Source organism: Erythrolamprus reginae, chromosome 4, assembly GCF_031021105.1.
Source record: "Erythrolamprus reginae isolate rEryReg1 chromosome 4, rEryReg1.hap1, whole genome shotgun sequence".
In the NCBI taxonomy this organism is placed as follows: domain Eukaryota; kingdom Metazoa; phylum Chordata; class Lepidosauria; order Squamata; family Dipsadidae; genus Erythrolamprus; species Erythrolamprus reginae.
Genome location: NC_091953.1, coordinates 100,848,647 through 100,970,542, shown reverse-complemented (window position 1 = coordinate 100,970,542; position 121,896 = coordinate 100,848,647). Strand labels below are relative to the sequence as shown.

Sequence of the window (121,896 nt, the reverse complement as noted above, 5' to 3'; positions counted from 1 at the left end):
AAGTACGTAAATAAAAATAAATTCTTAATATCAGCATCCTGACTGGTTTATATATATATTCGACACAAAAATATGTAACCCTTTCCTGGTGCAGAGCTGAAGGGATTGGATACTGTAGCCTAGAGGTTAATTCTCTGCCTTACAAGGCAAAGGTTGCAGGTTCAAGTCCCAGTGAGGGTATGGCTAGCTGATGCGGCCAAAATAAGGCCGAAATAGATCTATCCTAGTCTCCCTTAATTTTCAAATTCAGCAAAAACAAAACAAAACATGTGACACACACACATATATAATATATATAATTGATTTTTATACCATCCACCTCTTGGTGTAACAATTAAGAAAGAATATGTCTATCAATTTCATATTTTTATTAAGCTTCAGTTCAAGTTTTAATCACTTTTTTGTTACTTTTGTTTTAAATTCTTTATTTAAATTTTCCCTATTTTTAATTTTTCCACTGCCCACTACTCATAGTGGGCCATACAAATTGGATAAATAAATAAAAATATCAAGAACAAACTAATGACAATAGTACACCAAACAATTGCGTTGACATTCTGCCTTTTAAGATCGACTATCAATAGGAAAGTTAAGAAATACCCTGCAAACTAGTGGTTGGTAGAATAGCAATGAAGACCTTGGAAAAGATATTCAGCTGTATTTGTACCTACAAAGATCAGAATTATGAACACAATGGTTTTCCCCTGTGATACTCTATGGAAGTGAAACAAGTCATAACGAATATTATATTGACACTTTTGGACTTTCGTGCTGGAGAAGATGCCTAGGGATGCCATGGATGGACAAGAAAACAAAAGGATTATTGAACAACTCAACCCAAAATACAACTGACCAGAACTTATTTTGAACACACTGTAAAGCAAACCTAGTCCTCTGGAGAAATCAAATAATGTTGAGAAAGATGAAAAGAAAGAGGACAATGAACAACAAAGTGGACAGACTCAATTACAGCTGGAAGACTTGAAAGGGAGGGTGACAATAGATCATTCTGGAGAAAATCAACTCTTGTTGCTAAGAATTGATGCTGATCTGATGGCACATAGAACTTTAGTAACAGCAGCAGCAGCTTCTTTTTTGTAACTCTGGAGGGTCCGCCTGAACAAACAGCCTCACCGTTTTATGGTGTAAATTCTCATTGGGTGATTTGTTAAAATGACAACTTGCTATTAAGATAAGTCAATTATTTCCAAATGTAGACATTTCTGATCTATACTGAGTTGTACGGTACATGTTAGAGTTTAATGCTTGTTGTATAGTAAATAAGAAAAGACATGGATGGAAGGAAAGGTAAAATACAGTTTAATTACAAAGATTTGATTCCTATAAAATATAACATTTTCATTTTTAGCGTTTCTTCCAGGTGAACTTTCTGCGGGCTCCCTCTTGGCCAGGCTTTTTCCGTTCTCTCAAGCGTGGATCAGAAGTGAGGAGACCAGCTACAGAGAGAATCAGAAAGAAATTTATACAATGTAATGAAATATGGCACAGAGCACGGTGGAGGGACTTCATAAGAACTGAGGAAAGTCAAAGGGAGATACAGTAATACCTCGTCTTACGAACTTAATTGGTTCTGGAAGTAGGTTTGTAAGGTGAAAAGTTCGTAAGATGAAACATTGTTTCCCATAGGAAACAATGTAAAAGCGATTAATGCGTGCAAAGGGGGGGGGGGAATCGCAAAATGGCGCTCCGCTGGGTGCCACCGCCCAGCTGTCACCTTTTAAAACAGCCGGGGGGGCTTCTCAGCGTTCTCCCGAACCTGAACCCGAACCTTTCGGGTTTGGGAGGCCGCCGAGAAGCGCCGCCGCCCGGCTGTCACCTTCTGAAACAGCCGGGGGGGCTTCTTGGCGTTCTCCCGAATGCCGAACCCAGAAGTTCGGGAGGCTGCCAAGAAGCGCCCGGCTGTTTCAGAAGGTTACAGCCGGTCGGCGGCGCCCGGCAAAGTGCCGTTCTTGCAGTCGGCGGCTGCATTTTCAGCCAATCTGGAGGCTGGAAAGGAGGTGGGGAATCCCAATAGGGAATTCCATGGGAAGAGCTTTGACGTCATGAAGATGTCCTTCCTGGAGTCCACCTGGCTGTAACCTTCTGAAACAGCCGGGCGCTTCTCGGCGGCCTCCGGAAACTGAAAAGTTCAGGTTCAGGTTCGTGAGAACGCTGAGAAGCCCCCCGGCTGTTTTAAAAGGTGACAGCTGGGCGGCGGTGCCCAGCGGAGCGTCATTTTGCGATCTGCAGTGGGTTCGTAAGTCAAAAAAGTTAAGAAGAGGCAAAAAATTTCTGAACCCCAGGTTCGTATCACGAGGTACCACTGTATCTAGCATTTGAAACTAGGTTTATAATATTAGAAAGTCTTGGACATTTGCCTCATTTTAAACAGTTCATTAGAATGCTAAATGACAGAAACCAGAGTTTTTAGAGATAGGTAATCAGGAACAAGATACAGAATGTTATTATTTAGAACAAATTGATACATTTTTCTCTATATACTTCTTATTACCTTGCCTCATGAATTCCACTTCATCTTCTGCAATAAAACTACATAAAGCTTTTGCTATGGCTAAGCGAATTGCTCCTGCCTGTCCGCTTCTTCCTCCTCCAGATACGGAACAGACCACGTTATACTTCTCTAAGTGATCAAGAAATTGGAATGGGAACATCAGCTGTTCTCTGAAAAATAATAGATATGAATAACAATGTGAAAGAGTTCGGACCAGTTAAGATCTAATATCAGTCTAATAAACCATGACTTTTTTTTCTAGTGATCTGTCCATGGAAATATTTAAACTAAACCACATACAGGTAGTCCTTGACTTATGACCACAATTGATTCCAAAATTTCTGTGGTTAAGTGAGACATTTGTTAAGTGAATTTTGCTCCACTTTATGACCGTTCTTGCTGCAGTTGTTAAACGAATCACTGCAATTGATAAGTAGGTAACAAGACTGTTAGGTAAATCTGGCTTTCCCATTGATTTTGCTTGTCAAAAAGGTGACCTTGGGAAACAGCAATGGCCAGAAGTATGAGTCAGTTTCCAAGCATCTGAATTTTGATCACATGATTATGAGGCTGCTATGAAGGTTGCAATATATATTATTTATATCTTGTCAAGTGGACCAGGTCGACTGATTTTTGCAGCCTTATTTGAAAAGAAACCATCATATATATATACCATATACAGTGGTACCTCGTCTTACAAACTTAAGTTGTTCCATGACCAGGTTTGTAAGTAGAAAAGTACAGTAGTCCCTCGCTATATCGCGCTTCACCTGCCACGGTTTCACTTCATCGCGGGTTTTGAAGTCAGCTTCATTTGAATGATTTTACCACACAAACAAGCGCTAGAATCCCCCAGCGGGACTCCCAAATGATGAGCGGGGCGGGGACTGAGCTCCGGCGGAGGCCCGTCCCCTCGTTCAATCCCCCTCGCCAGTGCCGAAAGGAAAAAAAAGAAAGGAACGCGACGCGGCAGGGATTTCCAGACTGGGCTCGAGGGCGGAAGAGGAAGTGCTCATGGGCGGAAGAGAGAGAGAGAAAAAAAGAAACAGCCGGGGCAGCTCACCAGGGACTTTACAGCCGGGGCAAGGCAAAAAACACAACATTTGACCGAACTGCTGCAAAGAACAGAGTAAGTAGTAGTGGGGGGGAAAGGTTAGCCGGCCGTTGCTCGCCTCCAGGCATCCGGAGCTGGTGGGAAGGAGGATAAATTCCCCATCGCGGATTTCACCTATCGCGGCAAGGTCTGGAACGTAACTCCCGCGATAGGTGAGGGATTACTGTACATAAGAAGAAGCAATTTTCCCCTCCATTGGGATTTAAAGCAGCACCGGCAAAAATGAAGGGAATCCCAGCGAGGGGAGGCTCAGGGGAATCCCAGCAACGCAAGAACGGGCGCTTCGGCTGGCAACGGAAGTCCGGAGGTGGGGTTTCCCAACAAGGGGAGGCTCAGGGAAATCCCAGCAACGCAAGAACGGGCACTTCGGTTGGCAATGGAAGTCCAGAGGCGGGGATTCCCAGCGAGGGGAGGCTCAGGGAAATCCCAGCGCTTCAGCTGGCAGCGGAAGTCCAGAGGTGGGACATCCCAGCAGCGGCGGTTCGGGAAGAAGAGGCAAAAAAAATCTTAAACACCAGGTTCGTATCTCGAAAAGTTCATTAGTAGAGGCGTTCGTAAGACGAGGTACCAGTATATTTCTATATGATAGAAAAAAAGATATTCTTTCTAATGAAATAAAAATGAAGATGATTGAAGGTGAGAAAACAGAGAGCTGTTTCATCACCTTCAATCATCTTCATTAGAAAGAGCACATTTTTTTCTATTGTTTTCTCATCTTTAATCATCTTCATTTTTATTTCATTAGAAAGGGCAAGTTTTTTTCTATCATATATGCTGTTTTTGTGATGGTTTCTTTTCAAATAAGGCTTCAATTTCACCTGGTCCACTTGACAAAGAATGGCCCATCTATCTATATCTATATATGTTCAAATACCAGTAAGGGTATGGCTAGCTGATGAGAGTTAAATAGCTTGAAATAGATCTATACTAGTCTCCCTTCGTTTTCATTATCAGCAAAAATATGTTACACATACACACTACACACACAAACTTCCCCACATAAAAATGTCTACAGTTATCCAAATACAGTGATAGTCAGAACAGTGTAATATCATGGGAAATTATATTGTTAACACTTAAGGTCAAATAAAATGTCTAAAATAATATTTAATATTTATTTACTCTTTTCCCAAGCCAAATACTCTACTAATCTCAAATCAAAGGCTGTACAAATATTTTTTTTCTCTTTGTTCACAATTTCACAGGCAACAATCATAAGCATTTAATAAGGTTCTAATGGTCTGACATAGCTTAGAATGATGTAAGGTATCAACACTTGCAAAGGGCAATGTACTTGTACACAGAAGTGGCCTAAACCGACATACAGTAAAACTGTTGTCTTTTCAGAGTAATCTGCAAATGGGTATCTTTGGCTCGATTTGGCACATTTTTTTAAATGTAAACACACACCTTTGATAAACCCATTCTCACTGTAAATCTGTAGTCAAATTTAATTAGATTAGGATCTATTAGTTCTTGGAATAATTCATATACAAACGTTTTAGGATAGCCAAAGATGGTGACATTGTGTGGCCAGACTTTTTGTGCAGATTTTCAAGTTCATTCTTCTGTCACTTCCCCCAATAAAAGTTCATATTTCTAAAAATCTAATATTTTTCAATAGGAATTTTCCAGATATGCAGATTACAAGTCTTGTGATCTTCAGATTGTACCGATATATTGACTGAAAACAATGAGAAATATGGTCCAGGATACAATGAGGTACCAATAGTCCAAAGTATGTTTTATTAATATTTTCACATGTATATTCAAGTTTTCAAGCAAGAAAATATGATACCCTGAAGATTTTTTAAAAACTTAAAAATACACAAAAACATGGTTTTTTAAAAGAAAAATACCATTAAAATTGTTTTAGCAAAACAGGTTCTCTTTTTTTAAACACTCACCTGTCCTGCAACACTGGAAAATAAAGCAAATAATTAACGCCGTTTATAGTGAATTTCCCTTTTCCATTTCCATTTGCATGAAGTGTAGCAGTTGCTATTGCTGACTTTCTTTTACCTTTAAAAAAAAAGCCTGCACATTTATTTCATGTTTAGCATTTTTTGCACCAACACATTATCATTTCAAGATGATAAAAAAAATGAAACTATCTTTCGAAAGGAAAAAAATCTAGCAAAAGTGAAAGAAAATAAGTATTATTTCAAAGATTGATTCCAAAGATGTTGTGCAGCATATTTCCTAACCAAATTCAACACAGGGAGATCTAAGTCTAAAAGTGTGTTCTGGGGTTTGAAATATGGCCTAAAATACAAAAAATTAATCTAGATTCTAAAGTTATGAAGGGCTGGCAAGCACTCTAGTGGTACCATTTGATAGCATACAGGAGATATTAATATCTTTCCACAATTAAAGCCTTATGCATATCTCTGAAAGCAGTAATTGGCAATAGTCATTATTAAAAAGACTCCTGCAAAAGGACTCATGTCATATTGTATATCAATACAATGGACATACATTTTACAAAATGCTAAATTTCCTTTTTTCTCCCAGCAGAGGGAGGCATACTCTGATAATTCAAGAGGGCAACTGCCATCTAAAAGAAATAACTATTTTGATATATAGTTTCTGTTTGATTTAGAATATACAGTATTTGAACAAAAATGCAAAGAAGACTAATTTTGATCTACACTACAAACTGGGTATATGAGTCAATACACAAACATACAGTATGCTTCCAAGTCAGTTTTTGACTTTTGGATATTGCTTGGACTAAAGAAAATTTTTCAGAAGTCGTTTAACGCTGCCTGCTTCCTAGGGCTGAGATTGTAAAACACATATTGTTTGTCAAAGAAGTCTGAATAAAGTAAATGAAGTAATTTAAGTTGCCTGTTGCCAGACTGAAAAATCTGTATGAAAAGCAATTTATAATTGTTGTGGTTAGCTCTGGCCCAGCTCCTGCCCCAAGGACTGTGGATGTGGGGGAGACATCCACATGCTGCAGGCCTGTTTTGCCCCCGGTGGAATCTGATGATGAAGGCTCCTCTGACCAAGAAGACATGAGTGACAGGGAGGAGGAGAGTGTGGCAGACAGCTCAGAAGGAGATCAATTATCTAGCTCCTCCTTAGATTCGGAACAAGAGTTAATAATACAGCCACGCATGCGGAGAGCGATGCATAGGCAACAACAACTGAGAGATCATTATCAAAGAAAATGAGGCCACCTGTGGTTGGGTGGGGCTGTGGTAATTAGTGAGGCTGCTATAAATAGCAGCCTGTGGGTTTGGCCATTGTGGAGGATTATCTGATCGTTGTATTTCATGCCTGCTTTGCTGACTTTGACCTTTTGTGTGCTGATTTTTCCCTGCTTTGAAACTAAACCAGGGCAAAGTGTGTTTCACTTTGTGAAAGAAGAAGGACTGTGAATTGCCTCACAGCTGCAAGCTAAGTATCACAGAACTGATAAGGGACTTGTACAAATTACCAGTTTGTTTGGAGACGAGTGCTCTTTGCTATATCAAAAGAGGGCTTAGTTTAAGTGACTTTTCATTATAAAGAACATTGTTTTGAATTTTCAAACGTGTGTGTGTCCGAAATTTGTACCTGTGAATTTTCGGGAGGAGTCTACTAGAGAGTCCGACAGAACAATAATAAAACCACTTCATGATGTACGGTGGATGCAATATCATATACCATCTCCAATACATATGACAAAAATGTTAGAAACACAACATACATTTATAACTATTTGTTTTTAATTTAATGAAACAAGTATGACCACACAGAACACACTGCAATAACACTGGAAGATGTTGGACAACATATTTTTTTCTTTCTAGACATGTCTGGAGGACAGAACGGAAAGGGGGGGACATGATTGAAACATTTAAATATGTTAAAGGGTTAAATAAGGTTCAGGAGGGAAGTGTTTTTAATAGGAAAGTGAACACAAGAACAAGGGGGCACAATCTGAGGTTAGTTGGGGGAAAGATCAGAAGCAACGTGAGAAAATATTATTTTACTGAAAAGTAGTAGATGCTTGGAACAAACTTTCAGCAGACGTGGTTGATAAATCCACAGTAACTGAATTTAAATGTGCCTGGGACAAACATCCATCCACCCTAAGATAAAATACAGGAAATAGTATAAGGGTAGACTAGATGGACCATGAGGTCTTTTTCTGCCGTCAATCTTCTATGTTTCTATGTAGCTATTGTTGAGAAATATTTGGATTTTCAGGTTGCCAAGGGTTTAATTTTGAAATTAGGAAAAAGCATACCTTCTGCAGTGCTAAAGGCCACTCCTTGCTCATCGTATTTTAGGGGTTCAAATGATTGTTTTTTGGATTGTATAGGTAATTCCTTGCGAAATTTAAGCAGATAGTCTTGTTCCATATCACAGTATGGCAGCGTTAATAATCTTTCCAGCAGCTGAATAAACCTTAAATACTGTAGACAATAAAAATTCATTAAGGGATGGTGGTGCAAGTGTAATTGCATTTGTCAACAACTTCTATTTTTACCTGCTTGATCATTTTAGTTCTTACTGATAACTTTTGACAGGATGACACTTCTGTATTTGCATGCTGCTTTCAAAACAACATGCAGATGTATCATTTCCTATGTGAATAAAGATACCTAATTCTATCCCTGCCCCCAATAAATGAACCCACTGCTCAAAACTTTAAGCAAACTTTGTCAGACTAACTTCGTTGATATCAGTCGTGATTTTCAAAAAGAGATTTAGCGAGTCTCAAAAAAAACTTTTTGATGGAAAAGTGGTAAGAGACAAAAGTCCCAATTCATTTAAGGAAACTGTTTTCTAAACTCTACTTGTTGGATTATTTTTATGCAACTCTATGATTGTAATAAAGATTTGATTTGAGATGATTTTATTTCCTAATAGGTACATGAAGTGTGCATTTATGCCATTGGTCGTTCAAAAAGGATTTTACCTTAGACTTGATTTTAAAAACAAACAATCAAGGTTTTTCATAATTCAAGAGATACTTGACTCAAAGGGCAACCTCTTGAAATAATGATCCTTTGCTACTATAAGTTTTACTACTTTCATTTCAGCATGTGATTAAAGTAAAGTGTCTCACAAGTAATACAGGGCCTCCAGATTCAGGTTTAACGTCATTTTATTCAGCTTGGGATAAAGAAAAGGGAGGAAATAAAGGAACATTTCTTGAATGGCTCAAAAAGTATAATTTTCTGTATGCTTTTTTTTTTTTGCTTTCAGAGAAAGAAGCAAAAGTAGAAGTTAAAAAAAGAAAAGAAAGAAATCCTAAGAAACAATAGAGAAAAAATAATGACATTGTCTTTTCACTACAAGTAATCCAGAAAATGGCAGAATATCAACACCTGTTCAATATAATCACTTGTCTTGTGTGAACTGATCATGTGACTAACTACCCAAATCTGTTAGTTCTGATATCTCATTTCCCACCTGCTCCTTTATATAATAATAATATTATATAATATTATATATGTCGTTTGGTGGGACCTAGGGGAAAAGCCTTCTCTGTGGCGGCCCCGGCCCTCTGGAACTAACTCCCCCCAGAGATTAGAATAGCCCCACCCTCCTTGCCTTTTGTAAGCTCCTTAAAACCCACCTCTGCCGTCAGGCATGGGGGAACTGAGATAATCTTTCCCCCTAGGCCTTTACAATTTACGCATGGTATGTTTGTATGTATGTTTGGTTTTATAATAAGGGGTTTTAGTTGTTTTAGTATTGGATTGTTACATGCTGTTTTTTATCACTGTTGTTAGCTGCCCCGAGTCCACGGAGAGGGGCGGCATACAAATCCAATAAATAAATAAACAAACAAACAAATAAATAATAATAATAAATTATTAGATTTGTATGCCACCCCTCTCCATAGAGAGGGGTAACATCCAACACAGAAGTCTTAACATACATGGGTATTCCTTACAGTTTGGATAAGAACGTGAGACAGTTTCCAAACATGGTTGTCACTGCTCACAATAAAGGAATCAGAAGTATCCAGAAGGGAAGTCAAGATGGTGGCCACAAAGACAAAAGGCCTCCTCTTTTTATCCACACTGAATCACATGTGAAAAGAGGGCGGGGCTTTGATCACGCTATACCATTTTGTCACCATTTTGACTTTCCAAGCCCTCACCAGATGCTGCTTGAAAGGAAGGTTGAACAAAAGTTGAATAGAAATGGACACAGTCTGATTTGCTGATGTAACTAGTTATTTAACAGACTAGATATGGGAATAACAAAATAAATAATAATAATAATAATAATAATAATAATAATAATAATAATAATAATATTTGCCACTGGTAAATGGATCCACTGGAACTTGTGCCGAAACTACCATTTACCAGTGGCAAAGAACTGGTGGGATCATAAGCCTGAAAAAGTGGTAGAAAACGAGCAAGCAAAACTACTGCGGGACTTCCGACTGACCGAATTCTGAAGCATAACACACCAGACATCCTGATTGTGGAGAAAAAGAAAGTATGGATCATCGACACCACAATCCCAGGGGACAGCAGAATTGAGGAGAAGCAGCTAGAGAAATTAATGAAATACTAAGATCTAAAAATCGAGCTGCAACGACTCTGGCAAAAGCCAGTGAAAGTGGTCCCAGTGGTACTTGGCACACTGGGGGCAGTGCCAAAGGATCTCAGTGGACATTTGAAAACCATCGGAATTGACAAAATCTCCATCTGTCAATTGCAAAAGGCCGCTTTACTGGGATCAGCAAACATAATTCGCCGCTACATCACGCAGTCCTAGGTGCTTGGGAAGTGCCCGACTGGTGATGAAATATGAAATCCAGCATAGTGATCTCGTTTGCTGTGTTGTATTGACAATAATAATAATAATAATAATAATAATAATAATAATAATAATAATAATAGGCTATCAGGGACATGTTAAAATGGAGTGGCAAATTAGATTGTCTGAATATTTCCCTTCAGATAAATTCATCACTGGACACCACAAAGGTCACAGACAATGATTTAGTTATCTTGTCTCCTACAATACTGTGAGCATTTGAGGGTGGGTTTGTTTGGATGTGTGTGTATGTTTACATAGGCATGTTAATATCCATCCAAATAAAACCACCATCCTATACAGTATGAAGTGGAACAATTCTGCTGAATATATATGTTAGCTCATAATTTGGAGAAACAGTTATTCCTACATAACACTACTTCATCTCATAACCATTTAGGGATATGCACTTATGGGACTCAAACCAAAAATATGAATAATTCCTATGTCCCAGGGAATTTTACCCCCAGAATCCTTGCAACCACACTAACTGTTCCGTTAGGATACAGGGTTCATTAAATAAAGAGATTAATTACTCACATCTTGATCTGACAGTTTTTCCACCAACATTTCTTCCAATTCCTCTTTAATCAGCCATCTGCTGCCAATCAGGTTCCTGTTTAAAATATCACATATATTCTCTTTTAACTAATCATGCAATTAAAGATAAGATTGCAGCTAGACCGTACACTTAATTTGGAAATATACTTTCCTTATGCTGGAGGAAATGCAAGCTAGAATTGTAAACTTAGCAAGCAGGTTAATTTGTTAAAAAGTTAATAATTAAAAATCTAGACATCATTTTCTACAGGATTTTAATACATACATACATAACATTCATATTATAATTCCCATACCCAAAGGTAGGAAGTGAAGTTTTTAAATAGATTTCAATACCATTTCTAAATGGTATTTAGCCTCTTAATTCAACAAATATTGAAGAGAATATACACTCCTCAAAAAAAGAAAGGGAACACTTAAACAACACAGTATAACTCCAAGTAAATCAAACTTCTGTGAAATCAAATTGTCCATTAGGAAGCAACACTGATTGACAAGCAATTTCACATGCCGTTGTACATATTCAACTTTGCACAGAACAAACTATACAATGAGAATATTTCATTCATTCAGATCTAGGATGTGTTATTTGAGTGTTCCCTTTATTTTTTTGTGGAGTATATATTCTCTAAGTGAATATAGTGTTAGAATAGCTTTGACACATTTCTTTTAATTGAAAAAAAAAGAGTAAATATGAAGTTGCAATGGTACAAAGTTATAACAACCAGCCTATAGATCTTATAGGCATCTTTAGAAATTACAAATGAGGTAATGCAAATTGGTATATATGTGTTTTTATTTTCTCGGAAATATATCAATTTATTCACAAACCGAAATATAGAAATGGATCAAATTATAATTAGAAGCAGGGAAAGAGAAGAAGGAAGAAGAGAAAGAATGGACTATATTTTTCAGTAAGTGAAATTTGCTGGCAGAAAATATGTTCATGGTATGTTTGTGTGTATGCTTGCTTTTAATAATGGGGTTTTTAGTGTTTTTTAAATTATTAGATTTGTTCTTACATTGTCTTTGTTATTGTTGTGAGCCGCCCCGAGTCTACGGAGAGGGGCGGCATACAAATCAAATCAAATCAAATAAAAAATGAATGAATGAATGAATGAATAAATAGTTACTTTTTGTTAGCACCAATTACATGTTTCCAAAATTGCAACTATGTCCCTCCAAAAATACTGGAATGAATGTGTACTGTACTGTTTTTTATTATTGTTGTGAGCCGCCCAGAGTTTGCGGAGAGGGGCGGCATATAAATCCAATAAACCATAAACCAGAAACCATGTTGAGCTACTTATTTTACTATTACTCCTTTTTTGTGATTTCTTTTCCTCACTCGGTTTATCTCTATTTTGTTCAGCTTACTTCAATGTGTTTCCTAACTTCCTAAAAATTATTCCATTTTCAAGGTTAAAAATTTCTGTCCCCTGGATTCACATATATCATATGAGATCATTTTGAACTAATTATTGAACTAATTATTCATTAACTAATTATTCATCTGAGGCTAACTATTGTTTCGGAACTTTTAATTTGAGTCATTGTGGTTATGATTATATTTGAGTTCATTTGATTTCAATTTATTTTTTCATTTGTAATCCATTGTCAATCATTCATCTGCCTTACCACCTAATAATAACTTCTCTCCTCAACCAATATTACTCACATTTCTCTTTCAACAGGCCCAATACTGAAGCTAGAGACTATTAATCTTTCTGAAAATGCCCAATTCTAATTCCACATGCCAGGAATTTATCTGCTCTAAAACCCTTATATCTTTGCAAACTCTGCAAACACAGATAATGTCAGTTATCCTTTGAGATAAACACTTTTGTTTAAACTAAGGTGCATTTGTGGATATCCCATGAAGACATAGCTTTCATTAGTTATTTCTGTGATGAGTACAATATGTACTGTGACTCTTAGCACATTTAAAACTTGAAAAGAAGTTATGCCAGATCAGTGTTTGATCCATTAGGTGGTCTTCTTTCCAAGAAATTATACTCTTTACCACTATTGCTCACTATGTATGCTTTTACATTTGAATCTCTCCTAAAATGGTTTCTTTTTCTTATATCACTTCCCATAACTGTCCAAAGTCTTAAATACAGTGATATCTTGTCTTACGAACTTAATTGGTTCCGGGATGAGGTTCCTAAGATGAAAAGTTCATAAGACGAAACATTGTTTCCCATAGGAATCAATGTAAAAGCAAATAATGCGTGCAAACCCATTAGGAAAAACCAAACTTTAAGGCTTAAAAAAAAAGCGGCGGGGGGACAAAGTGAAGGCTAACAGAGTGGAGACGGACAGCGAGGAGAAGCGAGGAATGGAGGTCCTAACGAAGGCTAACGCCGCTCCAAATCTCTCCCAAAATTGCTAATTAAATTTAGGCATTATTCAGCTCTATAATGTCTCTGGGTGGTTCATAACATCAAACAAATAACAAAACAGAAACAGCATCTGACCATTCAATATACAATATGTTCAAAGATTCCTCCAACAAAGGGGTCCAATAATCTACCTAGGCAGAAGCTATGAGAGACAGGTATCTCTCAAATAATTTGGTTCTATGGCATACAGACTTTTATAGGTGGTAACCAGTATGTAGAATTGTATCCAGTCATATCATGGCAGCCAATGCAGGTTGCAAATCAAAAATACCTGGGCATGCCCATTGCTGCCCGTACCCTGCATTCTGTACAAACTAAAGACACCGAGTGATCTTCAAGGGCTCTTAAATGTTGGCCATTTAGACCATATTGCAAGTCAAGCCTAAATGACTATCTGAAAGGCCTTTTAACCCTCAGAAGAGTGCAACTTATTCAAAAATTGAAGCTGTACAAATGTTCTTTTGGCCACACTCCCATGTGCTTTTTGATCAGGAACTGGGAGGCCAAGAATTTCACCAGATTGTGCGCCACTCTTGAATAGGGAAGTGCAGCCCTGCTCAAAATAAAACACAGAACATCTTCAAATCTGGGCCCCATAATATCCACTGCCAGTCAGTGTTTGTAGGATTAGTCAAAATTGGTCTCCCCCCATCTAGCCTTGCATCTTGCAGACTTGAATCTCAACATCATCACTTGTTGAAAGATATAACTGTACACTATCAACATACTGATGATATATACAACCTGAAGTTTCAGAGGGCCTTGCCCAATTTACATGTGGAAGAAAGAGAGGGATCCCATAAAAGAAAGACTGAAGTGACATCCTTTCCTCTGTCAACACAGGAAGGAAGGAAGAAAGGGAGGGAGGGAGAGGGAAGGGAGGGAGAAAGGGAGGGAGGGAGGGAGAGGGAAGGAAGGGAGAGAAGGGAGGGAGGGAGAGGGAAGGAAGGAAGAGAGGGAGGGAGAGGGAAGGGAGGGAGGGAGAGGGAAGGAAGGGAGGGAGAGGGAAGGAAGGGAGAGATAAGGAAGGGAGGAAGGAAAGGAGGGAGGGGGAAGGGAGGGAGGGGGAAGGAAGGGAGGGAGAGGGAAGGAAGGGAGGGAAGGGAGGGGGAGGGGAGGGAGGGGGAGGGAAGGAGGGAAGGGAGGGGGAGGGAGGGAAGGAAGGGAGGGAGAGGGAAGGAAGGAAGGGAGGGAGAGGGAAGGAAGGAAGGGAGGAAGGAAGGGAGGGAGAGGGAAGGAAGGAAGGGAGGGAAAGCGAAGGAAGGAAGGGAGGGAGGGAGGGGAGGGAAGGAAGGGAGAGAAAAGGAAGGGAGGGAGGGAGAGGGAAGGAAGGAAGGAATCTTAAAATTATACCCTACCCCTACAGATCAAACCCTACCCCACCCCCAATGCCATATACTATTGATGATATGAAAAGCTTCTGTCAGATCAAGGAGCACAAGGATAGATGCATCGCTTCCATTCACCACCCAAAAGTAATCAACTAGCATAACAATGCTATCTTCATACTAAATTCTTGCCTGAAACCTGACTAAAACAGATCCAGAAAAGCCACTTCCTCAGGACTCTGCAAATGAATCTAACCACCTTCTCTAAAAATGAAAGGTTGAAGACGGAGACTAATTGTCCAAGATATAAGAATGACCGCTTGAAGAAAACAATAGCGTTTAGACTTATATACCGCTTCACAGTGCTTTACAGCCCTCTCTAAGCGGTTTACAGAGAGTAAGCATATTGCCCCCAACAATCTGAGTCCTCATTTTACCAACCTTGGAAGGATGGAAGGCTGAGTCAACCTTGAGCCTTCTGAGATTGAATCTGCCAATCTGCTGGCAGACGGTTATCAGCAGAAGTAGCTTGCGGTACTGCACTCTAACCACTGCGCCACCGAGGCTACTGTACTGTACTACTGCCTCCTCCAAGATCAAAAGCACCACTCCCTTTGTAAAAGAAGCCAACACCATCACACAGACTCAATTGTTAGTTATTATAATCAAAGAGGAACCTGAATCACACTAACACCGACAGGTTGGAGAATCTTTTCCACTTCCTTTAAGAATCTCCAATTCATGTTCAACCTAGGCCATACTACAAGAGTAAGCCTCAGACATTTCAACCTAATCTGCCTAAGTCAGAATTCAGCTCTGAAGGACTACTTGCCAAATTATTAGGATACTGTGTTTTTCACAGCAGCTCCACAGATGATCCAGAGATCCATTCTTCTCCAGCAGAAACTAGGTCACCCTAAACAAGGCCAACATATAACCCTCAGTAGATGTAGCAAATATTTTCATTTTGTCACCATTATCACTAGAAGGCTCCTACCCAGAGTTAATCAGGCTCTCTCCAAGACTTCATCCAATGTTGTTGTAGGTCTATCGCCTTAATTTCATCTCCCAAAGATCCAAATATGTGAAGAGGGATATGCCACATAAGGAAGTTATGGTCCAAGACTGTGGTCAAACTAATATCATATTTTGGATCCATCAGAGAGCTAATCAAATATGCTCTTTCATTACATCGTTACAAAATGATGAAAATTTTACACAGAAATGAGTACAGTATATAGAAATGCATCTATATCTATCTTCCATATTCATTATAATCTGAGACAACTTACATAGGGGCTTTATCCTCAGAAAGTAATCCTTGAGCATTCAGTTGATTTTGATAATTTTGAATGTGCAGTAGCTTACTGTATATCTCCTAGAATACAGAAAATATATATAAATGAGTTCCAGTTGTAAAATTTTCACAGAAAGATTAATTTGGTAAGTTATAAGTCTTCGGAGAGGGGCGGCATACAAATCTAAATAATAATAATAATAATAATAATAATAATAATAATAATAATAATAATGTTTATGTTTGTTTATGTTTATTAGATTTGTATGCTGCCCCTCTCCGCAGACTCGGGGCGGCTCACAACACAATAAAAACAGTTTATAACAAATCTAATAATTTACAATTTAAGATATTTAAAAAACCCCATTATTAAACAGACATACATGCAAGCATACCATACATAAATTGTATAGGCCCAGGGGAGATATTTCAGTTCCCCCATGCCTGACGACAAAGGTGGGTTTTAAGGAGTTTACGAAAGGCAAGGAGGGTAGGGGCAGTTCTAATCTCTGGGGGGAGCTGGTTCCAGAGAGTTGGGGCCGCCACAGAGAAGGCTCTTCCCCTGGGGCCCACCAACCGACATTGTTTAGTTGACGGGACCCGAAGAAGACCCACTCTGTGGGACCTAATCGGTCGCTGGGATTTGTGTGGCAGGAGGCGGTCTCGGAGATATTCTGGCCCAATGCCATGAAGGGCTTTAAAGGTCATAACCAACACTTTGAATTGTGACCGGAAATTGATCGGCAACCAATGCAGACTGCGGAGTGTTGGAGTAACATGGGCATACCTAGGGAAGCCCATGACTGCTCTCGCAGCTGCATTCTGCACGATCTGGAGTTTCCGAACACTTTTCAAAGGTAGCCCCATGTAGAGAGCATTACAGTAGTTGAATCTCGAGGTGATGAGGGCATGAGTGACTGTGAGCAGTGAGTCCCAGTCCAAATAGGGCCGCAACTGGTGCACCAGGCGAACCTGGGCAAACGCCCCCCTCGCCACAGCTGAAAGATGGTTCTCTAATGTGAGCTGTGGATCGAGGAGGACGCCCAAGTTGCGGACCCTCTTCGAGGGGGTCAATAATTCCCCCCCCCAGGGTGATGGACAGACAGGTGGGATTGTCCTTGGGAGGCAAAACCCACAGCCACTCCGTCTTATCAGGGTTGAGTTTGAGTCTGTTGGCACCCATCCAGGCCCAATAATAATAATAATAATAATAATAATAATAATAATAATAATAATAAATATTATTATTATTATTATTATTATTATTATTATTATTATTATTATTAAAGTTTGATTTCAAGAAAATATATATTTTTACTTGCAGATATGAAATCAGGCGGCGACTGCCAGGATAACATGAATATTAACTAATGAAAAACACAAATACGTGAATAGTACTGCACTCATGACCTGGCAGTGAATTTGAATGGTTGAGTAATTTGCGAACAGAATGTTGAATAAAATTTTGTTCTAAACCAGAATATTTTTTATTTAAATCAAATTCTTGTTTTAATAAGTTCTAAACACAATTTGGCATCCTTGCTAAATTGTCCCTTAATTTTCATATTCGTTTCCTGCATTCATATCCAATCTTTCCATGAAGAACTCCAGAGAGTATAACATCAGAATTCCTTTCATTTCATTTTCACATAATTCTTTGAGAACATACGTGGATCCCAATCGCTTAATCTTTGAATTGGGAATCAAATATATACCTACATCTTTCAAACTTCTCACTGACACGAGCTATAAACATCTTGATAAAAAAATAAAATAAACCAAGCTACTCAAATACAGTAGTCCCTCACCTATCGCTGGTGTTACGTTCCAGACCCGGCCGCGATAGGTGAAATCCACGATGGGGAATTTATCGACTGATAGTACTTATTTAAGTATTTATATTGTAATTGTTTGGTAAGTTTTCATTGTTTTAAGTGTTTATAAACCCTTCCCACACAGTATTTATTTTAGATACAGTATTTAAATACAATATTTACAATTTTAGATATATTTTTTTTGAAAAACCTGCCGATCGAGTTCGACGGGCTGTTTAAATCTGCCGATCGACTTCCTCAGAAACCCGCGAACCAGTGAAGATCCGCGAATGATTTTTCTCATTAATATTTCTTGAAAACCCGCGATGAAGTGAAGCCGCAGTAGGTGAAGCGCGGTATAGCGAGGGACTACTGTATGTAATTCCAAACATCCATGGCAACTGATTATTCAGACTGTTTTACAATAGTATGTGCATTTAGCTATGAAATAAAAGTACCGTATATACTCGAGTATAAGCCGACCCGAGTATAAGCCGAGGCACCAATTTTTGCCACAAAAACTGGGAAAACGCATTGACCCGAGTATAAGCCGAGGTTAGAAAATGCAGTGGCTACTGGTAACTTATAAAAATGGAAAACAATAAAATTACATTAATTGAGACATGTTTTAGAATATTTATTTTAAAGAAAACCAGTAAACTAGCTCTGTAAATTTAAAAGAGGGTAAACAAATTAACAATATTAACAATAAATTAAAAAGTAAAAAAAGTAGCTCGATCAGGAACAAAGCTAAAACCTAAGAGTTAAAATCCTTCAAAACTGGATTCCTTCTCATCATTAATTGGATTTACATTATTGTTCTGTTTTTATATATGCTGTGAGCCACCCTGAGTCCTTGGAGAGGGATTGCATACAAATCCAATTAAATAAATAAACAAACAAACAAACAAACAAACAAATAAATAAGTGTATCCAAAGAAGAGCTTCAGCATTAGCTGCTGTGAGGTTATCAGCATAGAAAACCAAATAGATAGATAGATAGATAGATAGATAGATAGATAGATATAGATAGAAAGATAGATAGACAGACAGACAGACAGACAGAAAAATAGATAGATAGAAATAGATACAGATAGATAGATAGATAGATAGATAGAAAGAAAAATAGATAGATAGAAAAATAGATAGATAGAAAGATAGAAAAATAGATAGATAGAAATAGATACAGATAGATAGATAGATAGATATAGATAGAAAGATAGATAGACAGACAGACAGACAGATAGAAAAATAGATAGATAGATAGATAGATAGATAGATAGATAGATAGAAATAGATACAGATAGATAGATAGATAGATAGATAGAAAGAAAAATAGATAGATAGAAAAATAGATAGTTAGAAAGATATAGACAGACAGACAGATAGAAAAATAGATAGATAGATAGATAGATAGATAGAAATAGATACAGATAGATAGATAGATAGAAAAATAGATAGATAGAAAAATAGATAGATAGAAAGATAGACAGATAGAAAAAGAATTCCTGTCTAGCTCTGCCTCATAACACATTATTAGATCCTATCCAAGCAAGGACAGCAACTACCACAAAATACCATTTTTTAAACAGTTTAAATCCTTTCAAAGGAGGGGGAGGAGAATCTGACAGCAGGGGGCCTTTTTAATCCGACTAAGGGCAATGCAGAGAGAGCAAGGAATAGTTACTCACCATTGCTTTTTCCCCCTCTCGGTTGGAGCAAATGGCTGCCTCTTTTGCTTGAGCCAGGGAGAGGAACTACGGCATGCGAGAGGGGACAAAAGCTGGTGCCTCCTCGCTCTGGCTCAAGCAATGGCGCCCTCGTGTGGTGACTTTGTCAATGACCCGAGTATAAGCCGAGGTTGTGTTTTTCAGCCCATTTTTGGGGCTGAAAAACTCGGCTTATACTCGAGTATATACGGTATTTAAACAGGTTAAAAACAGTCTTTGGCATCTAGAATAGAGTTTACAGTATTACCTTCATGATACACAGTACCTTATTGTTAAATAAACAATGCACACAAACTATAGATAATTTGAAGACTTTTTACATCTTATAAAAGTTTATTTCAATACAGAAAATATTACTTGTGTTGTAATTTCATACTTCATTTCCAAATTGTCTAAAATTGTTCATATATTAATAAATTTCAATTACATTGAATGCTATTCACAAGCAAACAGAACAGAAATCATAATGATAGTTATCTGAAAAAGTTTAACAAAATATACAAAGATTTACATGTGGGAAGCATTCACATCTGAAATAGTTGAAGAATGTATTTCAACTTGTTCAAAATGGATAGGCAAAGATGTTACTAACAGATCTTCCTGTCTCTTAAAAATAGACTAGTTGTAGACTAGTAGTTGATGAGTATTACGAGGACCTTAGAAAATATATTCAATGCAGTGTCTCTATACCTACTAATATGAAAGTTGTGCAAGCCATGCTATTCTTTCTGAAACTTTATGGAAACAAAAGCTGGACTTTGAAGAAGCAGGACATGAAGGGTACTGACAGTTTTGACCTTTGGTGTTGGGGAAAATTGCTGAGAGTGGATCGCCAAAAAACAAACAAACAAATGGTTCATCAAACAAATCAACCCTTCAGTTTTCACGAGAGGCACAAATGGCCAGATTCAAATTATCCTATTTTCCACACATCATGCAAAGACTTAAATCACTGGAAAAAAACTCTAATACTGGAAAAGGTGGAAGGATAAGAAGACAACCAGAAGCAAGGTGGATGGATTCAGTTAAAGCGGTTATGAGTGCCCCACTGGAATATCTGAAAGACTAGGTTACGGATAGATTATCATGGAAAATATATATGTGGTCACCAGGAATAAAAAATGACTTGATGGTACACAATCAGTCAATCAATCAGTCAGTCAGTCAGTCAATGCCTCTATAACATACACACCACAGCCATTTTGTAATACTCTTTTTATGAAAGACTTAAGTGCCATATATGTATTTTTTTCATGAGACAAGAGAATAGTATGTCTAAACCTGTTACTTAATAAGATGGATAGTATATACAATGTTCTGTCTATCTAAGTATTTGTGGCTTGCACTAGCCAGTGTTCAGCAGAAGCTTGTGATACCTTGTCTTACAAACTTAATTGGTTCCGGGACGAGGTTCTTAAGGTGAAAAGTTTGTAAGACGAAACAATGTTTCCCATAGGAATCAATGGAAAAGCGATTAATCCGTGCAAGCCCAAAATTCACCCTTTTTGCCAGCCAATGCACCTGTTTTTACGCTGCTGGGATTCCCCTGAAACCCCACTTCCGGACTTCTGTGTTTTTGTGATGCTGCAGGGGAATCCCAGCATTACAAAAACGAGCGCTTTGCTCGCAACGGAAGTCCGGAGGTGGGGTTTCCCAGTTTCACAGCATTGCAAAAACACTGAAGTCCTCAAAACCCCACCTACAGACCTCTGTGTTTTTGCGATGCTGCGATTTCACTGAGGCTCCTCTCGCTGGGAAACCCCACCTCCGGACTTCCGTTGCCAGCGAAAAAAAGGGTGCTTCGCTGGCAACGGGAGTCCGGAGGCGGGGCATCCCAGCGGCGGCGGTGGGTTTGTAAGGTGAAAATAGTTTGCAAGAAGAGGCAAAAAAATCTTAAACTCCGGGTTTGTATCTCGAAAAGTTTGTATGACGAGGCGTTTGTAAGACGGGGTATCACTGTATTATGAGCTCAAACATATAAGATAAATAAAAAATAGAACAAGGACGGTGGCTATTGTAGGCCAACGTCTTCAAACTAATACATCCCAAACTATACAGACTATACCCCAAATGTTGAGTCAAAATTCTCCAGATAGTATTTTGTAACAATTTAAATGAGGGGGACTAAGCTGATAAAGGTTAATACTGATTTTCCAAAGAAGACTAAGATTATTATCTTACAATTTTTTTCTGTATAAGCAGCTAAAGCGTTCAGTTAGAGGCATTATTATGCTCATATATTTAGGAAAAATCGCATACAGTATGTCAGAAATGATATACAATGTTATAAATGGTAAAAAATTGTCTAAACACCGCAAAGCAAATTAACATTATCTTTTATTTCAAAGCGAAGGTTTTGAACTTCTGGTGTCTCTTAGCTTAAGCGCTTCATATTTGTGCTGGGTTGCACGACAAATCATGCTTAATGAAAGTATATATCTGTTTTTTAAGGGAAATATTTCTAAATACACTGATACTATTTAAGCAACTACACTAAATGTCCTACCATAATTACACTTTGTTTGTTGAAAGAATTTCAAATGAAGAAACATTTAATCAAACGGGGAGCCTGGCCACTTGAAAAGACTGTGCATCTGGAAAATCACCAACACTGTTGTTTTTTTCAAAGGCAAGAGCTACGAATGTTAAGAAGTTGTACTCCCTGTAATTTTTCTATAATTTCTTCATTATGATGGAATGCAACAAAACATCTTGCCCTTGGCTTGCTCTGTTTCAGCCAAAACAAATGCAAATGGCCTGTCAGATGACAGCTGCTTGATAAGGCCCCTCTACAAGACCTGCATGCTTTACTTTTTTCCGTGAAACTTGGGATGAAAGGCAGAAGGCAGGAAGAGAATTAATGTAGCATACAGTCTAAAGGCAATGCTACAACCGTGATTAAGTAGAAAAGCTAAAAGGCACAGATTTTCCACAGCCTCTCTGCGTGCAACCCATCCGTGTAACAAGTTGACAGGCATAGTGCGTCAGCTCCATCATCCTCTCCGACAGCTAAAACGCAGCGCTGCATCCCTTTTCAGAGAAAATTTGCCTCTGCACCATGAAGCGTTGTACATTATTTCTTAGCACTGCAGGGGGGCTCAAGTCCATATGGAACCTTCACAAATATTACCACAGATCAAACCAGCAGCGTTTCAAGGCAGATTTGACATACCTATTTAAATGAACAGTAGGGGTCCTCAGGCTGCCTCAGGCTGTGCAGGAGAAAACTCTCCGGAAAGCCTAGGCTGCAGCTCCATTACTCAGCAAAGACACCCTCTACATTTATCATTCATTTCATTTCTGCCGGGGCAAGAAGCTCATTTGCCCAAGGTCAACCAAAAGGAGAAAAAAAATATAATTCCTCTCTTCTCCTTCTAAAGAAATAAATGTACCTGACAAGTGGGGATTTTGTCCTTTGGGTGCAAGAGAGTACAAACGAAGATAATTCCAACAAACACAGGAAAACAATCCGCTTCACAGAGAAAGTCCTCTAAATGCTATTGCACCTTAAATGTTCCAGCACCAAGGAACAAGAGAAACAGTCTTTTGACAGCAGCACTATGCTGAAAAGTATTACAGTGATCCCCCGGTTATTGCGTTCCCGATCATTGCGAACGGGCTAATTTGCGATTTTGCAACCCGGAAGTAAAAACACCATCAGCGCATGCGCGCCCTTTTTCTATGGGCACGCATGCATATATGGCGCCGGGCAGATCAGCTGCTGGGCGGCTTCCCTGGGTCTTCCCCCTCTTGCTGGCGGGAGGGCGAAGCCCCCCCCAGCACCCGCTCGCCCGCCGTTCGCCCGGCCACCCGCCCTTCGCCGCTCGCCCTTCGCCCGGCCACCCGCCCTTCGCCGCTCGCCCGCCGTTCGCCCGCCCACCCTTCGCCCGCCCACCCGCCGTTCGCCGCTCGCCCGCCCTTCGCCCGGCTCGCCCGCCCTTCGCCCGGGTTGGGGGCTTGGGGGTTGCTGGAAAGCCTCCCCAGGCCGGCTCCGATCTTTTAAAACAGGCGCGCGGCTTCTCCGCTGACTCCTGGCGAACTTCCCCGCTTTAGGAGTCAGCGGAGAAGCCGCGCGCCTGTTTTAAAAGATCGGAGCCAGCCTGGGGGGGCTTTCCAGCAACTCCCGAGCCCGGGTTGGGGGCTCGGGGGTTGCTGGAAAGCCCCCCCAGGCCGGCTCTGATCTTTTAAAACAGGCGCGCCGCTTCTCCGCTGACTCCTAAAGCGGGGAAGTTCGCCAGGAGTCAGCGGAGAAGCCGCACGCCTGTTTTAAAACGATCGGAGCCAGTCTGGGGGATCGGAGCCGGCCTGGGGGGCTTTCCCTTTCAGTTGGGAAGCCGCGCAGCGGGCGCGGCAGCAGCGAGGAGTTTGCGTGGGCGGCGGGGAAACCCCAATCTTCAGCTCCTCGCTGCTGGGAAGTAAAAACACCATCTGCGCATGCGCAGATGGTGTTTTTACTTCCGCAGCGCTACTTCGCGAAAACCCGCTCGTTGCGGGGGGTCCTGCAACGGAACCCTCGCAATGGTCGGGGGATCACTGTATTTTATTTTTCAGGAAAATGGGCAATTCATTTTTCGTCACTATAAATACTGATTCACTCCCCCCCCCCCCCGAAGTCAATGAAATGCATATACAGTGTTCCCTCGATTTTCACGGGTTCAAACTTTGCGGAAAGTCTATACCACGGTTTTTCAAAAATATTAATTAAAAAAATACTTTGCGGGTTTTTTCCCTATGCCTTGGTTTTTCCCACCTGATGACGTCATATGTCATTGCCAAACTTTCGTCTGCCTTTAATAAATATTTTTTAAAAAATAAACTTTAATAAATAAACATGGTGAGTAGTAATCTGAATGGTTGCTAATGGAATGGAAAATTGCAATTTAGGGGTTTAAAGTGTTAAGGGAAGGCTTGTGATACTGTTCATAGCCAAAAATAGTGCATTTCCGCATCTCTACTTCACGGAAATTCGACTTTCGCGGGTGGTCTCGGAACGCATCTCCCGCGAAAAGAGAGGGAACACTGCATTGTGCAAATGCAATAAATGTTGCAACTTGAGAGGAGTAAGTTCAGAGAGTACAGTGGGAACCCATCTAGTAATTGTTCAGTAGTGAGAACAGTGGGGGAAGAAACAGTATAATCCTGATATTTTTTTTTTAACATTTAAAAGGAAATTGCAACAGAATACAACCAAATGAAATATTGGACTTAAAAAACCCAGATTTTAATAAAATGAGACCAATGTTAAAAGATGGATGCCAAGTACATTTTAAAATATATAATGAAATCAGAACCCTAAGTAATGTCAATGAAGACTAAACAGAAAACAACAGGAGGAACTTGTGTTTCTCTATTCTTTGATACTTCCATTAATTAAATGAATCAAATAATGGAAGGAATGCTCATCAGATTTCCACTTGAAGTAACTGGGCTTATTTAGCCTTTAGGAAAGATGATTGAGTTTGAATCCAAATATTTCAAAAGATGTCACAAAGGAGAAAATAAAGACTGGTTTTCTCTCATTCCAAAGTTAACAAATTAATTTAATTTACAGTAAAGGAAATTCTAATTGAATGTTTCCTTATTTCTTTAAAAAGAGGCAGTTCTTTAATTTGTGTTAGAGATGAGCAATTTTTAGGAAAAGCTGCAGAAATAATTTTAGATTCTTTTCATACTGAAAGAGCATATCAGATTTTTTTTTATAATTTTCCAAGCTAATAAAAAAACCTCTCAAATGGAAAATGAGGCCATATGCTAGCTAATAACTTATTAAATGAAAACACCTGAAGGAAGCAACTGAAATGCAAAACAGAATAAATAGGGATTAATGACCAATCATGGGATTAGAAGATTTCTATCAGTATTTTTGATGGCAGAGCCACTGGTATATTATCTCTTCAACCAAACAGCCATAAGGGCAGTGCCAAATTGCTGAACTGAAAGTTGCTGGAAGATGGTTCTGTGTTAGCAAATACTTCAGAAGAAAAGGATTTAGGGGTAGTGATTTCTGGCAGTCTCAAAATGGGTGAACAGTGCAGTCAGGTGGTAGGGAAAGCAACTAGGATGCTTGGCTGCATAGCTAGAGGTATAACTAGCAGGAAGAGGGAGATTATGATCCCGCTATATAGAGTGCTGGTGAGACCACAATTGGAATACTGTGTTCAGTTCTGGAGACCTCACGTACAAAAAGATATTGACAAAATTGAACGGGTCCAAAGACGGGCTACAAGAATGGTGGAAGGTCTTAAGCATAAAATGTATCAGGAAAGACTTAATGAACTCAATCTGTATAGTCTGGAGGACAGAAGGAAAAGGGGGGACCTGATCGAAACATTTAAATATATTAAAGGGTTAAATAAGGTCCAGGAGGGAGGTGTTTTTAATAGGAAAGTGAACACAAGAACAAGGGGACACAATCTGAAGTTAGTTGGGGGAAAGATCAAAGGCAACATGAGAAAATATTATTTTACTGAAAGAGTAGTAGATCCTTGGAACAAACTTCCAGCAGACGTGGTTGGTAAATCCACAGTAACTGAATTTAAACATGCCTGGGATAAACATATATCCATCCTAAGATAAAATACAGAAAATAGTATAAGGGCAGACTAGATGGACCATGAGGTCTTTTTCTGCCATCAGACTTCTATGTTTCTATTTTTCTATGGTGTCTATAGCCCCGGAGTAAGGTTTTAAAGATAATTCCCCTGCAATTGAAATTTGAGGTGAATTTTTTTTTTAAATTTACTTGTAAGTGCTATATAGAAAGCTTCAAAAGCAACTCTTGGCCATTAAGACTTTGCTTCGGAATGCTCTAAGAAAAGTTAAGAATACCATATTACATGTTCTTCATTTTCTTTAGGGTTCTCTCTCAAATATAAATGTCTGTTGGTAGCCTCAACTTACAACGGCAACCAAAATACCCATCATTATGCAATGCAGCCATAAAGCATGATCAGTACATGCTTAAAGCATGATTAGCTTGGTGATGGCAAACTCTGCAGTCCCATTAACTATTGTTAATTGAATCCCAAGGTCATTTGGTGAAGCCACTTCCTTCTGACTTCCCACAATCAGAGACAGTGGGGAAACTGGCAGGTAGTTGTGAGTTTTGGGCCTGCAGGCAGATCAATTATTATTGTCAGATAGGCAGGGACAGGTCTGTACAGAGGTGGGAGGAGAGTGCGTGAGAGGCTCAACAGAGATATATGAAAGGTTAGGGAAGGAGCAAAGGTGTATGCTATAAGTACCTTATAGATTGGGGGCGGTATGAAATGTGAAAAGCACAGCATAAGTCGGGTGGCACACGGAGTGTGTGAGAGGTGCAGTGCAGGTTGGAAAAGAATGAGGAGAATGAGTGGGCAGTCAGGAAACATAGAAACATAGAAGATTGACGGCAGAAAAAGACCTTATGGTCCATCTAGTCTGCTCTTATACTATTTTCTGTATTTTATCTTAGGATGGATCTATGTTTATCCCAGGCATGTTTAAATTCAGTTACTGTGGATTTATCTACCACGTCTGCTGGAAGTTTGTTCCAAGGATCTACTACTCTTTCAGTGAAATATTTTTTTGTGTTGCTTTTGATCTTTCCCCCAACTAACTTCAGATTGTGTCCCCTTGTTCCTGTGTTCACTTTCCTATTAAAAACACTTCCCTCCTGAACCTTATTTAACCCTTTAACATATTTAAATGTTTCGATCATGTCCCCCCTTTTCCTTCTGTCTTCCAGACTATACAGATTGAGTTCATTAAGTCTTTCCTGATACGTTTTATGTTTAAGACCTTCCACCATTCTTGTAGCCCGTCTTTAGACCCATTCAATTTTGTCAATTGAACGGGTCCAAAGATGATCAATTGAAAGTGCTGGTGAGGATTCAAGGGGGTGTATGAGAGGTGCTGCGTGGGTTGAAAAGGGTGCAAGGGGATGTAAGAAGGTATTACATGGATCAGGGAGGATGAACAATGCCTGATATTGCACAAGCAGAATGGCTGGGGAAGATGAACAGGTGGGGGAAACTTACTCCAGGAACTTGTGATTTTCTCTGCTAGCTTCTCCACTGACTTTCTGGGAAAACCAACACCAAAGGTTGCAAATAGATATCATGAGATTGCAGGGTCCTTAGTTACTGGCCATAAATGAAAACAGGTTGCAGAGCACACAGATTGTAATCATGTGACAGGTGGCATGGCCTGAAGCAGGGGTCGGCAACCTTAAACACTCAAAGAGCCACTTGGACCCATTTCCCAAAGGGAACAAAACACCGGGAGCCACAAAACCTGGGTGGGCGTGGCTAACCCAATGTGACTCATTCTCACCAAGTCACATGACCCCCCCAGCCACGCCTATCCAGGTTTTGTGGGGGGGTTTCCCTATGGGAAACAGGTATATTTCTCTCTTTTCCCTCTTTCTCTCTCTCCATCTCTCTTTCTCCCCCTTTCTCTCCCTCCTTCTCATCTTTCTCTCTCTTCCTTCTTCCCCCCATCTCTTTCTTCCTCCCTCTCTCATTGCTCTCGTTCTCTCTCCCTCCCTCATCTCTGGCGGGACCCAGGGGAAGAGCCTTCTCTGTGGTGGCTCCGACCCTCTGGAACCAGCTCCCCCCTGAGATTAGGATTGCCCCCACCCTCCTTGCCTTTTGCAAACTCCTTAAAACACACCTCTGCCGTCAGGCATGGGGGAACTGAAACATCTCCCCCTTGCCCATGTTGTTTTGGTGTTGGATTGATTGTGTGCTTGTTTTTTAATATTCTGGGGTTGTTTTTTATGAATTTTTTAGCTTAACATTGTAATTGGATTGGTGGGTATTGGATTTGTTACTATGTACTGTTTTTACCATTGTTGTGAGCCGCCCTGAGTTTGCGGAGAGGGGCGGCATATAAATCCAATAAATCTAATCTAATCTAATCTCTTTCTCCCATCTCTCTTTCTCCCTCTCTGCTGAGGAACGATCACCACCCCTGGCAGAGGCTTCCCTTTAGGTGACCTTCCTTCCCCTCTCATGACTCCCTGGCTGACTGTGGTGGCAGCCACTCGCTTCAGGAGCGGCTTCTCTTCTGCCCTAAGGATCTGGCCATCGCCTCACCATGTCAATCCTGCCCAGCAGCTCTTCGGCCGAACGGGGAAGGTGTAAGCTCCAGCCTGAAGCGGCAGGCAGCGAAGGCTGCCTTATGCGCTAATGTGGCATGAAAGCAGGTACAGGGCGCTTCTCTCCTGCCCTAAGGATGCAGCATAGCCTTGCTGTGTCCCACACCCTGCATGAGAGAAAGAGGAGAGTCACCGGAGCCTTAGGGCAGGAAAAGAAGTGGCCCTGTATCTGCCTTCGGGACACATTTGCACATAAGGCAACCTTCAATTCCTGACACTTCGAGCTGGAGCTTAGGCACTCTCCGCTCAGCCGCGGAGCTGCCAGGTGGGTGGAGACGGCAAGGCGATGGCCAGATCCTTAGGACAAAAGAGAAGTCGTATCCAAATACCCCCAAGCAAGCGGCTGCTCACCCTCCAAATGCACCTTTGCTGCACTCCTCACTTGAGGAGGCTCTCCCCGCATAAGCCGGGGTGGCGCAGCAGGTAGAGTGCTGTACTGCAGGCCACTGAAGCTGATTGTAGATCTGAAGGTCAGCGGTTCAAATCTCATCACCGGCTCAAGGTTGACTCAGCCTTCCATCCTTCCGAGGTGGGTAAAATGAGGACCCGGATTGTGGGGGCAATATGCTGGCTCTGTTAAGAAGTGCTATTGCTAACATGTTGTAAGCAGCCCTGAGTCTAAGGAGAAGGGCAGCATAAAAATTGAATGAATGAATGAGTGAGTGAGTGAGTGAGTGAGTGAGTGAGTGAGTGAGTGAGTGAGTAAGTAAGTAAGTAAGTAAGTAAGTAAGTAAATAAATAAATGTACACCCTCCTGGCCCCACCAGCCAGGGAGACACGAGAAGGAGAGGAGGGTCGCCTGAAATGAAGGCTCTGCCGGGGTTGGCGATCGTTCCTCAACCGGAAAATCAGCCCGCTTCCTAATTTCCACCGTTGCCCTTAATTTCTCAGGCCAGGGAAGGGATGGCAAGGGGTGGGCCAGCCAGTGATGGGATAGGGTTCCACAGCAGAGGGCGGGTTGTCGACTCCTGGCCTGAACTAAAAAGATTGGTTATAATCACCATTTATTCAGCACAGTCATTTGGAACAATCGCTAACTGAAAGGTTGTAGGTCAAGAACTATGAGAATCATGTTTGCTGTCTCCCTTCTTGTTCCCTGGTTACTCCTTCAACTTTCTTTCAATTCACTTTTCATATTTCTAGTTTTCACCTAGTCATTCCTTGCTAGACCTCTCATTTTAAACAGAGCAGCCTCAACTATGGTGAAATTCACCACTTTCTACTTGCATAGAAGATTGACTACAAACCACCACAGAAGTAATAAGTAGGTTTGTTGTGTACCTAAATCTCAAGCTAGTATCTAAATTTATGTTTAAATGTTCAAGAATTGTAAGAATTTCATAAATATATTTTTATAACGCTTTCAGCTGAAAAATATTATATATTTTAAATAGAAGGATGGCCTATCATTGGAATTGTGTGGTATATTGATGAACAAAGTAAATAAATTATTAAAGGTATAAGTTTCATTTATCATATCATTGCATTTGGATAACTATATCTAATTAATACTGATGGAACCAAATCAAAGCTTAATTTGAGAATACGCTATTAATTCCTTATTTGGTAATTAGTTTTCCTCAAAAGACTATTCCATCTGTCCGTCCATTACCCAGGGGGGGGGATTATTGACCCCCTCAGAGAGGGTTCGCAACTTGGGCGTCCTCTTCGATCGACAGCTAACATTGGAACACCATCTTTCGGCTGTGGCGAGGAGGGTGTTTGCCCAGGTTCGCCTGGTGCATCAGTTGCGGCCCTATTTGGACAGGGAGTCCTTGCTCACAGTCGCTCATGCCCTTATCACCTCGAGGTTCGATTACTGCAGCGCTCTCTACATGGGGCTACCTTTGAAAAGTGTTCGGAAACTTCAGATCGTGCAGAATGCGGCCGCAAGAGCTATCGTGGGGCTCCCTCGATTTGCCCACGTTTCTACAACACTCCGTGGCCTGCACTGGCTGCCGATCGGTTTCCGGTCACAATTCAAAGTATTGGTAATGACCTTTAAAGCCCTTCATGGCATTGGACCAGAATACCTCCGGAACCGCCTTCTACCGCACGAATCCCAGCGGCCAATAAGGTCCCACAGAGTTGGCCTTCTCCGGGTCCCGTCGACTAAACAATGTCGTTTGGCGGGCCCCAGGGGAAGAGCCTTCTCTGTGGCGGCCCCGGCCGTCTGGAATCAACTCCCCCCCGGAGATTAGAACGGCCCCCACCCTCCTTGTCTTTCGCAAGTTACTCAAGACCCACCTATATCGCCAGGCATGGGGGAACTAAGACATCTCCCCAAGGCTTTCTTATATTTTATGTTTGGTATGTATGTGTTGTATGGTTTTTAATTGTTGGGGGGCTTTTATGTAAAAAGTCTTCGGAGAGGGCGGCATACAAATCTAAATAATAATAATAATAATAATAATAATAATAATAATAATAATAATAATATTGCAATTTAAATGTGTACATTGTATTTTCAGGAGGAAAAAAGTTAAACCACTTACATGTATTAAAGAATAGTATGACTGCTTGCCAGTATAAAAAAGAAAATTAAATGGGCGACCATCTTCATCCCATTGAATAACTGAAGAAATATAACATAAACAGCAGTAAATATGCAACTCTAAGCGAATATACAATTTCCCCCACCTCAAAGAGAATTATACATAAAACAGGACACTGTTTAGTGCATTTTTATCTGAAAGACATAACATTAACTATTTGCATAATCCTCCCAATCTATTTTTTTTAAATCTAAACAATCATACAATATATGTGAATGGTTTTAGGAATTATTTCCTTATGCAATACTCTTATCTCAAATAAAACATAACTAGAGACTTTCCAAAGCCTCTGATTATGTGTGCTTGGACAATAGAACCAAGAAGTTAAGTTGACAGATGAGATATTGGATAGGACATATATTAATGTTTTGGAACCTACTCTATGTACAAAGCATATGCAGATCTCCACTTACCACTTGTCTTTGGGAACACTTCAGTAGGATGCTGTTAAAAATAGGAAAAAAATAGTTTATTAATATAATTATTACTGTACTGAGATTATTATATTATGATTTTAGTGGCACTGTATAATGTTCTTACCTTCATCAAAGGCCGGGCCCTTTTATCAAATAGACCAGAGGGAAATAAATAGGCAATTGCTTTCTGTAAACAAAAGTGAAATTAGACTTTTAAAAAACATAATGATAATCATAACTTCATATAAAATATTAGCTTTTTATATCATATAATTATTTCAATTAGTAAATAATGGAACTGAAAGTATAAGTCCATTAAGTGATAGCAGATACAAAAAAGAAAAAAAGGATGTCGGATACTGATGCAGCTTCTGTACTGTCGGGCTCTCTGGTAGAATCCCCCCAAAAATGCACAGATACAATTTCAGACGCACACACGTTTGAAAATTCAAAACAATGTTCTTTATACCGAAAATGCAAATAAACAGAGCACTCTTTTTGTATAGCAAAGAGCACTTGTCTCCAAACAAATTGGTAATTTGTACAAGTCCCTTATCAGTTCTGTGATACTTAGCTTGCAGCTGTGAGGCAAGTCACAGTCCTTCTTCTTTCACTTTGCTCTGGGTTAGTCTCAAAGCGGGAAAAATCAGCACACAAAGATCAAAGTCAGCAAAGCAGGCATGAAACACAATGATCAGATAATCCTCCACAATGGCCAAACCCACAGGCTGCTATTTCTAGCAGCCTCACTAATTACCACAGCCCCACCCAACCACAGGTGGCCTCATTTTCTTTGATAATAATCTCTCAGTTGTTGTTGCCTATGCATCGCTCCGCATGCATGGCTGTATCATTAACTCTTGTTCTGAATCCAAGGAGGAGCTAGATAATTGATCTCCTTCTGAGCTGTCTGCCACACTCTCCTCCTCCCTGTCACTCATGTCTTCTTGGTCAGAGGAGCCTTCATCAGCTGATTCCACGGGGGGGGGGGAAACAGGCCTGCAGCATGTGGATGTCGCCCCACATCCACAGTCCTTGGGGCAGGAGCTGGGCCAGAGCTAACCACAACAGCTTCAAGATGAAGGAATGAGCCCTTCAGCTTCATTCACATTCCAAAATCAAAAGTTAATTTAAGAGTGAAAAATCATTGTTTTAATTCATTAGAATTAAGAATTCTAATCAATCTAGTATTAAGCACAGTCATCTTCAGAATTCTATTTTCAAGTTCCTACATAATTTGCTAGTTAGCTCAACCTGGTAATGCTAAATATCAGAATTCATTCATGTACTGTCCTTCTAATAAAGGAACATATTTATAGACAGTGGTACCTCTACTTAAGAACTTAATTTGTTCCGTGACCAGGTTCATAAGTAGAAACGTTCTTAAGTAGAAGCAATTTTTCCCATAGGAATCAATGTAAAAGCAAATAATGTATACTAACCCATTAGTAAATGTTGTGATTCAGCCTGAGGCTCCTCAGGGACCGGCTGGATCTCTGCCGGATCCATGCCCAGAGGAGGAGGACAGTGAACAGGAGGGGGAGGACCAGGCAGACGGGGGAGAGGAACGTCAGGAAGAGGAGGAGGGAGAGCAGCCTGAGACCCCCGGGGGGGGGGCTCTCCCCATCTAGTAGCCTGGATTCATTGGATGAAGACGCACAGGCTATAATAGACATGAGGCAGCGACGAGCAGCTCAAAGAAGGGGCCAATTAGAAAGGTATTTCCATCCCTGACTTGGCAACAGCTGGGTTTGGGTGTGGTTCTCCTCAGCAGGGTTGAAAAGGCAGGCCCGCCCTTACAGTCTTGTGGAGAGTTATCAATTGGGAGTCCTGTGACCTTGCTTCGATTCTCGGCGTCTCTGATCTTGGCTTGTGGCCTAGAAGTCTGGAAGACTTGGGGGAGGCGTGGGTTTTATTATCTCCAGCGTTGTTTTTGCCAGCAAGAATCCTGTTTTATTGCCTGGCCTTCGTGAAACCTCTGTGAAGCTTCATAGTGTTCCTGTCTGTAAGAACAGTTTTTGTTACCTGTGTTTGTTTTGAATTATAAAAACTGCCTTTGCTTTTTACCAGTGTGTCTGGCTACACTTTTTGGTTGGTATTGGCGTCTGGGGGGACCCAGACAGAACAGTAAAGAAATAAAAGCTGGGAATTTGGGTGGGAGGAGGAGGAGGAAGAAGAGGAAGAGGAGAACAGTCGCTGCTGAAGGAAGAAGGTGAGGTGAGGGGAATAAAAAAAATCCAAAACTTTAAGGCTTAAAAAAAAAAAGAGGGACTCTGAGGTGGCGAGGAGGAGCATGCACCTCCTATACACCAGGCGCGAGGCTGCCTCCCATACACTGCGCCAGAGGGAGAAACCCAGGCTGGTGAGAGGGGGGAACCTCCCGCTCCTTTGACTGAAAGGCTCCTACTGCTGCTGCTACCTGCTTCCTCTTCTTCCATGCTGAAGGGCTCCCCTCTCACTTGTTCGCTTTGTAGCCGGCGCCTTTCCTTCACTGTGGTAACTCCTCGGTTTGACTGAAGCCAAGTTGATCTGGTTGGGGCAAAGCGCCCCCTTTTGCCATTCCGCACCCAGATGCTCTGGGAGGCAACCTCGCGCCGGGTGTATGGGAGGCAGCGCGAGGGAGTCACCACAGCGAAGTGGTTTATTCCCTCTCCAAGCACTCAGAGAAAGGAAAATGCTCCGTTTGCTCTGGGCTGCCAAAGCCTCCTTAAGTGCCATTGAAAGGCTCCTCTGGCAGCCCAGAAAAGCCCAAGATGGCAGGGATTAAAGGGGGAATGGCAGAAAACTGGGTGGGCCTTTGTGCTGCTCTCAAATTTCCTGGGAAATTTTTCCGGGCACAGGTTCTTAAGTAGAAAATGATTCTTAAATAGAGGCAAAAAAATCTTGAACACCCGGTTCTTATCTAGAAAAGTTCTTAAGTAGAGCCCTTTTTAAGTAGAGGTACCACTGTACCTAGTTGAGTTCCCCAGAATGTTCTGGAATGAAGAGAAGGAAATAAATTCCCTTTTGGAAACCAATAAGAAATTTTCAGGCCAGCTTATTTTGTTTTGATTGTGCTTTGAGGGAAATGGTCATTATCACTGATAAAGATTTCTATGAAAGTTCAGGAGTGCCATACAAATTCCATGGAACTAAATTAACAGGAACTATACATAAACTTTGCTGATTGTTGCCTTCATCATTCTCTAGACAGGCATAAATTTTAGCTCCACTTTTCCCCTACTAAAATAGTGACATTATTGATAAAGCTTGATTTTTAAAAATTGAGTTAATGTTAATGTAAGATAAGCAGAAAAGCTGAATCTATTCATGATAATTTCAAACTCTTTTGACTAATAGCAGCACTTTACAATTCTTTGGGTTCTGGTCATTTTTCATGCTACAACTAATTCTGTGTGAAAATTCAGACAATATACTGTCAATCAACAGACTAGGAATGTACATTATTTAAACCACAGAAGTACCGTACTTGAAGAATCTGAATAATGGATAGAGAACTGGATTGCTACAAGCTCGTTGCTACTGAAATGCAAAATTTTGAAATTCAAACAGCCATGAATTTGAATTATTTCAAATTCTAAGCTTTTATTGCATTCCTGTACGAATCTGATTTGTTCTACTATAAGACTTTTTTTCTCTTAAACCAGGTGTGGGTGTGGCTAGCGTGCGACGTATCTGGCCCAAGGCTGGGAGTTTGACAGCCCGGATTTAAAACAAGAATATATAAACGGTTCTGTCTCAATAGTGTTGTGGTTAACTCTGGCCCCGCTCCTGCCCCAAGGACTGTGGATGTGGGGGAGACATCCACACGCTGCAGGCCTGTTTTGCACACACACCCAGGTTGAATCTGCTGATGAAGGCTCCTTTGACCAAGAAGAAATGAGTAACAGGGAGGAGGAGAGTGTGGCAGACAGTTCAGAAGGAGATCAATTCTCTAGCTCCTCCTTGGATTCAGAACAAGAGTTAATGATACAGCCATGCATGCGGAGAGCGATGCATAGGCAAGAACAACTGAGAGATTATTATCAAAGAAAATGAGGCCACCTGTGGTTGGGTGGGGCTGTGGTAATTAGTGAGGCTGCTATAAATAGCAGCCTGTGGGTTTGGCCATTGTGGAGGATTATCTGATCGTTGTGTTTCGTGACTGCTTTGCTGCCTTTGACCTTTTGTGTGCTGATTTTTCCCCGCTTTGAAACTAAACCAGAGCAAAGTGTGTTTCACTTTGTGAAAGAAGGACTGTGAATTGCCTCAAAGCTGCAAGCTAAGTATCACAGAACTGATAAAGGACTTGTACAAATTACCAGTTTGTTTGGAGACCAGTGCTCTTTGCTATACCAAAAGAGGGCTTAGTTTAAGTGAATTTTCATTATAAAGAACATTGTTTTGAATTTTCAAACGTGTGTGTGTCTGAAATTTGTACCTGTGAATTTTTGGGAGGAGTCTACCAGAGAGCCCGACAGAACAAATAGGCAATTGAATTGTGACATAAAAGAAGTCCTTAGTTTTTAATAAAATAAAATAAAATAATTCAATCAACTGGAGTTATAAGAAGGCTGATTTAATTTTATTTCAACATTGTACAGTTAATAAAATCTGTTGCTTTGCAAATTCTAATTAAGAGAATTACGATGAGCCAGCTTGTTATCCAAAGTTATTATGTCAACAGAGATGGGTAATAGGAATAGTGCTAAGTAATGAAACCAAATAAGGAAACAGTTCTGAGGCACAAGTTTCATTCAGGATGGGGGTGGGAAGGACTAAATTTACTAACCAGTTTATCCCACGAATGTTTGCAACAATGGACAAATATTTAGTTGCTCCCAAGGATATAATAAATGAAGACCTAGGGTGGCTACATGCTCCTTGTGAGCATAGTACATGAAAGGCTGTGAGGAAGGCTGTGTATTTTTAGGGTTTTGCATTAAGGAGGTATCATGATGTGCTTGAATGATCATTTGTTACACCTGTTAATTATTTTGAAATGTTTTTATTGCAGTGCCGTGTTACCCACATAGTGCAGTCATATACAATCATGTATAATTCATTATGAGAATGAATGTTAAACTATTGTGTCAAGAAATAGTAATGCAAAAAAAATTATCCACAGTGATAAGAAATAGACTCAAGCAAGCAGTTAATATTTTCTTTTCTGAAGAACTGTGTTGCATTATAATGATATTAACTCAAGGATATTTCTTATCAATAGCATTTTCTGTGGACACAGACTGGTTTGTCAGCACTGTCAACCTACTTAATATGTGTGGAGTGTATAAAGATCTCACCTATTACTTTATTAATATCTTATTGGCATTCCAAACAGGGATTCTGAGAACTCAGCAGCAAACAAAAAGGATTAGCTTGATTTTATAGAAGGGTATTTTGATTCTCTTAGTGGCTCGATGAATTCCCATTTGTTAGTCAATGGGGATATTGTACATACACAAAATAGGTGAACATCCATTTGTGAACAAATGGGGATTAATTATAATGACAATAGAAAAACCCATAGTGAGCCAACGGATATTAAACACCACATAAAGCAACATGTCAAAAGAATATATTATGGAATATTGGGACCAACTGTGTATACTGTACATAAGTAGTCTCCTCTATATTTGCTTCTGTTTGATGATTCACATAATCTCAGCTATGAAAGCAAAAAATCCTGACTGTAACATTGCTATAATTAAAGAAAAATAGCCCAATATCTGCACATATGTTAAAGACATAGAAAACAAGCCTAAGGCAATGACCAATACACCATTAATTAAGATTTTTGCAGGTCATGTCACTTTTTACTATAATGTCCCTATCAGGGAACTTGCTCATCTCGTGAAAGTTAAAGTCCAATGATTAAAATTGATATCTACGAAGCAAATATCACTTAGCTTCCAAAACTCTGTTAAATTCACAACAGGAAAGTAGGTTGGCAAGCTCTGACTTTAAATAATACTTTTGAGATCATTACATAATAAATACAAAAGGCTCTTTTTCATCTAATCTAACAGCACTTGAGTTCACTGAATAGAAAGTTTACCTGCAGAAAAATGTCTGATTCTGCCACAGTCAATTGACTATAAGTGAACTAATAGTACAATGGCAGTTTAAGAAATCTTATATAGCCAGCCAACTTTATAATTGTGCTACTACTGGTATTACAAGAAGATTGTAGTGAAAATTTCTGCTACTGCTGTCACATATTTCTTTAAAATATTTTCTTTTTTCTTTTCTTGCCATGGAGCTCAAACTGTAACTTCCTAAGTAATCCCAATATTATCCATTCCCACAGTACCTCATTAACCATATTACATTAGCTGCCTTCAAACCAGTATTCTTTTTTTTTTAAAAAAAATACTATAATTCTTAGTCCAAATTGAATGTTTCCTTCACCTCAACTTCAAAATAAAAATTAGCAATGGATGCATTATCGGATTAAACTACTGAGAGAAAATAAAGTAATATTTTATATATTCAAAACCAATATCGCATTATACCTGTAATGTAATATTCATTGCAGACTACCTATTAAAAGAAATGTACACTGAGACTATGACTATGTTTTGAAGTAAAATCTATTGTAATTTGACAGTTCAAAAGAATTTCACAGAAAATTAGCATAAACAGGAATTGTAATAGCTTCATAGGAGGAAAAACAGATATTTGTTTCAAAATAATTCCTATTTAAACACAAACTATTTTGTATCAGACAATATAGTTTGGATGAGCTTTATAATTTTTATTTATCAATCATGGTATTTTCATGCCAAAAAACAAATTACCATTCAGATTGTAGTAGAACATGTAAGCATTTGAAATATTGCATTTGTGTTGTCCCAGGAATTATTGAATTAATTATTTTACTATCATACACAGTTTTGTGAAGATAAAATTAATATTTTCAAAAGATAATATTACAAGAGGTTTTTAAATACATACCAATGTTTTATAGTATTCTGAAATCTAGGTATTAAAATAGGCCACATAGTTTTTCCAATGCTCTCAAAATTAACTACAGAAATAAAAATACTACTAGTAATACAATGCAGTGGTTCGGCCGAACAGGTAACAGCAACAGTGGGAGGCTCTGTCCACCCGCCCGGACATCATCACGGACAATCTGCACATGTGCAGAAGATTCTGTGCATGTGCAGAAAGGCTTCACGCAAGCAAAGCAAGCGCCCCGAATGTGTTCACATTTCCGAATCAGTAGGTGAAACTCACTACTGATACAATGGTAATATCTATTTTTAGTACAAGAAAAAACAATTTCAACATAAATGATAGTCCCTGAGTTGTATTCCTTTTGCAAAAAAGTTATCTTGCCATTAAAAAAGATAAAAACCATATTTTCTCTACTACTTGAAGAAAGCATTTGTGAACGAAGTAGTTTCCTAAACCTTTTATTTTACACTGGAACGGTAGACAAATGGCCTATTTTTGTCTAACAATCAAGAGGTTTGATCTTCTCCTAACCCATTAAGGTCCTTCACAATCTCACAATAATTCAGTATCCAAGTAGGGGCAGCACATAGCCAAGCTTGGATGGTTTTGAAAAGCTACATAAAGTTAGACCTAGTTACTATTTTGATGGGAGACAATCCTCAAGACTTCAGATTAGATTACCCGGATGGGGAAAAAAAAAATCTGAAATAAGACCCCAAACCATTTTTATATTGTTGCCAAAAAAGCTACATAGGCACACTTATAATATCATCAGAAGCAATGCTCAATGCTTGTAAAAATGATTCATCAAACGGAATGGGCAAAGTGAATCAATAGTTCTGCAATATTTAATCAAGCATTATTTTCATTAGAACTAATAATTGTTTCAGATTTCTTTTTATTTGTTCATTTGTTAAAGGATTGGACTGTTCAATAATAAGGCAGATTCTTTATTCTGTATGTTAAAAGTTAAATCACAAAATAAAAAGATTATGTTCTCAAGTCAGGGAAAAGCACTAGGTCAGGACTGCAATCTCTATTAATTAGGTATTCCAGCTGGGCAGCGGGTATGCAGCTGTTAACTTGATCAATGACTTACCTAAATGTCATCTCTACTGATTCGCTTATAAATTACCAGCAAGTGAGACTAATGTACAGGTGCTAATTTATTTAAACTGTTCTCTAGATTTCTACATAGCTTTATAAACTGCATCTGGCACCTAATGTTAGCTGTCAGTTGTACTTAGACATGCCTGTCCTAACGACTCTGTTCATTAGAAATGAGCACAAATTATGAAATATTGTGAAAAATGATACATCAAATGGAATGGGCAAAGCGAATCAATTAGAGAAATTTCATACTGCACATTCACACATAGGAGAATAAAACATCCTGATTTCAGAGCACGGTCTATAATACCAATTAAAAAGCAATTGGTAGGCTTCTGTACAGTTATATATCAATTTACTGGGCTTTCTCCCCCCCCCCCCCAAGATTCATCGTGTAATTTATAGCTTAGCTTTTTTTATTTCTAAAAAATAAAGCCCCTAGTAAAGTACTGTTCTAAGCAAAAAAAAAACAACCTGTGAAAGCAATGACAATGCTGTCAACATATTTCTTTGTAGGACTTGTTTCAAAACATGTATCCCAAAATGCCAGAAAGAAAAGAACCATAGGATGTCTACTTTGGAAATGCACTGTATGCACTGATTAACAGTAGACAACAGGAGATGCCTAAACGCTAATCAGAAGGGATTATTGCCATTCCAAGCGTAAACCCTGATAATTCTGCCCATAGTATTAAGAGGCTTTTATATTTTGTAACAGAAACGTAATTATGTATAGCAGGCAGTGTTACACAATCTAAGTATTTACCACACCTGATATTATACGAGCAAATTGAACATTCATTATATACACTATGCTTTGCTAAGTAACAGCACTGTGCAAAAAAAAAAAAAAAAACCCCACCCAAGAAACAGTGCTTTGTTACAAAGTTGAAATGTACTCACTTTAGAAGTTTTTGCAAATAATTCTGCAAATAATTTGACAAAACCTAACTGGAAAATTTTAGTTCAGGTTTTGACCAAAACATAATCCAGGGAGGTCATACAGAGAGAGAAAGCCCAGTACAACTTTTCCACATATCAATCTGACCATTAATGTTCCCAGAGTCTTCATTTACCTACATCCCACTGGTGTGCTTAGTTTTTTCTCTACATTCCCTGTGAAACACTTCTACCTAGAACAGTAATGGTGAACCTTTTTTCCCTCGGGTGCCAAAAGATCGTGGGTGTGTACTAACGCCCATAATTCAATGCCTGGGTAGGGCAAAAACAGCTTCCCCCGCTCCCTGGAGGCCCTCTGAAGGCCGGAAATGGCCTGTTTCCCAACTTCTGGTGGGCCCAGTAGGCTTGTGTTTTGCCTTCTCCAGGATCTAAAGTCTTCCCTGGAGGCGGAGGCGGGTAAAAATGCTCCCGCCCCCCCGTTCCCTTGGATGCTCTCTGGAAGCCAAAAACGGCCTGCCAGAGCCTTTATGCAAGCCAAAAATCAGCTGGCTGGCACACACATGCCCGTTGGAGCTGAGCTAGGGCAACAGCTCGCATGCCAGCAGACATGGCTCTGCGTGCCACCTGTGGCACCAATGCCATAGGTTTGCCATCACTGACCTAGAACATGCATGCTTTGGTCTGTCTCCAGACAAAACATATGTGTTTCAGTCTGGATATGGACGAGAAGCAGCTATTCATAAATATAAACTTGTTAAATAATATCTTACTCTTTATTGATATTGTTTTAAAAGAAAAAATGAGTTCATTTAAAAAAAGATGAGTAAGATTTTCAGAATATACACCCATTTTATTGAGGAAACAATGATATCCTAGAAAAGTTGTGGTAAATTATGCCGTGACTTTACTAGATTTTACGACTTCTGTCTCCCTGCTTCTGGGAACCATTTACTTTTGTCATTTTTGTTAAAAATGGTCATATTTTCCTTCATTTCTGATGAGCCCCAAGAAAAACATGATACAGATTGTTTGGGAGTTTGTCATATGGGTACCAGTAAGTCAATATATAAAAAAGCAGTTGGGTGAAGACACTACTAGCAAAGAAAATGTGGGGAACCAAACATGCTCAATTTTTCCATACTTCCCCTTCCTTTAGATCACAGGTATCAAACTCATGGTGTCATGTGACATATCATGACATTTTCCCCGTTCACGGAGCTTGGGTGGGCACAGCCTGCGTGTGGTGCATCTGGCCAATGTTTTACCATTTTGACACCCTTGCTTGACCACACTGAAGACTCCAGTTAATCAATGATTGATAAAATAGCTGGGAGATAGATATATATCATCATTGTACTGCATAAAGAAACATTAACTGGTTGCTTTGTTTCTAAAATTTTCCTCTCACCGGGTCCCTAATTTCTGGGCTAAATCAGTATTTGTGAACGCCATAGGTTAAGAAACTGGTCAAGGTGCCAAATATTTCCTTTTAGGATCTCTGCTCAAATGCTATATAAAAAACAAAGATACTAAGAAGAAGGACTCGGGTAACATAGAAACAGAAAAGTTTCTGCAACAGAAACAAGAATTGGAATACGGATAGTTGAATTCCAACGAACATGAAAAATGGGAAACATGTTTTAAATTTCAGAAAAACATGTTTTAAATTTCATTTTCTCAATATTTCTATTTTGTGTTTGATAAAATAACATTTCAGTCCTGCTTTGGTTTTTCTAATTCCAGCAGTCCATTCATTATTTACAATCACTAGATTATTCTAACAAAACTCCTAAGAATTTTCTTCACATGCTGAATTCTGCTTGGTTTTGACTTTCCCCCCACCTTTTTCTTGAAGGATTTATTTCCTTGAAATAAATCTGAACAACTGTTCATGCCTACTAAATGTCCAGGCTTACTTTATCCATCTTCTGATGACCACACCTTCCATCTTATTATTCCTTTCTTCTTTGGAAGAACTGTGAAGCTGAAAGTGTAGACTTTGAAACTGTATTTTAACTATGAAAAACTGAGCTTTTTGAAAAATACATAATAAAAATCAGGAATATATTATGTATTTCTGACTGCTGTGGTACATGTTGCTTTGATTCAAGAGGAAATTGGACTCCTGAAACATTCTAAACATGCCCAACAAAAAATTTTTATACCCTTAGTAAGAATTCAGTTTTAGATATGCCTACCAAACTACATGCATGAATCATTCAGCGATCATTTAAACAAAGAAAGAAAATACACCAACAAAATTAAAAGACATATGGTAATTTTAAAAAATGAAAGTAAAATATAAGAATTGCCTTGCTAAAAAAAAGAAAGAATACCAGCATAGTATTCAGTTTTTAATAGTAATCAGTTAGATGTTTTCCAGTGCTAAGAGACAGTGTACAATGATAATAATTTTTCCTTATTTGTCTTACAATTGCATTTTTAGAAGTAGGCGGAAGTTACATTATCATCAAACCAAGCAACCTTCATTTAAAAAGGAACGAGGAAGAATCAGTTAAAAGAAAAGTAATATTAAATTTGGTAGTTTTATTTAAAATTTCCACAACAATGTTATAAAAGAGATAACCTAGGGGAAAAAAATACATTTACAGGCTTTTGGCTCACTATCCGATACTTAATGGAATAAGAAATTAAAATGAAACCAATGTCTAGTTTTAGCCATGTTTGCTCAGAAGTAAATTCTCATGGATCAACCTCTAAAGCAGGTTGCAACAACTGCAGCCCAAAACATTGGTCTTAGGAAAAGGTGACTTGAGTTGCTGGCTGTTATAGTATCATGCGTGGAACCCCCTCCCCCCAGCATAAATATACCTAGCAGGTCAAATTATAGATAAATGCTTCAAAATGCTATATAAAGCCCAACAGTGGTTCTTAACGAACTCAGATCAAGGGGATTATCCATTAGTAGTTTTAAAAAGAACCTGCTGTGCTTTAGCAAGATAGAGTGTAGAGTTCTACCCTGTGAAGCCTGACCTTGCACAGTAGTAGGGGTAGAATCTCTATTCAAAGCCATCGCTGTAATGTTTTCTATGTACAGTAGTATTCTCTGGTATGCTGAGAGTTCGATTAAAATTCACAGAGAGCTGAGGGACTCATGCTGAAGCAAAGAGCTTTCAATTCTGAAGCTCTGCAGTAAATTACTTCTCCAACTGCGCAACCATACTTACATCAATATCCTCTTGAGTAAAACTTTCTGGATCTTCTCCCATCATGTTAGCTAAATGTCTCTTTCCTATGTTGAACTCTTCAATCTGTTTTTTAATAAAAGCTTCTGTATATTGTTTAGGTCCTGGAGGAGCACTACTTGGCTTCTGCGATGCTGAAGTGCTGGTGCAGATTAGTCTTACCATCTGAGAGGAAAAAGCACAAAGAAGTTTTTAAAAACAGAAGCATTCATTAACGTCTGAAGATACATGATGCAACAACTGTGCTGAAGATAAAGAAGCCTTGGCTTCATTAGTGCCTGGATGAGACTTTATCTGAGTCTTTATATATCACTCTGATTTGATGATGAAACAAAGAGTACAATAAATACATTATGCACACACACAGGCATAATGCTGCACTTCATACGTATAAGGAAAATATGTCACAATTCAACCACAGGCAGCCACTGTGGAGACAAAGGATGACAAGTAATATTTTGGATGGTTGAGAAGGATAAAGTTTTGAAGAGATTTTTTTTCAAAGCTTCATGCCTTTTTTAAACTACATGTTTTGTCCTTTATCTGAAAATCAGATAACTTAAGTGTTACCATATCTAAATTGCAACTATCTGGATAATCTAAAAGAGATGCGGAAAACTTTTGCTCATTGTTGCCATTTAATAGTTATCCGGATTTTTGAAACCAAAACAAGTTTACATTTTTTTCTCTCCTGTCATTGTGGACAGAGGAACTTCCATCAGCCCACAAAACAGGTTTTAGAAGTGCTATGGTGTCCATCCAAGGTCTAGACCAAAGAAACTTTAATTGACTTAGGGAGCTTGTAAATCAAATGAATAAATGTCCAAAACACATGTGAGTAATGCATTTTACTGTATTAATAACAATCAAAATATCACAACGTATATGTGGGGCAAAATTCATCTAACTGGCCATAAGTCAAAGGCATGCCAGTTGACCAAGTGGCCATGGGGATGCTGCAGTGGTGGACAGGTTGTAAGCCATTTTTCAGTAAACAAATAGTTGTAAATCATGAAATAACTGTACCTCTTATCTTCCCTCACTATCACACATCATAAAACAACCTATACAGAGGACAATCTGTTTGCACCTCCCCCATATAAATGTGTTGATGAGAATGCTAGCAAGTTATTTTATTTTTTGTGGACAAGATTGGATGAAAAGTACTGTGTTCAGTTCTGGTCACCACACTTCAAAAAAGACATTGAAACTCTGGAGAAGGTGCAGAAAAGAGCAACCAAAATGATCAGGGGTCTAGAAACCAAGACTTACGAAGAGAGACTGTGGGAACTGGGCATGGATAGCCTAGAGAAAAGGAGGGCTAGAGCGGACATGATAGCAGTTTACAGGTATACGAGGGGTTGCCACAGAGAGGAGGGGATCACTTTATTCTCCAGGGCACCGGAGGGCCGGACAAGGAACAATGGCTGGAAGCTGACCAAGGAGAGATTCAACCTGGAAATAAGGAAGAACTTCTTGATGGTCAGAACGATCAACCAGTGGAGCAACCTACCAGCGGACGTTGTGAACTCCAATACAGTGTTCCCTCGATTTCCGCGGGGGATGTGTTCCAAGACCGCCCGCGAAAGTCGAATTTCCACGAAGTAGAGATGCGGAAGTAAATACACCATTTTTAGCTATGGACAGTATCACAAGCCTTCCCTTAACACTTTAAACTCCTAAATTACCATTTCCCAATCCCTTAACAACCATTTACTCACCATTATTACTGGTACTCACCATTGAATAACACACTTAGTGATGCTGATATTTATAAACATAATTATTTATTAACAATAATTTTTTTTTGTTATTTATTTGCAAAAAATATTAGTTTGGTGATGACATATGACATCATTGGGTGGAAAAAAACGTGGTATAGGAAAAAAACCGCAAAGTATTTTTTAATTAATATTTTTTGAAAAAATGTGGTATAGGCTATTCGCGAAGTTCGAACCCGCAAAAATCGAGGGAACACTGTACTCTGGACATTTTAAAGAGGAAATTGGACTGCCATTTGGCTGGGATGCTATAGAGTTCCTGCTTAGGCAGGGGGTTGGACTTGATGACCCGCATGGTCCCTTCCAACTCTAACAATAAGTAAGTAAGTAAGTAAGTAAGTAAGTAAGTAAGTAAGTAAGTAAGTAAGTAAGTAAGTAAATAAGTAAGTACCGTATTTTCCGGCGTATAAGACGACTGGGCGTATAAGACGACCCCCTAACTTTTCCAGTTAAAATATAGAATTTGAGATATACTCGCCGTATAAGACTACCCCTCTTCTGTACATCATAGACCTGACTGAGTCTAGGTCTATGATGTACTTGCATTGAGAAAAAAATCATTTCTGAACATGATAACACAATATTTTAATTACTAATGATGAAGATCTTATTGTTAAAATTGTGAATGAATTATTTAGAGAGAGAGAGCCAAGTGGGAGCACTCTTCTGTCTATCTCTCCATATGTCTCTGTCTATCTGTCTTGTCTGCCTCTCATATTTCTCCTCACCACAATTAAGTTTATTATTATAACTCATCATAATTTGTCAACACAAAAAGGTGAACCTGGCTATTTTTCTTTCTCCTACCATCTATTCTGCAGGTATCTTTCAGTCTAACATGCAGCATGCTGACACCTATGTGAGAATCTATTATGGAATGAGAATCTGTATGTGATATCATGATATGGCAATCCAAACAGCCCATCCATTTTTTCCTCTTTCCGCACTTTCTGTCTTTATCCTCTTGCAATGTCACTTAAACAGATTTTAACTTGTCGGGTTTAATTAGTGACCCTGCCAATTTTCAGTACTGTGCAGTGTGCTATGATACAGAGCAGGGTGAATAATATGACCTCAGCTTTTAAAGTTATTTTAAAATGTTGCCTAAGAAATATGGAAAGATGATTCTTTTTGGAGGAAAAGTACATTTTCAATGGTTAAACATAAGAACAAATACAAACAGGCAGAAATAAATGCATCCAGTTTAACATTCAATTTTGCAACCACTAATAATGTTGGTCAAGTAGGTACAAAAATACCTGGGGAAATGATCAAAGTCTGGGAAATGGGTCCCTTGTCAGTTAAAAGGAGTGCTGATTTACCACCTGCTAGAGCAGTGATTTTCAACCTTTTTTGAGCCGCAGCACATTTTTTACATTTACAAAATCCTGGGGCACACCACCAACCAAAATTACACAAATCTAATAAATAAATACATACATACATACACACACACACACATACACACACACACACACACACACATAAATAACCCCCTCATATATACAATCCCATGTAACATCCCCTTATAAATACAGTCAATCATCAATCATCCCTCCTCAAATTTATACCACTGTCTCATTTCTGGGTTATTCTCCTGTCTTTCCCCCTTTTCTCTCTCATGTTTCTCATTTCTTTCTCTTCCTCCCTTTTTCCCTCATTCCTTCTCCCTCTCACTTCTCCTCTTTTTCCATCCCTGTCTCTCTCCCCCCCTTACGTGTGTGTGTGTGTGTGTGTGTGTGTATACACACTCGAACCATTTCCAAAACCAGTTGAGGGCTGGTTTTTTTTTCTCTTTTATTCTTTTCAAACACAGGTGTGGGCTGGGGGGGGGTGTTTCTTATTATTTGGGTGCTTTTTACCATATGCTTCAAGAATCACCTCTCTCCCTCTCTCTTGTTCTCTCTCTCTCTTGTTCTCTCTTATTTTCTTTCTGAGGCTCCTCCCACAACGGTGGCTACAGCGGCGCTGGCGATCCGGCCGCTAGCCGCTCCGAGCGCTGTGGGAACGCCCACCCCTCTCACAGTCCGGTCCCGGGATGACAGTAAAGGGGCTGCTTCCCATCCTCCTTCTCAGAAGGTTTCCTTCTGAGCAAGCTGGCAGGAGGATGGGAAGCAGCCCCTTTACTGTCAGCCCGGGACCGGACTGTGAGAGGGGTGGGCGTTCCCACACCGCTCGGAGCGGCTAGCGGCCGCATCGCCAGTGCCGTTGCAGCCACCGCTAATGTAAAGGGGCTGCTTCCCGGCGGCAGGAACTGCGGGGGGTAGCCGGCGTACGCTCCGGCTAACAAGCTCTTGCTGCAGCTATCCGCCGCTTCTTTCTTCTCCGCCTCGCCTCCGCTATTCCCGCCGCCGCCTTTGCTCTCCCCGCCGGGCAAGAGGCAAAGGCGGCGGCGGGAGTAGCGGAGGCAAGGCGGAGAACAAAGAAGCGGCGGATAGCTGTGGCAAGGGCTCGTTACGCCGGCTACCCCCCGCAGTTCCTGCCGCCGGGAGTGGCGCTCCACCCCAGCAAAGCCGGCGGCGGGAGTGTCGTCGTCCAGCAATAGCAGCGCTTCGATGAAGCCGGCGAGGGAGCTCCGGAATCGGTTGGCGCTCGCCCGACGCCTTGTTTTTTTATTTCCCCCTTTGGTTTCTCTTCAGAGGCGGGAGTTCGGGAGGCAAGGGAGCGCTCGAGGAGACAGCGTCTTGCGGCATCGCCTCCCGTTGGGTTTATGACGAAGGGACGCTCAGCAACTTCTTTTTCCTTTCGGCGCCATAGCCACCCGCAGTCCCCGGAGCCGGCGGGTTGAGGCAAAGGGCTGCGTTTCCCTTCCCTCCCTCCCGCCCCCGTCCTGAATGGAAGCCCCGCTCGGCCAAGCAGCCCGGGATCTCCGCCGCTTGCAAACCGGGCGGGCGGAGCGGACCCGCGCTCACTTTCGGCTCCGGGGACTGCGGATGGCTATGGCGCCGAAAGGAAAAAGAAGTTGCTGAGCAATGCCGCAAGACGCTGTCTCCTCGAGCGCTCCCTTGCCTCCCGAACTCCCGCCTGTGAAGAGAAACCAAAGGGGGAAATAAAAAAACAAGGCGTCGGGCGAGCGCCAACCGATTCCGGAGCTCCCTCGCCGGCTTCATCAACGCGCTGCTGTTGCTGCTGTCGCTGCCGCCTGAGGCGGCGGCACTCGAATCTGGCGTGGTGGAAAATCTTTGCCTGCCTCCAGATTTTCCACCACGCCAGATTCGAGTGCCGCCGCCTCAGGCGGCAGCGACAGCAGCAACAGCAGCGCTTTTTCCTTTCGGCGCCATAGCCACCCGCAGTCCCCGGAGCCGAAAGTGAGCGTGGGTCCGCTCCCCCCCCTCAATCCCGCTCCCGGCCTCCTCCCGCCCGCGGCTGTGGAATGGGCGCAGTATCCGGCCTATAAGACGACCCCCCACTTTGGAAAAGATTTTCAGGGGTTAAAAAGTCGTCTTATACGCCGGAAAATACGGTAAGTAAGTAAATAAATAAATAAATAAATAAATAAAGATTTTTTGTTAATAAAAATCAATTACACTGAGCACGCAAATTTAAAAGACACTCCAGTAACTGGCTGATTTGGACTTGCTCAAGACAAACATGATTACCAATTTTTTTCTCCATGCTTGGTTCCTTACAATAAATAAAGATGAAAACAATAATGTTTTGAATTCATTTAACACCATTAACCAAACCAGGGTCCACTGGAATTAGGTAGCCAATAAATTTAAACAAACAAACAAACAAACAAACAAACAAACAAACAGGTAAATAGATGTGGAAGGCCTTAATACCTGAGGAAGGCCAGCATGAACACAGGTACTTTTAAAAAAAGTGCTGCATAACATATCTAAGTAAAAATTACTGTATTTTTCAGAGTATAAGATGCACCTTTTTCTTCCCTAAAAGAGGCTGATAATTTGGGTGCATCTAATACGCTGAATGTAGTGATACCCCCCCAGCCCTAACCAATGTTCCCTCTAATTTTTTTCTGGTGTGGGCGGAAAAGTATAGTGTCTGAGCGGCAGTCCCTTCGGGACTGGGCGGCACTCTTTCCCTCTCACTTTTTCCCTCTCGGCTTCTGGGCAGGTTTGAAAAACTCTGAGTTGATGATGATTTTTAAGTGAGCGATTGCTCACTGCTCAGCTTAGAGGGAACTATGGCCCTAACTACCTGCTTACGATATTCCCAGCTCTTACCTTGCAGGCTCTTTCATTGTTTCTCTCTGCAATAATGTTTTCCAAGCCCTAAGCCTTTGCAGGGTTTGCTCCATTGCTCTACTTGCTCAGAATGTTTCTTTCCTGGTACTAATGATGTTCCCAGCTCTTACTGGCTTGAAAGCTCTTTCATTGTTACTCTCTCCAAATAAATTATTTTTAAAGCCCTAACCAGGGGATAAAATAATGTGCTGGCTGAAGACACTAGCTAGATGAATACCTGATAAGCAGATTCTTTTCCTTATTTTCCTCTCCAAAACCTAAGGTTTTTAAAATATACTCGTGTGTGTCTTATACTCCACAAAATATGGTAGCTATGTTAAAAGAAACTTGTAATCTAGCAATGCTTCCTTGCTTGTTATCAGATTTAAATACAGTGATACCTCGTCTTACGAACCCCTCGCCATACGAACTTTTCGAGATACGAACCCGGGGTTTAAGATTTTTTGCCTCTTCTTCTGAACTATTTTCACCTTATGAACCCAAGCTGCCGCCACTGGGATATACCGCCTCTGGACTTCCGTTGCCAGCTGAAGGCTCCCGTCGCTGGGAAACCCCACCTCCGGATTTCCGTTGCCAGCGAAGGGCCCGTTTTTGCACTGCTGGGATTCCCGAGGCTCCCCTCCATGGAAAACCCCACCTCCGGACTTCCGTGTTTTTGCGATGCTGCAGGGGAATCCCAGCAGGGTGCTTCAGCTGGCAAAAGAGTGAGTTTTAGGCTTGCATGCATTAATTGCTTTTCCATTGATTCCCATGGGAAACATTGTTTTGTCTTACAAACTTTTCACTTTATGAACCTCGTCCCGGAACCAATTAAGTTTGTAAGACAAGGTATCACTGTACTTCCTCACAGTGTGTGTCCTGTAGGAAATCCTCATTAAGAAATTCATCTGAAAAGTTTTTCTGAAGCTAAACTGCACAAAACTTTGTATGATTCAACTGATCTTTATATAAAATAATCCAATTCACAATGTTTATATGAAAATATGTAAGAGAAGGCAGAATATAATCACTACGTAAATAAAATAGCCAACCTGGAAAAAACTCTTCAACAAAACCCAACTAACAAACAGACACAAATATCACTAAGGGAAGCTAAATCCAAAAGAAATATATTAGAACAGCAAGAATTTATTAGAAATTTAAAACAAACGAAACAAAAATACTTTGAAACAGCTAACAAACCAGGTAGATGGCTTGCGCAGAAAATCAAAAAAATGAGAAGCGAAAAATTAATTTATCAATTAGAGGATAAAGACGGGACAATACAACACATGGAACAACAGAAAAAGGAAATAATACAAGATTATTACAACAATGGTAAAAATTACTAAATACATACAAGAAAATAATACCATAGAAATTGAAGAACTCGATAAACAAATTTTAAATGAAAAAATTACTTTATAAGAAAGTCAATTAGCATTAAAAAAAACAAAAAAACAATAAAACCCCAGGGCCGGATGGACTCCCCGGGGAATTCTATAAAGGAAATAAAGATCTATTTGAACCCATATTACTGGAGATATACAATGAAATATTAGAACAAGCCAAAATTCCAGAATCCTGGAGAGAATCATACATAACGATGATACCAAAGGAGGGGTTAGACAAACAGAAAATAAAAAACTACAGACCAATTTCTCTGCTTAACGCGGATTATAAGATCTTTATGGTAATTTTAGCAGACAGAATAAAAGGAATATTAAATAAAATCATCAACACAGACCAAAAAGATTTTCTACCCTCCAGACAAATTTTCAACTGCACCAGGACAGTTTTAGACGTCTTAGAATATGGTGAAGCCCATCCAGGAAAGCAAATAGCTCTTGTCTTCCTGGATGCCCAGAAGGCATTTGATAATGTTAATTGGCAATACTTAAATGAGTTAATTAGAGAATTAAAATTAGGTAACAGATTTGAAAACATTATCAAAAATATATATACCACCCAAAAGGCCAGAGCAATAATAAAAGGAGACACTACAAAACCAATTTTGATAGAAAAAGGAGTCCGCCAAGGCTGCCCAATGTCACCCTTATTATTTATACTGACACAGGAATTACTACTAAATAAGATAAGAAATAATAAAAATATACAAGGAATTAAAATTAAAAAAGAAGAATATAAATTACAGGCATACGCGGACGACATGGTGTTCTTTTTAGAAGAACCAACCAGCTCTGGCCCAGAGCTAATCAAAGAAATTGAAAATTTTGGGGAATTTGCAGGTCTAAAAATAAATAAACAGAAAACAATGTTAATGACAAAAAACATGAGTATACGACAAATTAGGAAATTAGAAGAAACTACTAAACTCCAAACTACAAAAAAAATGAAGTACTTAGGATTAATATTAACAAATAAAACAATTACACTTAAAAAAGACAATTATGACAAATTATTGCAAGATACCCAAAAAAATTTAGAGAAATGGAAAGACCTACAAATATCAATGTTAGGCAGAATATCTGTAATAAAAATGGATATTCTGCCCAAATTTTTATATCTTTTTCAGACAGCTCCGATTAACTTGGAACCAAACTTTTTAAAAGAAATCAATAAAATCATCTCCAAATTCATCTGGCAAAACAAAAGGCCAAGAATAAAATATGTGTACTGTATCTCCAAGATAATAGAATTAGAGGAGGCCTGGGGCTCCCAGATCTAAAATTATACTATAAAGCGGCAAGCCTAATTTGGATAAAAAAGTGGATTAACTTAAAAAATAAGAGAATACTTGTATTAGAAGGCCATGACTTACAAACAGGCTGGCATGCGCATTTATGGAAAGATAAATTGCAAAAACAAACTATATTTGACAGGCACTTGATGCGTAAATCACTATTAAAAACCTGGTACGAAATTAAAAATAAACACTACGACAAAATTCCAAGATGGCTTTCCACTATGGAAGCCATCATCTACCCAAATTTGATCGACATAGCCAAAACCATCCAGTACAGAGACATATTACACCCAAACGGGGAACTCAAATCTAGACAAGAACTGGAAAGATTAAATCATAAAATGGATTGGTGGACATACGCCCAAATAGAATCCAGATTTAAAAAAGACAATCAAACACCCGGTATTCAAAAATCAATGAACCCATTAGATAAGATTCTGATAGGAAATGAAAACAAACAAATAAGCAGAATATACCAAATACTTTTGGAACAGGAAAGAATAAAGATACGATCAAAACACCAATGATAGCGTGGGAAAAAAAATCTGCAACACGCGATCCATATTGCCGACTGGGAAAGAACATGGACCACAATATCCAAAATAACCCTTCCGGCAGCATATAAGGAAAACTATTACAAATTGTTCTACAGATGGTACCTCCCACCGGTGAGATTAGCAAAGATCCACCCAACATTATCAGACTCGTGTTGGAAGTGTAAAAAGGAAAGAGGTACGTTTTTCCATATGTGGTGGTCCTGCCCCATGATACAAAAAATTTGGACAATAACTCATACTTGGCTCACAGACATTACGAAAGAGGAAATAGAACTCACACCGGAAGCTATGCTTTTAGGAGTTTGGAGAAAACATTATTCAAAACAAACAATGCTCCTCACAACACATATAAACACCGCCACGAGAATTGCGATAGCACAACTCTGGAAAAGTGATCAGATACCAACGGAAGATTTAATTATAGATAAGATATATGCCTGTGCAGAGATGGATGAATTCACGAACTCAATTAAGGGAAATAAAATAATAGAATCAAAAAGAACATGGCAAAAATGGCATGAATGGGTTCAAAAGAGAACATAAAACCAACATAATATGAAACAACAGTACAATTGAAACGACCTACAGTTACCGTGTAAAATTAATGAACGTAATAGATTTTAGAATTTAAAAATATGAAATACAATGTATATAATGAAATGAAACCGGTCAAAACTTGCTGTCAGAATGTTAACTGAGAACATGTATAATCTGTAATTCAAAATAATATGTGATGGGAATGATATAAGAAAAATTAATAAAGAGATTTTAAAAAAAATATGTATTTTGATAATTAAATATTAAGTATTCATGGACTTGAAATTATAGGAAACTAGAAGCACTACTAGTACTACCAGTACTATATTAATAGCAATTTTCTGACACAAGCACACTACAAATAAATACTGTAGAAAGATTAATGATTGCTTGAAAAATACCTGGCATCTGCCTTGTAAATGAATTCTCATTAAGGGCTATTCTTTCCTAATAAACTTTATGTTTGGAACAGATGTCACAGTGAAACAAGTTACCATTTATTTTTGCAAACTGCCTGCCTCAAACACTAACGCACGACTCATTTATGTGGATCTACTGAAAATAACTAATAATCAAGCAAAGTGTACCCATGGGAGTTTGATAAGTATGGGCAGAGCAAGGAAGACTGTTGTGTGAACTGCTTCTAGAACACAGAAGCCTATGGGAGCGCAATAAGAAGCTTACTTGATATTTTATTGCTGCTAAAAATCAAAATACTCAGGATGCCAAATATCACTTCAACAGCTCAATCTATCACAATCTATTTACTTCAATAAGCAGCTATAAAAGCAATGGTCAGTTCTTGCACTAATTCTGCATTTCTTCCCAAATTCTGGTATTATTTGTTCTGAAAGAGGTTTAAAGGCAGACAATTTGCAAAACACAATCTTGGTAATAAATATTTGATGCAAGAATTGTTTGTATCACTTTTCTTTAACTTGTCCTCCAGACATTTTGGAATCCAACATTTTTAGTGTGTTGGGTATCAGTTACTATAGCTGTACTAAAGCACATAGACAGAGGGTCTATGTCAAGGAAACAGTAGAAATGGTGTCGGAAGTTTGTTAATTGCTTCTTTAAACTTCAGATGGTGACCTTTGAGCAACTTTTTCTACTACTTACCATCTAGACCTAGACAACCATTTAAAAATCCTGATTCAGAAGTTGAACAATTTATTCTGTCCGTCTTAAAGCCCTAGTGCATCATATAGCAAGTACACTTCCTGCTCAAAACAATGATTCACAAAGGCAGTTATCTTCCAGCTTTTGTGGAAGATGGCAAGATATGGCTAGACAGATTTGTTTTTCTTTTACCAAGATAATCAGTGGGTAAGACAACTGTAATTTCAATCAAGCACTCTGCCAAAAGAACAGAAGAAGCACTGGCAAAGCAGTAATGGCTCAAGCTTGGCAAAAAGCCATCTTCATGCACTTCTTTATTTGTCCTGTGTTCATATTAACAAAGCTTCTCAGCAGTCTAATTATTCTATAAACAGATTATTGAAGTTGTCTCCATGGAAAGAAACAAGGGAAGAAGGCCCTCAGAACTTGTAGGATGCAATTTGACTGCTATACCCAATGGGCTAAGCTAAACAATTTAGAAAATATGTCCATTCAGCTGACACTTTCTGGATAGTGCTGGACACATAACCATTTTATTTCTCTGCTCTGCAGAATTTTAAATTTGTCTTTTCCAATATAAATTAAATTGATTTTAATGAAGCAAATATAGAAGTAAAGTTGTTCTATTTGCTAAGTATCACTTTAGGGAAACATAAGAGGGAAATTGATTTCAGTTCCAGAAGGATTGGGACTATGCTTCATCCTAAAATTACATTAGGGGACATCACACTGTATTGTGCTTAGTGCTGGAAATTTTGGTTCCACTTACCATTATTGACAATTACTTGTAGTATATGACATTTCTTCCTAATCAATAGAGATGCCATGTACAGTGGTACCTCTACTTAACAACACTTCTACTTAAGAACTTTTCTAGATAAGAACCGAGTGTTCAAATTTTTTTTTTGCCTCTACTTAAGAACCATTTTCTACTTAACAACCCGAGCCCAGAAAAATTACCCAGGAGATTTGAGAGCGGCACAAAGGCCTGGCCAGTTTCCTGCCATTCCCAATTTAATCCCGGCCATCTCGGGCTTTTCTGGGCTGCCAGAAAATAATTTCAGATATCTCAGACTGGCGACCTAGTTAAGGCGCGGTCCTTGATGACGTCATACCAAACGGCTAAGCTGTGGAGAAATATCAGCAGCTGAGGAAGAAAGTTATTGCCACAGTTATGCTAATTTTTGCTTTACTCTGCCAGGCAGCGTGATCCGTTTTTGGATTTTTTTAACATGATTTTCCCGACTTTTAAACATTAATACAGTTTGGGTTTTTCCCTGATGTATTCAGGTTTTTTTCACAAATTCCCTGATAATTCCAATATTTCCTGAACCGCCGATTTCCCTGATTTCCCTGTTTTCCAGGCTTGCTGGACACCCTGTATATAAAGTAGTAGTCCAGGGATACTTTTGTATGTGTTAGGGATAGATGGTAAGAAAGAGGCTGGGAGAGTACAGAGAGCCCCTTTGCTCTGGCAGCAAAGGAGACCAGAATCATGGCTTGCAGAGCTACTTTATTTCAACAACCCTTAGCTAATGCCTTCCAAATCCAAATGACTGCTAGAAGGTAAGCAAGGCATAAAAACATTCTAGGTTTTTGCTGTAAAAGTGATGAGTGCTGGATAGATCAATAAATCTTTTATAAAAAAATGTGTGGATGCAATTGATATCCCATTAAGGGAAAGGTTCCCCCGCACATGTCATTTCCAGTTCTAGGGATGGTGTTCATCTCCATTTCTAAGCTAAAGAGCCAGCATAGTCCAAAGACATCTCTGTGGTCATATTACTAAACGCCGAAGGTACACAGTGCGCTGTTACCTTCCCACCAAAGTGGTCCTTATTTTTCTACTTGCGTTTTTTACGTGCTTTCAAACTGCTAGATTGGCAGAAGCTGGGATAAGTAACAGGACCTCACTCCGTTACACGGTGCTAGAGATTCGAACTGATGAACTGTTGACCTTCTTATCGACAAGCTCAATGTCTTAGTCACTGAGCCACCGAGTTCTGATAGCCCACTACTCAACCCTATTTCTCAAATGTTTGAAGACCCCAAATACAGTGGTACCTCAAGATACGAACCCCTCGTCTTACGAACAACTCGTGATACGAACCCGGGGTTCAGAAAAAATTTGCCTCTTCTTACGAACCTTTTTCGAGTTACGAACGCCAAACCCGAACTTCCGGGTTCCGCGTTCGGAGGCTGCTGGAAAGCCGCCCGGCTGTTTTAAAAGGTGACCGCCGGGCTGGGGGGCTTCCCAGCAACCCCCCGAACCCCAAACCCGGAAGTTCAGCAAAAGTTCGGGGTTCGGGAGGTTGTTGGGAAGCCCCCCAGCCCGGCAGTCACCTTTTAAAACAGCCGGGCGGCTTTCCAGCAGCCTCCCGAAGCCGAACGCCAAACCCGAACTTCCGCGTTCGGCGGCTGCTGGAAAGTCCTACTTCTCCCCCCCAGCCAAACCCCCAAAGCATGTTTGCTGCCACACGATTTAGCGGCGAAGTGACGTGGAGAGATGGAAAGCTGAAACCGCCTGGTTTCAGCTCCCCAATCCTCCATGTCACTTCGCTCCTGTCCTGGCTAAATCGTGTGGCAGCAAACAGGCTTTGGGGTTTTGGCTGAGGGGGAGAAGTAGGACCTTCCTAACTCCCTCCCCCACAGCCAAACCCCCACAGCATGTTTGCTGCCACACGATTTAGCGGCGAAGTGACGTGGAGGGATGGAAAGCTGAAACCGCCCGGTTTCAGCTCCCCATTCCTCCACGTCACTTCGCTCCTGTCCTGGCTAAATCGTGTGGCAGCAAACAGGCTTTGGGGTTTTGGCTGGGGGGGAGGGAGTTAGGAAGGTCCTACTTCTCCCCCCCAGCCAAACCCCCAAAGCATGTTTGCTGCCACACGATTTAGCGGCGAAGTGACGTGAAGGGATGGAAAGCTGAAACCACCCGGTTTCAGCTCCCCATTCCTCCACGTTACTTCGCTCCTGTCCTGGCTAAATCGTGTGGCAGCAAACAGGCTTTGGAGTTTTGGCTGGGGGGGAGGGAGTTAGGAAGGTCCTACTTCTCCCCCCCAGCCAAACCCCCAAAGCATATTTGCTGCCACACGATTTAGCAGCGAAGTGACGTGAAGGGATGGAAAGCTGAAACCACCCGGTTTCAGCTCCCCATTCCTCCACGTCACTTCGCTCCTGTCCTGGCTAAATCATGTGGCAGCAAACAGGCTTTGGAGTTTTGGCTGGGGGGGAGGGAGTTAGGAAGGTCCTACTTCTCCCCCCCCCAGCCAAACCCCCAAAGCATGTTTGCTGCCACACGATTTAGCGGCGAAGTGACGTGAAGGGATGGAAAGCTGAAACCGCCCGGTTTCAGCTCCCCATTCCTCCATGTCACTTCGCTCCTGTCCTGGCTAAATCGTGTGGCAGCAAACAGGCTTTGGGGTTTTGGCTGGGGGGGAGGGAGTTAGGAAGGTCCTACTGCCTCCTCCTCCAGCCAAAAACACAAAGCCAGGCAGCCTCCAGCCGCCAAAGGAGCCTCCTGATTCTCCCTGCTTCTCTGTCCCGCTCATTGCCCGTGTCCGGCAGAAGCTGCTGCCCGATTGCTCTTAGCCGGCGGGATGCAAAGTGCTGGGGTGGGGGGTGTCCTGACAGCCCCCCCACCCCAATGTGAGCGGCAGGGAGTCACCCATGGCCGGCAGAAGATCGCTCTTGCTGACCTGATGCCTCGCGGTGAAGCCGGGCAAGAGCGATCTTCTGCCGGCCATGGGCGAGCGGCGGGGAGTCGCCCATGGCCGGCAGAAGATCGCTCTTGCTGACCTGATGCCTCGCGGGGAAGCCGGGCAACAGCGATCTTCTGCCGGCCATGGGGGACTCCCCGCCGCTCGCCCATGGCCGGCAGAAGATCGCTCTTGCCCGGCTTCCCCGCGAGGCAGCAGGTCAGCATCCTGGGCGGGCGGGCGGCGGGAAAGCCGGCGGCTGTGGCAGCTGCTGCAAGAGGCTTCCCCGCCTCCTCAAAGCAGCCTCCCAAACCCGAACTTTCGCTGAGAAGCCCCGCCGCCCGGCTGTCACCTTTTAAAACAGCCGGGGGGCTTCTCAGCAGCCTCCCAACGCCGAACCCGGAAGTTCGGGTTTGGCGTTCGGGTTCAGGAGGCTGCTGGGAAGCCCCCCCTTGGCTGTTTTAAAAGGTGACAGCCAGGCGGCAGCGGTTTTTTTTGCGTTTTTTTTGTTGTTGCACGGATTAATTGACTTTACATTGTTTCCTATGGGAAACAATGTTTCGTCTTACGAACCTTTCGTCTTACGAACCTCCTCCTTGCACCAATTAAGTTCGTATCATGAGGTATTACTGTACACCTAAGTAGCAGCTATATCTGACTAACAGAAATCTGGGTGATCACAAAGATAGCCATCATGAAATGGCACCTTTGCCGCCATCTAATGGTCAAAGGGCTTAAGGCTGCAGGCCCTGTGGGAAAAGAAGACAGAACAGAATGCTGAGCACTGCCTTGATCAGCAATGGATGGCAATTTGTGACTCGGACTTTCTGTAGGTTCTCAGAATTAGATAGAAAACTTGGTGCAAAACTTCTCTTCAGACCTTTATTTAAACAACAGCACTTAGTTCTCTTTTCATGCAAATTCCTTTGCAAGATTATTTATAACTAATAATCTTGAATTCATTATTCTTAGGTATAAATAATGAAATCATTCATTCAATAATAACTAAGTCATTCTCCCAATTAATTTTAGGATTACCACCATGTAGTTTCCTTAGACCAGGGGTAGGCAAAGTTGGCTCTTCTATGACTTGTGGACTTCAACTCCCAGAATTCCTGAGCCAATCATGCTAGCTCAGGAATTCTAGGAGTTGAAGTCCATATGTCATAGAAGAGTCAACTTTAGTTACCCCTGCCTTAGACCAACAGTTCTAGATCTATATTAGGTGCCCCCCACAATATAATATAGACTGCAAAGCAATAAACAGAGGTTCAAGGATAAAAACTTCATATAGATTTACTATAGATAAGCCATTATGAAAAAAATCCTGGGCATGATAATAATAATGTTGTGTCTCAAGGTCATGTGATCACCTTTTGCAATCTTCTGACAAGCAAAGTCAATGGGGAAACCAGATTCATTTAAAAACCAGGTTACTAACCTATCTAACTGCAATCATTCTTTTAACAATTGTGCGAAGTAAGGAGCATAACTCACTTAAATATTCCACTTAACATAAATTTTGGGGTCAATTGTGCTTGCAAATTGAGGACTATCGTATATTACAGTCATAAGAGTCATCTCAATCAGGTTTCCACTGTGATCTATTAAACCTCATTTACTCTGGGTATGAAGATCTCAAGTTCAAGTTGGCTATTTACTACATTTTTATCAATACTGTATAATGTGGAATATAAATTGTATAACTTTACAAGCCAGTGTGGGGGGGGAGTTGCTGATTTCAGCAATTCTACAATTCTTTGTGAAATTCTTTCATCACACATTAAATTTCTCACCCCATTACCTTTTCAAATTCAGTTTAAAACTTGCTAATCAGGCCAGCCATATTTACCCAAAGACAATTATTCTTGCCAGTCCTTCTGAAGTATACTGTTTTTATTCATTCATTCTCTTCATATAGCTGCACATCAGCAGTGGGTTGCTCCTGGTTCAGCCCGGTTCTGTGAACCAGTAGCGCTGGCTCTGGCTACCAGCCTCAGATGCTTCTGTGTATGTGTAGAAGCGTTGCATGCACACGAACTGTGCACCCTTTTGAACTCACTACTTGCTGCACATCTATTTACATGACTTTAGACAGCTTACAACACACATACATACAAAGTAATAAAAACAGAAATACACAAAAGCAGACATAAGCTAAACTTATTCGCACAACCAGAAGACAGGCTGTAACACATGCTTAGGGTCCTAGGTTCAGGCATAAAGCAAATTTTCAAGGCCTTACAAAAGACCAGCAGGAATCGGATAATTTAATCTCAGAGGAGAATGATGTACCAAAGGTTTTAGAAAAGGCTTTCCTTCTGGGCTCACCTGCCAACAAATACCTGAAACATGATGCCTTTCTGCCAGATGGGGTTGGATGGGTAGAGATGGTCCTGTAAGTAATCTGGTCCTATGTATGTGATGATGGGACTTTAAAAATACCAACCACATTGAATTTTACAATAGATGCTAATGCAGCCTGATGCCACATGTGCCAAAAAAGTGGCACCCTTAACTGCTTGCGCTTTAGGAGCCACCCAATTAACAACAACAATAACAACAACAGAATTGGAAGGAACCTTGGAGGTTTTCTAGTCCAACCCCCTGCTTAGGCAGGAAACCCTACACTACTTCAGACAAATGGTTATCTAACATCTTAACAACTTCCAGTGTTGGAGCATTCACAACTTCTGGAGGCAAGCTGTTCCATTGATTAATTGTTCTAACTGTCTGGAAGTTTCTCCTTTGTTCCAAGTTGTTTGTCTCCTTGTTTAGTTTCCACCCATTGCTTCTTGTTCTACCTTCAGGTGCTTTGTAGAATAGGTTGACTCCTTCTTTGTAGCAACCCCTGAGATATTGGAACCCTGGCATCATGTCTCCCCTGGTCCTTCTTTTCATTAAACTAGCCATGTCCTGTTCTGGCAACCGTTCTTCATGTTTTAGCCTCCAGTCCTCTAATCGTATTTGTCGTTCTTCTCTGTACTCTTTCTAGAGTCTCAACATCCTTTTTGCATCATGAATACAAAGCTGAATACAGTATTTTGTTTCAGTCACCTGCCATGAATAAGATTCTGCTTTTTTGCCTCCAAGCCAAAGTCTTCTGGTTTCTCTTAATGCTGTAGATTTCCAATTCTACCGATTTATACTGCTCAAAAAAATAAAAGGAACACTTAAAACAACACAATATAACTCCCAGTAAATCAAACTTCTGTGAAATCAAACTGTCCACTTAGGAAGCAACATTGATTGACTGTCAATTTCGCATGCTGTTGTGTACATTCAACTTTGTACAAAACAAAGTATTCAATGAGAATATTTCATTCATTCAGATCTAGGATGTGTTCTTTGATGTTCCCTTTATTTTTTTGAGCAGTTATTAAAAGGCAGATACATAGACATGATAGAAGATTGATGGCAGAAAAAAGACCTCCTGGTCCATTTAGTCTGCCCTTACACTATTTCCTGTATTTTATCTTAGGATGGATATGTTTATCCCAGGCATGTTTAAAATCAGTTACTGTGAATTTACCAACCACGTCTGCTGGAAGTTTGTTCCAAGCATCTACTACTCTTTCAGTAAAACAATATGTTCTTGTGTTACTTCTAATCTTTCCCCCAACTAACCTCAGATTGTGCCCCTTGTTCTTGTGTTTACTCTCTCCTGAATCTTATTTAACCCTTTAACATATTTAAATGTTTCGATCATGTCCCCCCTTTCCTTTCTGTCCTCCAGACTATACAGACTGAGTTCATTAAGTCTTTCCTGATCAGTTTTATGCTGAAGACCTTCCACCATTTTTGTAGCCCCTCTTTGGACCCGTTCAATTTTATCCATATCTCTTTGTAGCTGAGGTCTCCAGAACGGAACACAGTATGCCAAATGTGGTCTCACCAGCGCTCTATGCATGACGGAGCAGCACAGAAATCTTGGAAGTAGTCATCAGTCGCCATTTATGGTCTGTCAAGCACATCATAACCTTTTCCCGTGCCTTTGCAAACTTGTCTGTTTGGAACTGACATTGCAGGTAGAAATCCGAGACTCCCCCAGATTTATTTCTTTCATTTTATTTATTTATTTTGTCCAATACACAATGAGGGTTTTAATGTATATATATCTATACAGTAGTCCCTCACCTATCGCTGGTGTTACGTTCCAGACCCGGCCGCGATAGGTGAAATCCGCGATGGGGAATTTATCGACTGATAGTACTTATTTAAGTATTTATATTGTAATTGTTTGGTAAGTTTTCATTATTTTAAGTGTTTATAAACCCTTCCCACACAGTATTTATTTTAGATACAGTATTTAAATACAGTATTTACAATTTTAGATATATTTGTTTTGAAAAACCCGCCGATCGAGTTCGGCGGGCTGTTTAAATCTGCCGATCGACTTCCTCAGAAACCCGCGAACCAGCGAAGATCCGCGAATGATTTTTCTCATTAATATTTCTTGAAAACCCGCGATGAAGTGAAGCCGCAGTAGGTGAAGTGCGGTATAGCGAGGGACTACTGTATACACATAGTAAAATACATGATGAAGGTTATAGAGGAGATACTCATAGTAAAATATATCTAAGAAATAATAGAAAAGAAGGTATAGTAATAGAATATATCAATGAAAGAATAGAAGAAGAGATATAGGAATAGAAGAAAGGTATAGGAGATATAGGAGAGCAATAGGACAGGGGACGGAAGGCACTCTAGTGACGTTGCTGACTACAAACGACAGCCGCTAAAACAACAAACCCCCCAAATGATGCCGTTAACTTCAGAAGTTGCTGCTTCCCGCGCATGCGGACAGCCATCTTCACCGCAGTTTGCCCCAGGAAGGTATTCAAGGAGGCTCGGAGTGAAGTCCCGGCTTCGCTCTGCTGCACCGCCGCATCCGAGGTCAGACATATGGGGTGGGGGACTGAAATCAAAGCAGCCCCTTCAGCACCTCAGGCGGCATTGCGGCTACACCGGAACGCACGCGGCGCCTAAGGTTCTATTGCACCCGACGTCTTAACACCCCCCCCCCCGCCCGGACCTTACCTTTCTCGTTTTGACCGCCGTGCTCCAGCTGCGTCCTCCCGCCAGCACGCGCCCAACCGCTGCGGTTGCCATGCTGGGAGGGGGAGGGAAACCAAGGGGGGGGGGAGAAAAAAGAAGAAGGAAACGCCTCCCCGTTTCCCTTGTCGTGTGTTAGCCTTCAAAGCGCGCGCAGGCGCAGCTCTGAAGCCGCTCGATTCGGGGCGGGGCGAGGAAGATCCGGAAGGACGGCGAGGACGAGCCAATCGCGCGACGCGCCTTCTACGTCGCGCCTGGCTGGGTCTTCGCGCTCTCTTTAAAAACGAGAGGATTCTAATTGTGTGTGTTGTGTTCTCTTCTTTCATTTTAGGCTCTTTTGTGTTTCGCTTTTTTTTTTAAAAAGGGATCAGAGGTCAGGTCTCAATGAAGTTGCAGGGTTTCTTGACCAGAACCTTAGGCAGACAGGCAACAATTATTTATGACCATACCTCCCGGAGAGGTTTGTGGAGGCTTTTTGTTTGTTTTGTTAAACTTTGAAAACTTAATACATATCTAATGATGATCTTCTTTGCATTTTCCCAGGGTGCAGGATCTACTTTTCAGATTAGCAAATTAATTAATTAATAATTACATACAAAAAGAACGTAGAAATCTAAGTTAAAATACATTCTTAAAACCCCAATTTCTTAAGACCAGTCATCCAAATTCATTCAGTCATACAAAGAAATCCATTGGCCGGGGCTAAATGTTAAGCTTTGTGGCCCCAAGCCTATGGGCCGAGATGGGTTTTTAAGGCCTTGTAAAAGGTGGAGAGGGTGGGGGAAGTACGAATCTCTGGAGGGAGTTGATTCCAAAGAGCCGGGGCTACCACAGAGAAGGCTCTTCCCCTAGGTCCCACCAGACAGCATTGTCTGGCTGACGGGACTTGGAGAAGGCCAACTGTGGGACCTAATCGGCCGCTGGGATACATGAGGCAGAAGACGGTTCTGTAAGTAATATGGTCCGATGCCATATAGGGCTTAACCAGCACTTTGAATTGCGTTCGGAGACCAATAGGCAGCCAATGCGGCTCACGGAGTGCTTGAGAAACATGGGCATATCTTGGGAGGTCCATGACTGCTCGCGCGGCTGCAGTCTCCGAACATTCTTCAAAGGCAGCCCCATATAGAGAGCTATTTCATATGATTGATTGCAGCATCTGATTCCTAATGGGTGATCTTCATACCTACATCAATTGTGTCTTGCCACCCTTGCTTTAATCTCCCATGTAGGTGTTTCCCATTGATGTTAAAGTGGAAGGCAATGCAGGTAACAGTGTGGGGGTGCTGCTTGTTAGATCTGGCCACATACCACTATAGGTGTTTTTCCTGCATTTCCTTTGTTATTGATGCAACACATTAGCTAATGGTCTGTTGTTGGGTGGTCAAAAAAGCATAATGACCAACACAGCATTCATGTTATATAGAGGCATTCACTATTTTGGTGGTTGGCCAGCACTCAGCACCGCAAAGTGCTACTGAGCAAACCATCATTCTGTATTAAATGATTTGGCATTGCCTATCAGAGAGTACTCCAGTGATCTTTGACAACAGCCATGTTTTATTCACTCATACACATACTCTTCCATCATTGCTACCATTATTTTGCAGTGGGACCCTATTTAATGGAAAGAGTTTGTCTTCACTAGATCTCTGCTGATCCACATGGTGAAGATGCTTGGACCGGTCTCCAGATACTCGGTGGTTTTGATATTGAAGCGCAGACTGAAGTGGCTAAGAAGATTGATTGATGTTTGGGTAGTGTAACAGTGAGGGGTTGCAAGCAAGACATTTTTGGTGTGGAGCAAGACAGGGGACACTATGATGTAGATCTGGTGATGGAATCTATGGTGAGAATGAACAATAGCAGTGTTAGTCCCAAGACTCCATGGGAAACTTTTGGAAAGGCCAGCACATTTCATTTAGCTGCAGATATTAACAGAACATCTGGACCCATTTTATGGGTAGCTTGTGCACATCATGGTCGTTTAGTATGTGCCATCAGCTGATATGGAACACATTTAAAATATTTTTCGAGGTGAAGGACTCCAGATGTAATTGCCTTTTCTCAATGCTTTCCCATGACCATATGGGTCCTCCAAATGGCAATGGTATACAAGCTTTTGATAAAACTGCACTGGTTTATATTGATTTCAGTGATGTCACAGGAGTTGATTAAGCATCTGCTCAAAAAATCTCATTGTGGGAGACCACAGGGACTAGTTAGTAATTGCAGCAATCACCTACAGTATATTTTTGAAGAAGAAAATGTGGTCCACTGAACAGGCAGGTAGCTACAAACCATAAAATAGCATTGAAGAAGCTACCGTAGTCAGCCAGTCAATTGCTCTGTAGTGAAATTCTTTCAACTTCTGGACACCTACTGGTACATTGCCTATGCCAGGTACTTTCAAATTTTTCACAGCTTTAGTAACCTCTTTAAATTTATTTATTTATTTATTTATTTATTATTTAGATTTGTATGCCGCCCCTCTCCGCGGAGTTGGGGCGGCATACAAATCTAATTTGTATGCACAGGATTGGGCCAGTCTTAGCTAAGCCATCAAGCATTGGTGGATGTGGACATTTGATATTAGAGGTTTTGACATAGTGCTGCTACTAGCTTTTTAGAATTTTAAGTTTGTCCTGCAGTCGCTGTCCATTTTTATTCAGGTAGTGTTTACACATATGATTTAACATTTTTATTGGCTTGGTGTGCACTTTCACTAGTTGTTTATAGAATATAGAATATAGAATTTTTATTGGCCAAGTGTGATTGGACACACAAGGAATTTGTCTTGGTGCATATGCTCTCAGTGTACATAAAATAAAATATACATTTGTCAAGAATCATATGGTACAACACTTAATGATTGTCATAGGGGTCAAATAAGCAATGAAGAAGCAATATTAATAAAAATCTTAGGATATAAGCAACAAGTTACAATCATACAGTCAACATGGGAGGAAATGGGTGAAAGGAATGATGAGAAAAACTAGTAGAATAGAAGTGCAGATTTAGTAGAAAGTCTGACAGCGTTGAGGGAATTATTTGTTTAGTAGAGTGATGGCATTCGGAAAAAAACTGTTCTTGTGTCCAGTTGTCTTGGTGTGCAGTGCTCTGGAGCGACGTTTTGAGGGTAGGAGTTGAAACAATTTATGTCCAGGATGTGAGGGTTCAGTAAATATTTTCCCCGCCCTCTTTTTGACTCGTGCAGTATACAGATCCTTAATGGAAGGCAGGTTGGCAGCAATTGTTTTTTCTGCAATTCTGATTATCCTCTGAAGTCTGTGTCAGTCTTGTTGGGTTGCAGCACCAAACCAGACAGTTATAGAGGTGCAGATGACAGACTCAATGATTCCTCTGTAGAACTGTATCAGCAGCTCCTTGGGCAGTTTGAGCTTCCTGAGCTCGTGCAGAAAGAACATTCTTTGTTGTGCTTTTTTGATTATACCTTTGTGTCCAGTAGTTCATAACTGTCCCAGTAGTGGTTGACTTTGGCATTTGCCAGAAGAGTGGTCAGGTTTCTTTGTCACTCTTCCTGCAGCAATTTTCTTTTGTCAATTTTTGTTGGTCTTCTACACATGCCAGTTCTTGTAGGCCATCTTCTTTTCCCTTATTTTCTGCTGCACTTGTTTCATCCAGAGCGATACCTGCTTGATGATTTGAGGATTATTTGTTTCTTTCTCAAAAATGGTATACATACATACGATTTGATTTGATTTGATTTGTATGCCGCCCCTCTCCAAGGACTTGGGGCGGCTCACAGCATATAATTTATATCCATACAACACAGAAGGCAAATCTAATTAAATTTAAAATTACAATCTAAAAATCCAATATTTAAAAAACAATCATACTGATTCAATCATACATCATGCATCTCATTTCATTGGCCAGGGAAATTGTCTTAAAAATGCGAGTTCCAGGTGTATTCATAAATGAAGAGGCAACAGCCATCACGATCTCTGGAACGTTTAAAATTTATTAAAAGCTACTAAAATTACTAAGCTTTCGTTAGTCCTCTACTAACTTCGTCAGAGTATTAAAATCCCCATTGAAGACATAGTTGGTTTATATAATGCTGCTCAATTTGCTAATTGCCAAAGTCACAGGTCTACACCCTTCCTTCCCTCCTGAAATTAGCTTTGTTGTTGCTACCGTAGCTTAGTCATGTAAACAGGTGGAATTGCTGATCCTCCTTTATCTTTTGCGTATTGCCTCTTTCTCTCAGGGGATAGAGTAGGGTTGTGAGGCATTACTTTGGGTGTGCTTGACACTCCTTTCTACCCCTTATTGTTATTCCTCCCTTCCTTAGGTGCACACATTGTCTCATCTAACATCTTTTCTGCCCATGATTGTGTATTGGGTCTGCATTGTTCTACACACACACACACACACACACACACACACACAAACACACACACACACAGAGCCCCGTCTCTGTGCTCTTCCAGAGTGATCTCTTGCATGCAGTTTAAGTTTGTCATGCCTTCATTAGGCTGTTCCCAATAATAATGATAATGATAATAATAATAATAATAATAATAATTATTATTATTATTTAGATTTAGATTTATATGCCGCTCCTCTCTGAAGACCTATGCTTATGGGGGGGGGGATTTTTTCCCAATCTCCATCTAACCCTAATGATCCATCCCCACTAGCCGCCCCGAGTCTGCAGAGAGGGGCGGCATATAAATAAATAAATAAGTAAGTAAGTAAGTAAGTAAGTAAGTAAGTAAGTAAGTAAGTAAGTAAATAAATAAATAAATAAATAAATAAATAAATAAATATTGCTGGTGTCGTAATGCCTGATGTGCCAGTAATACATACATACATATATTATACACACACACACACACACACACACACACACACACACACACACACACACACACATATATATATATATATATATATATATATATATATATATATATATATATATATATATATATATGACGGTCTTGGTATATTCGGGTTTCTTCCCGTGTAGGAGTTGGAAATTTCTGGTGACGTTTCGATGAGGTCCCACTCATCATCTTCAGGCTGGTGTTTCTGTCCTTGTTCTAAGGTGAACACTGCGAGACCTAAGCTGCCTTCCTTCTATAAATACTGGTGGCTGGGTGTGGTAGTATTTATAGAAGGAAGGCAGCTTAGGTCTCGCAGTTTTCGCCTTAGAACAAGGACAGAAACACCAGCCTGAAGATGATGAGTGGGACCTCATCGAAACGTCGCCAGAAATTTCCAAATCCTACACGGGAAGAAACCCGAATAAGGGATTGGATACTGTAGCCTAGAGCAGTGTTTTTCAACCAGTGTGCCGTGGCACATTAGTGTACCGCGAGACATGGTCAGGTGTGCCGCGAAGCTCAGCAAGAGAGAGAGAGAGAGAGAAAGAAAGAGAAAGAGAGGCAGGAAAGGAGGGAGATAGAAAGAGAGCATAAAAGAGAGGAAGGAAGAAAGGAAGAGAGAAAGAGGGATGGAGAGAGAGGAAGGAAGGAAGAGAAAGAGGGAGAGAAATGGAGCGGGAGGGAGAGAGAGAGAGAGAGATTTTTTTTTTGTCCAAACCTTTTTTAGCCCCCCCACGCCCTCCTGCTCAAGGTGCCCCATTATTTTGTATATGTAGAAAATGTGCCGCAGCTCAAAAAAGGTTGAAAATCACTGGCCTAGAGGTTAATTCTCTGCCTTATAAGGCCATGGTTGCAAGTTCAAGTCCCAGTGAGGGTATGGCTAGCTGATGAGGCCAAAATATGGCCAAAATAGATCCATCCTAGTCTCCCTTAATTTTCAAATTCAATTATCTATATTATATATAATATTATTATATATGAATTGAAGCAGTTTAAAAAAGAAGGTTCACCTGTTGAATAATAAAAAAAGATAAGTTGGTGAAAATAAAGAAAGAAACCTAAGCTCTTTAGGGAACAAAACAACAATGTCTTTTAATCAGGTTCATGGGCTCTTTCACTCATGAAAAGACTCTGAACAGCTGTTCTTGACATGCTGATGGGAGCATTGCAGTAATGCCAGTAGGAAAGGCATTCCATTGAAAAATACGTGCCAATTGTATTTTGATAATGTTGATTATGTGCCATGAAATCAATGTCTATTTGTAGCAAGCATCCAGATAAATTTTCTCCAGGATGACTTGTTCCCCATCTGGTTCTTCATGTCTTTCAGTGACACAGCCAACTCTCCTATAACTGAATCATCCACTTTGCTGCTGATTTTTTTCTCTTTCTTTTCACATTGCCTAATTCAACCATTGCCAGCACAGTGTTGATCTTTGTAGGCACATTTCAACATCTCAGTGATTTTTCTTCAAAGGTCTTTCTGGTTGCTCCACCAAATGCCAGTCTGAGGCATATTTCTTGACCACTTGTCAACCATTAATTCCATTATTGTTCATGACTGATCCTATAAAGGCCAAGGCTATCAGTACTTATTTTCAGTGTCAATTCTAAGGTCTGGTTGCTGTACCTGTTATGAGTTTGGTCCCCTTTTATTTCTGTAGTCCTTTGTTGTAATCATAGGTTTTTAGGCACTGAACATTGGAATGGAATATTGCTGGAGGGTGATGTTTTAGCCTAATTGAGTGCTGAATAAAATCTTATTTCTTCCTCTATTGAAAGGAAGCAAAGTCCAGGCTGAGTAAGCAAGCTGCAGAATCCATGACCACGTGGAAAATAATTAACTTGATATACAGCATGAAGAAAACGTATAGCTAACTTCCATATAAGGAAATATATGCCTTACTCTCATTCCTTTGCTAATCACCAGTAAACACACAATCCAGGAAAAGGCAAAGAATGGAGCTTCCGTTAATTATCTATAGGGAAGTCACGAGGAGGTTGCCTTATACACTGCACGAGTGAATGGTAGTTGGGGGATGGCTTAATGTATGTGGCATTCGCGAATTGGTTATTCTGTACCACATGTCAGGAAAAGTGAAATACAGTGATCCCTCAAGTTTCGCGATCTCGATCTTCGCGAAACGCTATATCGCGATTTTTAAAAAAAAATTAATTAAAAAAAAACCACTTCCGCGTTTGGCTTCGGGAGTCAGCTGGGAAGCGGCACGGCTGTTTTAAAAGGTCGCAGCCGGCCTGGGGGGCTTCCCAGCACCACCCCGAACCCCCAACCTGGGTCTTCCCGGCCGCCCACGCAAAGGGGAAACCCCGGCTCCTCGCTGATGCCCGCCGCTCGCCCGCCCGCCAGCAAGAGGCGGAAGACCCAGGGAAGGTTCCTTCGGCCGCCCAGCAGCTGATCTGCTCGGTAGCGCAGCAGCAGCGAGGAGCCGAATCGGGGTTTCCCCTTTGCATGGGCGGCGGGGAACGCAAACTCCACCATCTACGCATGCGCGGCCATAGAAAAAAGGGCGCACATGCGCAGACGGTGTTTTTACTTCCACAATCCTACATCGCGAAAAATCGATTATCGCGAGGGGTCATGGAACGGAACCCTCGCGATAATAGAGGGATCACTGTATAATAAAAGGAGTGATCTTGATACAATCAAGATCGTCTCATTGAGAAAATTCTCTCCATTGCTTCATTCTGATGTGGCAATCATGGCATTCTGTGCCTCCCTAGAGGTCGACCCACTGGGGGAGGGCAGTTTGCCTTCAGTCCTTGATTTTCATTTGCTAGACCATGAGGATCATTTGCAATTGCATCTATCAGTAGGCAATCACAGCTTAACAGGCTTTTGGATGCTAAATTCCAAAAGAAATGCTCCCATGAGAAGATGTTGTGCACATCTATTTCAGTTGTTTATTTTTTCAGGTGGGGAAAAGGCAGGAGGAAAACAGAAAACAACTTTGGATCTAACTTATTGTTGATTCTTGAATAAGACAAGATTAATTTGCAACAAGGGATGTAACAATTGTTGCTCTTTTAATAGGAGACAGAAGAAACTGGAAAAGCGTTAAAGTGTTGTCGTTTGAGTAACCTCTTCTCTAAAATTCTGTGGATGGGATCTATAGGTTATACAATAAATATCTACTGAAGCTTCTACGATACTGTGGATAGAAATTGTGGCCTCTTGGACGTTACAGATGTACATGCTGTATGCTAAATAAATAAATATGGATGACATGACCACAATTGAGCCCAAAGTTTCCATTGCTAAGTGAGATACCGATAGATGTTAAGTGAGTTTTATCCCATTTTATGGCCTTATTATGTGAATCACTGCAGTGTTAAGTGGATAACATGGTTGTTAAATGAATCTGACTTCCCCCATCTTTGCTTTTCAGATCACAAAAGATGATCACATGACCCAGGGTAGTGCAATTGTCATAAATATACGCCCATTGCCAAACATCTGAATTTTTATCATGATTGTGGAGATACTGCAACCGTCACAAGTGTGAAAAATGGTAATCAGTCACTTCTTTTCAGTGTTGTTGTAACTTGGAATGATCAGTAAACGAACGGTTATAAATCAAAGATTATCTTTATTCATATACTTTCCACTCAAACAATCCTTTGTAGATCTCATGTTGGGATGGCTCCATGAGGGCGTGCCACAGGTGGTATGCAGTGCCCTATCTGCTGGCACACAAGCCATTGCCCCAGTTGATTTTTGGCTTGTGCTGACTCTCTGGGAGAGTGTTTTTGGCCTCCCGAGGACCTCCACGGTAATGGGAGAGGCTATTTTCATCTTCCCTGGGCGCCAAAAAAGCCTCTGGCACCTGGGGAGTGTGAAAAACAGGTCTACCAGGCCCATTAGAAACAGGGGAGCAAGGGAGCAGGGCAGTGAAGGCCACTCTTCTTACCTGCTACCGGAGCTCCCTTGGAGGCTATCATGGGTGGGCGCCATCCATTGTTCATGCATGCACCTGTTGGCATGATAGTTGGCTTCTGTGCATGTCCAGCAAGCCAAATCTCACACAACGATGCATTAGAGAGCGAGATTTTGATTATTTTCGCCTATATTTTTGCTCCTGTGTATGCGCCGAAGCTAAAAATGGGAAAAAATAGCTGAAATCTTGCTTTTGCATATGTCCTTGTGTAAGATTTGGCTTGCTGTGCATACACATTGAAGAGAAACGTATGTAATAATATAAGTAAAGAAAAGAATAGAAGAAAAGATATAAAAGTATAGGTGAACATATTAGAAAGGAAGAAAAGATAAATGAAATAAGGAGAGACAATTGGACGGGGGACGGAAGGCACACTGGTGCACTTATGTGGGGTGCATTTGTGCACCATCCGGGATTTTCCTACCGAAGCTGAGCACCTGGGAGCACCGGCTGCTGCCTGTCAGTGGAGCAGGGGGTGTCATGCATGGGGGGGATCAGTGTAGCGGGGGTTCACACATGCAACCATGGGAGTGGGGAGTAGGGGCATTGAATTATGGGCGTGGGCATGCATGCATGCGCAATAGTGCATGGGCTCACACTTTCGGCACCCGAGGCAAAAAAGATTTGCCATCACTGGGATAGGTTCTCTTACACAACACCCAGGAACTACCCTCTAAGCTTCCCATATTTAAGTAAGTTTCAACCTCCAAACAGAGGTGGGTTCCTCCCGCTTCAGACCGGATCACCCAAACTGTTAGCGACCTGCTGATGGTATCACTGAATTGGATCAACTGGTGCTGTCTGGGCGCTGTCATGTGGTTTTTTTGAGAATTTATAGTGATTTTTTTTTTTTACTGTTCTGAAGTATTTCCCTGTTCTGCTGCTTATAAAAGGGCTTTCCCACCTGTCCCCAGGTCCATACCAACTTTTATTCCTTCACTGAAGCACAGCTGAGCAGTTCCTCAGCTGTGTTTCGGTCTGAATCTAGCTACGGACCATGCACTGATATAAAATTGCACGAGGGGATGCGCGAAATGTCATGATGCGAACCATTGGCGATGGTAAGTGGAACCCACCCCTGCCTCCAAGCATCTCTCTCGCAACTGACCCAAGAATATTTCTATCAAACGTTAATCTCAATCCATCGTGGAAATTATTTCAGGAAATCTGACACATATATATCACATTCAGTATTGGGCTATCAATAGGCATAACATTATCTCTGCAAATTTGGCCCTTAAGAGGCTATGCGTATCACATCCAATCATCCGTTCCATTTTTATTCAGTGCCTTAACAATCAAGTCACATCCCTGCAATTTCTTTGAGAAGGCTGTGCCATGAGACTCAAGAATCACATTATTTTTTGCTTTTCACTGAAACGTCTTGTCCTCGTGAGCGTTTGTAATCATTTTGCTTTAGCTTATTGTTGCATATCAACTTCCTATTTCTTGTTTCTTCTGACAACATAGCATCTTTCCCTGCAAAGGATATATAATTGCTAAAGCCAGCATTCTAATCTAAGGCAATGGGTAGTGGGAAAAAGTGAAAATCTTTTAAAGATGTTACTAAAGTGTAGTGCATTTATTTCGGTACACTGCTGTTCTTTACAATTTGTTGTACTTCATAGATCTATCTGAGGCAGGATCAGGGAAGAGGAATAATGTCCTTTAAAGCCCTACATTGCATTGGACCAGAATACCCCAGAACTGCCTTCTACTGCACGAATCCCAACAGCCGATAAGGTCCCACAGAGTTGGCCTTCTCCGGGTCCCGTAGACCAACCAATGTTGTTTGGCAGGCCCCAGGGGAAGAGCCTTCCCTGTGGTGGCCCCGGCCCTCTGGAATCAACTCCCCCCGGAGATTAGAACGGCCCCCACCCTCCTTGTCTTTCGCAATTTTTTAAAAAATATCTTAAATTATATTTGGATTTGTTATAAATTGTTTTTATTCTCTTGTGAGCCGCCCTGAGTCTGCGGAGAGGGGCGGCATACAAATCTAAATAAATAAATAAATGAATGAATGAATGAATGAATGGATAGATAGATAGATAGATAGATAGATAGATAGATAGATAGATAGATAGATAGATAGATAGATAGATAGATAAATAACTCAAGACCCACTTATATTGCCATGCATGGGGGAACTGAGACATCTCCCCCAGACTTTTATATTTTATGTTTGGTATGTATGTGCTGTATGGTTTTAATTGCTGGGGTTTTATATATCTTTTCTTTTAATATTATATTTCTATCACTGTTATATTGTTTTTATTATTGTTGTGAGCCGCCCCGAGTCTTCGGAGAGGGGCGGCATACAAATCTAATAAATTATTATTATTATTATTAATTATTAATATTGGAAAAAGCAGAAATCAGTGGGGCTGAGATGTCCCAGAAAGCCAATTGTCCTCTTCCACTGTTCTGAATGTTTCCTCCACCAGATCTTTAGGATGTGCTGCCCTCTCTCCTATTTTGGTCCATCTTCCCATTATTTTTATTCCTTCTCTGCCCTAATTTTCAATTTTATTCAGTTACATGCACATGGGACTGTTGATGATTGCTTACGCGGGCAATTTGTTCCACTTTTATCCCCACGATAGTTTATAATCATTCTGCTTTAGCTTGCTACCTATCAAGTTTCTATTTCTTGCTTCTTCTGATAACTTAGCATATTTTCCTGTAAAAATCTAAAAGGAAAAAGAAAAAAAGAAAAAAAGGAACCTGGGGGAGATGGGAAGCTAAATAAAAGGAGATCCTGTGAATTTGTGCAGAGTTTATCAAAGCAAAAGCAATATTTTTGATACTCCTTCCTTCATTGTACGCATCAGAAGATATAATTTAAGATTTCAATTTTCTCATTACAGAAATATATATTTATAACTTTGGCCTATTTGTACTTCAGGAGTGACTTCTCCAAATTCAGCATTCAGGAGAGATTCGAACCTTTTTTCCCCTTTGATCTTAATTAACTCTAAGACTTTTTCCTTTGCATAGTGGAAAACTGAGAAATAATTAGTAACATTCATTTAAAGGTAATATAATATTCAACTCTGACTTTCGGAGTTACTGATTGGCAAATAGCAACTGAGTAGTGATTTTTAAAAAATGAAAATTAATCCTGCTTCTGAGAACAGAGTTGTATGGTGACATTACAAATGCATCAACTATTCAACTTAAGTGCTGGGCTCAAAATAGCTTTTAATGCAGGTTAAAACATAAAAAGGCATTTTAGAAAGATATGGCTACAAACAAAAAGAAGGTTAAAAAGAAAAAATGGATATCTTTGCTGACTAGATATATTTTTCAGGAGCCCTTGCAGTGGTTTCATTATCCAATAAGGAGTGGTATTTACTCTCAGTTTATTTGCTCTCGGGAGTGGCTTGCCTTGTCAGTGTGGGGAAAAGTAGTTTTGGAAGTTCTTTGGCTGAGCTGTTTATTGATAGCTTGATTGACAGTTCCTTGATTGGAATATTATTTACTTCTTGATTGTTGGTCTGATGTTAAACATCTGCAAGAAACAGCCAAGTTCAGAGAGCACCAAGGACCTCTCATCTCAACCCCATAGATATATTTCTAGCAAGCTATTTTTACGGTTCAAGGCAAATGTAACACATTAAAGTAATCTCCAAAATATATACAAAGAAATACTCCTAGAAACTAAGATTAGTTGCATAATAAATTATATGACTGTAATCAGCAACAATTAGTTTATTTTAAAAAAAGAACTTGAATACAGATAACTTGTAACTTAATTAACAAAATTAATTTGTTACTTACTTACTTACTTACTTACTTACTTACTTACTTACTTACTTACTTACTTACTTACTTACGGTACTTAATTACTTACTTACTTACTTACTTACTTACTTACTTACTTACTTACTTATTTACTTATTTATTGGATTTCTAAGCTGCCCTTCTCTAGCAGACTCAGAGCGGCTAACATGATAAAATCAATAAAGAATACAAAATATAAGAAACCCAATGTAAAATCTAATCTAAAAATCCCACACAATTAAAAACCATTTAACTGAAATCCAATCATAATCATAAACTCATACCAAGGGTAGTCAAAGTTGGCTGTTCTATGACATGTGGACCTCAACTCCCAGAATTTCTGAGGTAGCATGATTGCCTCAGGAATTCTGGGAGTTGAAGTCCACAAGTCCTAGAAGATCCAACTTTGCCTACCCCTGACTCATACGATCGGTCAAAGCAAGAAGGCAATGCAAAACGGCCCCAAGCCTGCCAGCAAAAATGTGTTTTTAAGGCCCTATGGAATGCCAGGAGGGTGAGGTGGTGCGAATCTCTGAGGCAAGTTGATTCCAAAGAGCCAGAGCTGCCACAGAGAAGGCCCTTCCCCTGGGCCCTGCCAGGTGACATTGCTTGGCTAACGGGACTTGGAAAAGGTCGACTCTGAGCTCTATCTGGCCTCTGGGATACTAGCTTGGTTTCTACTTATTATTATTATTATTATTATTATTATTTATTGGATTTGTATGCCGCCCCTCTCCGCAGACTCGGGGCGACTAACAACAGCAGTAAAACAGTACAACAAAATCCAATACTAAAAAACAGTTAAAAACCCATTATATAAAAACCAATCATACATACAAGCATACCATACATAAATTGTGAAGGCCTAGGGGGAAAGTGTATCTTAGTCCCCCCTTGCCTGGCGGCAGAGGTGGGTTTTAAGCAGCTTACGAAAGGCAAGAAGGGTGGGGGCAATTCTAATCTCTGGGGGGAGTTGGTTCCAGAGGGTCGGGGCCGCCACAGAGAAGGCTCTTCCACTGGGTCCCGATATACTTTTAATAGATTCAGAGGTTAGCCCTCACAAAACAATTGTGTTTTGCAAAGTGCATTCTAAAGCTTAGAAAAACTCAAATCTTCCTAAATTTGTAGATTTGAGCTGCTGCAGCTGTGTACATTTCCACTTGTTCCAAATGGCATGAGAAAATCCTGTGGGGTATATACTGAATAAATGCAATGATAATGAAAACGCCTTTGGATTAATAAATTGGAAATCAACAACATTGCATACCTAATTTCTGTCCCATCTGTTGCCAGCCATTGTTATTACTATTCTGAAGATATCTAGACTTGTTGTTCAAGGGGAGGCTAGCATCTGAACTGCATGGCTGAAATTAAAATGTACCGCACCACCCTGTTCCATTGGATGTGTTGCGCAAAACTAAAAAATCCCTTACAAAAAATGTAAACAAAAAATGTAAACAGCTTATCGTCCAGACCATTTTAGATTCTTTTCTGTCAAGGTTAAGGTGACCAGACATCCCACTTTTGGTGGGACAGTCCTGCTTTTGAGCAATTTGTTCCATGTCCTGCGGCATTTTTAAAAAGTCCTGGTTTTTTTAAAATGGGACTTCTGCTCACCTTAGCTCTCTACATGGAGCTACCTTTGAAGAGTGTTCGGAAACTTCAGATCGTGCAGCTGCAGCTGCGAGAGCAATCATGGGCTTTCCCATGTATGCCCATGTTACACCAACACTCCGCAGCCTGCATTGGTTGCCAATCAGTTTCCAGTCACAATTCAAAGTGTTGGTTATGACCTATAAAGCCCTTCATGCAATTGGACCATAATATCTCCGGGACTGCCTTCTGCCGCATGAATCCCAGCGACCGATTAGGTCCCACAGAGTTGTCCTTCTCCGGGTCCCATCGACGAAACAATGTTGTCTGGCGGTGCCCAGGGGAAGAGCCTTCTCTGTGGTGGCCCCAACCCTCTGGAATCAACTCCCCCAGGAGATTAGGATTGCCCCCACCCTCCTTGCCTTTCACAAACTACTTAAAACCCACCTCTGCTGTCAGGCATGATGAAATTGATTCCCCTGGGCCGTTTCCGTTTTATGTATGGTTTGTCTGAGATGTATGACTGTTTTTTATATTAAGGGGTTTTAAATTGTTTTTAACTATTGGATTTGTATTGTTTTCTTGCTGTGAGCCGCTCCAAATCTTCGGAGAGGGGCGGCATACACATCTAATTAATAATAATAATAATAATAATAATAATAATAATAATAATAATAATAGCAGCTTTGGAGAATATAACGTACGGTTCTGATTGGTTGGGAACGCCCGATGCCAACGGAAACTTTGCCGCACTGCACCAAAAATTAAATAGAGGAACGAAAGAGAACGAGGGGAATAGACTGAAAGAGATTGAGGGGAGGCCAGTCGGGGTTGCTTCGTGGCTGTCGTTCATGGCTTTCGCTCTGATATGTTTTCAACTTCTCTCTCCTACATTCGGCGGTAAATAAATAAATCTAGCTTACTCTTTCCCCATTCGGTGGAGTGACTGAAGATTTTTCTTCTTCCCCACCCCCGCCTCCTCAAATGAAGGTACGGACCCCTGATATAGGTTGACCACATGGAATGTGCATGAGAATTGTCCCTTACCCACCTGGCCCTCCTCGTCCACGCCTACAAGACGGGAGCCCTGAGCCTCCCCGCAGATGTTGCCGAAGCAGCCACCCTGCTCAGGAAGGTGCCCTGCACCTTCCAGGCCAGGAGGAACCACACACCCGCCCACGGTCGCTGTCCTAAAGGTATTTTTACACACACACAAAAAGTCATCCATCGCCCCCCCACCCCCGGGCAATGGTGTCCCGCTTTACCTAAATTATAATCTGGTCACTTGACGGTTGAAATGTCAAATATCATTAAAAAATAAAGAATGACTAATAAACAGTTCGATGATCTTAAATAATTCAATGTTAATTTTACTTTAGTAGATACCAAAGTATTTTTAATTTGTTAATTTTACTTTAGTAGATACCAAAGTATTTTAAAATACTTTGTTATCTACTAAAGTAAAATTAACATTGAACTATTGAAGATCATCGAACTGTTTATTAGTCATTGTTTATTTTGCCTGTATATAAGTCTTGTAATCACTCTGAATAATTACTTTAACTTTTACTCTGACTTTTCAAATATGATATTTGCATGTATCTGTCAGCTATGGAAATTGGTTTTTGATCACATTAAACACTGGTTTTATGAAGTGCATCAGTTCATTCATCTTTTAAGGACATTGATATATTTGACTGGTTTTTAAAATTATATGCTCTCAAAACAGCAAACCCGAAGGCATTTGAAATTAAATGATATATGTGGAACAGAACAATTTTGTTTTTTTCTTCAAATATATGAATCGCAGATAAATCAATATAAACTACAATGACTAAACAAAACATTTTATCTGTATAGTACAACAACATACATAAAAATAAACTTTCACAAATGTTGGCATTTTTAAAATCTCTGGTGTATTTTAACATTATTCTTATGGAACTAAAAAAAATCCTGTTTGAAGTTCTGAACCTTCAATAGTGGAGATGCATATAACCTTGAATTTGTCTTAGAGGTTATCAAATTTCATTTATGAGCCCAGTACAGATAAATTTGCAATTTCTTTTGTCCACATGTTAAGTGTTCTGATTGCTTGAATATTTCTGACTATCAAATATAGTGCTGCATGTATCCATCAGCGCTCTATACTGGATATTGGTGAAGTCAAATATTGCTTTTATGAAATACATTAATTCACTTAAGCTTTTTATAGAGCAAACATTTCATGCCACTGTTTTTCAAAATCTTGTTCCACTAAAATGGTAAACCTGAAGAGATTTAGAAATCAAGAATGATTATTTAATGATTTATCCCTCTGCAACAGAGGGACCAGATCAATTAACTGTCCCTTTCTATTATGCTGAAAAAAGGCACGGAAGTCCTGGATAATCTAGGCAACATTTTATTCATGGGTGTTAAAAAGAAAGAAAAACAACAACATAGTTCCCAATACAGTACAGTGATCCCTCGATTATCGCGAGGGTTCTGTTCCAAGACCCCTCGCGATAATCGATTTTTCGCGATGTAGGGTTGCGGAAGTAAAAACACCATCTGCGCATGCGCACCCTTTTTTCCATGGCCGCGCATGCGCAGATGGTGGAGTTTGCGTGGGCGGCGGGGAAACCCCGATCTTCGTCTGCTCGCTGCTGCTGCGGCCGCCCAGCAGCTGATCTGCTCGGCGGCAGCAGCGAGCAGACGAAGATCGGGGTTTCCCCGCCGCCCACGCAAAGGGGAAACCCTGGCTCCTCGCTGATGCTCCCGCTCACCCACCCGCCGCCTGCCACCCGCCAGCAAGAGGGGGAGAGATAGAGAAAGAGAGAGAAGGAAAGAAAGAGATGAGAGAGGGAGGAAGAGAGTGTGAGAGAGGAAGAAGCAAGATAGAGAAAGAGAGAGAGAAAGAAAGATGAGAAAGGAAGGAAGAGAGTGACGTCATCGGGTGGGAAAAATCGCGATATAGCGTTTCGCGAAGATCGAGATCGCGAAAATCGAGGGATCACTGTACATTCATTTAGGCCCTATCGCTTCCTTTTCTGAGAATTGTATGCATCCTTTTGCTCAGATAATCCATGTTTGCTACTCTGACTCAATAGCATTTGGAGATTTTAATTCTGCCACTTTCTCATGTTTTTCTCAACATGAACCTGAAAAGATTGAATGATGGTACTGGTATAGCTATTATCTCCTCACTGTTCTTCATCCACCACTTTTCTTGATAGTCCAATTACTTCTGACTTGCTGTAAGCTTTTCCAATCCTATCTTGGCAGGCCCTTTTTTCATTTTTACCTGATAATGATAACTCTATGTCTCCTCACACCAATATAGTATTTTCCTTTAAGAAATGCAGACATGTATTTCACTTCTAAATAAGAAATTGGCTGATAATAATATTTACTTCTGGTGTCATTTCCTCACTGGACTAAACCAGACATTTTCTGTAATCATGTTATTGAGACCAGGTTTAGTTTCAGTCTTTGGCCCCAATTTTATTGTCTATTTTTTGCATTCAGATGCAAGGAGAAAAGGGATTGGGAACAATAACTCTGATGCTTGAGAAGAAAAGTTTCTAAGAATATTTAGCTTTATGTATACAAATTACTTTGGGGGGGGGGTTTATTTATTTATTTATTAATCAGATTTGTATGCTGCCCCTCTCCGCAGACTCGGGGTGGCTAACAGCAATAATAAATAATACAATGTAAACAAATCTAATATTTAAGTTAATTTAAAAACCCCAATTTAGAAACCAATCATACATACTGACAAACCATGCATACATTTTATAATCCTAGGGGGAGGGAAAGTCTCAATTTCCCCATGCCTGATGGCAGAGGTGGGTTTTAAGGAGCTTACGAAAGGCAAGGAGGGTGGGGGCAACTCTGATATCTGAGGGGCGTTGGTTCCAAAGGGTCGGGGCCACCACAGAGAAGGCTCTTCCCCTGGGTCCCGCCAAATGACATTGTTTAGTTGACGGGACCTGGAGAAGGCCAACTCTGTGGGACCTAACTGGTCGCTGTGATTCGTGCGGCAGAAGGCGGTCCTGGAGATATTCTGGTCCGGTGCCATGAAGGGCTTTATAGGTCATAACCAACACTTTGAATTGTGACCGGAAACTGATTGGCAACCAATGCAGACTGCGGAGTGTTGGTGTGACATGGGCGTATTTAGGAAAGCCCATGATAGCTCTCACAGCTGCATTCTGCACGATCTGAAGTTTCCGAACACTTTTCAAAAGTAGCCCCATGTAGAGAGCATTACAGTAGTCGAGCCTCGAGGTGATGAGGGCATGAGTGACTGTGAGCAGTGACTCCCGGTCCAAATAGGGCCGCAACTGGTGCACCAGGCGAACCTGGGCAAACGCCCCCCTCGCCACAGCTGAAAGATGTTTCTCTAATGTGAGTTGTGGATCGAGGAGGACGCCCAAGTTGTGGACCCTCTCTGAGGGGGTTAGTGATCCCCCCCCAGGGTAATGAATGGACAGATGGGGTTGTCCTTGGGAGGCAAAACCCACAGCCACTCCGTCTTATCAGGGTTGAGTTTGAGTCTGTTGACACCCATCCAGACCCCAACAGCCTCCAGGCACCAGCACATCACTTCCACTGCTTCGCTGACTGGACAAGAGGTGGAGATGTAAAGCTGGGTATCATCTGCATATTGATGATAACTCACCCCATACCCTTGGATGAGTTGGTTGGTTGGCAAGATTTAAACCAAATTCCAAGATTAACCTATCAATCAACGTGCACTAAATTGAAAGATCCTTAATTGGATTTTTTTTTAAATTAAGGGACATGTTTCATCTGTATAGATGAATATACATAAAATAAACATACATAACATACATTTAAAAATAATACCTCCGGGACCGTCTTCTGCTGCACGAATCCCAGCGGCCGATTAGGTCCCACAGAGTGGGCCTTCTCTGGGTCCTGTTGACTAAGCAATGTCGTCTGGCGAAGCCCAGCGGAAGAGCCTTCTCTGTGGTGGTCTCGGCCCTCTGGAACCAACTCCCCCCGGAGATCAGGACCGTCCCCACCCTCCTTGCCTTTCATAAGTTGTTGAAAACTCACCTTTGCCACCAGGCATGGGGAAATTGACACCTCCCCTAACTACTGTTTTATGTATGGTTTGATAGGGTTGTGTGATTATTTTATTAATAAGGGCTTTTAAATTGTGTTTTTAGATATTGGATTTGTACATTGTTTTATTGTTGTGAGCCGCCCCGAGTTCTCAGAGAAGGGCGGCATACAAATCTAATAAATTATTATTATTATTATTATTATTATTATTATTATTATTATTATTATTATTTAAAAATGTCATATTTCACAAATGTGGGTAATTTTTTTAAAAAATCATTTATATAGTTTAACATTCTGCTTATGGAACTAGAAAAAAATCCTGTTTGGAAGACAGCCAATTTCATTAGGTAGTAGACAGGACAATCTAACATCTTCCTGTTGTAATCTTTCATTCTGAATCATTCTCCCACACTAACAGCTATTAGTACCAGAAAGGTGAAACCTAATTCTACATGGCTTCTTCTGTTTTGGAATCCTTCCCACCTCCTCTAAGGCTTTTATTAATCCTAGCTAAAGCATGTCTTCAATCAGTGCTACTAACACTTTACCCTGGAGCTCATGGCATTTTCATTCATTGCATTTAGCACTGTAAATGTTGAGGACTTTGTAATCTAAAATTCTTGGAATTTATTCCCATTTCTGAACGATGCAACAGGGAGGTGAACAACCCAGTTATCTTAGGTAAGATTACAATCACATGAAAAAAGAGCAACTGAAATTTGGAAAACTGAATGAGAAAAGGCAAGGCAATTGATAATCTTTTATAGGGACTATCAGAGCACATTGATAAACTGCAGTCATAAAATGTAAACTTTATATTGAACAACAAAAACAGACTCCATTCTAAATTATATGGTTATACAATACACAATAATATATACTGCTAAAAAAAATAAAAGGGACATTCAAATAACACATCCTAGATCTGATTGAATGAAATATTCTCATTGAATACTTTGTTTTGTACAAAGTTGAATGTGCACAACAGCACCTTCTCAACAACCTTCCCCATAAAGGGAAGGTTGGAGACTGGCCGATAGTTGTTAAGAATGCCTGGGCCCAGGGAAGGCTTCTTGAGGAGGGGGCGCACAAGTGCCTCCTTGTAGGGATCCGGAAAGGACCCCCTCCCCAAAGAAGCGTTGACAATCTCCTGGAGCCAGCTCCGTGTCACCTCCCTGCTGGCCCAAACCAGCCAGGAGGGACACGGATCCAGTAAGCAGGTGGCGGAACTTACAACTCCAATGGCCTTGTCCACTTCATCAGGTGTCACCAGATCAAACTCTTCTCAGATAGATGTACAAGTACGAGCCCCAGTCACCTCGACTGTTTTATTGTGCTATTAGGAGAAATTTACTAAGGATGAAACCAATCCAGTTGGCCATGCCTACCCAGTCACATGGCCATCAGGCCATGCCCATCAAACCATGTCCATGGAACCAGTAATTTTAAAAAATGAATCCCATCCACCTAGACCTTAAGGTTAGGTCTCAACTGTGAATCTTCCAATGCCATCTATTGAATGACTATTGAATCTTCCAATGCCATCACTCCCCAGGAAGAAACAACATAAGCAAGAAGACAATTATACAGAATTGTATAATTGTATACTCTTCTTAATGATATATAAATAATATCAGGAATAACAGCATTAGCTTTGAGGAGCAGCTGTACAATTGTGGGGCGGTTTAGAAGAAAGGGTAGAAAAAAAAGATCACAAGTGCTTATATTCATATTTCAGAGTAGCATTTTGCAAAAATAGTTCAATGGTAGGTCAGCCCATGGAGCAATCTTTCTTTAAACAGCTTTTTTTCAGGGTGTCTTTTATTTTATATAACAGAATAGCATTTTTCAAATATATGGGACGACTTGAAGAACAACCAAAAACAATGATACAAATAACAATTCTCTCTAAATCCTATCTCTCCATGTTGCTTACACAAGACACTTTATTGTTTGAGTACAGAATGTACACAGAGAAGGGCCCTGGTTAGCTCATGTGTGAAATGTGACTGCTACTCGCCGAAGAGATGATCACTGAAATTATGTTCTTTTTCTTGGACACACCAGAGTAGCTGTGATATGAATTACTTTCTGTTTTCTGCAGATGTATACAGTGCTGTGTAGATATCTGCTGGGTACTATGGTACAACGAGCTGTACCAAGGAGCATTATTAACAATGTTGAAAGTTGATATTATCTTCAAAGGGATTTAGTTAGGAAGTGCTTTCATCTCTAATATAATGTACACAAAATTATCCTGGCCTTTATCTAAGGCAAAGTTACTATATAAAAATCACTAAATTAAATAAAAGTTTCTAAAGAATACAGCCAATCTGTTGAAAACACATTTATGTCGCCAAGCTTGGGGTCATTTGACCCCAGCCTCTGCCCAATGAATGTATTCAGTGTAATAGTATGTATGTGACTCTTTGATTTTAAATGTTTACTTTTTAAGATAATTTTTAAATTAATTATCCTATTAATTGGCCTAGAAATGTTTTATTTATTGCATCTTTTTACCAAATGTTGTGAGCCAGCCCGAGTCCCCGGAGAGGGGTGACATATAAGTCAAATAAATAAATAAATAAATGAATGAATCAATGAATCAATTAATCAATTAATCAATTAATTAATTAATCAATGAACGATGAATCAATCAATCAATCAATGAATCAATCAATCAACGAATCAATAAATAAATAATCTAAAACCACTGAACAGCAATATAGTGAATCAAACACCCATTAGCATCCTAGTTTGGATCAGATGAATTGATGGCTTTGGAATTTCCTATAGATAGAGATACACTGGAGAGGGGAAGGGGAGGTTAGCATAAAGCAGCAATTAAATTGACAGCTGAAGAATTTTATTAAGATTAATATTGTTAATTTATCCACCCCTCCAGAGAGGGACGGCATAGAAATCTAATAAAATTATTAAATTATTATTATTATAATGTTGAAGGAATTGCAATTTGAACAATTCAATCATCTCACATTTTAAAGAATTTTACATTTGTCTCTTATGATCATAAGACAAAACTAATTTATCAAAACACCTTTTTAAAAAGTTTCTGGACATCTCAGAAAATGTATTGGTTATGTTATTTTATATATTTACATTCAATAAAGCTATATTTCAGTCCCCAAACCTACTTTGCCAAAGTTGCTTTGCACGGACATGTCAAAATGTTAAATCATTCTCATTGGATTTAATATATAAGACTTTTCTAATCCATGTCTGTCCTTCAGAAGTGCTATTAAGCTGATGTACCAAATCACCTTTCTGCTCTTAGTCTCTAGCTTTCTGCTCTTATAAAATATGGATAATACAACAATTAGTAATAGATAATAGATAATCACATTCTCCATAATTGTACATTATTGTCATTTAAATATGTTCAATATTGTTGATTGAAAAACATTGCTTTTTTGGAATAATTTGGAAGGTTTTTTTGTAATATTATCCAGATTTGAAGTTTCCCCATTACAGTGTCCATGAAATATGAATTAATTCACTGAAAGAAATATAAAAAGCCATACAATAAGACTGCACTTAGAAATAAAAATAAATCCAAAATTTAAAAATGTAAATGAAGTTTATCAAACATTTAATTACACTGAAAGAATAACATAAAGCACAACCAAAATGGTATAAAATAAACCTGAAAAAGTAGAGAAGGCACCCCGAATACGTGAATCCTTTCTAAGTATCAGATATGCAAAAAAAGTAAAGTACACACCTAAATAAAATGATATTAAAGAATAAGAATAAAGTGTGTATGTATCGCTGGAATATACAGTATGATGGCTGATAGTAATTTGCATATGATCACCTACTTGAGAAATGTAACATCCCAACACCTGTTAGCATTTTTTTCAAGGTGCTTTTTGTATAGAACATAACTTGTTTTTCTACAAGTTCACACTCAGAAAATGTTGTACATCTTGATCTTGGGGAGAATGATTTTAACCATAATGCTCCCTGGATAATATTCAACAATGCATTAAACCTGTATAGGCAATTTGGTAGAAGAACATCTGGCAGAATTATTTCTTACTTCTTGATGAGTTTTTATTTGACATTGGTGGCCAGATGTTACATGATTTGGTTGTACCAGGGGAGAATATTCCCTCTCTTTTATTGCCATTGTCATAAACACCGTACTGAGAAGGAACCATAGCTGCCCTGCGAATCTCAAGCTATTTTTTTTCCCTTGTCCTTTCTGGTAACCTTGTATTTAGTGAATCATGTTTTATTAAATGATAAGGTCTCTTGTTGTCCAGCTGGTGAAGAGTTTCTATCTTTGAAATGATTAGCTGTAAATGTTCATTTTATGAAAAATATTTTCAATAGTGAAATTGTGTGTTTTTAAAATGAATTATACAGTTCAACAAAATAATCCATAAACCAGAAGTTAGGTGAAGTTTGCTGCACTGTCCCTATAAACCTGTTAGTCAAGCTATCTCTGAATCCAGCTTTGATGTCTTCTGAAAGATCCCAAAACCCATGCCCCCAAATGACTTGACTAACAGTCATGGCTGAGGGTGAAGCAAGATTGATAATCAGAAATAATTACTATCCCTTAGAAACTGGATTTCTACTTCTTCACAATGCCTTGAGCAGACTGATATTGTCAGATCTTACCAGATATGCAGAAATAGAGCCGGGGTGGCGCAGCAGGCAGAGTGCTGTACTGCAGGCCACTGAAGCTGACTGTAGATCTGTAGGTCAGCAGTTCAAATCTCATCACCGGCTCAAGGTTAACTCAGCCTTCCATCCTTCCGAGGTGGGTAAAATGAGGACCTGGATTGTGGGGGCAATAGGCTGGCTCTGTTAAAAAGTGCTATTGCTAACATGTTTTATGTATGGTTTGTTTGGGTTGCATGAGTGTTTTTAATTAAAGGTTTTTAACTGTTTTTTAAAAATCATTTAATCAAACTCAACCCAGACAAGACGGAGTGGCTGTGGGTCTTGCCTCCCAAGGACTATTCCATCTGTCTGTCCATCACCCTGGGGGGAGGGAACTACTGACCCCCTCAGAGAGGGTCCGCAACTTGGGCATCCTCCTTGATCCACAGCTGACATTGGAACATCATCTTTTGGCTGTGGCAAGGAGGGCGTTTGCCCAGGTTCGCCTGCTGCACCAGTTGCGGCCCTATTTGGACAGGGAGTCATTGCTCATAGTCGCTCATGCCCTCATCACCTCGAGGTTCGATTACTGCAACACTCTCTACATGGGGCTACCTTTGAAAAATGTTCAGAAACTCCAGATCGTGCAGAACGCGGCCGTGAGAGCCATCGTAGGGCTTTTCAGATTCGCCCACATTTCTACAACACTCCGTGGCCTTCATTGGCTGCCAATCAGTTTCCGGTCACAATTCAAAGTGTTGATTATGACCTTTAAAGCCCTACATGGCACTGGACCAGAGTACCTCCGGAACCGCCTGCTACTGCACGAATCCCAGCGACCGATAAGGTCCCACAGAGTTGGCCTTCTCCGGGTCCCATCGACTAAACAATGTCGTTTGGTGGGCCCCAGGGGAAGAGCCTTCTCTGTGGTGGCCCCGGCCCTTTGGGATCAACTCCCCGCGGAGATTAGAACTGTCCCCACCCTCCTTGTCTTTCGTAAACTACTCAAGACCCACCTATACCGCCAGGCATGGGGGAGTTGAGACACCTTTCCCCCAGACTTTTTATATTTTATGTTTAGTATGTATGCGTTGTTTGGTTTTAAAAATGATAGGGTTTTTATATGCTTCTTTTTAATATGAGATTTGTTTCGCTATAATATTGTTTTTTATTATTGTTGTGAGCCGCCCCGAATCTTCGGAGAGGGGCGGCATACAAATCTAATGAATAATAATAATAATAATAATAATAATTATTATTATTATTATTATTATTATTATTATTTTATATTCTTGTTGTGAGCCGCTTTGAGTCTTCGGAGATACAAATCTAATAAATAATAATAATGATGATAATGATGATGATGATAATAATAATAATAATAATAATAATAATAATAATAATAATGTTGTAAGCCGCCCTGAGTCTAAGGAGAAGGACGGCATAAAAACTGAATAAATAAATAAATAAATAAATAAATAAATAAATCAGTATAAACAGTTCTACAGAATTCTACTTTGAATTTTGTAGGTGTAGTTAAAGACAGCTGGAAGCTGCCTCAGTTTGGGGCTGTGGATATGATGAAATCAGTATTACATGGGCATGGCAGAAATGGCTACCCATACTTTGTTCCAAGGAGCTGTGAGGATGAAATGCTAAATATCGATCATTATACAGAGATCACTTGATAGGATTAACACTGATGAAGAGCACTACTTTCAGTCTTAAGAGTTTGAGATTACATGAAGTGACTGACTTGAACACCTTAAATGTAAACCAACATAAAGACTCTCTATGGAACATTCAAGAGGCTCTACAAAAATAAGTTACCAATATAGCAGAAGAAAAACAATGGAATTCTTAACAGGGAAGTGGCCTTGCAAATAAATACCTTTATAGCAGAAAGCACTGAGACTCCATAATGTGAGAGCAGGAACTTTAAGAATATCTTACTGTTGTATCCTGTAATGGCTACCTTGTATCTCTGTAATAGTTTGTTCCTTTGTTGAAGCGCTGTCTGAGCTAGTATCAGGAAGTCGCTCCTGATTGGCTCAGACGCGGCTGCTCTTGCTTTGGCGGGAACCGCAAATGTATAAAAGAAGCGGTTTCTTCCAGGTAGAGCACATGGTACTCGCTGAAAGTCACTTACCTTTCCTGAGCTGAAATAAAGGTACCGTTCTCACCTAACCCTGTCTCTGGGTCTACTTCACTTACAAATGGCAAGAGGCAGGATCAAAAGCAGCAGTGGGTTGCCCTTGGTTCAGACCGGTCCTGCGAACCATTAGTGCCAGCGGTGGGAGGTTCCGCCCACCTGCCTGGGATACTCCACCCACCCATCTGGGATGCTCCACCCACCTGCCCAGGATGCTTCGGTGCATGTGCAGAAGATTCTGTGCATGTGTGCACGCAAACCGGTAGCAACGGGTTTAAGAACCCACTACTGAACAAAAGGTCAAAAATGCATGAAGTAAGCCCATTTTACAGCACAGAAATTGAAGTATGGTAGACTTACTTACTGCATATAAAACATCTTTGATATCTAACACGGGGGCTCCAGAAGATAAATTAATCAAAATGTTAAATGAATGACTGAACATCAAGGTGATACATTTACTTCTTGCATGTCTTGTTCCATGTTGCGTTCCCTCACACTTGCAAACCAGTATGGAAGGTAAGTGAATACCACTCTTGGTACAGTTATATTCAAAGTTTAGAGTAAACTCCCATTGGATACATATGTAATATAAGCACCCCATTATGTATACACTACTATGGACCTCTCTGGTTACATCTGCTGGATACAAGACTGTTGGCTAATTGAAATTAATAAATTATCCTATTTATTTGTAGCCTGTACCCAACAAGTTTTCTTTTTTGGAAATGAAGTATTTGATGTTTCTTCAATGTAATGGCCTCCAGGTGTTTGGGGATTATGATTCTTGAAATTCCCTGTGGATATGCCAGTATCTGGAAAAGATTAGAGTGAACTGTGTATGCCTCCAAACAGTCACCATTTTGTTATTGCTCTACAGCAGTGTTTTTCAACCAGTGTGCCGTGGCACACTAGTGTGCCGTGAGACATGATCAGGTGTGCCTCAGGGAAATGAAACCTGGGTCCCCAAACTACAGCCAGCAGCCTCCATCCAAACATAAACATTCCCTTCACAATCCCTCCAGCTATCAGCGACAGGAAGAGTGGAGGTACAGGGAACACTCACTGACCAATCACTTTCTAGGATTCATCCCGACCACTAGCGATGAACCAATAGCAGGCCGCCTCTCATCCACACTCAGGAAGGTCCCTGGACTGCTGTCATTGTGTGGCCGCGGCAAGTAATTGAAGCTCTTACTCCTATTTCTAATCCTGGTCAGTGCTGGAAGCAAATGTTGCCACCACTAGATGAGGCCTCAGCCTCAGCTAGTTATGTCTATCCTGATGGTGTATATAGATATTTGACCTTTTTCTTTTTATAAGAGGCCCCCATAGATAACAATGCATCACAATGTTATCTATTAGAGTGTCATTTTGTGTCATTTTGGTTGGTGGTGTGCCCCAGGATTTTGTAAATGTAAACAATGTGCCTTGGCTCAAAAAAGGTTGAAAATCACTGCTCTACAGTATGCTCAAAATTGTCCTTATTCCTTTCAGGAATGTCTTCACTGTCACATAAGTATCTACCAATAATGGAATGCCAAAACCAAATTCCAAGAAGCATTTCAGCAATCCTCATTCTAACTCTTTTTTTTTTTTGTGTGGACAACTGTGAAATGTCCCAACGTATTATCATAAAGATGATAGGGAAAAGATGACAGCAGAATGCTTTGTTTTCAGGGGTGGGTTGGGGAGTCCATGCAGGAGTATTTCCATCAATGGCATGCTACAAACACCCCCAGAGCATTGCGGTGTGCGATGCAGACCTGTGTGATGTGAAAAGGCCTATGGCTCTTATCCAACATCTACTGTTTTGCTTTCAGTTTGGAAGATCTGGAGACTCTTGGACCCAGGGCCATCTGCAGTAGTTGTAAGGCAAGCATCTCTAAGCTGTCCTGGAGTTACAATAACTATGTGATTTCAAAAAGCAAATAAAATTAAATATACATGTTTGTTTCTAGTCCTCGTTCAAGTTGCTGGTATTAAAAGCCTTTCATGACACACTAATTGAAGGAATGCATCTTCTCACACTGTATCCTGATTTTTTTTTTTTTCCAATCTCACTTCAGGCTTATTGGGAAGTGACTGAATAATTTCTACTTGTGTCGGCCCTCAATACACTTCCAGTCTATCTTTGCATCCAGATCAGAGGAATCCACATGCCGCTTAGTTCAGCTGGTGAAAATATATTTTCATATTTATTAAGCACCAGCAAACATCAAACAGTTAGCTGCAGGAAAAATCAGGTCAAAAGACAGACAAAAAAAGAAAAGAAAAAAAAATCAGGACAAAAGACATGCAAGAGAAAAAAAGGGAACAGCATTGCAAAATATAAAAGAGTTGAAGGTTTCATCACAACAGTGAACATTATCTATATAGCAAAAAATGTTCTAGTAGAAGTATTTTCAGAGTTATTAGAAACAATACTGTGGGCAATTAGCATGCACAATCCTAAAATAAGTGGTTTTTAATTAATTAATTAGATTGATTGATTGATTAATTAATTAATTGATTGATTGATTTAGATTTGTAGGCCACCCAACTCCTAACAGACTGGGTGGTGTATATAAATAAAACAATGTGTTACAATTAAAATCCCAGAACAAAAACATTCATCCCATTCAAGGCCGGAATAGAATACTATAGCTCAATGGCCCTAGTTCTGCCAGCATAGCCATGTTTTTAATGCTTTCCGGAAGGCTAGGAGGGTGGGGGCAGTGCGGGTCTCCGGGGATAGTTGGTTCCATAATTATTCCAACATTAACCCTTTTCAGGTGCATAAGCTTTAGCACAGGGTTGTCAAACTCAATTTCATTGAGGACCACATCAGGGGTGTCTTTGACCTTGGGGGGACATGGGGTGTATGGCCAGAGTGGCATGGCCAGCTTGACGTCACTCATATCAGGGGCTCCTGTGGTGGCCTGAGTGCTCTGCCAATGAAAATGGGCTCCCGAGATCCTTTTTTGGCTGCAACGGCCTCCTGTAACCCGCTGCCAGCAAAAATTGAGCTCCGTTTTTGTTAAAAGAGGAACCACAGTTTCTCTTTGCTGTTTCCAGGTTGGCCCAATAGAATAGAATAGAATAGAATTTTTATTGGCCAAGTGTGATTGGACACACAAGGAATTTGTCTTGGTGCATATGCTCTCAGCGTACATAAAATAAAATATACATTTGTCAAGAATCATGTGGTACAACACAAATAAGCAATGAAGAAGCAATATTAATAAAAATCTTAAGATATAAGTAACAAGTTACAGTCATACAGTCAACATGGGAGGAAATGGGTGAAAGGAATGATGAGAAAAACTAGTAGAATAGAAGTGCAGATTTAGTAGAAAGTCTGACAGTGTTGAGGGAATTATTTGTTTAGTAGAGTGATGGCGTTCGGAAAAAAACTGTTCTTGTGTCTAGTTGTCTTGGTGTGCAGTGCTCTGTAGCGACGTTTTGAGGGTAGGAGTTGAAGCAATTTGTGTCCAGGATGTGAGGGGTCAGTAAATATTTTCCCCGCCCTCTTTTTGACTCGTGCAGTATACAGATCCTCAATGGAAGGCAGGTTGGCAGCAATTGCTTTTTCTGCAGTTCTGATTATTCTCTGAAGTCTGTGGCGGTCCTGTTGGGTTGCAACACCAAACCAGACAGTTATAGAGGTGCAGATGACAGACTCAATGGGCCAAATTTAAGTACCCCATGAGTCAGATCTGGCCCCCAGGTCTGGAGTTTGCTTTATCAGAATATAAACAGTAAGTAAGATATCAGGTGGTCCATGTTCTATTCTGCACCATGAAAGAAGCATTTTGGTCAATGGGGAAGATGTATCCAGCAATGCTGAGGTGTGTCAAGAAACTACCTGAGAAGAGACGCTTTCATGGTGGATTGCCATTACCATCCATCATGGAGTTTGCCTGGCACTAATTTTACTGTATATTTAGTGCTAAACAGAGATCTTTTTATTTTTCTCACAACATTTTATTATTTTAATCAATAAACTGATTTTTACCATGTTTGTTATCAAAAACCTGTTACAACTGAGCCCCAAATTTTTGTTGTTAAGTGAAACATTTGTTGAGTTTTGGTCCATTTTACAACCTTTCTTGCCCAAGTTGTTAAGTTAGTAATATAGTTGTTAAGTGAATCTGGTTTTCCTATTGGCTGTGTTTGTCAGAAGATTTGAAAAGGTTATCACGTGATCCCAGAACAACCATTATCAATATGAGTCAGTTCCCAAGTATTTGAATTTTGAACATACAGATGTTCTAATGGTTGTAAGTGTGAGAAATGGTCATAAGTCACTTTTTTCAGTGCCGTTGTGACTTTGAATGGTCGCTAAATAAATTGATGTAAGTTTAGGACTACCTATAATTGGGCTGCTTTTTTTACTCAGTCATGTCGTGATTGCATACTTTAATTCAGAACTTTGTTTAATTTTTGTATATGTGCTACCCATGCATATCCATTCAGCTTTTGAAAGGGAGCAAAAATATAAGAAATAAATGAAGTGAAATCGACATGTATGAGGCAAAAGATAAGAGGAGGATGTCATCACCCATACAACACAATAGTGATTTAAGATCTTGATTATGGAGCTATTCTGAAGTGTTTTTGTTTTTAATTACTCAATGGAAGATATTTTCTGGAAAGAGTGTCTCTTTTATCACTATGAACCAAGCACTCAATTTTTAAAGACAGAATGTTCCAGAAAACTCCAAAATGATCTGCTGTTTCTCCCTGCCAGGCAAGCCATCCCGGGATAGCTTGGTTCAACAGTCTTATAGATAAACCTTCCAGATATGACTTTTTTCTGATCACCGAAATGGAAATTTTAGTCTAATTTAATTTAATCATTAAATTGATGAACAATAAATTAAAACTATGGGTACTATCTTGACAATTTCTACTGTAGAATATATGAAGGATCTAGACCAATGATGGCAAAACCTTTTTGGTTCGCCTGCCAAAAGGGTGTGTGTGCGTGTACTAGCATATGCACCTGTACGTGCCCATACCATTCCCTTCCTCCCCACACATGTGTACACACCCCCAGCACTGCCCCCTGCTTATTCCGGTCACAATTCAAAGTGTTGGTCATGACCTTTAAAGCCCTACATGGCTTTGGACCAGACTACCTCCGGAACTGCCTGCTACCGCACGAATCCCAGCAACCGATAAGGTCCCACAGAGTTGGCCTTCTCCAGGTCCCATCGACTAAACAATGTCGTTTGGTGGGCCCCAGGGGAAGAGCCTTCTCTGTGGTGGCCCCGGCCCTCTGGAACCAACTCTCTCTGGAGATTAGAATTGCCACTACCCTCCCTGTCTTTCGTAAGCTACTCAAGACTCATTTATACCGCCAGGCATGGGGGAGTTGATATATTCCTTCCCCCTAGGCCATTACAAGTTATGCATGGTATGTCTGTGTGTATGTTTGGTTTTATAATAAGGGTTTTTAGTTGTTTTATTATTGGATTGTCACATGCTGTTTTTATCATTGTTGTTAGCCGCCCCGAATCTACAGAGAGGGGTGGCATACAAATCCAATAAATTATTATTATTATTATTATTATTATTATTATTATTATTATTATTATTATTATTATTATTATTATTATTATTATTATTATTATTATATGTGCATAATCTCCCCCACCCCATGCATGCACACAGGCCTCACTAAAGCTTGGGATGGTGAAAAACGGCCAAATGGGCAAACTGACGTTCGGAAAAACTGACTTTGCTGTTTTTTGCACTCTGGAGATTTCAGGGAAGTTTCCTGAAGCCCCGGAGTGCAAAAAACAGCACAATGGGCAAATCAGAAGTCTGTTTTTCCAAACTTCCGGTTTGCCCGTTGTATGGGTTTTTTTGCACTCAGGAGGGTAAAACGGCCTTCCCCAAGGCCTAAAATCTGCTGGCTTGTGAGTGCATGCATGCTGGAGCTGATGTAGGGTAACACCTCGCATGCCCTCCGATATGGCTCCATGTGCCACCTGTGGCACACATGCCATGGGCTTGCCATCACAGACGTAGACTCCCTTATCTTTTACTTTTTTGTAAAAATGTTCTTACTACATAGGGAAAAAAATCAAAATGGTGGACTCAACATACAAATTTTCATTTGGAGATATTCCAACAACGAACTCTAGATATTTGGCTTTATTATACCACAATTAAGCACAAAGAAATTTTAAAAAATATCTCAAAAATTATCTCCCTAAAGTATCACTTTTAGCTATTCCTTATAAAAGTATTATCCTACTATTATTATTTTGATCTGTTTTAATTAGCAAACATGTTTTCTTACATTTACCGCATTGTCAGTACTATATACCTAATAAAAGGTTTGATATGTACCATATAATTTCATACATCAATTAATCAAGCTCACTTGATGTTAGCCAAAAGGCTAAGCTTCGTTAATCAAAACTAAAAAGCAGATTTGAAGAGAAAAGAATTCCCTGAAACTGAGTTATAATGATAAAAAAGACTTCCAGATTGAGATAAAAAGCTACGTACTGATTGGAAAACCATGAAACTGGAATCTAGGATTGACACCTTAACCACTGAGAACCACGGCCAATTTAATATTATCAGGAGAATCTGCAGGAGGATGAAAAAAATCAAGATGGTGGTCACATCCATATAAACATTTGTATGCTCCAACATACAAAAAGGCATGGATCTTTGATCACATGTTTATGACTACCATCTTCACTTTAAAAAAATCTCCCTATGGATATTCCTACATATCAGAAAACATGCTTGCTTACACTTAGCCTCCATACATTCTACTAATATTTATTACATTTATTTACATTAATAAAATACTTGCTGTACAATAGTTTATTTAGTAAGAAAAAGAAAGAAGGAACTGTTTATAACTGCTTAAAACAGTACTGTACAACAGATCAAGGGTTACGCTATGATAAAATGGGCAATCAGTAAATTTAATATAATAAATAATAAATAAAGATCAAGAAAATATAGAATAAGATTCCTAGATGTAATGCTTCCCATCAGGGAAACTGCGAATGACTACTATGGTACAAAACCGTATATGGTACGTATATGATATATGGTACAAAACCGTATATGGTACAAAACTGCATGCACAATTTATCAGAATTTATCACACTTGCCATTCATGATGCAACATATTTCTTACAGTACACGTGGATAGCATGACATTTAACTCTGTTTATAACATCAATTTATCAATATTGTATTAAACTTTGTTGTTTCATTGAAATTGATACGATAATTGATCCAGATGAATATAAAAGTGAGCTATGGGTATTAAATTGTGGCAATGTTCTTAAATAGGGCATTCTGGAAGAGAAAATGAACACCTGCCATGCTAGATGTAATGAAGATACAGTGCTACCTCTACCTACGAATGCCTATACTTACAAAATTTTCTAGATATGCACAGGGTGTTTAAGATTTTTTTGCCTCTTTTCATGAACCATTTTCCACTTCCGAACCCACATCCTCTCAGGGAGGAAACAGGGCCAGAAAAGGCAGGAAGAAGCCTCCGTGGGGCCTCTCTAGGAATCTCCTGGGAGGAAACCGGACCGGAAAAGGTGGGAAGAAGCCTTCATGGAGCTTCTGTAGGAATCTCCTGGGAGGAAACAGGGCCTTTATCCGCCCTGTGGTTTCCCCAGTCGCACGCATTTTTTGCTTTTACATTGATTCCTATGGTAAAAATTGCTTCTTCTTACAAACTTTTTTACTTAAGAACCTGGTCAAGGAACGAATTAAGTTTTTAAGTAAAGGTACCACTGTACTGATGCTGTCTGACAATACCTGATTCTTGGGAATCATATATTAAGATCAAAATTTTGCTCATGAACTCATACCTAGGACAGGACCAAATATCTCTTATTAAACAGTAAGGCTTTTTCTTCACTACTAAGTTAGTGATATTCACCCTTTCTTGTGTTGGCACAAAACAGCACCATCATGAAATTGGTGGTGTACATTGCCAGTAATCAGTTGAGATCCTTGCCAAATCATGTTGTCCTGGGGGTGCCAATTGTCACAGCCAAGATGATTAGATTTTTCTTTTAGTTTTACTGCCATCTCACTTCCGCACCTTCCCAACAGTGGCAAACCATCCACCGATGGATCTGCCGCTTCAATGGGGTAGGTTTGACATTAACGAGGGATTTTGGAGCTTTGCCTGGGCTTCTCTAGGCTGGTCTGTCCCCCCCCCCCCCCTCCGTTTCTCCTTTTGGGCATCTCATGAGTTCGAAATAATGTGAAATAAGGAAACATAAGGAAGATGGCTCCCAATCATAAGGCTGTCTTTGCAAAATGCTTACAATGATCTAAACAGTGCCAGGCAGATACTAATTTGGGCAGTGTAATTAGAGACATACAGGGAATCAATAAAATAGTTTTGGAAAGGAGAAAAACAGACCTTGTCAGAACTTGTGCAGCTAGTTAAGTCCAGTAGAGCTGAAGAGCTGAAACTAACAACAGTAACTCTTGGACAATGATGCCTGTCAGATCAGCAGCAAAATAGATTGAATGTCAAATAAAGTACTGGCCAAAATTATGGAAATCTTGGGAAAAGTGTATAGTTGGTCATGTCTGCAAGAGAGATAGTTAGCAAATTTTGCAAACCTTGGTAATAATCTATGACAATATTGGTTCCTGTAAAAAGGTTGCTTAACTCAATATTTAACTCAAAGTTTAATGGTGAACTATGGCTGTGATAAGGAAAGAAGATTGTCAAACATCATAGTTCCATAACAAGTTGTAAATGGGGACAAAGCCTAAATATTTTACTGCTTACTTTAAAAATAAGCAAGCGTATGAACTGCAATTCTTGAAACAGTTACTTTGTGTTGGTAGTAAAAATACAATTTTCAGCTTTTGGGGTAAGTGAAAATTATTGAAATAAAAATATATAAATCTGACAAATCCATCTCATATGGATTAGAGAACAAACAAAAGTATACGATGTCACCAAGAGAGTAAAAAAATGGATATGGAAATGGGCTGGTCATATAGCAAGAAGAACTGATAGCAGATGGATTATAAAGGCAGTCATAGAATGCCACCATAAAAAGCATCCATGAAAAAGACTTAGAAGATGGAGTGATGACATCATTAAGTGTTACAAGCCCAACTGACAAAAAAAAGCTCTGGACTATATTGGTTGAAAACATTTATTTTTATTTATTTATTTATTTAGTCTAATACATAATACACATTGAAGAGAAAGATATGTAATAATATAAGTAAAGAAAAGAATAGAAGAAAAGATATAAAAGTATAGGTGAACATATTTGAAAGGAAGAAAAGATAAATGAGATAAGGAGATACAATTGGACAGGGGACAGAAGGCACACTGGTGCACTTATGCACGCCCCTTACTGACCTCTAAGGAACCTGCGGAAGAGGCCTTCATCCTGCAGTGGCTAAAATGATTATGATGATGATGAAATCTGATTTAGTGGCAAAATCTTCAGTGGAATCTGAGAGTGTGTTCCTAAGTATCTGTAACAGCCATTAATATTTTAGAAAACAATGGAAATGTTTTGTGAAATTTTATAAAGTTTCCAGTATCAGGAAACTTCAAAGATTCATCAGTTAGCTTCTTGGTTGTTCTTATTCTGATTTTAATATTATCAGCAAAAACCTTATTTTCATATTAGTAAAATGATGTAGTTTTTTTTAAAAAAATTACAGTGTATCATTAAATGATTCCATTTTATTCTAATTTATCAGATTTTGGACATATATATGTTGAAAGTCTTATTAAAAGCAATGCATCTGGACTAACATTTGGAAAGGAATGTGTTTTTTTTTAAAGTGTGAGCTGCTGAAACAATATTTTTAATCAAAATATATTGTAAATGCCAAGTGATTCTTTAATATTGGTTACCCTATCTTGCTTAAAAGAATGGCTTCTTGTCTTTTGGTCTCATGTTAAGAGCCCTGTCTGTTGTTTCTGATGGCACATCTCTCCAAAAATTAGAGAACATATAGAAGCACAGCAGTAATCCAAGCTTTGTTGAAACTCTAAACAAGCTTTCTTGAAGTTCTAAACAAACATACAGTCAGATAACAGTACAAATTAATGAGCCACAACAAAAAGTTTGATTTTTCTGTCAAGAGCTCCTATCTCTTAAAAATAGAACCTACTTTTTACTATTTAAGCAAATCAGGCTCCTTTACAGTTATGGATATAAAGTGCAGTCAAGTTCCAACATCTAGATCCTAAATGTATGTATTGCTGCCAATCATTGCCTTTGTAGCTATGCCATTCCATTACAACAGTGTGCCAAATCTAGCTTTCAAACCTACACCAGTTTAAATTCAGTTCTATCAATAGCAGAAACTAATTCATGAGACCTCAGTCATTACTTGCGGGACCGCCTTCTGCCACACAAATCCCAGCATCCAGTAGGTCCCACAGAGTTGGTCTTATCCAGGTCCCGTCAACTAGACAATGTCACTTGGTGGGTCCTAGGGGAAGAGCCTTCTCTGTGGGGGCCCCGGCCCTCTGGAATCAACTCCCCCCAGAGATTCGCACTGCCCCCACCCTCCTTGCCTTTCATAAGAAATTGAAAACGTATTTATGCTGCCAGGCTTGGGGCCACTAGACCCCAGCCTCTGGCCAGTGAATGTGTAGGACGTTGTGGTATGATTCTGAATGTTTTACTTTTAAATGTTTAATTTAAAAAAAAAATATTTTAAATTAATTATTTCTGTTAATTGGATTTAGAAGTGTTTTATATATTGTATTTTATTGAAATGTTGTAAGTCACCCCGGGTCCATGGAGAGGAGCGGCATATAAGTCTAATTAATAATAATAATAACAACAACAACAACAACAACAAAAACAACAATGATAATAATAACAACAATAATAATAATAATATCTACATCCTGAATTGCAAACTTTGAGCTCAACCAGTCCTATAATAATAATAATAATAATAATAATAATAATAATAATAATAATAATAATAAATCCACATCCTGACATGTGAAATTGCCATGAATCCAATCTGGAGAAGAACTGAGCAAGAATTCCCCCAACCAAGTTTGACAGTTATTTGGAAATCCAAGATTCATCTATGAGTTAAATTTTGAATCAGAATTGCAAACTTTGAGCTCAACCAGTCCTTCTAATATGGATTCATTATCCTATTTCTAACTACTGCTGTTCTGCTACATTTTTGTTCCACTAAGCATAAAGATTTATACACATGTGTAGATCTAGAAATATGAACTGCTGTGTATAAGACAGAAGCTGCATAGAATTTTTATTAGTTGATATTCAAAATTGAAGTATATCTTATAGCCAGTTTATTGTACTTTAGATGATAGCTACATTCTGAATTAGGTAAAAAGGTATAAAGCTGAACAATGTTCACTGTTTTATCTCTTGGTGTTTGGACTTTAATTTATACTTTAAAACTTCTCAGTTCAATGGATTATAGAGTGGGAAGAAGAAAGCCTAAGCGGTTTATTGAAACATGAATTTCTTTATTCTTGCTTGTGCTTTCTTACATTCCACTTATAGCTTAAAAACGCAGTACAAACATATTTGAGCTGATATGAAATTAAAGTTCAAGAGATTTTACATAACTGAAACATTCAGCATCTGCTTCTTATCCCTTTTCCTTTCTCCCCTAGTTTTTCTAAGGATGAAAGGAGATGAAAACAACACTGAAGATTATCACTGGGTTATTTGACACCCCTGGGATTTCCAAGGGGGAAAAATCAAGATGCCATAAATCTAACTGACCACTGAATGTCACTGTTTCTCCATTCTTGCAGAGGTAAAAGGGAATTTACCTGGTAGCATAAAAGAGTATTCTTAAGGTTAAAAGTTTGGAAATATTTATATGTGGACCAAGAAAGCATTTATTCCAGAGTCAGTTCTGTGCAACCATAACTGTGGTTTATTTATTTAATTCATTTGTCAAAATGTGTACAAATAATAGGTATGGTATAAACATTAATAAAACCAAGTAGGTATAGATAAATTTGGACAGTAGGACAGGGATAGTAGGCACAACGGTGCGCTTATGCACGACTCTTACAGAACTCTTAGGAATTACATTTAATTAATATGACCATCAGAAAACATAAGTACCAGAGAATGCACAACAATTCTTTCTTGTTTTTCACATAGTGGGACTGCTATCACTGCATCATCATACAGTGAAATAAAGTTTTACTGGGCTGTACGACCGATGGATTAGCAGGGTTAGGGATAAGTATATAGGAAAGGACTCTTCTTTGCAATTGTTTTTGCAATTGTCAAGAGGTTGATAGACAAGAGGTGGACTATTATTAGTTTATTTAAAGATTAATTAATCTATCTCTGATTCTATACTAGTTACTGTAGAATATTTAGAAACAAAAACAGAGGTAGAAAAATTCTGGGCTATGATTAGAAATTGGTTGAAAGAAATTCTACATTATGAACTAGAACTAAAACCGGAAATATACTTACTAGGAATTATTATTATTATTGATGAGAAGCAAATAACAATCTATGTGCATATATCAAACACCCCTGAAACTGAACGATTTATACGTTCTATAAGTTTGTAAACTGATTTGTCTGTCTACTTTCTTTCATTTTTCTCTCTTTTTTCTTTGTATGTTTTGTTTGTTTAGATTATTTTATATATGTAGAAACTTAATAAAGATTATTTTAAAATGAAAAAAAAAAGAATTATTAGAGGGCAACATAAAAGGGCAAATCTATATCTGATAATCCATGTACTTACAGCAGCAAGTCCTGCACAAAACTGGAAAAAAGAAAATATATCAACAGAACAAATGGGAATTAGAAAGACACTAGGATGCGCAAAAATGAATAAAATTACGTTAGAAATGCAGAACAAACAGGAAAATGAATATTATACCATATGGGGAAATTTTTATAAATGGATAGAGGAAATGATGGAAATAAAATAATCAGGTAAAGTAAAAGGGGACAATGTAGAAAAGGCAATGTAAAAAAACACTTTATTTCAAAATGTACATGTTTTTGTAATTTTTTTGTATGGTGTATTGTATGGTTTATTTTTGTTTTTTTCTGTTTATGCTTTATGTCTTTAAAAATTCAATAAAAAATGAAACAAAAGCATCACAGTGAAAACATAGCAGTAGCATACAAAGAGCAGTGCAAACTCTACAGACTTGCCTGAAATGCCTTGGTAAGTAAATAGGTTTTATCCGAGTGCTGAAATGAACCCAGGGGTAGAAAGCATCAGACTTGGTGTGAAAAAGATTCTAGAGTCATTCTAGAGGAAGTCCTTTAATTCTGTCAAAAAAAGAGTTCCTCTTAGAAACATAGAAACATAGAAGTCCGACGGCAGAAAAAGACCTCATGGTCCATCTAGTCTGCCCTTATACTGTACTATTTTCTGTATTTTATCTTAGGTTGGATATATGTTTATCCCAGGCATGTTTAAATTCAGTTACTGTGGATTTATCTACCACGTCTGCTGGAAGTTTGTTCCAAGGATCTACTACTCTTTCAGTAAAATAATATTTCCTCATGTTGCTTTTTATCTTTCCCCCAACTAACTTCAGATTGTGTCCCCTTGTTCTTGTGTTCACTTTCCTATTAAAAACACTTCCCTCCTAGACCTTATTTAACCCTTTAACATATTTAAATGTTTTGATCATGTCCCCCCTTTTCCTTCTGTCCTCCAGTCTATACAGATTGAGTTCATTAAGTCTTTCCTGATACGTTTTAGGCTTAAGACCTTCCACCATTCTTGTAGCCCGTGTTTGGACCCGTTCAATTTTGTCAATATCTTTTTGTAGGTGAGGTCTCCAGAACTGAACACAGTATTCCAAATGTGGTCTCACCAGCACTCTATATAGCGGGATCATAATCTCCCTCTTCCTGCTTGTTATACCTCTAGCTATGCAGCCAAGCATTCTACTTGCTTTCCCTACCGCCTGACTGCACTGTTCACCCATTTTGAGACTGTCAGAAATCACTACTCCTAAATTCTTTTCTTCTGAAGTTTTTTTGCTAACACAGAACTGCCAATACAATACTCGGATTGAAGATTCCTTTTCCCCAAGTGCATTATTTTTTGGAACAAGTACTGGAGAAGATCACAAGATGTGGGCAGTTGATTGTTTAGGTCTTTCAAGAAGAACATCAAGATGGGGTCAGAAACCAATAAGGCCGATGATCATAACTTTTGAAGTAAGTTCCCATCTGGATTCTAGCAGTCACTTTATATCAATTTATTTTATTTCATTTTAAAATCAACTAAACATTAAATAGATTAAACAATCCAATCAGGAGGTTGCAGTCAAACTTTCATATCCAGGAGAGATCATACTGGAGAATACAGCAAATATTTAAATATATTCCACACTATTAAGGAATTGTGTACCCCTAAGCTATATACTTGTGTTCAGTTAGAGCTACAACTCTGTGTAGACAATTATAAACATCTATTTTCTAGTCATTATAAAACCCTACAGGTTTTTTTATATGACTCAGTTTAAACTTAATCTATTCTGAATTTAGGGTCTACATCAGTTTCATCTAATTCTGATATATTCTAGAGAGGGAGTGTGTTGATAATATTAGAGAGAACGCTTCTCAAAGATAAAGTTTTGTGGATATGACATTTATTTCAAATAGTATGTCTTGGAACACTGTTACACCATCAGAAATTTGAAGCTACATTTGTTTCTGTTATTTCATATCCCACTTCCATGGTTTCCCAAAAATACTTTCTTTCAAAGCATTGCTCTCCATGACAATAGGTGGCATGGTCTCTTTTCCCAAATTGCCGCTTGATAGGCTTTACTGTCTCTATTCAACTTTTTTTATTGCATAATATGATTTCATTGCCGGAGAAGATGTTCTCAAGGTGTTCCATCCAAAGGTGCTATCACAGAGAAAATAATGCTTTGTATTGGGGTGGTTTTTTTTAAGTTCAGAAGTTTAAAAAAAATGATGTAAACCATCAAGTTCAGTGAATGAAAATTTCATGGGACAAAAAGAGAAACTTATCTCAGATATGTGTATGAATTCTACTATTTTTTCTCATGTTAGCACAGTTATAGCAGCCTTGACCTTTCATGTTAGCTAACACAATTTCTGCATCTTCCATCTTTTTAAAGGACACATTTGTCACTCTACCTTCCGGTAGCATTATTAGTGACAATAATTTATAGAAAATACTTTCTGGTTTAACATTTTTTTATTGGGTTATAATATAAAATAAGATACAAAATAGAGGGAGGAAAAGGGAGGGAGGATAAGAGAAAAACAAACATTGACTTTTGACTGTCTCTGTTGCAGTAAAATAAGCCATTTCTATAAAGATCTATCAATCTAAATGGTAAAACCTAAAATAAAAGTTTGATTCTTTTCCACTTCAAGCACAAAATTCAGAAGCAGTCTCCATGTGAAAATAAAAGTACTTATATTATTTTCTTTAATCAAATAGTCAATTTAGCTGTTTCAGCCAACACTAACAACTTCTGCAGCCAATCGAAGTGCCCTCTCATTTTTCTGCATAGAATAGTCTTGATGTTGTCCACATATATAGTTACCAAGTTCAAATTTTATTGTCAAGGTCTTTTTCCATTAGACCCAAACGGAAAAGTTCTGCTTTAATAATTTCTAAAAAATACTTTCTAACAATTATTACCGCAGAGACATTTTTATTTAAGTTCTTCTCTTTTTCTTTTTTACATAATGTACTTTTAAAGCCACTTGATCCATTTGGAAAGTATCAGAAGTGCAGTCCAGAATAACTGAGCACTATCTTGCCAACTTCAGATTTGACACAGGTTTTAGTGGGCTACTTTTGATAGTAACTGCATAATATTTGAATTTGAATTGATTTTCCAAAGCGGTGATATGTATAAATTTCTTTTCCTAGAATATTACATCAAACTCAGTCATCAGCTTAACTCTTTTAAGGAAATGTTCATTGGCCCCTATGGCTGATAAAAAGTGCTGAGATTTGGGTAGGAGCCATTCGCAAAAGAGCATTAAACTTTTAAAGAACCTCTTATTTTCTCTCATGGCATTTAACTTTTAGTCTCCTCCCCATCTCTTCCTACCTATAGAAAGGTGTCTGGATATTTACTGCCTTTACATATCAAGGTTCTGCCCAGATTTTTCCAGTCCTTTAATTCGGTAGAAATCAATATTGTCATAACAGTAGATCTCATCAATTGCAACAAAAGCAGCATGTGACATTTTGGATCAGTGAAGGACTGAATTTTTTTTTACTACCACACTGTGGGCGTGGCTTATTTTGTGGGTGTGGCTTGCTGGCTATGTGACCAGTGGGAGTGGCATGATGATCATGTGGCTGAGGGGTGGCTTAAAGGTCATGTGATTGGCTTAAAGGTGGCCAACTTGACATCACTCACGACAAGGGTTTGGGTTAGGGTTAGGATGCCTGGCCTCTCCTCGCCTCAAAGAGATACAATTTCCCTATCTATTTACTATTACTGAACATCCAAAATATACTATTTAATTCTATGTATATATGCTATATGTGTACATACATATTACACACAGGCACACAAAAATATACATTATCTACTATATAAACTGTATGTGTTATGTACACACACACACACATGCATGCAAAGCTCTTCTAAAATTATACACATTCAACCTCATTTACTGCAATAGGAAAAACAGAGCCTAGAAGGGAAAAAAAGAAAAAAATTCAAAAATTTTCTACCAGTTCTGCATATCTGACCAAAATTTTTCTATCGTTCTGCGTACCTGATCGTACCTGTAGGAGTCCATCACTGTTTTGGATTATACCTAGGTAAGTCATGATTTCTTTGTTGACATTGTTGTCATCTCATGCTAGATAAAAATGTGGACGGACACTTTAATATGCATTGTTTTGGGGCAATGTGGCGTGTTTTATTTGCTGTGACCCATGCAGGACAAGGAAAGTCTTCAAGCTTTTGCTCAAACAGGTTCATGTCTTGGGTCATTTAGGTGTAGAGTTAAATTCAATAGCAGTTCCTAGAACATTATTTTTCAGATCTACACTTTTTTTCACGCATACACAAAAAGTTTCTCCTCCATTCTTTATTTGAATGTCTTGTTATTATTCTCTTTTACTTCCATTCACATTTACCTGTTAGGTCTCATATTTCCTTCCCCTCCCAGCCCAGTCTTCCATCATAGGACTCCGCCATTTCCGTGCATCTAGAACACAGAGAATACAGCATGTGCCAGAAGAAGACCAGTGATGGCCTGCTACCAGAATGGCAAGGTGGTAGCGATTTTCGAGATGTACATGCAGCTGCAAATCCCTGATGCATGCCTGTGTGGACCCGCGCAAGATTTGGCTTTTGTGCATGCACAGCAATGCTGCTACCCTTCAAAAAGACCTTGACCCCGTAGCAGAATGGTCTAAAACCTGGCAACTTCAAATCTCCACCACTAAATGCTCTGTCTTACACATTGGTAAAAAGAATCAGAATACTAAATAAAAACTTGGAGGAATTGAACTTATTGATAACCCTCAATCTGTCAAAGACCTTGGAGTACTCATATCCAATGACCTAAGTCCTAGAGCCCACTGCAACAACATTGCCAAAAAGGCTTTAAGAGTTGTTAACCTAATCCTTTGCAGCTTCTTCTCTGGTAATTTTGAACTGCTAACGAGCTTACAAAACATTTGTCAGACCAATCCTAGAATACAGCTCGCCTGTATGGAACCCACATTGCACATCTGACATCAACACAATTGAGAGAGTCCAGAAATATTTCACAAGAAGAGTCCTTCATTCCTCATCTCACAACAAAATACCTTACTCCACCAGACTTGAAATTCTTGGGTTAGACAACTTACAACTCCGTTGTCTCCATTCCGACTTAATTATAGTTCATAAAATCATATACCAAAATGTCCTACCTGTTAACGACTACTTCCCCTTCAACCGCAACAACACAAGAGCACGAAATCGATTTAAACTAAATGTCAACCGCTCCAAACTTGACTGCAAAAAATACGACTTCAGCAACAGATTAATCAACACCTGGAATGCACTACCTGATTCTGTGGTTTCTACTCCTAACCCCAAAACCTTTAACCTTAGACTATCTACAATTGACCTCTCCCCCTTTCTAAGAGGTCTATAAGGGGCGTCCATAAGCGCACCATTGTGCCTACCGTCCCTGTCCTATTGTCTACTTTTTATCATTACTTAGCTAATGTTTTATATGCACAAATTATCACCCTATAATTGTTTGACAAATAAATAAATAAATAAAATAAAACTTAAAAAAGTGAAATCTTGTGTGAAGATGCTTATGTGAGTGAGATTTCAGTGATTTTTGATGATTTATTTTGCTTCTGCGGATGTGTGGAAGCCAAAATATCAGTGAAAATCACCAAAATCTTGCTCACACAGTACATCCTTGTGCAAGATTTTGCTTGCTGTGCATGGCAGAAGCCAAATATCATGCCAACGGGTGTGTGTACACCCGCCAGACACGATCACAACGGCCTCAGAGGGTGCATCAGTAGCGCCAAAGACAGCAGTCCCTCGCTGAAGCAGACATAATGGTCTGCATTCTGAAACTAAAAGAAAACCAAGTATGAATGAATATATAAATATATGCAAAGATGAGGCTTACAGACATTGTCTTGTAGCAGTTTTTTACAGCAGACAGATATGATTATTACTGATGTGGAAAGAGAGCAGCCTGCCCATCTAATTTGACTGAGCTGAGATTTCAACTCAGAAAGGGAACACCCAATTTAAATCTCATACAACAACTGCTTTTGTGTGTTCAGTCACAATTCTTTTCTGGTCTGTTCGCTCCAATCAAGCTTATTTCCTGAAGTGTATGTTTGGAATCATGGTCATAACAGCTGTAGTAAAGTTCATGGAAGTAAACACTTATTTTTATTTTATTTATTTATTTTGTCCAATGCACAATAATACACAATGAAGGTTATAGAGGTTATACTCAAGTAAAATATATTAGAGAAAGAATAGAAGTGAAAATTTAGGAATAGAATATATCAACTAGAGAATAGAAAGATATTATGAGAGTAGTATAAGAAGAATAGAATAGAAGAATAGTGTTCTGTCTGGGTCACTCCGGAAGCTATGACCAACCCAAAAAGATAAGCCAGACACACCGGTAAAATTTAAATACAGTTTTATAATGTTCAAGGCCAACGAAGCTAAACAGAAAATGTCCTTACAAAGCAGGAAAACACTGGAACTCCAAATATATACACGAAGGTAATTGTCCATGCATCAATATAGGATTCTTGCTGCCAAGACGAGGCTGTAGATAACAGACATACACCTCCCACGGTTCTTCAAGACTGCTGGGCCACAAGCCAGGAACAGAGATGCCGAGAAACAATGCAGGTTACAGGAACTCCAAACTGATAACACTCCACATGGCTTCAAGAGCTTGCCTGCCTTATAAACCCTTCCCTGCTAATGAGGACCACACCCAAGCCCTGGTGTTTCTTATTCAATGCTGATAATATTTCCTTAATTGCTCCTTCCTTTGATCTAAATGTCTCTGTCGCATGTCAATGACAGCTTGTGCCTCATCCCCCAATGACTCCAAGCTACTGGCAGGGGAGAGCCCCTCCCCGGGGCTCCCATGCTGTTCTTCCTCATCACATTCCTGACTGGACCCTCCCCCGTCTGACTGCTCAGCCCCCTCCTCTTCGCTGTCAGCCTCCTCCAGGCATGGAGCCAGCAGAGATGCAGCTGGCCTTTGATCTGCCTCAGGCTGAACCACAACAAATAGTAGATACAATATATGAGATATAGGAGAGACAATAGGACAGGGGACGGGAGGCATGCTAGTGCACTTATGCACGCCCCTTACTGAACTCCTAGGAATCTGGAGAGGTCAACTGTGGATAAATAAATGTCTACATTTGCTAATTTTGATCCCGTCTGTGGTTGTTCTTTATCATTAATCCAGATAAGGCGGGGGTTCAAATCCGGGGTGAAATCCAGCAGGTTCTGATAGGTTCTTGAAAACTGGTAGTGGAAATTTTAAGTAGTTCAGAGAACTGGTAGTGGAAATTTTAAGTAGTTCAGAGAACTGGTAGTGGAAATTTTAAGTAGTTCAGAGAACTGGTAGTGGAAATTTTAAGTAGTTCAGAGAACTGGTAGTGGAAATTTTAAGTAGTTCAGAGAACTGGTAGTGGAAATTTTAAGTAGTTCAGAGAACTGGTAGTGGAAATTTTAAGTAGTTCAGAGAACTGGTAGTGGAAATTTTAAGTAGTTCAGAGAACTGGTAGTGGAAATTTTAAGTAGTTCAGAGAACTGGTAGTGGAAATTTTAAGTAGTTCAGAGAACTGGTAGTGGAAATTTTAAGTAGTTCGGAAAACCAGAAAATACCACCTCTGGCTGGCCCCAGAATGGGGAGGGAATGGATATTTTGCAGTATCCTTCCTCTGCCATGCCCAGCAAGCCATGCCCACAGAACAATTAGTTAAAAAAAATTGGATTTCAAAATTTGGCCCAAATGTTTCTGTCACAACTGACATATCTTCTGTAAATGGATTTTTTTCCCATGAAGACAACTAGTTGCCTATGTATATACTGGACACACACTCAAAGATGGGCCAGACAGATTTGTGATAATCTAATATAAAGATTTGGGTTGCTCACAGGATTTCCATGTATGGTCATCTAAAAAAAAAGAAGAAGATGATGAGATGACGGTAATGATAATAATGATCATATAAGAAGCTGCTGCTTTTTTGTCTTGTATTAGAGAAAATTTATTTTTTATTTGTTTAGTTTGTCAAACATACACAGGATAACAAGTATAAACATGGACACAGGAAATGAGTACAAATAAATGGGGAAAAGTAGGACAGGGACGGTAGGCATACTGGGGCACTTATGCACGCCCCCTTTACAGACGTCTTAAGAATGAGGGCAGGTCCATGGTAGACAGTTTAAGGTTGAAGCTGTCAGATTGTGCAGAACGCAGCCGCAAGAGCCATCGTGGGGCTTCCAAGATTCGCCCACATTTCTACAACACTCCGTGACTTGCATTGGCTGCCGATCAGTTTCCGGTCACAATTCAAAGTGTTGGTTATGACCTTTAAAGCCCTACATGGCATTGGACCAGAGTACCTCCGGAACCACCTGCTACCACACGAATCCCAGCGACCGATAAGGTCCCACAGAGTTGGCCTTCTCTGGGTCCCGTCGACGAAACAATGTCGTTTGGCGGGCCCCAAGGGAAGAGCCTTCTCTGTGGCAGCCCTGGCCCTCTGAAATCAACTCCCCCCGGAGATTAGAACTGCCCCCACCCTCCCTGTCTTTCGTAAACTACTCAAGACTCACTTATACCGCCAGGCATGGGGGAGTTGAGACACCTTTCCCCCAGGCTTTTTTATATTTTGTTTTATGTTTGGTATGAATGTGTTGTTTGGCTTTTTAAAATATGATAGGGTTTTATATGCTTTTTTAATATTAGATTTGTTCTACTATAATATTGTTTGTATTATTGTTGTGAGCCTCCCCGAGTCTTCAGAGAGGGGTGGCATACAAATCTAATTAATAATAATAATAACAATAATAATAATAATAATAATAATAATAATTATTATTATTATTATAATAACAACAGATTCGGGTAGAGCATTCCAGGCATCGACCACTATGTTGTTGAAGTCATATTTTCTGCACTTGAGTTTGGAGCAGTTTACCTTGAGTTTGTATCTACTGTTTGACCATGTGCTATTGAGTTTGAAGCCAAAGTAGTCGTTGACAGGTAGGACGTTTTATCAAACAACTTTGTACACTATGTTTAGGTCAGACTGTAGGCAGTGTAGTTGTCCAAGCCCCAAACTTCGAGCCTGGTGGCATAACGGATTCTATTGTGAGCAGAGAAGTGGAGTACTCTTCTCATGAAATACCTCTGAACCAGTGAAGGGCTACCAAAATTTTAACTATCACACTGTGGGCGTGGCTTATGCAGGTCGCCCTGCATTTTCTTTCAACATCTTTCAGTGCAAATTGGGTGCTCTGGGGTGGAGCTCCATTTTTGCTACCCCATTGCGTTCCCCCCCCCCATCTGGGCAGCATCCCACCCCTGCTCTGGACCCACTCAATTGTTCACCGGGCCATGGATATTCCTAACAATTATTATTAATAATTAACAATTGTTTATTGGGCCATGGATATTCCTGTTTTTAAGATTTACAGCTACAGGTGGAACAGATCATCTCCTAGGCTTGTTTTTCCTGCAGTTCCTCTGTTGATGTAAGCCACAAAGTGAACAGAATGCCCTGTCTTGAATTATCACTTGATTGCTTGCCAAGTGAAAGGATGCCGGGGGAACTGCCATAGAACTTTTTGCATAGCCAATCATCGCCCGCTTCTGCAGGAACATGCTTCCATACCCAACAGGAGCAGAAGCAAGACAGCTCTCGTCCCTGCCATGTGTTTTGTTTTTTCATCCTGTTTCCCATTTCCTCCTTCGACGTGCCCTTCCTGTCAATGAACCTGTCAGCAGCTCTTCTCCTCTCAGCAGGAAGGGGAGACAGAGAGGTAGCCAGGAAGGCCAATTATATTTCAGCCATTTCCAGCACAAATTTGTGGCTTATGAAACATAGAGGCTAGCAAACAGGAGCTGGCTGTCTTCTCCAGCAGAGGCTGGATGTGTTATTCCTGGGCCTTTTTTCCCTTCTCTGTCTGAACAAGGGGTGATTCTCTAGGCTTCCTGGATATACGACGCCTGGTTGTCAGCACCGTTTACTGCACCACCATTGCTCTTTGCTAATAGTCCTTCTTTTTGTCTTGCTGCTGATTTATTGCACTCCTGGTTCTCCCGTGCTGATTATTAAAAGCCAGGAGTTGTTGTTATTGTTCTCTTGCTCTTGAAACATTTTGATAGTCTCCTTTTGGAGCTGGGATCCACATGTTTGCGGCCTTCAACTGGAATGAATTATTAACGACGAATGGGTCTCGCCTGTTTTGAATGCACCAGGTTCCTATCCAGGAGCAGCTGTCGCTTCTCTTTAGTATGCTGATAGATCCATCAAAGGAAAAGATGGCATACTTATGAGACAGGGCTTGATGAGTTTCCAGCACTATCTCCAATATATTTGCTCTGATACATTTGAGTTTAGGTTATGTTCAGCAATAGATGAGGAACTGGCTTTTGAGTAGGTGATTTGCTTCAGTTATGGGGCATGGGGGGCAGGACACATCCAACATTTATATCCTCCATGATGTTCAGGTTAATCTATACCAGTGATGGCGAACCTATGGCATGGGTACCACAGGTGGCACACGGAGCCATATCTGCTGGCATACAAGCTGTTGCCCTAGCTCAGCTCTAACATTCATGTGTTTGCTGGTCAGCTCATGTTTGGTTCACACCAAAAGTAGGCTGTGGGAGGGCATTTTTGGCTCCCAGAGTGCCTTCGGGGGGATGGGGGAGGGCATATTTACTATTTCCCAGCTCCAGGAAAGCCTTTGGAGCCTGGGGAGGGTGAAACATGAGCCTACTGGGCCCACCCGAAGTTGGGGAACAGGCCGTTTCTAGCTTCCAGAGGGCATCCAGGGGGCGGGGGAAGTTGTGTTCGCCCACCCAAGGAATTGAATTTTGAGTGTCGGCACTCACCCACGCTTTTTTGGCACCTGAGGAAAGAAAGGTTCGCCATTACTGATCCATACACTTTCATCAAAATGTTATCTGCATAACAATCCTAGGATTGTTAGGCAGAACAATGTTGAGGCACTTGGGAGTTAACTAAATCGCTATATGACTGCCAGGAAACTTTAATAATAATAATAATAATAATAATAATAATAATAATAATAATAATAATAATTAATTAGATTTGTATGCCGCCCCTCTCCAAAGACTCGGGGCGCTCACAACAATAATTAAACCTGTTTTTTTCCAGGCTTGGTCCACATTAACATTGCTGCCCTATACAAAGCTCAGCTGAGTTCCATACACAGAAAGGAGGGTATTTTCTGCCAACCTCCAATGTTATTGCTTCTCTAATTCCCTACATCTCTTACTCTGCTAGGACTTGGCAATAAATTATCAATTTCCTGCACTTCCCATCTTCGCTCAGCTCCTTGGCTTGGGCAAGCAAAGAACCTACAGGACAACTTGGCTACATCAGAATCTTCATGGCAGAGAAAGCCATACCAATCATTAAATGTCTATGATGTAAATTTTCTTTGTAGCCTTGTGATTTAAAGTTTGTTGCATTTCTTCTGGTTTACCAAATGAACATACACTTGTTGTGGCAGCTGATGGGCTTGAAGCCATAGTTTATGTTTACTTAATTTCTAAACTTCTGGCCCCCACTTCATCTCGCCCACCTCCTAATTCTTAAAGGAGAATTGCCAATGTCCAGCAGTAGTGCAAAATTCAAAATCTCTGAAATTTTAAAATCTATAATGTTGTGTACCTGTCTAAACATAGATATATGTGAACATAGATATATGTGAAATATATATGCCACTGATGGCGAACCTTTTTTTCCTCGGGTGCCAAAAGAGTATGAGTGCGTGCCATCGTACATGTGTGAGTGCCCACACCCATAATTCAATGTCTGGGGAGGGTGAAAACAGCTTTCCCTGACGGAGAGTACTGCCACCAGTACTCTCGAGTCTGGATGTATATAAAGTCAGGCTGATGTGAAAAGGGTGTGTGGGAAACAACGTTCAGCAATGGAGGACAGAGTCTGGGAGCTGAGAGATTTTCCTATTCCCTTGGATTTTGATCCCTGCTTTTGGCTTTAGCTGTAAAATAGCCCTGGAATGTGTGAGTAATTAGTCAAAGCAGAGACGTCAGTATCGGAGATTTATGGCTCTATTCTGGCTGGCATCCCGGACTCCATTGCTAATGAAAGATATGCAACCAACATCACATTCCTTTGTGTTAACCTTTGTATTGCAAAATTTTGCTTGATAAATAGACTTTGCCTCTGATTTCTTTTGAATCAAAGTGTGAATGGGTCTTTATTCCTGAGAGTTGATCCGGCCAGACAGAGATTTCAGAGGATAATCAGAACTGCAGAAAAAACAATTGCTACCAACCTGCCTTCCATTGAGGACCTGTATACTGCATGAGTCAAAAAGAGAGCGGGGAAAATATTTTCAGACACCTCACATCCTGGACACAAACTACTTCAACTCCTATCCTCAAAATGATGGAATAGAGCACTGCACACTAGAATAATTAGACACAAGAACAGTTTTTCCCCAAATGCCATCTCTGCTAAATAAATAATTCTCTCATCACTGTCAAACTATTTACTAAGTCTGCACTACTATTAATCTTCTCATTGTTCCCATCTCCCATCTCCTCCCACTAATGACTGTATGACTATAACTTTATGCTTGTATCCTTATGATTTATATTGACTGGTTCCTAATATGATTTGATTGCTTATTTGTACCTGGATTATCATTAAGTGTTGTACTTTATGATTCTTGAAGAACGTATCTTTTTTAAAATGTATACTGAGAGCATACAGACCAAAACAAATCCCTTGTGTGTCCAATCACACTTGGCCAATAAAATTCTATTCTTTTGTTCTGTTCTATTCTAGATGAGTTTAAAGACCCATTGATTTTAAACATACATGGTGTTGTGGTTAGCTCTGGCCCAGCTACTGCCCCAAGGAATGTGGAGGTGGAGGTGGGGGAGATATCCACATGCTGCAGGCCTGTTTTGCTTCCAGTAGAATCTGTCTCCTCTGACCAAGGAAGCGTGAGTGACAGGGAAGAGGGGAGTTTGGCAGACAGCCCAGGAGGAGATCAATCATCTGTATCATCCCTGGATTCTGAACAAGAATTAATGACACATCCACGCATGCATAGAGTGATGCATGGGAGACAACAACTGAAGGATTATTACAAGAGAAAATGAGGCCACCTGAGTTTGGGTGGGGCTGCTGTAATTAGTGCTACAGATAAAAGTGCAGCCTGGTGTTTTAGCCTCATGGCAGTTTATCTGATTCATTGTTTCGTCAAGATTGTGGTTTTTGGGCTGTTCAAGATTGTGTGTGGATTCTCTGGACTTTAGAATTGGACTCAATTTCCCAGTTATTTGGTGAGCAATTGGATTGCATTTAACCTGTGCCTTGTGTGTACCAGAAAATCCCTTTGACATTTAAAAAGGGAGCTGTTTCTGTTTTTCTATTTATAAAAACTTTTCGGTTTTCCTTTTATCGTGTGGTGTGTGTCTTCCTGTAATTACGGGCGGTTGAAACATGCTGGCAGAACACATGGTGTTTCTCTCATACACAAACACACTACACAAATGTAGGCCTTTTTGCAGCCCTTTTGCAGATTCACGTCCCCTGTAGACAGTGCTGCCCACATCTTCTTTCCTAGGAAAGAACATAACCTTCGAAACAAATTCATTAATTTGCATTGCGATCACTGCTTCTCATCCCTTCAATGCTGTCTCTACCAACTGAAAAATCCTGCCTGTATTTTTGAATTCTGGTGTCACCTTCTTCAGAATGGCTGGACTTTGTTACGGCACATTTTGCTGATAATGAAAATCAGAGATCACAGAGAAAGAATTTGAACAATCTAAAGCAATCCATGGGGATTATTAAAGTCATGTTATTATTTGAGAATTTAGATTTATGAATCTTTATTTAAGATTCAGTCCAGTAAAGTTATTTCATAAACGAAATTGGTCTGTTTGTTGACATCACTACACAATAGCCCATCAGTGTAATGAACATGTTTCTTAGGCAAACAGGCAGAAGTAATTAAATATGACAGTTGTAAAGATATGTACCTGTTTGACCTGTCAGAATTTAAAGTCTTTGGAGTTCTTTTTTGGCTATGTGAATTAGGTGATCCCAAAACTGCAGTGATGAGATTTATAATTATTTCTCAGGACTAAGTCCTCAGAAGACAACAAAATCTGAGGAAATTAAATTTCCCAGTAATAGTAGCTTAATTCTTCATTTAAGACAAAAGAAATGCTCCAACTCCTGGATTACAGGATATTTCAGGCCACAAATTAATTGAAGGCTTGTTCAATTCACTCAGTTTAACTATCAGAGATTGCTAAACTTCAATCCTCAAAGTTCTCCACAATGTCTTTTATTGGCCTGGAGAATTCTAGGAAATGAAGGTCAAACATCTGGAACAGTGTTTCCCAACCTTGGCAACTTGAAGATATCTGATCTTCAACTCCCAGAATTCCCCAGACAGCATCTGGGAGTTGAAGTCCAAATATCTTCAAGTTGCCAAGGTTGGGAACCACTGATCTGGAAGATCGTCAGGTGGTAGGAAATACTGTAACTCTAGTATCCAGAAATGTTGCCTCAAGATGCTAGGATCTCTTCTCATAAGTCCCATAGAGTCGGCCTTCTCCACGTCCCATCAACTAGACAATGTTGCTTGGCGGAACCCAGGGAAAGGCCCTGGCCCTCTGGGGGGGCCCTGGCCCTCTGGAACCAGCTCTCCCCAGAGATTCATACTGCACCCACCCACCCCCGCCTGCTGCAAGAGCCTAAAGACCCACTTGTGCCAACAGGCTTGGGGCCATTAGATACTAGCTCCTGGCTGATGAATGGAATGTATGTTTGACAGTCTGAATGAGAGTGATTGGTTCTTAAGGAATTTGGGGGTTTAGATTAATTAGTTTAATTTTAAATTTGGATTTAGGTCATTTTTATTGTTCTTTTATATGTTGTAAGCCGGCCTGAGTCTTCGGAGAGGGGTGGCATATAAATCCAACCAACCAACCAACCAACCAACCAACCAACCAACCAACCAACCAATCAATCGCCTGTTTGTCTCAGATAAAGAATGCATTGAACTGAATAGGTCAACCGCTAGGGTAGTGATGGCAAACCTTTTTTTCCTTGGGTGCTGAAAGAGCATGGGCATGTGCTATCGCATATGTGTGAGTACTCACACCCATAATTCAATGCCTGGAGAGGGCAAAAACAGCTTCCCTTGCCCCCCGGAGGCCTTCTGGAGGCTGGTGGGCCTTGTAGGCTAGTGTTTTGCCCTCCTCAGGCTTCAAAGACTACCCTGGAGCTGGAGTAGGGTAAAAACACCCTCCCCCATCCCTCTGGAGGCTGTCTGCAAGCCAAAAATGCCCTCCCAGCGCCTCTGTGTGAGCCAAAAATCCGCTGGCTGGCACACACATGCACACTGGACTAATAATAATAATAATAATAATTTATTGGATTTGTACGCTGCCCCTCTACGTAGAGCTAGGGCAACGGCTCATGTGCCAGCAGATAGGGCTCCGCTTGCCACCTATGGCATGCGTGCCATAGGTTCGCCATCACTGTGCTAGGACTACAGTAAAAACAAAGACCCTTCTTCCTTTTTATCTGCCACTGGTGATAAAATCTCATATCCAAAATATTTTTGCCTGACAGCAGATAAATTCACATATATGGGTTCTACACACTTTTTTATTAATCAACAAGTCAGTTCTACAAATATTGCAGAGATAAATCTTGTAGAATGCATTCACAGATAACCTTGCTGGGATTGAGACTGCTGAAATACAGTAAGTATGCAGGAAAAAGCACAAGACAGCCAAAATAACTCACTGGAGAACAAAAACTTTTTGGCAGGCAAAAAAGGAACAGGAGCCAAAACAAGATAGCATGTGGGACCCATAAAATCCAATGCTTCCAAGCATGTGGGCATTGATGGATTTCCTAAGGAACAAAGTGTCGCTAGGAGTGATGTGCCACATCCCAATTCTAATTCAATATCTAGACCAGAGGTCTGCCTGAACAAGAAGCCACAGCCTGGAGAAGACCTGCTATTGTCCCTTAATTTGGGGAGGGCAAACCAAACATAAACTACAACAGGCAATTTTATGCAAAAACCTTCAAAGGCACAAGAGGCTCTTTGCTGAAAGGGGAAAAAAGGGGCATCTCCTTTTGACCATATATTCCTGGCAAAGTCCTGGGTGTTCATATGTAATGCTTCTTTTTTGCCTTTCTTTTCCTACCTGCCCAGCTGAGGGCTCAATTTACTGTCGTGTTGGGGATGACCTTCATTCAACAGTTTCCATCTACAGTCAGGCATCAAATTTATGAAATGGATCTGTTCAGCCCCCACACTTGTAGCCACTGTTGCTTTTTTTAATGTGTGTGAGAAAGGTTGAGTTCCTGCATTAGTCCAGTTTGTCTGCCATTAAAGCCTCCCTTCTCCACAAACCCCCCCTCCTCCTCCCCCCCTTTTTTGCAGGTGTATGAATTTCAGCCCAAGGCAAACCCCCCCCCCCCCTCAACCTCCATGCTTTCCCTTAAGAACTCATGGCGTTTCTGGTGTCCAGATGGTTCCAATTTGAGGCCTACATTTAGTGATGTAGCTGGATTGGGTTTCTTCCCTGAAACCAACAAAACCTGTGTTAGCATTTTGCTTGGATTAAAATATTTGTCCCTTTTTTTGTAGGGCAGAAAGAGACTCCTCAAGCCACTGAAGGAAGGAAATCATTACAGAGATCTACAGAAGTAGGTCATGTGCTACAGCTGCTCATAGTTTGAGAGGAAGAAACATGGGACCTCAAACATGGAACATGACTCCTGCAGAATGCTTGGGAGCAACCCAAGAAAAACATCCTCAGAGGCTTATTTAATAAGCATTATCTATAATTGTCTCAATGTGTGCTCATGTTTCCTTAGCATTTTTGCACCTACATCCAAGAGCTAACAAGATTCTGGAATGGAACACAACCAAGGTAGGGAGAAGGACTTCATCATAGCAAAGCTGCTTTGGAGTTGATTTTAAGAATGATACTATTTCAATGCTCTTTCTGCAAAAGTCTTCAAAGCAGGATTTGTAACAGCTGGTGATAATCTCCCAAACCTGTATAAAACATAATGGAGAGAGAGGGGAGCCTATTATTATTTCTTTATTTGATAGTGGGAAATCAATTTAACAAGATCACATATAAGTGCCACCTTACATATACATGCCCTACCCACGTCAGAAGCACATATGCATATAGACTTCATTAACAATCATACAGCATTTGTTATCTTTAAAACACTTCTGTTTTCACAGCTTGCAAAATGCCTGAAGTGAATTGTTAAATTAACTGAACATTTTAATAAGATCCAAAGTGTCACTTATTGAAGGTTTGTTTTGTTTGGTTTGTTTTTTTAAACAGATAATTAATGTTTCATAAGATTTATGAAATTGGAATCCATTCTCTAAAAGCATGTGAAGGCAACATTGGTTGGATCCAAAATGCATGAATTTTAGAGTTTCTGGGCCCATATTTTTCAAGGACAAAAGTGACTCTAAGCACCATAAACAATGAAAGATAACTTATTCAGCCCATTTTCCACAGTTCTCAAATCAATTGCTATGGATAGTTATCAGAGGGGTGAAGAATCTCAGCAACCAGTGGTCTTAGTCAAATCAAATGTGGCACAACTCCTGTGGGATTTAGGGTCTCCCAGATTTGGAGAAGTTCCACCTTTGACTATGAATGGGATAACACTCCTCCAGATCTTTTATGCACATCTGGAGGATCCTCTTGGAATCATGGTTTCTTCTAAAGGAACTGGTTGGAACTGTAGCTAAGAGGGTCTTTGTACAAATCCATATTTTGTGCTTATTGTAGCCATTGTTAGATTAAGATGCTTAAGTCTTAATTACCTCCTGCTTGGACTATTACAATGGACTCTATATACAGCTACCTTTGGAGACCGTTTGAAATCTGCATCTGATCCAGAATACAGCAGGGTATACAATTTGAGGTGTATCATGGTATGATAATCTAACAATACTGTCTCATATGCTGTATATGAAGAGTCCCAAGTGCAATTCAAGATGCTGTTTATCATTTTTATAGTTTGTTTGTTTGTTTGTTTATTTATTTATTTATTTATTTGTATGCCACCCTTCTCCGTAGACTCGGGGCGGCTCACAGCATACAATAAGACAATTCATAACAAATCTAATAAATTTAAAAACTATTAAAAAACCCCATTATTAAACCAGACACACCATACATAAATTATATAGGCCCCGGGGGAGGGAGGGGGAATGCCTCAATTCCTCCATGCCTGATGGAGGAGGTGAGTTTTAAGGAGTTTACGGAAGGCAAGGAGGGTGGGGCAGTTCTAATTTCCGGGGGGAGCTGGTTCCAGAGAGTCGGGGCCGCCACAGAGAAGGCCACAGAGAAGGAGTTTGTCCTAGGAATTGTGGTTACTCCATTGTGTCTTATGGAATAGCTTATTCCCTGAGGTTCAGATGGTTCTCATCTTGATGACCTTCTGGAAGGCCTTGAAGATCTGGCTTTTCTCTCAAGAATTGAGGCCTGGATGTTAGTTGAGTCTAGTATGCATTTTATTATGCTAGAATGTTACTTTGATTGTGTTATTGTGTATTTATTTCTATTCTATCTCATTTTAGCTTATATTTACATTGTATTATTATTGTTGTTAGCCACCTCGAGTCTACGGAGAGGGGCGGCATACAAATCTGATTAATAAATAAATAAATAAATATTTTCTGCACTGCAAGACAGTAGGATAAGATCCTTGGGCTCATAAACTCTTTAAAATATATATTTTAAATAAAATAAAAACATTACTGTCTTAACAGGAAATCATTAAATATCACAGTGTTTCATTTGCCCCAATGTTACTCTTGGATTTCTTTTGATTTACAAAGTTCCAAGCATCTTCTGTCCTGTTCTGCAAAAAAAATTTCAGGTAGCTGTGGATTGTCTTTTACAGTCCGACACCAATATTGAACTCCATTGACTGAATGTTTCCTAATAATTTCATTTATCTGGATTATATGTTTATACTTGATCACTGGACATCTATAAAAGACTGAAAGGTAAATGTGCAGCAAACAAACATTAGGATGACTAAAATGGATGAGCAAATGTCAAATCACAGTGTTAATGACCTACTGTCTAGACCAGTGTTCCCCAACCGTGGTCACTTGAAGATATCTGGACTTCAACTCCCAGAATTCCCCAGCCAGTGTTTGCTGGCTGGGGAATTCTAGGAGTTGAAATCCAAATATCTTCAAGTGGCCAAGGTTGGGAAACACTGGTCTAGACAACTGTACACTTTTTTCCCTTGAATGTTCAGAATTAAATGTTATAATGTTGCATGGAACAATTTATGAATAGTGTTCATCCAAATTATTTTATTCTTGACCCAACCTGTCTCCCGTATGAAAATGAGCTGTGTAACATAGCAGGATAGGTGTGCTAAAATAGAAAGTGTTGGAGCAAAAAAGAAAAGAAAAAATGTTCCTACACCTCTCAAATAATTATAACTTCTATTCCTCTTTTTCACAGGAACTTGCCTTGTTCATTTATCATCCGGTCATTATTTATCATTTATGTATTAAATACTATAATTAATATATTAATGTCAGCTCTCAATACATCTTTAT

At 39.9% G+C, this 121,896-nt stretch overlaps 1 protein-coding gene across 1 annotated transcript; it reads right to left on the bottom strand.

Moving 5' to 3' along the window:
- Positions 1–1,297: 1,297 nt before the first annotated feature.
- On the bottom strand, positions 1,298–63,708 carry MRPS9 (mitochondrial ribosomal protein S9). The gene is made up of 11 exons (XM_070751067.1): positions 63,439–63,708; positions 43,792–43,974; positions 31,776–31,838; positions 31,649–31,679; positions 31,176–31,255; positions 15,993–16,078; positions 10,947–11,022; positions 7,867–8,035; positions 5,534–5,648; positions 2,513–2,682; positions 1,298–1,457 (listed from the first exon to the last, which is right to left on the bottom strand). The coding sequence occupies exons 1-11, from the start codon at positions 63,508–63,510 to the stop codon at positions 1,366–1,368; spliced, it is 1,137 nt and encodes a 378-aa protein (XP_070607168.1). The 5' UTR covers positions 63,511–63,708; the 3' UTR covers positions 1,298–1,365.
- Between the last annotated feature and the right edge of the window lie 58,188 nt (positions 63,709–121,896).

Excerpts from the sequence above, each read along its gene's own strand:
- MRPS9 (XM_070751067.1), bottom strand. The coding sequence starts at position 63,510 with ATGGCAACCGCAGCGGTTGGGCGCGTGCTGGCGGGAGGACGCAGCTGG. Across the intron at positions 43,975-63,438 it reads CGGCGGTCAAAACGAGAAAG|ATGGTAAGACTAATCTGCAC; the intron begins GTAAGGTCCGGG and ends TTTTCCTCTCAG. Across the intron at positions 11,023-15,992 it reads TCTGAGGATAAAGCCCCTAT|GAACCTGATTGGCAGCAGAT; the intron begins GTAAGTTGTCTC and ends TATTTTAAACAG.